A 117,799-nucleotide genomic window follows, 5' to 3' on the forward strand; every position below is an offset into this window, starting at 1 on the left:
CTCAATACCGGACAAAAATCGATCAGTTTTAGGCCTCATGCACACGACCGTAGTTCTGGTCCGCATCCGAGCCGCAGTTTTTGCGGCTCGGATGTGGACCCATTCACTTCAATGTCCGCATCCGTTGCTCCGTCCCGTGGCCCCGCTAAAAAAATATAACATGTCCTATTCTTGTCTGTTTTGCGGACAAGAATAGGCATTTCTACAATGGGCCGCCCGTTCCGTTACGCAAATTGTGGAAGGCACACGGGCGGCTTCCGTTTTTTGAGGATCTTGCGGACCGCAAAAAATGGAATGGTCGTGTGCATGAGGCCTTATCCTAATGCATTCTGAATGGAGAGCAATCCGTTCAGGATGCATCAGTTCAGTCCCTCTTGCATTTTTTGGACAGAGAAAATATCGCAGCATGCTGTAGTTTTCTCTCCGGCCAAAAATACTGATCACTTGCCGTAATGCCGGATCCGGCATTAATTTACAAGTGTAATTAGTGCCGGATCCGGCATTAAGTGTTCTGGGAAAACGGATCCGGCTTTCTGGTCTGCGCATCCGCAGACCTTTAAAAATGCAAGAAAAAATAATACCGGATCCTTTTTTTCAGATGACACCGAAGAGACGGATCCAGTATTTTAATGCATTTGTCAGATGGATCCGTCTGACAAATGCCATCAGTTTGCGTCCGGATTGCCGGATCCGTCAGGCAGTTCCGGCGACGGAACTGCCTGCCGGAATCCTCTGCCTCAAGTGTAAAAGTATCCTCAGCCAGTTCTACTGTACACTAGTTTGATAAATCTCCCCCTTTGTATCCAGATTTGCAGGCAGACAATCCACACGTATTACAGAAGCAGCACGGTGGATGAGATTTTAATTATCATCCACAAGCTGCAGAGATGTTCACCGTTTTCATTGCATAGGGTGAAATATACGGTAAATCTGTTACAGATTTTTCCCCATCCAATTTATGCTACTTGTGGAAGTAGCATCAAGTACTAGCTCCATAATATACATGTATGACACATGAACTTCATAGAAAAAAAGATAGAAAACATATCTTTACATTATCTATGCCATAAATGTGTGATAGGTGCTGGTCCAACCTCACAGTTAGGGCTCATGCACATAAACGTAATGGCTCCGTGCCCATGTTGTGGACTGCAAATAGTGGTCCGGAATGCACGGGCACCGGGCCTGTGAACTCTGTGCTGTGGATGCAGACCCATTTACAAGATACGGCAAAAGATAGCACATATCTTATCTTTTCTGATCCGAAAGCTCACGAAAGTGCTTTGTAGTGTTTCCGTGGGCTTCTGATCCGTGCCTCTGCTCTGTAAAAGATATGACATGTCCGTATCTTGCATGTCGCAGGCCCATTCAAGTCAATGGGTACGCATCCACAGCACGGCCAGTGCCCATATATTGCAGACCTACCGTTTGCGGTCCGCTATATGGGCAGAGTCCTTACGTTCGTGTGCATGAGACCTTATTGGGGGAGAACATTTAAAGGGGTTACCCCATAAATAATATAAAAAATGAAAATCGCACATCATATTGTACATGACAATCTATTTCTAACAAAGCTAGAAGGGGAGTGGCTTTTCTGCTGCAGCTAAGGGGGCGTGTCCATGCTCTCCCTATCACAGCTCAGGGGGCATGTCCATGCTCTCCCTATCACAGCTCAGGGGGCATGTCCATGCTCTCCCTATCACAGCTCAGGGGGCATGTCCATGCTCTCCCTATCACAGCTCAGGAGTCAGTTGAAAGATAAAACTGAGCATGTGCGGCCTTCTTAATGAGCAGATCAAAGAAATAGCTAAGATATATAGCTATACAAAATGTTTAATTACATGCAATTACAAAAGTATTCAGATCCAGGTGCTGGTTTGAAAACTGTAGAATATTTTTCGTGGGCCAACCCATTTAACTCCTTAAGGACACAGCCTTATTTCACCTTAAGGACCAGGCCATTTTTTGCAAATCTGACCAATGTCACTTTAAGTGGTGATAACTTTAAAACTCTTTGCTTATCCAGGCCATTTTGAGATTGTTTTTTTGTCTGTCACATATTGTACTTCATGACACTGGTAAAATTAAGTAAAAAAATAAATAAATGTATTTATAAAAAAAATACCAAATTTACCAAACATTTGTAAAAAATTGCAAATTTCCAAGTTTCAATTTCTCTACTTCTATAATACATAGTAATACCTACAAAAATAGTTATTACTTTACATTCCCCATATGTCTACTTCATGTTTGGATCATTTTGGGAATGACATTTTATTTTTTCGGGATGTTACAAGGCTTAGAAGTTTAGAAGCAAATCTTTAAATTTTTCAGAAATTTTTAAAAACCCAATTTTTAGGGACCAGTTCAGGTCTGAAGTCACTTTGTGAGGCTTATATAATAGAAACCACCCAAAAATTACCCCATTCTAGAAACTACACCCCTCACGGTATTCAAAACTGATTTTACAAACGTCGTTAACCCCACAAGAGTTGATGGCAAATGGAGATAACATTTTAGAATTTATATTTTTTGGCAAATTTTCCATTTTAATCCATTTTTTCCAGTAACAAAGCAAGGGTTAACAGCCAAACAAAATGCTATATTTATTGCCCCGATTCTGTAGTTTGAAGAAACACCCCATATGTGGCCATAAACTACTGTACTGGCACACAGTAGGGCGTAGAGGGAAAGGTGTGCCGTATGGTTTTTGGAAGGCATATTTTGCTGGACTGGTTTATTTACACAAATGTCCAATTTGAAGCCCCCCTGATGCACCCCTAGAGTTGAAACTCCATAAAAGTGACCCCATCTAAGAAACTATACCCCTCAAGGTATTCAAAACTGATTTTACAAACTTTGTTAACCCTTTAGGTGTTGTACAAAAGTTATTGGCAAATGAGGATGAAATTTGAGAATATAAATTTTTGGGTAAATTTTCAATTTTAATCCATTTTTTCCAGTAACAAAGCAAGGGTTAACAGCCAAGTAAAATGCTATAGGGGGCGTGGCTTGCTCATGGCCGAGTGAGACGTGTGTCGCTGCAGCTCTCCCGCCATTCCAGCCTAATCAGCTATTTCCACGCTATAAAACCTGCTAATACCTGACCACCATGGGCAGAAAAACAGCCAAGAACACTGCAGACACTGATCAGCAGGGTGACGGAGCCGGCATTCAGAAATTTTTCGGTTCCCAGCCGAGCACAACAGGACAGCAGGGAGCTCCCAAGATGGCCGCCGGCTCCTTCACACCGCTTCCAGATCGCGGCTCCCGCTCGGATCCCTCAGATACTGACTCCAGGAGTCCCTCCTCGTGCACCTCCGATTTCGGATGGGACCTACAAGCACAGCTGAGAGCCTTACCTACAAAGGAGGACTTGGAACATTCGGTCTCCCGACTCGAGCAGACCTACAAATCCGAGATGGAGGTACTGAAGGGGGAAATCGTCCATTTGGGTCACCGGGTGGAGGCCTCTGAAAAAACACAGGAGGCCGTCTTTGAGCACCTTGCAGACCACCAGCAGGTGATTTCTGCACACTCCATGCAGATTTCCCAGATATTATCTCACATTGACGACATCGACAATCGTCACCGGAGAAACAACCTCCGGATAAGGGGGCTACCAGAATCCGTTACGCCGGCTGACTTAGAAGCCTCTGTTCAGGCGTTATTTAGCTCTCTGCTAAAGAGATCAGACGATACACCTATAGAGCTGGATCGGGTTCATAGAGCCCTAGGGCCCTAATCAGCCGACCCAAACAGACCGCGGGACATTGTGTGTCGGGTGCATTTTTCAAAATCAAGGAGGACATTATGAGGGCTGCACGACAGTCCGAGGACCGGTCCTATCAGGGGGCTCAAATTCAGATCATACCTGATTTATCAAAGAGAACACTGCAATTACACAGAGCGGTTTTCCCTATTCTTGCCCTACTAAAAGAGAAGGACATTATATACTGATGGGGATTTCTGTTCCAGTTACATGCCAGGAAAGACGGCAAGATGGCGACATTCCGTGACCTGGAGAATCTTCCTAAATTTCTTGAGACTTTCTCACTGCCCAAGGTTTGGCCAGTGATGCCATCTCCAGCACAGCTGCCAGACAGAGTACAGTGGACACAAGTATCTCCGCGGTCAGCGAAGTCGAGGAAGACGCCATGATATCCATGTTTACTCTCCCTATGCTGGACTATCCTATGTCCACTTTCTAAGTGGTCCTTTGCACTCGCTCTATATACCTCAGGGTCCACGTTTTCAGTTTTCTACCTGTAGCCATAGCTAGTTTACGCTAGCTGTTCTCAGTTTTCATTAACATTCCCCTACGAGTGTTACCTGCAGTTTTTTTAATGCTGGCCGTGCTCTGGCTCCCATTTCTGGGGCTAGTGCATGGGCAGTATCATGTTCACTAAATAGCTTAATACCTGTTATGCTTTCATTGTGAATGGCGGCTGAGTCCCTGCTCACCCTGGACTTCCATCGCTTCTACCTGTTAAATATGTGTGGCAGAGATTTCCCTGAGATGCCAACTCCTCAGGCTGCATGCCACTGGTTAATTCTTTATGTGCTAATTGTGAGTCTATGTTTTGTCTACCTAGTCCTGTCCTGTCTCCCTTGCTGTTCTCTCCTTCCCCTTTCCCTTCCTGATGACTATGTACTTAGGTTCTTCAAATATGCTTTTCTAGACGGCGTCTGTTTGAATCAGCTCCTACAATGTGAACGATTTTAATGAACCTGCTAAGCGCAACCAAATCTTGTATAGCTTGCACAAACAAAAGGTCTCGATAGCTCTTTTGCAGAAGACTCACTTTAAAACAGGGCATGTGCCCTCCTGCAAAAATAGATATTACACGACCTGGTCGCACTGTACGTACTCAGAGTCCAAATCTTGAGGTGTGTCCATTGCCGTCCATAAATCAATACCTTGTGAAATTATAGACACAGTTTCTGACGTTTCTGGCCATTTCCTCTTCATTAAGGTTTCCTTATCGTCTAGAATCCTAGTGTGACAAACTCCCCTCTTTTGAGGTTGCCACAAGTGCTTGGAGAGGACTACTTGCCAGCCTCTTACCATGTGATTACGGTCCCATGTTGTATGCACCGGTTTTATACAATAGCGACATAGTTATATAAGGTCATGTATTTTGCTGTCTTTTGCTGTCTTTTGCTACCATGTGGCTAATGGAGTCTGGCCTCTGTCCTTGGGAGATAAGTGGATCACTTCTCAATTGTCTCCAGGACAAAAGACTGTGTAGAACCGGTTTTGGACAGAAAAGCCATGAGTACAGCCAGGCCAAAGAGACCTGTACTAACTTTTGAATTCCTGGTCTAATTTGTGCCATTTTGGAATGTGTTAAATGTCTATGTGTATTGTAAAGGGTGGGACATTGTATATTTGAGTAAGTGATGTCTGTCCTATTGTCTCCCCGTGTGTATTGGCGATTTCCCTTTGTCCTGAGAGATAATGGAATTACACCTCGGTTGTCTCCAGGACAGAGGACATTGTGTATTGTCCTGCCTGGGATAGTTATGTTAACCATTGTACCATAATTATATCACAGGCAGACGGGAGGATGTTATGTGGGTTGTAACCTTTGTGTTATTGGTTAATGTATGTTTGTTGTGGGTGTCTCCCTTGCATGGGAGCAGGGGATAAAAGAAATTGTATTTTTGAATGTAGGTTGCCTTCTAGTAAAGTATTTCTAGCATTCAGCTTGGGCTCATGTATAGACTTATTTGGCGATACCAGCGATAATAGCGATTTATTGCTCTGTGGATTACTTGGCGGTGCTATTTCAAGAGAAGAAGGGAATACTAGACAGTGACACGGATGATACCGTCACACCTAGTAATTGCTAATGTTTATTTTCCTAATGCAGGGCACTCTCGTTTTGCCTCCAGGATGTTTTCCACCTTGATTGACTTTGCGGATGGTCTGCCGATAGTCCTGGGAGGTGATATTAACTTCCCCTTAGACGTGTCCCTGGATGCCTCCTCTGGTAGGTCCTCCATTTCCCCTGGGGTGGCCCATGGCTTCAAGAGACACCTTCGATCCCTTAAATTGATAGACGTTTGGCGCATCTTATTCCCTACCACAAAAGACTTCACGTTTTTTTCAGCCTCCCACAACACATATCACCGCCTGGACTATATATTCACCTCCCACTCTTTACTCGACTCACGCCCAGCTGCAGGTATTGAACCTGATTTATTTTCAGATCACTCTATGACGTGGGTGGCCCTTGACATTGGTGACCCCTCCAGGTCATTCGGTTCCTGGAAACTCAATGATAACATCCTGAGGGATCCTGTCTGCGCTGCTGACATAAGATCCGCCCTCACTGACTTTGCTTTGAATCACGAATCTGACCCTTCTAGCCCGACTATTCAGTGGGAAGCCCTGAGGTGTGTGATTAGAGGCAGATTCATCTTACATGCTTCCAGACTTAAGAAAATTAGAGCTGGGGAGGTTAAATCGTTACTGTTGAAACTGGTGGATTTGGAGCAGAAGCATAAGGAGTCACTCTCTAATGAGGTTTTCCAGGAGCTTTGTGATACTCGCACAGCTCTCAGGAAAATAATTGATCAAAAGTACCTGGGCGCTAGGGACAGGCTGCAAAAACTCTTTTATGGTCATGGTGATAAAAGTGGTAGACTGTTAGCGAGAATGTTGCAACCAAAATCGAACGCCGCATATATCCCTTCCCTAAATCGCAGGGTGGGGGGACGGTTACACGCGACAGGGGACATACTCCAGGAATTCCGCTCCTATTATGAAGAATTATATAACATTAGAGGGAAGTTCGCGGATTTACCCATAGAAGCTAAAACTAAGAAGATCAGGGATTATATGTCCGGCTTGCTTGGCCCTAAATTATCCTCGGATCAGAGGGAAGAATTAGAAGGAGAGATAACGGAATCGGAGGTTCATAAAACAATTAAGGATTTGGTAGTCGGTAAAAGCCCAGGACCAGACGGCTTCACGCCTCGCTTTAACAAACACTTTCTGGATGAGATTTCATCCCCCTTTGCTAGAATGTGCAATTCCTTGGCGGATGGTTCGTCTTTCCCTCCCCAGGCTTTGATGGCCCACATATGTGTTATCCCAAAACCGGGGAAAGACCCGCTAGCATGTAGCAACTATCGTCCTATATCTCTGATCAACGTAGATGTGAAGATCTACGCAAAAATCTTAGCAGATCGAATGAAACCACTTATACCATCTTTGATTCATGTAGATCAAGCGGGCTTTGTCCCGGGGAGGGAAATACGTGATAACACCATCCGTTCCATGGCCATCATTGACCACGCTAGTAAAAGGGAATCTCCTCTGTGTCTTTTGTCGATCGACGCAGAGAAGGCGTTCGATTGGGTGGACTGGTCCTTTTTGACTGAATCCCTAAAAGCGTTCGGGTTTGGCCCTGGTATGATAGACAGAATTCTAGCATTGTACCGCGACCCTAGCACCCAGGTCCGAGTTAACGGATCATTATCGACACCCTTCCGTATCCATAATGGCACCAGACAAGGGTGTCCACTTTCCCCTCTGCTATACATTATGGTTATGGAATTTTTAGCCAGAGCTCTTAGGGCCAATGATTCAATCAAGGGCCTAAGCATGGGTGATTTGGAGTCAAAGATTGTCATCTATGCAGATGATCTACTCATCTACTGCACAGATCCGCTGGTCAGCTTCCCTAACATTTTGAAGGAATTCTCGACCTTTGGAGACCTTAGCAATTTTAAAGTGAACCTCCACAAATCGGAGGTCCTTAATATTACTTTGCCCCAGGAATTGGTCCACAATCTGCAGTCCTCTTTCCCCTTCCGCTGGGCTCATGGCCACATAGCTTATCTGGGTACGGCCATTCCTTCTGACTTAGCTAGTCTCTTCTCTTTGAATTTCACCCCCCTTATTAAGGAAGTTCGGAGGGACTTGAGGGCCTGGAAGGGGTTACCATTGTCTTGGTTCGGTAGGATACACACACTCAAAATTAATATTCTCCCACGCATCTTATACCTCTTTCACACCATTCCCATGCCCCTCCCAAACACCTTCTTCAGAACTCTCCGAGCTATGTTCCTTAAATTTATCTGGGCAGGCTCCTCTCCTAGGATGGGGATGAGATTTTTGGTACGCGGCAGATCGAGGGGAGGCGCGGGGGTCCCGGACCTACCAAACTACCATAAAGCGGCAATCCTCTCATACATACTGGATTGGTTCCACAACGGACAATCTAAAAGGTGGGTCCAGTTCGAGAAACTTGAGGTGGGGTTCCCAACCCAAAATCTACTCTGGATCTCTAAACCTAGGAGACCCTCGCGCCTCCCCCTGCTGACCCCGGGCATTCTGAAAATGTGGGACAGAGTTGCAATACCACTAGGTCTCACTCAGTTTCCCAGCCCTATGACCCCCCTTCTTAACAATCCTGATTTCCCTTTGGGCATGGGTCGTAAGTCATTTCTAGGGTTGGACTATGCAGATAACCCTACTGTATCTGTAGTTATGGTGAGGGGTTCCCTCCGGCCGCTTTCCTCCTTCCCAGAGGGGGCACCTAAAGGGGCATGGCTTTGGTACATTGGCTTCAAAAATTTCTTATCCTCCTTGGGCCCCAATAACTCCCTCTCTAGAGATCTTACCCCATTTGAGGCGCTGTGCACCCAAACCTCCCCCCCCCCCCCCCCACACACACTCAGTGTCTCTGGTATACGGGCTACTCCAGGGGAAAGATGATAGTATCTCCGACTTACCCTTTGTAAGGGTTTGGGAAAAAGAGCTAAGGAAGTCATTTCCTTCTGACCTTTGGGAGAAGGCATTCAAGTTATCTCATAAGTCATCTGTAAGTTGCAGACTCCAAGAGAAGAATTTTAAGATTATGTCCAGATGGTACAGGACCCCGGCCCTACTACACTCTTTCCTTCCTACATGCCCTAGCTCTTGCTGGAGATGTGGCCGTGAGGAGGGCAACATGTCTCATATTTGGTGGTCCTGCAGAAAAATCACTCCGTTTTGGGAAGCTATCAATGATTTGTATGACATGGTCAGTGGTAGCTCCTCCAGGTGGACTCCTGAGGGCGCTTTGCTTTCCATGTTTCCTAGCTCTACCTCCGCTCTGAAAAAGGGTCTCCTGAGATTTTTTGTACAAGCAGCCCGTCTGGTTATCCCTAGGTTCTGGAAATCCACATCCGCCCCTCTCACTAGGGACTGGCTCATCACTTTTGAAAAAATTTACAGAATGGAGGAGCTCTGGGCAGAGGACATAGGTAACTCCACCAAGTTTTTAACAGTATGGACTCCTTGGATTCTGTTCAAGGGATCTCCTGATTATGTCAATTGGTTAAATGGAGGTGTCGCGGTCCCTAGGGAGAATACACCTTCCATGTAGAGTTCCATTTCTTTGCCAGCACTAACAGTTTCGTCTAAGTTAGGGAGTACTCTACCTGAGGTCCGTGCACCTTGGGACTTACTCCACCCTGCTTATTATACTACTACTTGTCTCGTCAGGAATCCCCTCCCCTTTCCCTCCTTTCCTTATGTGTTCTTGTCCTAGTATGTTATTTTCTTGTTGTGCAGTATAAGTTGGAGATTTTTGTCTCTCTCCACCTGTAACTGAGATTATGAGATACCTTTACAATGGAAGATGGGATCACGAGTTATATTTCCACATCCATTTTCCTAAATGTATTTGCATATATTATTTGTGATCATCCGAATATTTACAACTATTGCTCACAGCCTCGGTTTGTACTCGGGCTGCTATTCATTGTTTTGGTCTTCTATTGGCTCTCGCTAATAAAAGAATTCGAACAACAAATAAAATGCTATATTTATTGCCCCAATTCTGTAGTTGGCAGAAACACCCCATATGTGGCCGTAAACTACTGTACGGGCACACAGTACGGGCGTAGAGGGAAAGGTGCGCCATTTTGTTTTTGGAAGGCAGATTTTGCTGGACTGGTTTATTTACACCATGTCCCATTTGAAGCCCCCCTGATGCACCCCTAGGGTAGAAACTCCATAAAAGTGACCCAATCTAAGAAACTACACCCCTCAAGGTATTCAAAACTGATTTTACAAACGTTGTTGTTAACCCTTTAGGTGTTGCACAAGAGTTATTGGCAAATGAGGATGAAATTTGAGAATTTCAATTTTTTGCCAAATTTTCCATTTTAATCCATTTTTTTCAGTAACAAAGCAAAACCCAGCCAAACAAAATGCTATATTTATTGCTCCTATTCTGTAGTTTTGCAGAAACACCCCATATGTGGCCGTAAACTACTGTACGGGCACACAGTAGGAAGTAGAGGGATAGGTGCGCCGTATGGTTTTTGGAAAGCAGATTTTGCTGGACTGGTTTATTTACACCATGTCCCATTTGAAGCCCCCCTGATGCACCCCTAGAGTAGAAACTCCATAAAAGTGACCCCATCTAAGAAACTACACCCCTCAGGGTATTCAAAACTGATTTTACTAACTTTGTTAACCCTTTAGGTGTTGCACAAGAGTTATTGGCAAATGGAGATGGAAAATGTCCCCAAAAATGTAAATTCTCAAATTTCATTTTAATCCATTTTTTTCCAGTAACAAAGCAAGGGTTAACAGCCAAACAAAATGCTATATTTATTGCCCCGATTCTGTAGTTTACAGAAAAAACACCCCATATGTGGCCGTAAACTACTGTACGGGCACACAGTAGGGCATAGAGGGAAAGGTGCGCAGTGTGGTTTTTGGAAGGCAGATTTTGCTGGACTGGTTTATTTACACCATGTCCCATTTGAAGCCCCCCCATGCACCCCTAGAGTAGAAACTCCATAAAAGTTAACCTATTTTGGAAACTACGGGATAAGGTGGCAGTTTTGTTTGAACTATTTTTAGGGTACATATGATTTTTGGTTTATCTATTTTACATTTTTGTGAGGCAAGGTTACCAGAAATAGAAATTCTGAAATTTAATCTCCATTTGCCAATAACTCTTGTGGAACATCTAAAGGGTTAATGACGTTTGTAAAATCAGTTTTGGATACCTTGAGGGGTGTAGTTTCTTAGATGGGGTCGCTTTTATGGAGTTTTTACTCTAGGGGTGGATCAGGGGGGCTTCAAATAGGACATGGTGCCCAAAAAAAAAGCCATCAAAATCTGCCTTCCAGAAACCATACGGCGTTCCTATCCTTCTGCGCCCTGCTGTTTGGTCATACAGCAGTTTACGACCACAAATGGGGTGTTTATATAAATTGCAGTATGAGGGTAATAAATATTAAGTTTTGTTTGGCTGTTAACCCTTACTTTGTTATTGGAAAAAAACGGATTTAAATGGGAAATTTGCCAAAACATAGCTTTTTTGGCACCGTTTTTATTTTTAATTTTTGACCGTGTTCATCTGAGGGGTTAGGTGGGGGGGGGGTATTTTGAGAGAGCAGATTCTTACGGATGCAGCGATACCTAATATGTCTACTGTTTTTATTATTTTTAATGTTTTACACTTTATTATCTTTTTATAAACAAAAATAAAACATTTTAGTATCTCCATAGTCTGAGTCATTATTTTTTTTAGTTTTTAGCCGATTATCTTAGGTAGGGGCTCATTTTTTGCAGGATGAGAGGACGGTTTTATTGGAACTATTTTGGCGGGCATATGACTTTTTGATCGCTTGCTATTACAATTTTTGTGATGTAAGGTGACAAAAAAAATATACCTTTTTTTGCACCATTTTTATTAATTTTTTTTGACCGTGTTCATCTGAGGGGTCAGGGGGGGTATTTTTATAAAGCAGATTCTTACGGACGCGGCGATACCTAATATGTCTACTTTTTTTATTTATTTTAGTTTTACTAAATAATATTTTTGAAAATGTTATTTTTTTCGTTTTAGTGTCTCAAGTCTGAGAACCAGTTTTTTATACGATTGTCAGTGGCTAAATTGGGATAGAAATGTAGTACTCCATGGAAGTGTGGTACTCCCTGAAGCAACCAATAATGCAGAGGCCCGGCTGATCGGGGCACATGTCACATTGAGTAGTGGTGTCCTTCCGTATCCCCCTCCTGTGACACACTGCACTTTTTTGGGGTCCGTCCCTTCTTTCCAGTATGGGGGACCACACTTGAAAAGTGTTGGCCAGGGACGATCCAGGCGCCTACAGTTCCCGAGGTACTCCGGCCTGCTCTTTCCCGGTCAGAAAAGATCAGGGCCTTAAGGACTGCCTCATAGAACTGAAGGAATGTCCCTGTGTTGCCAGTGCTCCAGGACAGCACAAAAGAGTTGTACAAGGCAACCTGTACCAAGTAGACCGCAACTTTTTTGTACCATGCCCGGGTTTTCCGCATGGCATTATATGGCTTGAGGACTTGATCAGAGAGATCAACTCCCCCCATATACCGATTGTAGTCGACGATACAATCGGGCTTGAGGACCATTGCCGCGGTACCTTGCACAGGGACAGGGGTGATGCCGTTACCATGAATTGTGGACAGTACAAGGACATCCCTCTTGTCCTTATATCTGACCAGCAACAGGTTTCCAGTGGTAAGGGCACGGGTCTCACCCCTGGGGATAGGTCCCTGGAGGGGGTAGGTAGGGAGGCCGCGTTGATTTTTCCACACGGTCCCACAAGCGGACCTGAATCTGGCGGCAAGGGACTGGAACAAGGGGATACAAGTATAAAAGTTATCCACATACAGGTGGTAACCCTTATCTAGCAATGGGTACATAAAGTCCCACACAAGTTTCCTGCTAACACCCAGAGTGGGGGGACATTCTGGGGGTTGAATACGGGAATCTCGCCCCTCGTACACACAAAACTTGTAAGTGTACCCTGAGGTACTCTCACAAAGTTTGTACAGCTTCACGCCATACCTCGCCCGCTTTGAGGGAACATACTGGCGGAAAAGGAGTCTCCCCTTGAACGCAATGAGAGACTCATCAACCGCGACCTCCCTTCCAGGTACATAGGCCTGTACAAATTTGCCCCCAAAGTGATCGATGACCGGCCTGATTTTGTACAGGCGGTCATAGGCAGGATCACCTTGGGGGGGGGGGGGGGGGGAAACTATAGGGTGGGCCACAGGGTCCTTAGCATGGCGGTCCCCTTGCTCCGCCTAGCGGTGTCTCCGCCGCCTTGGGGGCTCATCATCATCGCTAGATGATGTGGAGGACGCGAATGACAACAGGAAAGTGGGGTCATCCTCGTCCTCACTGGGACTCTCGGACTCGGAGGCAAGCTGGGCCTCCTCGGCCGAGAACATATGACGGGCCATAGGGGAGTGTGTGTGTGCGTGCGTGTAAATCTTTATTTGGTGTGTGTGGGGCATGGGTGTTCACGTACTCACCCTAAGCCTAACAGACCAAAAAAAAAAAAAAGACTAACTAAAAAAAGGGGGAAAAAATGTGCTGTGGACCCCAGACACCCAATTTAGGGTGATGCAACCAAAACTGTTTTTTTTTTCTTCTTCAACTAACTTTCCCTAAATATCCCTGCCTAACCTAACTTGTCCCTAGCCTTTCCCTAAATACCTGGGGGTGCTGGGGCACAGATGGGGTGCTGGATCCTGGGCTCTGAACAGATGGGGGCTGCTGGCTCGGAGACACAATGTTGCGCTCCTCTCTCCTCGGGCTCAGGACTGAAAAGGAGGAGGAGAGGAGCGCTGCGATAATTTGAATGAACCTCCCACCCAGCTGACCGATGAGAGCGATCCTGAGAGGTGATGTCACCATCGCCTCTCAGGATCTAAGGATGGTGATTCGTGGTGTATTATCACACCACCGATCACCATCCTGTTCCGGGTTATCGGGTCCCCAGAGACCCAAATAACCCGGAAACGCATCAAACCGCAGGTCTGAATTCAGTTGGGCCACAAAAGATGCAGACAGCGCTCCGTGTGCTGTCCGCATCTATATGTCCGTTCCATGGCATCTGCAAAACTATACAACGTACCATTCTTGTCAGCATTACTGACAAGGATAGAACTATTCTATTGGTGGCCAGAAGTTCTGTTCCGCAAAATGCGGAATGCACACAGCCGGTATCCGTGTTTTGCGGATCCACAATTTGCGGACCGCGAAACAGCCAACGGTCATGTGCATGAACCCCTAAAGGGGTTGTCTGAATTTAAGGGAAGGTACTAAAACTAAACAATACATATACTCACTAGTTTATACTCCCTCTGCTCCAATCTTCCTTGCAGCCATAATGTACCTATATACGGCACATGACTGCTGTAGACAAACTGGATGGCTTCAGCAGTCACCACCACAGCTTGACCGGTGAGTATATCTGTTTTAACACCTACCCTGCCTGTTTCCATATTTTTTATATTTGGACAACCCTTTTAACTGTAGCATTTGGCTATTTCCATAGTCCCCATAAACTTCAATGAAGAGTATCAAGCACAGCCGCCTCTCAGCCTATGATGAGTGCTGCCACTGTAGACAGGGAAGCGCTGAGGTCACGCCACCACCGTTGTCCTGATAGATGAGGGTCCCAGAGTTAGGACTTCGCCGATCATACATATGAAATCCTGAGCTGTACATTGCAATAGAGCCTGTATTATAACATCCTGAAGTATCTGAGGTTCCTTCTTCATCCTGTGATATCAGAATCCGTGTTGACCTGCTTGAGCAACAGAAGCAGCGATTCACTGATTACGGTGACTGAAATATCGGAAGATTTGTAACAGTGTCAACTTCCAGTACGTGTTCGCAATAAAAATGAAGGGGTTCATTTATTATACTGAAATAAGCCTATATAAGACGTATTTCAGGCACCACAATCTATGACTTTTCCACACTCACACCAGGTAAAATTGTGAGCGTGACGTGGATGGGGACAATCCGACAGGCCTGTTTCATTCAGCATTTTCCACACCTGGTTTAGGCGTAGAAAATGGTCTAAATGTAAGCCAGCAAGGAAGCTGCTCTACATTTAGACTGGCGCTGGATGCGCCGAAGTTACGTAGAGACCAGCGCCTTTTCATAATTCCGCCGGATCCACCGCCAGCTATTGAGGCTTTATTAAGATCGGCGTCTAAAACGCCAGTCTAAATAAATGAGGGAACCTGATTTGCGGATATGGCCGTGTGCATAAAGCCTTAAATACCAGCATTTTAAATCCAAAGGATGTAGAACTTTTTTAGTTACCGGTAATTTTAATCAGTGGGAATAACTGAAATGTCCTCAAGTAAGGGAGAATTCACATCACCATTATTTTTCTGTTCTTCTGATCCGTCAAAAAGTACAGAAAAAAAAAAAAAAAACAGATCCTGTGCTTCTGTTATGCACATTTGGCATCCGTTTGAGTAATTTCCATCTGAGATACATTTTCTTAGACGGAAAAAAAAGTACTACATGCAAGATGCAAAATGTGCATAAATGATGCACAGGATCGCTTTTTCTCTTTTTTTTTTCTGTTCTTCTGACTAGGGATGAGCGAATCAACTTCGGATGAAACATCCGAAGTCTATTCACATAAAACTTCGTTCTAATACTAGTGCTCCGTACAGTATTTGAATGTAGTGGCTCCGATGAGACTTCGCGCAATAACTTCATGAATTAATTTGTACTGTAAAAAAACATTTCCCGAACTCGGGTTCGGTTCCAAGGTACCACTCCGTACAGTATTAGAACAAAGTTTTATGCAAATCGACTTCAGATGTTTCATCCGAAGTCGATTTGCTCATCCCTACTTCTGACAGATCAGAAGAACGGAAAAATAACAGTGATAAGATTTTTGAGGTGGGAACAATTAAAAACTACACAAACATTAAAAATAAAAAAAATATCTTTTGTGATAAAAAAAAAACCCTCTTACTTATGTGACACAGCCAACTGCATTAGAAATTATTCCTAATACCAGAATTGCATAAACAATATGGAATCAAAAGTTTTATGTACCGATAAAAACTACAGCTCGCCATGCAAAAAGAACTAACTCAGACACAGCTCTGATGACAGAAAAAAAAGAAGCTATAGGTCTTGGAACGTGGGGAGTAAAGACAAAAACATCATTAAAATTGGCTTGGTTCTGAAGGGCTTAAAGGTTCTGAAGGGCTTCCGCCCGGCAGTGTGTTCGGTGACGTCACCGGCTCTTATGAGCGTGCTTTAGCGCAGCCCTAGCTGTTTTACTGGCTAGGTGTCACCACCAGTTCTGTGAGAAGATCTGGCAGATGTTTTTCTCTACCTCTTGTATGATGTTCTTTGTTTTGGTTTCACTTTCTCATCTCCTTTCCTTCTGCCAGGTGTCACTTATTTCGACTAATCGTCTTTCTTTATAATCCCTCCCCTACTGCCTCACTTTGCGGTTTATACTACTTCCTGGATGAGGTGTTCACTGATGGAGGCTGCTTCTGCTGTTTGTACAGATAAGTCTTTTACTTTATTGTGTTTCCTTGCTGGCTTGATTCTAGGTGACCCTGACTCCGTCCGTATTAAGTGCAGGGAGCCGGTGGTCGTGTCCCCTCACTATTATAGGGTTTTTAGGTGTCACACAGTATTAGTTACGCGGGCATGCAATCGTCTACCATACAGACCCTTGCATGTGCATAGCAGTCAGGGAGAGCTCTTAGGGTTTTATAGGGCTCACCTATAAGCTCCTTAGTTTGGCATCAAGCCAGTCGCTCGTTTATTTATATGTTCCAGCTATCTGCTAACTTCATCCGTGACATTATAAACCGCCATAACCGTCTTAAGCATGGATCCGGTTTCAGCCTTGATTGACTGCATGCAAGGTCTTTCGCTGGAGGTAGCAGATCTCCGTAAAACTGTGTCTCAGTTTCACGTGACCGGTTCTGCTGGCGTTCATGGTGTTTGTTCCGAGCCTAAGATCTCGCTCCCGGATACGTTCTCCGGGGGTAGTGAGAATTTTGTTCGCTTTAGAGAGGCTTGCAAACTCCATTTTCGCCTACTTCCCCATTCCTCTGGTGATGAGAAGCAGAGGGTGGGGATCATCATCTCGTTGCTCAGGGATAACGCTCAGTCTTGGGCCATTTCGCTACCGGTCGGGACACGGCCCCTCCAATCGGTGGATTAATTTTTGTAGCCCTGGGGCAGATATATGATGACCCAGATTGTATTGCTCTGGCTGAATCTAAACTGCGTCTTTTATGCCAGGGTAAACAGTCCGCAGAGATATATTGTTCTGAATTTCTGAGATGGGCAGCTGATACTGGTTGAAATTATGCTGCTCTCCGAAGTCAATTTTGCCATGGTCTTTCGGAAAAATTGAAAGATGCATTCGCTTTTCATGAGAGACCAGCGTCGTTACAGTCAGCCATGTCTCTAGCTGTTCGTATTGACAGGCGTCTTAGAGAGAGAGAGGAGACTACTCTTTCCTGTCATATTCAGCCCAAGGACAGTTGGGCTGTCTCATTCAGTGCACAGGGGTCTCAGTCTGTCTCAATCCCCTCTGAGGAGGAGGCCATGCAGCTGGGTTTGCTTGCCTCTGATAGTAGAGGATTCAGCTCTCAGAAGAGGGTTTGTTTCTGTTGTGGGGGTATAAATCATTTGGCTAAGGTTTGCCCCTCTAGGAGATTCATGGCGTTTTCTGAGGGTAATAAAAACAAAACAAAACAAAAAAAAACTCTAAAAACTTTCCATTTGCTACTATTGGCAAGGTTGATGCAGAAATTGAAGGTTTGCCGTTTGCTTGTAATTCCCATTTTCTTCTACCTGCCAGGGTGCCGCTAGACAGCAAGAACATTGTTTGTGAGATTTTTGTAGATAGCGGAGCAGCTGTCAATCTCATTGATAATCAATTTGCAACAACGCATGGTTTCCAGGTATGCACTTTGGAAAAGGATATACCTGATTTTGCTATCGCTTCCGCTCCACTTTCTCAAAGATCGTTAAAGGGCATAGTTCACAATATCCGTTTGACTGTGGGTGACGCTCATGTTGAGGATATGTCATGTTTTGTCTTAAGCGGATTGCCTACTCCTCTAGTGTTGGGGCTACCCTGGCTCACTAAACATACCCCCACCATTGATTGGCAAGCAAGCAAATAAATGGTTGGAGTGAGTTTTGCAGAGAGAATTGCCTCACGGCGTCTCTTTCAGAGGTTTCTACAAAGACTGTGCCATCTTTTCTCTCTGAATTTTCGGATGTGTTTTCCGAGAGTGGTGTCCAGGAGTTGCCCCCTCACTGGGAGTACGACTGCCCTATTAATCTTATCCCAGGCGCCAAGCTGCCAAAATCACGACTATACAATCTCTCCCAACCTGAAAGAGTCGCTATGCGTACTTATATCTCTGAGAGCCTTAGAAAGGGACACATCCGACCCTCAAAGTCACCTGTTGCCGCTGTTTTTTTTTTGCTTCTTTAAGACCATGTCTGGATTTTAGGGAGCTGAATCGTATCACAATTCGTGACCCATATCCACTTCCTCTGATCCCGGACCTGTTTAACCAGATTGTTGGGGCTAAAGTTTTTTCTAAGTTGGATTTAAGAGGGGCATACAACCTAGTCAGGGTCAGGGAAGGGGACGAATGGAAGACGGCCTTCAATACCCCTAAGGGTCATTTCGAGAATTTGGTTATGCCCTTTGGTTTGATGAATGCTCCGGCCGTCTTCCAACATTTTGTGAACAGCATTTTTTATCATTTAATGGGGAAATTTGTACTGGCGTATCTAGATGACATTTAAATTTTTTCTCCTGATTTCAAGAGTCATCGGGACCACCTATGTCAGGTCTTGCTGCTTCTGCGGGAGAATAAATTATACGCTAAACTGGAAAAATGTGTGTTTGCGGTTCCTGAGATTTAATTTCTTGGTTTTCTTCTCTCCGCTTCTGGTTTTCGGATGGACCCCCAGAAGGTCCGCGCTGTGCTTGATTGGGAGCTTCCTGATAATGAGAAGGCGCTGATGCGGTTTTTGGGTTTTGACAATTATTACAGAAAGTTCATTTTGAATTATTCCTCTGTTGTTAAGCCACTCATTGATATGACTAAAAAGGGGGTGTATTTTTCCTCGTGGTCGGTAGATGCGCTTAAAGCCTTTTCTAGTATTAAAGGGAGTTTTACTTCCGCTCCCATTTTGGTACAACCTGATGTCTATCTACCTTTTATTGTTGAGGTGGGTGTGGGTGCGGTCTTATCTCAGGGTCCCTCTCCTGCCAAATGGCGACCTTGTGCCTTTTTCTCAAGGAAACTTTCCTCTGCAGAGAGAAATTGCGATGTGGGAGCTAAGGAGTTGTTGGCCATCAAATTAGCTTTTGAGGAATGGCTAGAGGGAGCCAGACACCCTATTACCGCGTTTACCGACCATAAGAATCTGGCCTACTTGGAATTGGCAAAGCGTCTGAACCCGAGACAGGCCAGATGGTCTTTGTTCTTTTCTAGGTTTAATTTAGTTGTTACGTTCTGCCCTGGGGTTAAAAATGTGAAGGCGGATGCCCTGTCACGTTGTTTTCCGAGAGGGGGGAACTTTGAAGACCCGGGTCCCATTTTGGCTGAAGGGGTGGTCTTCTCTGCTCTTTATCCTGATTTGGAAGCAGAGGTTCAGGCAGCCCAGGCAGAGCAGAGGCTCCTGATCTTTGTCCTCCTGGGAGGTTGTTGTGCCTCTCGCTTTATGACACAAGGTTTTTAAGGAGCACCACGATACTGTCCTTGCTGGGCACCCGGGGAGTAGAGCCACAGTGGATCTCATTGCTCAGAGATTCTGGTGGCCGGCTCTTCGTAAGACGGTTCAGGGTTTTGTGGCAGCCTGCGAGACCTGCGCTCGTGCCAAGGTCCCTCATTCACGGCCATCGGGTTCTCTCCTCCCGTTACCCATTCCTTACCATCCTTGGACGCATCTGTCCATGGACTTCATTACGGACCTGCCTCGTTCCTCGGGGAGGACTGTGATTCTGGTGGTAGTGGACCGTTTTAGCAAAATAGCACATTTCATTCCCTTTCCTGGGTTACCCAATGCTAAGACACTGGCGCAAGCGTTTGTTGATCATATTGTTAAATTGCATGGCATTCCTTCAGACATCGTTTCTGATAGGGGCACGCAATTTGCTTCCAGATTCTGGAAGGCCTTCTGTTCTCGCTTGGGGGTTCGGTTTTCGTTCTCTTCTGCTTTTCACCCGCAGTCCACAGGTCAGACCGAATGCATCAATCAGAATCTGGAGACATATCTGCGCTGTTTTGTGGTGGAAAATCAGGAGGATTGGTATTCTTTTTTGTCCCTTGCTGAGTTTGCTTTAAATAACCGTCGCCAGGAGTCCTCTGATAAGTCACAATTTTTGGGTGCATATGGGTTTCATCCGCAGTTTGGGACATTCTCTGGAGAGGGGTCTTCTGGTTTACCTGATGAGGAGAGATTTTCCTCGTCTTTGTCATTTATTTGGCAAAAGATTCAGGGTAATCTGAAGTGGATGAGTGAGAGATATAAGCGTGTGGCGGATAAGAGACGTGTGCCTGGTCCGGACCTGAATGTTGGTGATCTGGTGTGGTTGTCTACAAAGAATATCAAACTGAAGGTTCCCTCCTGAAGTTGGGTCCTAAGTTTATTGGGCCTTACAAGATCTTGTCCCTCATCAATCCCGTTGCCTTCCGTCTTGATCTTCCTCAGACTTGGAAGATCCATAATGTTTTTCACAAGTCCCTATTAAAATCTTATAACCAACCCACTGTACCCTCCTCTTTGCCGCCTCCTCCGATTATTGTTGATGGTAATCTTGAATTTCAGGTCTCTAGGATTGTGGATTCTCGCATTATCTGCGGTTCTCTTCAGTACCTCGTTCATTAGGAGGGTTATGGTCCTGAGGAGAGGATGTGGGTCCCAGTGGCGGACATTAAGGCCACCCGTCTCATCAGGGCTTTCCATAGGTCTCATCCTGAGAAGGTGGGCTTTGAGTGTCCGGAGTCCACCCGTAGAAGATCTGGCAGACGTTTTTCTCTACCTCTTGTATGATATTCTTTGTTTTGGTTTCACTTTCTCATCTCCTTTCCTTCTGCCAGGTGTCACTTATTTCGACTAATCGTCTTCCTTTATAATCCCTCCCATACTGCCTCACTTTGCGGTTTATACTACTTCCTGGATGAGGTGTTCACTGCTGGAGGCTGCTTCTGCTGTTTGTACAGATAAGTCTTTTACTTTATTGTGTTTCCTTGCTGGCTTGATTCTAGGTGACCCTGACTCCATCCGTATTAAGTGCAGGGAGCCGGTGGTCGTGTCCCCTCACTATTATAGGGTTTTTAGGTGTCACACAGTATTAGTTACGCGGGCATGCAATCGTCTACCATACAGACCCTTGCATGTGCATAGCAGTCAGGGAGAGCTCTTAGGGTTTTATAGGGCTCACCTATAAGCACCTTAGTTTGGGATCAAGCCAGTCGCTTGTTTATTTATATGTTCCAGCTCTCTGTTAACTTCATCCGTGACACTAGGGCAGCGCTATAGCCTGCCCATCAGTGCCGGTGACGTCTCCGGGCTTCCTGGCAGCCCCATGGAGAGCCCGGTATGTCACCGGAACTCTTGAAAATGCTGCAGGGCAAAGGAGAGCATCGGAGCATGAACTGCTCTGATGCTCAAGTCAGGGGGGCTGCCTGGATGAAAATGGAGGTATGTCCGGGTTCAGCTCTGAACACGGACAACCCCTTTAAAGAGACATAAAGACAATAATCAAATATTATTTTCAAGCAGGGCAAAAGGAAGGGAGTCTGATGGCAGTTTTACTTCCCCATTGACTACACAGGAGACTGCGTCGTTTGAGGTTACAAGTGTTGCAATGCAGAAGATAAAGAGGCGGCAAGATGGCTACACCTCATGTTTAGAGACCTCATTGCTATTTACACACACAGCAGAGTAGCGGTGTAAGGGCTGGTTCACACAAGCGAGTCCATTATAGGAATCACACTCCGTGTGTGAGCGTAATCCTCCGTTCTAGACTTGCAGGAACGCACGGCATTATACTTATTTACAATTCTATGTGCCTCTGCTTGACCTTACTGCCACAGGATCATAGTGACATAAAGCTACACAAAGTGAAACAGCCGGCACTTCGTTCTGCTGATGTGCGGTGCACGTGTCCAGGATCGGCGTCCCGTCAGTATGCAAAGGAGGAAGACTGGCACTCACGGGAGTAGATATAATGCTATCTTTTTATTGCCACATAGAGGAAAATAAGTGACGCGTTTCGACTTGACAATCGAGTCTTTGTCAAACAAGTAAGTGTACAATTAACAAAATTTAAATAGCACGCCGGATCTGGCTTCACAAACTGTGATGTCAGGTAGTCAAGGCAACATATAAACAAAGGAGACAACCACGTGGGCAAACGATTACAAGGACAAGATACTATATATATGGAAAATAGGTCAATGCAGTAAGTGACATAAAGCTGTCACTATGATTCTGTAGAAGTAAGGTCATGCAGAGACACACAGCATTATAAATCATGATAACGCCGTGCGCTCCTGCAACTTCAGCATGGAGGATCATGTGAAGTGTGATTCCTGCAATTGACTCTTAGGTCCCTTTCACGCGAGCGAGTTTTCCTCGCGGGTGCAATGCGTGACGTGAACGCATAGCACCCGCACTGAATCCTGACCCATTCATTTCAATGGGTCTGTGTACATGAGCGTTGTTTTTCACGCATCACTTCTGCGTTGCGTGAAAATCGCAGCATGTTCTATATTCTGCGTTTTTCACACGGCCCTGGCCCCATAGAAGTGAATGGGGCTGAGTGAAAAACGCATTGCATCCACAAGCAAGTGCGGGTGCGATGCGTTTTTCATTGATGGTTGCTAAGAGATGTTGTTTGTAAACATTCTGTTTTTTATCACGCACATGAAAAACGCATCAAAACGCATTGCACCCGTGCGGAAAAAATTGAACAACTAAACGCAACCGCAGACAAAACTGACTGAACTTGCTTGCAAAATAGTGCGAGTTTCACTGAACGCACTCTGAACGCATCTGGCCCCAATCCGCAACGCCCGCGTGAAACCAGCCTTAGGCCCTTAGGGTCCATTTACACGTCCGCAAAATGGGTCTGCATCCGTTCCGCAATTTTGCGGAACAGGTGCAGACTAATTCATTTTCAATGGGGCCGGAATGTGCTGTCCGGCATTTTCTATGAGAGTGCCGGCGAGGTGTGGTTCGCAAAATGCGTAATGCACATTGCCGGTGTCCGTGTTTTGCGGATCCGCTGGGTTTCCACATTGCAGTGATGTGCTGCACACCACTTATTGCACTGCAAACCCGTATGTGCTGGCTGCAGTTTTAAAATGTCATTTTTCTCCAATGTGTTTTTACAGGTGAAACATAATTAAAAAAATGTGTAAAAACCACATCAAACACGTGCAGTTCTACTGCTTGGCACACTACTGCAACGTGTGAACCCAGCCTAGCTGTCCGGTAGACTAGAACTTGATGGCACACACATTGGGGCACATTTATCAAGCTTGCCTGTTTTTAGGCGTACAAATAGACTGGCATATTTGCTTTGTCTGTCGGTCTTTTTTCGAGAATTTATCAAGAGTATCACATTGCTTTATAAAGTAGACTAGGCGGGTGCGCATGCGCGCGGCTTGCAGGGAAGACATGGCTCTGTGAGCTCCGCTCCGACCGCTGACTAATTCCCTATAACAGCGCCGTTGAATCGGCTCCACAAGCCCTGAACACTCATGCAGGGGTCGCAGAAGTCTGCCCGAGGCAAGAGGGGTACTAAAATCCCGGGAACACCGGCGCCTTCACAGACCATACCGGAGATCTTCCGGAGCACGAGGCAATCCATCATGGCGGATAAAGCGGCGTCCCCAGCAAGCCCAGCCTCCTCTACTGAGAGTGAACCCCGTGTGGACGCAGCAGCCTCACAAGCAGGTCAGGCGGATCTCTATGCTAATATAGCAAACCTTTTTAAAACCGAACTGTCCCAGGCGGTTGCTGAATTCTCCCGCCAGATAAATGATCTGGGGAACAGGGTCTCGGACCTGGAGTCCAAGGCGGACGAACTTTCTGACGCCATAGGCGCCGACAGGGGGGACATTGATGCCCACTCTCTCCAGCTACAAGCGCTTGAATCAAAGCTAGAAGATTTGGAGAACCGGTCCAGACGGGGTAACTTGCGGATCAGGGGTTTGCCTGAGTCCTACCAGGACCTTCCAGCCACTATGGGGTCGCTGTTCATCACTCTACTTCCCCAGGCCCAACCGAATCAACTCCGGATGGACAGAATACATCGGGCCCTGGGGAAACCGCGAATACCGGATACGCCCAGAGATGTAATATTGAAATTTTATCACCCTGAGGTGCGGGATTTGATACTGAATGCTGCGAGAAATATGGCTAACTTGCCGGATCTCCCGCCCACAGTGCATCTTTATGCAGACTTAGCGCCCACAACGCTGCGTAAACGTAGGGAAATGAGGCCTGTGACGCAGGCGCTTCAACAAGCACAAGTGCGCTATAGATGGGGGTTCCCCTTTGCTTTGTCCTTCCAACTAAACTCCCGCTCCTACACAGTTCATACCCCAGAAGAGGGGATTGAAAGGCTACGCCAGGCTGGATTAAAGGTGGATCGCATGGAGAGGTCGACCGAGCCCCCAAGGCCCCAGCGCCCAGCCAGAGTCTGGACTCAGGTCACCACCGCCGCCTCGTCGGCGAATAAGTCACCGGGTCACTGATGGAGCTTTTTTTTTTTTTTCTCTTATGTCCCCTTGTCTAGGGACAAACGAGTCGTTAATATGACTTGACCAGTTCTTACTAGTGTTCGCCCTCTCATTGCTCTCTTTGTGCAGCCTGGTAATGTTTTTTTTTTTTTTGCTCTTACCTCTAGCACTAGTGCCATTCAGGTTCTCCGAATAGGGACACAGCGACTCGGACTTGCATGTTGCCATCTGTTGTTGGGCTACTATTTGTGGGTCCAGGGATAGATATTGTTCCCCTGATGCCCACTTCTGGCCCACTTGTTTCTACTGGCTGTTCTGGGCACAGCCATTCAAGCTGTCTAACAGCATTGTTTGATTTTTTGTTGTTTTTGTTTAAACGCTTTGTTTTTCAGGAGATCCATACCCTCACCACTCAATACGCTATCTGGTCTGTATTATTCGATATGCTTAGCTTCACTATATATTGCTGGGATAATGTGTAAGTTACTGTCACACAATGTAAGGGGTTTGAATTCCCCAAGGAAACGTAAGACGGCCCTTACATCCTACCTTAGACATAACCCGGATATTATATGTATTCAGGAGACGCACTTTACGCCTACCTCCCACCCCAAATACTTCCATCCCCGCTACTCCAGGTTCTTCTCCTCTACATTTCACACTAAAAGCAGGGGAGTAATCACCCTTTTGCGGAATTCTTTCCCGCTCCAGATAAGTGATCATGTTACTGACCAAGAAGGGCGCTATGTTATCTTGCTGGGAGAATTTGAGGGGAAAATACTGTGTATAGTGAATGTGTATGCCCCCACTGAAGATCCGATTACCTTTTTCACTCACATGTATACCATACTTGAGGCGCTTAGATATGATGAGTTGATTTGGGCTGGGGATTTCAACTTTGTGGTGAACCCTTCACTAGATCGCTCTTCACCTCCTAATACCCCACGCCTTGTGGCCCAAGGGACCCAAATTAAAGCTGTTATGGAATCCCTTTCCATTGCTGACTCCTGGAGGGAACACAACGGCATTCAGAGAGGTTATACCTATTATTCGCCCGCCCATCGTCTGTATACCCGTATTGATCTGGTCCTGATATCCACATCCCTCCTACCATTTATGGCCTATTGTAGGCATCAAGTGGCGACATGGTCTGATCATGACATGGTCATCTTGGACATCACCCCAGCTGCTCCCACGACTCTCGTCTCTTCACATGGAGGCTTAACGAGTCACTGTTGTCCAGGCCGGCCGTGCGTGATCGGCTCCAGGATGTTTTGAAGCAATTCTTCCTGGACAACACTGACCCAGATATTGACCCTGTCGTGGTATGGCTCTCTCACAAGGCCTTCATGAGGGGTCAGATTATCAGGGAAGCATCACTTTTAAAAAAAGAGAGACAGGTTTCCCTGGTGAACCTTGAGTCCAAACTCAGTAGGCTTGTGAGGGCCCACCAAAGAGCTCCCTCAATGTATCTGCTTAAGGAAATAAAAAATACCAAACTGCACATAAACATGATCCTCATGAACCATACTGAGAAAGCCTTGCGTTGGACCGCATCCTACTACTACAAGTACGCTAACAAACCTGACAAGATGCTGGCCCGTCAACTTAAAGCTAGACAGAAAATTAACCAGGTGTTCCAGATTCGCACAAGATCAGGACAGGTGTCCTCCAACCCAGAGTCCATATACCAAACTTTCCACACATTTTACCAGCAACTTTATGCGACTCCGGGTGCTCAGCAAGGTCGAGTTAATAGCAATTTCCTGAAGGATATCAGGTTACCACGGGCTGGCCCCGAGGCGGTGAATGACTTAAGCAAAGCAATAATGAATGAGGAAGTAGAATTTACGATTAAGGCCCTAAAGTTGGGTAAGGCGCCTGGCCCGGATGGGTTTACGGCTCTCTACTATAAAAAATTTGCTTCCTTGTTGATTCCTCATATTACCAAATTCTGTAACCATATAATGCAGGGTAATGCCCCTCACCCCGACTTTTTAGCCGCCAACATCACGGTTATTCCCAAGCCTAAGAAAGATCCACTTTCTCCTGCCAATTATAGACCGATTTCACTATTGAACCTTGATACGAAAATTCTCACGTCCATCCTAGCTAGGCGATTAAATACTCTTCTCCCGAGTCTAATTGGTAAAGATCAGGTGGGATTCATACCAGGTAGGGAAGCTCCCGACAACATTCGCAAAGTCCTCAATCTGATCCAGGTCGCGAACAAACGGTCCACCCCGTTAGCTGTCCTGGCCCTTGATATAGAGAAGGCTTTCGATTCAGTCACATGGGAATACTTGCATCAAGTCCTTCTGTCCATGGGTATTAGGGGACCATTTGTGCAAGCAATCAAAGCCCTTTATTCGGCTCCGGTTGCATACCTTAAGCTTCCGTCCATGAGCCCCGCTCCCATCCAAATACTCAGGGGTACACGTCAAGGGTGCCCTCTCTCACCGGCTCTCTTTGCTTTAGCAATGGAGCCCCTAGCCATCTCTATCAGGAGTGACCAGAATGTGACGGGTCTCAGGGTGGGCGACACCGAACATAAGCTGAGCTTGTTTGCGGATGACCTCCTCTTATCCCTTACAAACCCTGTTGTCTCCCTACCAAATCTCTTACAAACCCTGAAGTCCTTTTCGGAAATATCTGGGCTTCATATCAATCATCAAAAGTCCGAGCTTATGTTATGCAATGCCTCCCCGTCACTGAAGACAACCTTATTGCAAAACTTTCAGTTCCAATATTTGCCCAACCATATCCCATATCTGGGTACTGTAGTGTCCTCCCAACCTCACATGATATATAAGTTGAATTATACCCCCCTATACCGAAAGATAAGAGAGGATCTTAAAACATGGGGCGTGTTACCTATTTCATGGATTGGTAGGATACACGTAATAAGAATGGTGGTCCTGCCAAGGCTGTTGTATCTATTCCGTACTGTACCATTACCAGTCCGGAGTCGGGATCTCCATGACCTACAAAAGGATGTAATGAAGTTTATCTGGGGCAACAAGCGAGCCCGTATTGCTAGAGCAACCATGTGTCGACATAAAACACAGGGGGGTCTTTCAGTACCAGATTTCATTAAATACTATAAGGCAGCGAGGTTGGCTCAGCTTTTCCTGACGCATTTGAAGCCAGAGACACACCCCTTATGGGTCTCCATAGAACAGTCACTCATTGCTCCTTGGTCGTGGAGAGCCTTGCTCTGGACTACCCTGCCTATCCCAGCGGCAGTCCGTTCAAATTCACCACTTTCCTATCAAGCCATATTGTTGTGGAGGTCTGTCAGGTTTAAGTTGGGCCTACAGTCTAGAAACACTCCTATGCTTCACATACTAGGTAACCCAGCCTTCCCACCGGGGCTCAGGGCACTCGATTTTCACTGGTGGATCACCAATAAATGTATTACGTTGCATAAATTCCTGGTCAGGGGTAAATTGATCACACTGTCTGATTTTAAGGAGAAGTTTGATCTCCCCCCCGGTGAGTCATTCGCAGCCAACCAAGTCTTTTCATTCCTCCGCTCTTTAAAGATAGACGAACTGACCCTAGATTTTACTCCCTTTGAACGTTTTGTTACTTTCTCTCTATACAAACAGAGGCTATTGTCTAGGCTGCATGGCATGCTGGATGCCTCGCCTGGGGGAGTTAAGCTTTCGTATATGGTGGAGTGGGAGAAGGATATACAGGAAGAATACCCACTCTCAGATTGGTTTTCCCGCTCTCAGACCCTAACCAAAACTTCATGGCAAACCACACTGGCAGAGACCTCTGTGAAGGTCCTTCACAGGACCCATCTGGTGCCTGTTAGGCTACATCGTATCTATCCAGAAGTTTCTCCTCTATGCTTTAGAGGATGCACAGAGGATGGTACAGTTTATCATATCTGGTGGACATGCCCGCAGGTCCAACGGTTTTGGTCCAAAATAGGCAAACTGATTTCCACAGTGTTAGGCTGCAGTTATAAGCCCGCTCCCTCCCTATGTCTTTTAGGAGATAAGCCTCCTTGGCTGACCTTTGCCAAGTTCAAACTATCGCAACACATTTTATTAGCTGCTAGAATCCATATTGCATTTAAATGGAAATCTGACACGTTAAGTGTCCAGGCGGTTATAGATAGAGTTAATAAAATCTTATTATATGAAAAACTGTCAGCCATTCGTTTGGACGCATTTGAGCCCTTTGAAAAATTGTGGGAACCCTGGGTTTCTTCCTCCTACTCCGCCGATGTGCGACAAAGTATAGCGTTGTAATACCCTGTCTACTCTGTGGGTGGCTTTAGCTATGCGGAGCTCGTGGGTCACCTGATTAAGTTTGGCTGTAACTATTTGCACCATTTCCTTGCAATTGACCAATGTAGGATCTCCATTTGATTATTGTTCAAGTAATCTACCTTGTTTACTTTGTTTTTGTTAATTTGTATGTACCTACTACTTATATCAGTGATGCCACGTGATATTTTTCTAATGCTGTAAATTTTCAATAAAGCATTTGAAACATAAAGTAGACTAGGCTTATTGGTATTAGTCTGACCTCTAATGGTTCTTTATCAGTACGACAGGTACATATTCGCTAAGACTGGTCCAATTAGTATGTGCATTAATATGATGTGCAAGTGAGCAGAAAATAGATGCACATCTCCTTAAAAGTGCAACATTTTAGGCAAAATTTTTCACAACGCACCACTCAAAACAGATGAAGAAAAGTACTCTAGCCATGGACTGGAGTAGAAAATAGACAGTTTTTGCACTAAACTGGCGCAAAAACAGTTTGGCCCCTTTTAGACGAGCAAGTGTCATGCTTCGGACTCGCAGCGCAGCTCCCGTCCTGAACTCCCAGCACTGTCGGGGTCGCATAACGTTATATTGATTTATAATGCTTTATAACCCTTACAATTCTGGAATGTATTGGATAACACTGACATAATGCTGTGTTATCCAATACATTTCAGACCTGTAAGGGTTACATAGCATCATAAATCAATATAAAGCTATATGGCCCCGGCAGCGCTGGGAGTTCAGGCTGCGAGCTGCGCTGCGAGTCCGCAGCGTGACACTCGTTTTTCTGAAGATTTGCTGCTGTGTGTAACACAAGTCTATCACAGGCTCATCAGGAAGTCATTATACTGTATGGAGGACCGATTTCTATTATATCAAGGGCAGAATAATTATGAAGTACAGATTAGTAAGGCTACTTTCACACTAGCATTTTTGTGGATCCGTTATGGATCTGCAAAAACGCTCCCGTTACAATAATACAACCACATGCATCCGTCATGAACGGATCCGGTTGTATTATGTCTTCTATAGTCATGACGGATTAGTCTTAAACACCATTAAAAGTCAATGGGGGACGGATCCATTTTTTATTGTGCTAGATTGTGCCAGAGAAAACAGATCCGTCCCCATTGACTTACATTGTGTGCCAGGATGGATCCGTTTGGCTCTGCTTCATCAGGCGGACAGCAAAACGTTGTGCAACGTCCCACATATGTGTGTAAATGGGACACTTTAAACGTCTGCCTATGTATTTGCATTGTATGCTATTTCCTATAATCAGGCTGGCAATGTCATTTCACCCATCCGCCCCTAGGTGGTTATGGCGCCACTAATCTATATAGCTTGGGGTGTGTGTTAGATGTAGAGAAGAACAGGAAGTGTATCAGAGTAGTGTGTATCAGAGGAGAGTGTATGGAAGAGAGAAACAGGCATCGTCCACCATGTCGTCTGCTCTTTCTACCCCTTGGCCATGGCCAGGCTAAGGGAGTACAGCGAATATTTACCGTATTTTTCACGATATAAGATGCACCGGCCCATAAGACGCACCTAGGTTTTAGAGGGGGACAATGAGAAAAAAAAAATTCATTACACCTCAGGTCAGACCACTAATCAGACCTCAGCTGACAGCCCCAATAAGACCCCCAGTGTTAATAAGACCCCAATAACACCTCAAATCAGACCCCCAATCAGTCCTCAGCTCAGACCCCAATGTGAATGACCCCTAATTAAACCTCAGATAAGAGCCCCATGTCTCATATCAGCCCCCAGTAGCCTCATATCAGCCCCCTGCAGTGTTTAAGCCCCATCAGCCTCATATGGGTTAAAATAAAATAAAACACTTACCTCTCCTGCTCCGGACTCCGCCGCTCCTCTCCTCCAGTGCGCCCTGTCTTCCATCTGCGCTGTGAATGCTGTGCACAGCATGAGATCACAGAGCACAGTCACGCTGTGAGCAGCCTTCACAGCCAACAGGCGAGGACCAGGAAGCGGTGAGTACAAAGCCTTCACCACTTCCCGGTCCTCCGGTACTAATGGGCGCTTCTATAATGGAAGCACTCATTCGTATTCGCCCCATAAGATGCAACTTTTTTTTGGGGGGGGGGGGGATGCGTCCTATGGGGTGAAAAATACTCTACAGCAGCCAAGCACAAGACCATAAGTCTAAGTCTAAATATGAAGCAAGCCTAGTGAGGGTTACAGCTGAATCTAGCTTATGGACCTCACCAGCACAAGTGCCTGAGAGCAACTTTCCAAGTGCCGGGACACGAATGGATAATTGATCTGCAGAATTGTCCTTATTCACTAGAAGCCTTCTGGGATATAGTGGAAAACTAAAAACTTGATTACTTCATGAGAGAATCCTGCAAATAATGTAGCAGAAGACTGATGCCTGCCACGAGGGAGAACGCCCTTATTGGATAGCTCAAGATAAATAGAAAACAGCATATTTAGTACCAGAGTGCTATAGTTTGGACTTAATGATAATAATAATAATAATTACAGAAGTCTTGCCTGTAAAGTGTCAGCCTTAAAGAGAACTCCTCAATAGGGATGAGCGAACCCGAACTGTATAGTTCGGGTTCGTACCGAATTTTGGGGTGTCCGTGACACGGACCCGAACATTTTCGTAAAAGTCTGGGTTCGGGTTCGGTGTTCAGCGCTTTTTTAAAGGCTGCAAAGCAGCCAATCAACAAGCGTCATACTACTTGCCCCAAGAGGCCATCACACCCATGCCTACTATTGGCATGGCTGTAATTGGCCAGTGCAGCATGTGACCCAGCCTCTATTTAAGCTGGAGTCACGTAGCGCCGCACGTCACTCTGCTCTGATCAGTGTAGGGATAGGATGCAGCTGCTGCTGTTAGGGCGAGATTAGGCAGTAATTTAGTCTTCAAAAACAATTACTGAAGTGATCGATGTACAGCTGTGAATCATTCAACCTCTGCAATTTAATTGCTCACTGTTTTTAGGCTGCGCAGAGCGTTTTTCTGTCACTTTTTTCTGGGGTGATCGGCGGCCATTTTGTGTCTTGTGGTGCGCCAGCACAAGCTGCCACCAAATACATTTAACCATCAATAGTGTTATTTTTTTTTATTTTTTTGCTATATCCTACATCAGGTGCTTGGCTGTGCTTGCTATTTTATTGAGGGGTGAAATACAATTGCCAATATAGCAGTACCCTAAATCTGGTGTTTCAGCTGTGGCCGGCAATTTGTAATACTGTCTGCTGTCTGGCAAAGGATATATTTTTTTCTGGGTTGAAATACAATTCCCAACTTAGCAATTCCCTAAATCAGTGGTTTCTGCTGTATCAAGTTTAAATCTATTCATAAAAGGGTATATTAGATTGAAGGTGCGGATAGGGTCATCCTCAATAACTTCACACACTACCGTGCATTTCCAAGTCTAATTCTGTCCAGCGCCTAAATAATAGGCCTAAAATTTATATTCAGCTAAATCTGTGATTATTGCTGAGGCTGGTCAATTCATTTAGTGTCCGCCAAAGCACAGTTTTTGTTCTGGGTTGAAATACAATTCCCAACTTAGCAATTCCCACGTGGCCAGAGCTAGCCTTTTATGCCTTGGAGGTGCTGGCCTGCCCGGCGGCCAGCGTTTTGTCTGAACGTGTATTCAGCACGGCAGGGGGCGTCATTACAGACAAACGCAGCCGTCTGTCTACAGCCAATGTGGACAAGCTGACGTTCAAAAAACCACAGGAAATGTCAAATACATCCCACAGCGCAAATTACCATCGACCAGTCGCCAGAATCAGGATAAGAATCTTTTATTGCAGCGATACAACGCGTTTCGGGGAATCACTCCCCTTCATCAGGTACAAAAAAGCTGCACAACTTAAACAGCACAAAGGTGCACATATTTATACACACAAAGCACCGCCTATAGACTGGTCACAGGGTCAGAGGGGGTGTTGCCTGAATGAATATACAGCAAATATAATGTGTAAAACAGCAAGTCCTCAAAATAGACTGCTGGTGTATACATAATGAATATGTTCATACATTGTTAAATGAAAAATCACAGTATTACATACTTTCATGATCACATGATTTGACGATGTCCACTAGAAAGGGGAGGGAAGAGCCAGCCCTGTGATGAGAAATGATTTGAAGCACATCGAGGTGCGCATGCGATGCGCTCAGATTTGCGCTTACTGATGACGTAGTGTTGGGTATTCCGTGAGCAGGTGCAGGTCACGTGATCAAGATTACAAAGAAAACACTCCGATGGAAGGGGAGGGCGGGCCACGTGAGAGCCGTTGTAACCTGGACAAAGTTGTGCAGCTTTTTTGTACCTGATGAAGGGGAGTGATTCCCCGAAACGCGTTGTATCGCTGCAATAAAAGATTCTTATCCTGATTCTGGCGACTGGTCGATGGTAATTTGCGCTGTGGGACGACATTTCCTGTGCTTATCATCTTCATGGAGGCTTCAGGCGTCTCCACTTAGAAGATTCCTTGTGATCCCGTGGCTGCAGACCATCTTACCCAAGTGTCCAGACTTACCACACAAATTTCTATTAGTGTTGTGCCTACATTGCACAACCACGTAAGGTGAGCCTTGCAAGTTATTTCCTCTATACTTTTGCACTCACAGAATTACCCTATGGTGCGCACATCTGTTCTTTTACAGTTTTACCTAGCCTGCTATATCGTATTCAAAAAACCAGGCATGGATCCTACAGGACCTGTCCATCCCTTGTGCAGATTAGACATTTATAACTACCTCCCCTTAACCATATATTATTGTACTCCAGGGCACTTCCTCATTCAATCCTCTTTTTATTTTCATTTTACCATTATATTGCGGGGCAACCCAAAGTTGAATGAACCTCTCCTTTGTCTGGGTGCCGGGGCCTAAATATCTGACAGTGGCCTGTTCGAGTGGTGGGTGACGTGAAGCCTGATTCTCTGCTATGACATGAAGCCTGATTCTCTGCAATGGGACCTCTCTCCTCTGTCTGGGTGCCAGGGCCAAAATATCTGACAATGGCCTGTTCCAGTGGTGGGTGACGTGAAGCCTGATTCTATGCTACGACATGAAGCCTGATTCTCTTCTATGGGACCTCTCTCCTCTGTCTGGGTGCCGGGGCCTAAAAATATCTGACAATGGCCTGTTCCAGTGGTGGGTGACATGAAGCATGATTCTCTGCTATGGCATGAAGCCTGATTCTCTGCTATGGGACCTCTCTCCTCTGTCTGGGTGCCGGGGCCTAAAAATATCTGACAGTGGCCTGTTCCAGTGTTGGGTGACATGAAGCATGATTCTCTGCTATGACATGAAGTCTGAATCTCTGTTATAGGACCTCTCTCCTCTGTCTGGGTGCCGGGGCCTAAATATCTGACAATTGGCCTGTTCCAGTGGTGGGTGACATGAAGCCTGATTCTCTGCTATGGGACCTCTCTCCAATTGATATTAGTTAATTTTTATTTCTTTTATTTTTATTTAGATTCATTTCCATATCCACATTTGTTTGCAGGGGATTTACCTACATTTTGCTGCCTTTTGCAGCCCTCTAGCCCTTTCCTGGGCTGTTTTACAGCCTTTTTAGTGCCGAAAAGTTCGGGTCCCCATTGACTTCAATGGGGTTCGGGTTCTGGGCGAAGTTCGGATCCCGAACCCGAACATTTCCGGGAAGTTCGGCCGAACTTCTCGAACCCGAACATCCAGGTGTTCGCTCAACTCTACTCCTCAACTGACAACTGCCTAAACCTGATTAGTGGAATACTATTGAACTTATTTCTGAGTCATCACTTATATCATACAAATGAACTGTGTCTGTACTGACGACCTGAAGACAATTGATTCAGTAAATGTTCAACTGTTTGATTACAACCGACTCCTCATCATTTCTACTACTCTCAACATTTGCACCTTACGGTGCTGGTGTCACGAACATAGGGACCCAGCCACCAAAGCACCTTAAACACCTTAACCATCAAGGGTACCAGATTTAGTGCTGTCTTCCCCATCACTGTACGTTGGTCCAGGGAGGCTCCGCTAACCGTGAGTACAAACAACTACTACCCCCATTAACCCACCGTAGCCTCACTTGTTTTCCCCTGCGGCCTGGTCGTTACATAATTTTGGAGTCATGAACAGGATAAACTCCTCTGTGCCTTATAAAAATAAGCCCCACTTGTTCACTTGACAGACTATACGTGTGCTTTAATACTGTGGAAACTTTAAACATCTTTATTGAGCTGCAAAAGTGTTTCTGTGAATTACAAATTGCATAGGCATACTATACAAGATCCCTATTATTGAATTGCCATGTCAAAAGTGGAAAAAAATTGCATATTTTTGTGTCACTAAAACTGCTTGCTGTCAGTGAATTGACTTTTGGATGGCATCTAAAATGGCGGCCTGAGCGCTTTCTAGTTATTTAAACTGCGCCATCATTGTAGCAACACCAGGCTGCCAGCGGGAAAAATATAGTGACACCCCCTCCAGAGCGGGAAAATTGAGTGCCAACCCTTTAAAAGAGCGGGAAGATAAATTGTTGCTGCGCCATCATAGACTTTACATTATGCCTCCCGGAGCTTGTACCGCCCCCCCTGTGCGGCTGGAAATGGCTGTGCTACCCCCCTAATACAAGTGATCCTAGGGGGCGGGCCTGAAGGATTTGTGTATGCCAGCCCCTCTGAGAGAGAGGAAGAGGAGGTGCTTTGCAGGTGAAGAGAAGACAAAGTGGATTCAAGCATGGCAGACTGTATCCCCATGTGGCAGGAGAGAAGCAGCCACCCGGACCCCAACCAGAAGTCCGAGGAGGAGCGAGTCTGTAAACATGCAGAGTGGGCTGCAAGTGTGAGAGCCTGAGGTGTTGAGCAGCCACCATATGGAGAGCCCGCTGAGCCAACCTATTCGCTAAACCAGTGACTGATGAGAGAACTCCAAACTATGATTCACAAAACAGTGCATGAAAAGAAAAAGTATTATGAGGAGTTGACCAAGAAAATGATTGACTATCCGGTGGACTCCCTACCTGAGCTACAGCAGAAGCGGGGGTAGTGCTCCAGTTCGATAAATCAAAAGGGTATGGCTTCATCCGGGAACATGAGTCCGGCCGGGACTTTTTCGGGAACCGGAGATCAGTGAAAAGATCTTACCTGCCTGAATATCAGCACAATTTAAAGGTAGGTGAAATTGTTAAATTTACCCCCGTGAGGCTCCTACGCCACTAGTGTGGTGCGTTCCCTGTCTGTGAAAGAAGCTAGCCATAAACATCTACGAGGGTAGGCTTTCAACAGAGTGCCAAATTCTATGGGCCAGTGGTCGTCTGGCAACCTGCAATAGCTACCAGAGAACCCAACCAACCAGGGAGGATCCGCTAACCGTGAGTACAAACAACTATTACCCCGATCGGCCCACAGTAGCCTCACTTGTTTTCCCCTGCAGCCTGGTCGTTATAGCTGCAGGCAGCGTTTTGGTGTCTGCCTCCAGAGCGTATTGGTGACTGAACGGAGGCAAACTGATGCATTCTGAGCGGATCCTTTTCCATTCAGAATGCATTAGGGCAAAACTGATCCGTTTTGGACCGCTTGTGAGAGCCCTGAACGGATCTCACAAACGGAAAGCCAAAATGCTAGTGTGAAAGTAGACTAAGGGTACTTTTACACTAGCGTTATTCTTTTCCGGTATTGATATCCGGTAAAGGGTCTCAATACCGGGAAAAAAACGCATTAGTTTTGTTCTAATGCATTCTGAATGGAAAGCAATCCGTTCAGTATGCAGCAGGATGTCTTCCGTTCCGTCCCTTGTACAGTTTATAATCGGACAAAATCCCGGAACACTACCGCATAGAGATGTATTAATGCCGGATCTGGTACCAAGTGTTCTGGAAATTGCTGCGTTGCCGGATCTGGGTTTTCCGGTCTGCGCATGCGCCGGGACATAGGAGGAGCTATTTTTACTTTTGATCTTTACAAAAAATTAAATACCAGATCCATTATTCTGGATGATCCCGGATGAGACGGATCCGGTATATCATCGGATCCGTCTAACGGATTGGTAAAAAACATATTTCCGTTTGCATACGGTTGCTGGAACTGCCTGCCGGATCCGAACAACGCTAGTATGAAAGTACCCTTAGCCACCTGTAAACAAGCTTATCAGGTTACTGTCCATATAGACTGAGGCAAGTGAGCCTGAATAATGGAGGAGCCTGGAGGATTGCTTTAATACATGGCAGAATAGAGTGGGAGTGATATACTGTGCAGGGAGTTGTCTAACTAGAAGACTTTCTATCATCAGCATATACTAAACCATCACTGGTCAGTGCCTATGTGCAGCTTTTGGGGAACTACAGTTGTGTTTAAAATACTAGCAGTCAGACAACACTAACCTGATCAATCACTGTTTTTGGTAGAAATGATATTTCTACATGGCAAATACTTTACTAGCAAGTGTAGTAGAGTAATATAAACCCAACAGTTATGCCTTGCATGCTGCTGATTCTCTGTAATTCAATCACTTATTGAAAAGGGGCATGTTCACAATAATAGCAGTGTGGAGTTCAATGAGTGAGGTCATTCATTCTTTGAAAAACAGGTGGCAATTATTGCCCTTATTTAAGGAAGGAAGGCAGCAAATGTTGTACATGCTGGTTACAGTGCATTTCTCTCTGACATTCTGAGGAAAATGGGTTGTTTCAGACATTGTTCAGAAGAACAGCGTACCTTGATTAAAAAGTTGATTGGAGAGGGGAAAACATATATAGAAGTGCAGAAAATGATAAGCTGCTCAGCTAAAATGATCACAAATGCTTTGGCAACTAAAACCTGAAAGATGTGGAACAAAGCGAAAAACTACTATTCGAATTGATAGAATAGCCAAAATGGCAAGGACTCAGCCAACATTCAGCTCCAGGAAGATCAAAGAAGGTCTAAAGTTACCTGTGAGTACTGTTACAATTAGAAGACGCCTATGTGAAGCCAAGCTATCTGCAAGAAGCTCCCACTGTTGAAAAAAAGAGATGTGCTGAAGAGGTTACAATTTGCCAAAGAGCACATTGACTGGCCTAAAGAGACATTTTGTGGACAGATGAAAGCAAGATTGTACTTTTTGGGTCTAGTGACTGGAAAAAGTTTGTCAGATGACCCCCAAACACTGAATTCAAGCCACAGTACACTGTGGAGACAGTGAAACATGGTGGCACAAGCATCATAATATGGGGATGTTTCTCATACTACGGTGTTGGGCCTATTTATCGCATACCAGGGATCATGGGTCAGTTTGAATACACCAGAATACTGCCTTATGCTGAAGAGGAAATGCCCTTGAAATGGGTGTTCCAACAAGACAATGACCCCAAAACACACCAGTAAACGTGCAACATCTTGGTTCCAGGCCAACAAGATTGACATTATGGAGTGGCCAGCCCAATCTCCGGATCTTAATCCAATAGAAAACTTGTGGGGTGACATAAAAAATGCAGTTTCTGAGGCAAAACCAAGAAATAGAGAAGAACTGTGGAATGTAGTCCAAACATCCTGGGCTGGAATACCCGTTCACAGGCGTCAGAAGTCGGTCCATACAACACGGATGTACAGCAGTTCTCAGAAACAGTGGTTATACAACTAAATATTAGTTAAGTGATTCAAAGAAAAGCAAAATCTTCAAACATTTCTCAGTTTATATAGTGAATGTTTGAGTTTGTAAAGAATACAAACACTGCTATTTTTTTGAACAGTCTAATATTCACTTTTCTTAAATTTTTTTAGAGGAACAACACAAATTTGATTTTTTTTTTTCATGTTTTGATTTGGAATAGAGTGTGTAGTGTTCCCAATGCATTTGTGAGTATGGATATAAAATCTATTAGAAGGATTTTGAGCTTTAATAACTTTGTTAAACACACTGCTATTATTTTGAACACAACTGTATGTTTCAAAATGTCACAGAAATCAAATTATATCCGTTTCTATTTTGGCTAAAGCTGCATTTAGACGAGCCAATAATCGTCCAGATAATCGGGAACAACCCTTCCTGCAAAGGCTCGTTTCTGACAATATGGCCGCAGATCACTGCTGAATGAGCAAAACGCTTGTTCATCGGGTGATCCTGTCGTTCATGCAGGCACCACCGATCATAGTTTCTGGGCAGGAAATCGTGTGGTCTAAACAGCGGTCTGCTGCTCAGAAACCATGAATCTGTATGAGGACGAGGGATCACAGTAGCGATTCCCCCGTCCACATACAGTGAAGGAGATCACTGCATGTAAATGTGTGGTCTCCTTCACTGAACGAGCAGTCCACTGTCAGGAAGGAACGCTTCCTTTCCGATAATAGGCTGCAAAATCGTCCTGTGTAAATCCACCTTGAAACTCATCAATTAAAGGGGTTGTCCCATGACAAACACATCCCCTATGCAAAGAATAGGGGATAAGTGTCTGATGGTCAGGGGTCCGACCACTGGAGTCTCTGATGATCAAATGTAGACCCTGTGTTCCCCGTTTGAGTGGAGAGGTGGGAGGGTCAGAATTACTGCCATAGGCCCCCCTGCTAGTACACATAATAATGATTACTATTAGATTGGTGGGGATTCTACCGCTGGGACCCCACCGATCATGAGAACTCCATGGAGCTCCCCTGAAATGTACAGAGCGGCAGGTCAGAAATGCGCACTACCACTCCATTTGCTATGGTGCCCAGGGTTTTCTAGTTAGGCCAGTTTCACACTGGCATTAAGCTTTTCCGGCAGGGGAACAGCCTGCCGGATCCGTACTACCGCAGCAGGCTGTTCCCCTGCCGTTAACGCCAGTGTGAAACTGGCCTTATGCCACTGACTGGTGGTCAGGCATGCGCACGGCCACTCTATTTAGTTGTATGGGAGTGGCGGTGATAGTGGAGTACAGGTACTCCACCGTTTGCCTCGGCTGTGGGAGGATATTTCTGAATCAGGAGGCGTGCTTGGGCTTCAAATTAAGGCGGGCTGGGCACTGCAGGGGGGAACGTCACTGGGCTTCAGAGAGGAAAAAAAACGCCCCTCTGGGCACCTTGGAGGTTAATTTGCATAACAGAAAAAGAGCATTTTTTTTTTAAATCAAAATCACAACACGAAATGAAGAAAGAAGACCACAGCAGGAAATAAGGTAGTTTATTGAACATGGCAATGGTGACAGCTTAAAATGATAAAACCAGGTGACAGATTCCCTTTAAAGACATGTGAGGATGGACATTACATACAGCACACATACCTCTTACATCCAGTAATGTCTCCTCTGATCTAGACGTTTTCTTTTGTCTTCTTCTCCATTCGGACTAGACAAATTATTTCAGCCGTGTCTCGTCTTTGCAGAGTTTGACAAAAAACATCTTAGATGCCTCACTTTTCTATCATCCTCCTTCTCCTGGTGCCCCAACATTGCCATCCTGCTGCTACCCCAATACTGTGCCCTCTGTGTTCCTCAGTGCCCCCAAATACTATACTGCAGAAATAACAGTGCCCTACAGATAGTTGACCCTATAGTAATAGTGCTCCCAGACCGCCCCCAGTAGTAACTGTGCCCCCTACAGTGCCCCAAATAACAACCCTATTAGTAGTAATTCCCTCCATATTGTGGTCAATAATAATGCCCCCAAAGTACACACAATGATAATAATTCCCCCATACTGGCAGTAGTAGAAATATTGGCCCCTACATTGCCCCAAAAGTAGCAAGGTTCCTCCACAAGGCACCCCTATAGAACCCACAGTAGTAATAAAGCCCCCTATAGTGCCCCAGTATTTATAAAGCAATGCAGCAGTGTCCACGGTAGTTATAACTAGAAAAGCTACAATTTCTGGGGAAATTGTGTGAAGTGTTCTTGCCTCCACCAGTAGTCTACAATTGGAGTGGGCAGAGTAACTGTTGTGTGGTTGGAGTGGCTGGAGTAACTGTGGAAAGGTTGGACTGTGCAGAGTAAATTTATGGCGTGGGCAGAGTAACTGTGTGGAGTGTTCGAGTGAGTAAAGATAGTAAACATTACACTAACCAATTGATCTAATTTTTAAAGTGCACATGGCAAGCTTGATAGAGTGAGAAATGCATCTCAACTTTTATTTATTTATATAGCACATTTAATTGCAATGTTGTTGCCCAAAGTTCTTCACATTTACATTTATAAAACATTAGCAACCGATTTGTGTAGGGGGGCTTGAAAATGAGGGAGTGGTGGCAGTTTAGAAATCATGTCCTGATTTTTCAGCTCACACTCTAGCCTTTGTCACTCTTCTGGCTGCTCACACACCTGGGTTCCTATGGCAACTCACTCTACAGCAAGGGCAGAGAAGAGCGGTTAAAAACAAACTGCTCCAACTTGCTCACTTCACTGGCGGTTGCCATCTTCAAACGGTTGTAGTTTAAATTTATATTATAAATCCTACAGCGAAGATCTTTATATTGTGAGAATCACAAGACCCAGACCTACATTTTGATGCATAGTATATCTCTGAAATATTAAAAATGAAGGTACAGTCGCAGTTTAGAAATTGCCCTTCAAATGTGAGATGGCTAGAGTGGAGTTTCAATGAATGTCAATGGGCGGTATGAGTTGCAAACAAATGGTCATATTGTGAAAACTATCAGGACTATGGCTTAGCCGTGGCAGCAGGGATAGCTGAACGTTTTGATATCAGATTTGTGTATGTCATGGAACCATGAACCAGACGTACAACAAGAGATAAGTGGAAATAAGAAGGCTTTATTGGAAATCAAGCTGTGAGGCAAAAGTCCAAACGGATGGCTAAACCGAAGCAGGGTCTTGCGAAGCCGGAGGTCAGGAACCAGAAGGGTAGTCAGACGAAGCCTGGATCAGGAACCAGCAGGGTAGTCAGACGAAGCCAGGATCAGGAACCAGAAGCAGCAGCAGTCTTAGAAGCATGTGAACACAGGAGGACCAAGCAAGGAACTGAAGCCACAGACCTCCTATATATATGAGCTAGGCATCCAGCTCCTCCCAGTGGGAAGGAGAAGCCGCAGGGTGGGAGGCTACAAGAAACCCAGAAACCAAGATGGCCGCCAGCACATGTCAAACGAAGGAGAACAGCAAGAAGGTAAGACCGTGACAGTACCTCCCCCTCAAGGGCCCCTCCTCCGCGGAGTAAAGAACGGTCTCTGAGGGAAGCGTGCGTGGAAGGCTCGGAGCAAGGCAGGAGCATGGACATCTGCGGAGGGAACCCAGGAACGCTCCTCTGGACCATAACCACGCCAATGGACCAAAAACTGCACCCGACCGCGGACCAGGCGTGAGTCCAGGATATTGCTCACCTCATACTCCTCATGATTGCCCACTTGGACCGGACGAGGCCGAGGAAGTGAAACGATTACACACCAGTGGCTTCAACAGGGAGACATGAAACACGTTGGAGATCCGCATGCCAGGAGGAAGCGCAAGGGCATAGGCTACCGGGTTTACCCTGCGAAGCACTCGGAAGGGACCAACAAAGCGAGGCGCCAGCTTGGGAGTGGGCACTCGAAGGTTGAGGTTGCGGGTGGACAACCATACGCGGTCTCCGACCTGGTAGGAAGGAGCGGGCGCTCGTCTGCGATCAGCCTGGAGTCTCTGGCGCTGCGCAGAGACCTCAAGGGACCTCTGGATCTGTACCCAAGAAGCACGTAGGACGGAAAGGTGATCCTCCACAGCCGGAATATCCTGGGGAGAGAATACCTCCGGTAACACGGCAGGTTGGAACCCATAATTGGCCATGAAGGGAGACGTCCCAGAGGAAGAGTTCACTGCCGTGTTCCTGGCAAACTCAGCCCAAGGCAGGAGGTCAACCCAATTGTCTTGGTGATCGGAGACATAGCAACGAAGGAATTGCTCCAAGGCCTGATTGGATCGTTCTGCGGCCCCATTGGACTGAGGGTGGTAGGCCGAGGAGAAAGAGAGATGAATCCCCAACTGGGAGCAAAAGGAGCGCCAGAACCTGGACACAAACTGACTCCCCCGATCCGACACAATCTCCTTGGGCAAACCGTGCAACCGGAAGACCTCCCTGGCAAAAATCGTGGCCAACTCTCGTGCAGAGTGTAACTTCTTGAGAGGAACACAGTGGCACATTTTGGAAAACCGATCCACAATCATGAGAATGACCGTATGGCCTCGGGATGCAGGGAGGTCCACAATGAAATCCATCCCCAGGTGTGACCATGGACGCTCCCCGGTGGCTATGGGTTGCAAAAGGCCCAACGGACGGTGCCGAGGGGATTTACTCTGGGCACAAACGGAGCATGCCGCTACATATGCGGCGATGTCGGAACGTAGAGAAGGCCACCAGAACAGACGTGAAACAGCCCATGACAGCTGATTCTTTCCAGGATGCCCCGCGGCCTTGGAGTTATGGTAGGTTCGCAACAACCGAGTGCGCAACTCCTCAGGCACAAAACATCTGCCGTTGGGTCTCCCAGAGGGAGCACCAGATTGAGCCGCCAAAATCTGCTCACCCAGGGGAGAGGTCAGGCTGGTGCGAATGGCGGCCAGGATCTGATTCGGAGGTATGACCGAAGTCGGAATCGACTCCTCCCCGGACAGCTCGGAGTACTGCCGTGATAAGGCATCCGCTCTGATGTTCTTGGAACCGGGTAGGTAGGAGACCACGTAATTAAAACGTGACAAGAACAGAGCCCATCTGGCCTGACGTCGTGTCAATCTCTTGGCCTCAGAGAGGTAGGTCAGATTCTTGTGGTCCGTCAGGATGAGAACCGGAACCACCGAGCCCTCGAGCAAGTGCCTCCATTCTTTAAGGGCCTGCACGATGGCCAATAACTCCCTGTCACCAATCTGATAGTTGCACTCCGCGGAAGACAGTTTCCGGGAGTAAAACCCACAAGGAAGCAGAGGACCCTCTGGTGTTCTACGCTGAGACAGAAGGGCGCCTAGTCCCGTCTCAGACGAGTCCACCTCGAGGACAAAAGGCAACCCAGGGTTGGGATGCGACAGAATCGGAGCCGACACAAAGGCGGACTTTAGAGCCTCAAAAGCTCGGATGGCCTCGAGCGGCCAGACCTGGGGATTACTGCCCTTCCTGGTCAGATCCGTGAGAGGCTTGGCTAGCATGGAAAAGTCCCTGATGAACTTCCGATAATAATTGGCGAAGCCCAAAAAGCGCTGCAGGGCACGAAGACCACTGGGCTGGGGCCACTGTAAGACAGCCGAAACCTTCTCAGGATCCATGGAGAACCCCTCAGCGGAAATGATGTAACCTAAGAAGGTTACCTGGGATCGGTGAAATTCGCATTTCTCAAGCTTACCGAACAGCTTGTTCTCTCGTAACCATTGCAACACTCGTCTGACATCCAGAATGTGGGCCTCCATGGATTCAGAATATACCAAGATGTCATCCAAATAGACCACCACACACTGCTGCAACAGGTCACGGAAAACATCGTTGATGAATTCCTGGAAGACTGCGGGCGCATTGCACAACCCAAAGGGCATAACCAAGGATTCATAATGACCGGTCCTGGTGTTAAACGCGGTCTTCCACTCATCACCCGCCTTGATCCTTACCAGGTTATATGCCGCCCTCAGGTCGAGTTTGGTAAAGACCGTGGCCCCTTTGAGGCGATCGAACAGCTCGGAAATCAAGGGTATCGGGTAAGCGTTCTTGATGCGATTGAGACCCCTGTAATCGATGCAAGGCCTCAACTCACCGCCCTTCTTTTTCACAAAGAAAAATCCAGCCCCTGCCGGGGACGAGGATTTGCGAATGTGTCCGCTTGAAAGCGCCTCCCTCACGTACTCCTCCATGGCCTCATTCTCCGCTACCGACAGTGGATAGACTTTGCCACGAGGAGGAACGGCACCAGATTGTAACTCTATGGCACAATCGTATGGGCGGTGCGGAGGTAGGGCAACCGCACGCACCTTATCGAATACATCCCGGTACTCCTCGTATTCAGGAGGCAACAGAGAGTCCGAGGAAGTACACAGCAACTTGACAGACCCATGGATGCAACTAGCCCCACACTGCGGTGACCACGAGAGGATCTCGGCCGATCTCCAATCGAAAGTCGGATTATGCTTCTGGAGCCAGGGGTACCCCAAGACCACCGAGTAGTGTGGAGACGAAATAACCTGGAGACAGACCGACTCTCTGTGAACGGCACCAATGGCCATCCCCACTGGAAGGGTCTCATGAGTCACGTGTGGCGGCAGAAGGGGTCTGCCGTCTATCGCCTCAAGAGCCAGTGGGGAACCTCGAGGCTGCAGAGGAATGGAATTGGCGGCAGCGAACACACTATCAATGAACAAACCACCAGCACCAGAGTCCACCAACGCCTGGGTCGTCACCGAGCCCCCGACCCAGGAGAGGACAACAGTAATCAGTGGTTTGTCAACACGGGAAACCGGGGACGAGGAGACTGCACCCAAGATCTGCCCCCGACAGGATCTCAGGTGCAAGCGTTTCCCGGACGGTTCGGGCATGCCAACCGAAAATGCCCACCGAGACCACAGTACATGCATCGGCCCTCGCGTCTCCGGAGTGCCCTCTCCCCCTCGGACAGGCGAGCAAACCCCAGCTGCATGGGTTCACCCCCAGACAAGTCATCCCCAGGAGGCGTGGGAGGAGAGGGAGGCACGGGTGGGACAGCAAACGTAGGCGCCAATCTGTTAGAAGACCTCCGCAGGCTCTCCTTAAAGGAAGGTCTCTCCCTGAGTCTGGTGTCAATCAAAATCAGGAAAGAAATAAGAGACTCGAGCTCCACTGGTAGGTCCTTAGCTGCAACCTCATCCTTCAAGGCATCCGAGAGACCATGAGAGAAAGAAACGACCAGAGCCTCATTATTCCAGCCCACCTCTGCTGCCAGGGTACGAAACTCAATGGCGTATTCAGCTACGGATCGTGAACCCTGTCTGATGGACATAAGGAGCTTCGCAGCAGAGGCAGCACGAGCCGGCACATCGAATACCTTCCGAAGAGAAGCAACAAAACCGGAAAACTCGGCAACCACCGGATTGTTGTTCTCCCATAAAGGGCTGGCCCAGGCCAAGGCCTTGTCCGAGAGCAGCGAGATCAAGAAGCCCACCTTTGATCTCTCAGTAGGAAAGGCATGTGGCAGCAACTCGAAATAAATGCCCACCTGGTTAAGGAAACCTCGGCACTGAGTTGGCTCTCCCCCAAAGCGCTGTGGAAGGGGGGCAGAACCGGTCATACCCCGAAACACCGCAGGCGCAGCAACAGGTGTCGGGGTAGACTCTGGCGCAACAACCGGAGCGGCAGTAGGAGCGGGCCCAGGAGCGACAACCGACCCATCGGCAACGGAAGCTAAATGAGCCGTGCGTTCAAGCAGGGTTTGCAACGCCACAGCGAACCGACCCAACAGGTGATCCTGCTGATCAAGTCTGGCAACCAGCGTAGGTAGCGAGGATGGCCCTGTACCGTCAGAATTCATGGCTTGGTCCTAATGTCATGGAACCATGAACCAGACGTACAACAAGAGATAAGTGGAAATAAGAAGGCTTTATTGGAAATCAAGCTGTGAGGCAAAAGTCCAAACGGATGGCTAAACCGAAGCAGGGTCTTGCGAAGCCAGAGGTCAGGAACCAGAAGGGTAGTCAGACGAAGCCTGGATCAGGAACCAGCAGGGTAGTCAGACAAAGCCTGGATCAGGAACCAGCAGGGTAGTCAGACAAATCCTGGATCAGGAACCAGAAGCAGCAGCAGTCTTAGAAGCATGTGAACACAGGAGGACCAAGCAAGGAACTGAAGCCACAGACCTCCTATATATATGAGCTAGGCATCCAGCTCCTCCCAGTGGGAAGGAGAAGCCGCAGGGTGGGAGGCTACAAGAAACCCAGAAACCAAGATGGCCGCCAGCACATGTCAAACGAAGGAGAACAGCAAGAAGGTAAGACCGTGACAGTGTAGGTGGGATTAAAAATGAGGGAGTGGTGGCAGTTTAGAAATCATGCCTGATTTTTCAGCTCCCACTCTAGCTTTTGTCAGCTCCCACTCTAGTTTTGAACATTCCGCCATTCATTCCTATGGGACCAATTTCGCCACAAAAACGCTGATATTTTGTGAACCATTCTGCGAAATGTTCCACAAAGTAATAGCACACCAATCGGGAACAATCCGCACGTTTCGGTATATTACTGTCTATGTAGTGTAAAAACTGTGGGAGGAGTTAGGGTGGTAAATTTGGCTATAATAATAAGAATATATATGTGAGATAACAGCAAGTGGTCTTGCCATGCAGGAACACTTGATTACCCCCTGTATTATAATACCCCCTGTAGTACCACTACATATAATGCCGTGCCCATACGTGTAATGCCCCCTGTAGGATAATGCCCCCTGTAGGATAATGCCCCCTGTACTGATAGTATTTAAAATGCTGTCACACAACCCCTCATATTATAATGCGCCTTCTGTATTCATAGTATATAGAATGCCCCCTTCCCCCCTATATTATATAAAATGCATCCCCTCTACCCTTAGTATATACTATGGCTCCCTCTTTAGTATATATAATTCCCCCCCCCCCCCTTCCCCTAGTATAGTATATTCAATGGTCGCTTCTGCACTATAATGCCCCTTCTGTATTGGTATATATATATATATATATATATATATATATATATATATATATATACTACTAATACAGAGGGGTGCATCATATATATGCTACATAGATACGCTGTTGATGCTTTTATATAGGACAATGTGCGTCCCCCTACCCTGCTTAGTTTGTCCCAGGCTGCCTGGGGCACACTGTCCTCTATATCAGGGTTCCTCAACTCCGGTCCTCAGGACCACCTGCCGGCCATGTTTTCAGGATTTCCTTAGTATTGGGCAGGTGATATAATTAGTGTCTGTGCATCAGGACTTACCACAGGTCATCATTCTGTGAGACATTCTCAAATCCTGAGCGGTAGGTGGCCCCGAGGACTGGCCATGAGGAACACTGCTTATATAATAAGCCTCAGCAGCAAGCAGAATCTTTCAGTCCAACCAGCTCCCGGACCACACCCATCCCCCCATCCAGCTAACAACAAGCCAGGTTCCGACACCCCCATGAGGACCATTTTATTTATGTTACTTTTCCTAGTGCAGTGAATACAGTCGCACATAGCATTATGTGCAGCGGGTCCTGACTCCCGGTGTTCTATCTAAATCCCTTAACCCTCGTCACTTCTGGTGACATGAAGATCAGCTGGAGGAGGGGGTGTGCACCTCAGCGCACTACTATGGGTAAGGTAAAATGACAGGGAGCGCTGGGTAGAAGCGGACACCAAATGCGCATGTGCGACCACCAACAGCTAGGCTCCAGGAGACATTGCGCCTGCGCATAGAGCCTTGGCTGCGGTAGGGGGGGTGTGCTAGCCACGATGTACTCCCGTCGGCCACAAACGTCGGGATTATACTGCGCATGCGCTCCATTGGCCAGGGATCGCTCGCACAACGCACGTGGAGTCCGTGAGTCAGGCTGTGCTGGTGGTCGCGCATGTGCATTTGGTGGCCGCTTCTCCCGCAGCGCTCCCTGTAATTTTACCTTACCCGTGGTAGTGCGCTTGCGCTGATGTGCACACCCCAACCCCCAGCTGATCTGCGGCCGGAAGTGAGGAGGGTAGGGAAATCTCACGAGGTAGGAAAATATAACGGAACACCGGAGTGCCAGAGAAGGGACATGCTCAAAGTATGTAGAGGAGGGGGACCCTGAGCACAGGGAAAGCAGGGCCCGCAGGAGCCCCAACAGGGACTCAAGACAGTATCGCTGGCTGCACCACAGCTGCCATTGTTGTAATAGTGTAATCCGCTCCGGTCCGGGCCCCATAGCAACCGCATGGCCTGCCCCTATTGGCAGTAGGAGCTGCGCACACACACGGCACACCCCCACACTCCCCTTCCGCTTCAGGAAAGGTTCTGTCGCTCATCAGGACCCCGTCTTGCGCTCCAAGCCTCCACCTAACTGCATCCAGTGATTGGTCGAGCGCTGAGTGATCCACTCTGATTGGGTAATCGAAACAGCCGGACGCCAAAGTGATGCAATACAAAGTAAAGTGTGTTGGATGGTCCTGGAAATGCCTGCTATCAGATTAGCGATAAAAACGAGACATGATATAACTTTTTATTTTATACTGTATAGTTGTAGGACAGTATATAACGTACATAGCCCACAACATGCTAAATGGAAGAGTGGAAATTGGTAATGGCATTTATATTTTTTCAGGCGCCGCGGACAGACCGGTGAGGGGAAGTTTACTCTCCTGGCTCTGAGGTCCTTCTCTATGCCGGTGCTGCTGCTGCTGAACCATGCCGACTGTCAGTGTGAAGAGAGACCTGCTGTACCAGGCCCTGGGCCGGACATACAGTATGTACAGCACCCAGGGGATACCATGTTACTATGGAGCACAGAAGCATATCCATCTCACATACTGACTGGGACCATACAGTGTAATGCAAAATCGGCAGTGTATTTAGCGGTTGTTCACTTTGGATGCGCAAATCCCACACACTGCCTAGGTCTGTTGTATGGCACTAAACCACGGCCGGACACCTGCTGCCACTTTAAGTGGCGCGTGTCCAGGTAGCGAACTAAAAAGGGACATGCCCCTTTGGTGCGGTTGGGGCGTTAAACAGCTGGCCATGCGAATTACAGCATTGCCTCCCATTGCAAACACCACGTAGCCGCTGGCAGAATTTTGGTGAGGAGTCTGCGTGGCCTAGGCTGTGTGAACAGGCCCTTACGATGAATTCTCTTCAATTCTTAAATGGACCACATGTGGAGGCGTATGTGTTAATTTCGCGTACCCTTGGCATGCTCATCTGTCATCTGAGTGCGATTAGACCGGCGTAGTAGATTAGCCTGTCGCTGCTTTACATAGTACCTATAAGGAGTTGTACAGTAGGCGATGCTTTTTTTTGTATTCATCAGGGGGATCATATCCAATTAGACAACTGGTTGGTCAGCTCACGAATTAGGTACAAAAGTGCAGCAAAAAAAGTCACATATTGGTTAAAGAGTCTCAGCAATATACATGTTTGTGAATAGGTGCATGTCTTACTATGTTTTTGCTTCTAATTCATGCGTAAAAAAGGCGCGCCACGATACAGATACAGCAGAGTTAACAGTCATAGTGATAACGTGTTAAATGTGATAACTCACCAAATGTGACTGTTAGGCCTCTTGCACACGACTGTGTGCCCCGCATGGCCGTATTGCTGCCCGCATACGGCGGGTCTGCAATACACGGGGCACCAGCCTTGTGCATTACAGATCACGGAGTGGGTCCGCAAATCCGGAGGTGCGGAAGGAACGGAAGCACTACGGAGTGCTTCCCTAGTGTTCTGTTCCGTGCTTCCGTTCCGCAACAAGATAGAACTTGTTCTATATTTTTGCGGAGCCGACGGATCGTGGACCCATTAAAATTGAATGGGTCTGGATCCGTCCTGGCCGCCGCACGGAATGGAACGAATACGTTCATGTGCAAGAGGCCTTAAAGAGGTCGTCTCACTTCAGCAAATGGCATTTACAGTACCATGTAGATAAAGTTAATACAAGGCACTTACTAATGTATTGTGATTGTCCATATTGCCTCGTTTGCTGGCTGGATTCACTTTTTCTATGAAATGATACACTATTTGTTTCCATGGTTACGACCACCCTGCAATCCATCAGTGGTGGTCATGTTTGCATACTATAGGAAAAAGTGGCGGCCTCTCTGGTGGTCCGGGACTGTGGGACCGCGCATAGGCTAGTGCTTTTTCCTATAACGTCCAAGCACGATTGCACGGTGGTCATAACCATGGTAACGAGCTTTGTATAATGTGATGGAAAAATGAATCCAGGAGGCAACATGGACAATCACAATAGAGAAGTAAGTGCTGTTTGCTGAAGTGAGACAAGCCCTTTAACTCTGCTACATCCGTAAATAGACAAAAAAAAGATGCCACCAGAATAAGTCCTAAAACTGGCAATTATTGAACGAGGCGCAAATGCCTCCAAAACAGACGCACTAAATGCGCCTAAAAAAAAAAATAGATAGTCTAAAACAGGAACAATTACAAAACAGGCGCAAAATACTACAATAAATGACCCCCACTGACTATACTGGGTCATTGTTCAGTCCAGGTGCTGTCCGTTGTACACTTGGACAGCACCAGGGCAGGAATACTGTTTGGCAGAATTAACCCTGAGGGTGGCTTTACACCTGTAAAGGAAAATTCATTTACCCAGGGGTGCACCACCAATGAGGCGAGGTGAGGCGATTGCCTCAGGCAGCACCAGGTAGGGGAAAGAGGGGGGAAGCAGAAGGGGGATTATCTGTCTCTGCAGTATAGTATTGGGAAGCACAGTTGGCACAGTATGTGGCACTGTATTATCCTGTGTGTTTTGTAGCTCTGTATGTAATGTTTTCCAAGTATGGCTTTAACAGTAGGGCTGGACAGAACGGGTTAGGTTAAGAATTGGCGTTTCAGTTTTCGCCTCGGGCAGCAGAAAGGCTAGGTGCACCCCTGCCTTCACCTGAATGAGGTTTGCAGAAATCTGTGTGCTCGCTGCCAAAACCAACTCCTTCAGATGAATGGAACTGTCAGTCGCAGAGGTTTCTCTGCCGCGTGTGAAAGCGACTTAAAGGGGTTCTGCACTTTGTTTAAACTGATTATCTATCCTCTGGATAGTTCATCGGCATCTGATCGGCGGGGGTCCGACACCTGGGACCCCCGCCGATTAGCTGTTTGAGAAGGCAGCGGCGCTCCAGCAGCGCCGCAGCCTTCTCACTGTTTACCGCAGGCCCAGTGACGTCACGACTAGTATCACTGGCCTGGGCGGGGCTAAGCTCTGTTCACTTGAATGGAGCTTAGCCCCGCCCAGGCCAGTGATACTAGTTATGAATTCACTCGGCCGGCGGTAAACAGTGAGAAGGCCGCGTTGCTGCTGGAGCGCCCGTGCCTTCTCAAACAGCTAATCGGCGGGGGTCCTAGGTGTCGGACCCCCGCCGATCATCAGTTTAAACAAAGTGCAGAACCCCTTTAAGCTAATTTCACAGAGTCGTGTTTAGTCTGGGATACATTATCTGTGTGATGGCCACATTTTCCAGACCGAACACTGCTTCTCTGACCTGAACTTGCAGCGTTCTAATGATCTGTAATGCTGTGTGCTGTGCTGTACCGCCATTATGCCTTGAGTACAGTACAATAGACCCGCAGTCACCATGATGCTGTGATTTCCCAACATACCGCCAACTGAGTTTAAATAACGTGATTTATTGTACTCACAAGATCCAAAAACAACACGCATATAGAATGTGCACATCCTCTGGGAACCATAACGGAGGAGTCACATCGATAGATACCTTTTGTCTCCCTCAGAGTGAGCTGCAATCAAGTTTAAGCAGCACGTTTTTTTAAATATTATATACATTGGTTATTTGTGAAGGGTACCCACGAAAAACTGCAGCGCAAAAGGACAATACTGGGGACTGTAACTTTAGTTGCAGATTGTCTGTGTTTTGTGTTTGTAAGTGGTTTTATTATGTGATTTATTTTTATTTTTCCCCAGTTTTTTTTTTTTGGGAAGGGGGGGGGTTATTTTTATTACTTTGATAATCACATGGGGCATGTTTTCCAGACCCAGTGTGAAATTGGCCTTAAAATGTTTGTAAAAAAGTAAATAAAAATGTTTGTCACCTCCCAAATGTCTATATGTAACTGTATTTCTCTGTCTTTCCAGCTGATGAAGAGTTTGATGAGCTCTGCTTTGAATTTGGATTGGAGTTAGATGAGATTGTAAGTAATGGTACTTATGGCCCCAAATCTGCTCTGCCTAAGGAAAGACAGAAACTTTTCTATTCACTGGCACTTCTTTCTAGTAGAGGGTCCCATCCCCCTGCTTCCTGTCCCCTGTGTGCTGGCAGGTGCACTGCTGCAGCCATTTACTGGCTTCAGCAGGCACGTGCCGCTCTGGGGTAAGTCATTGCTGAGGCCAGTGAAAGGCTGCAGAAGCGCACGTCATGACAGACAGAACGTTACACTTCCCCTCCATAAGGCACCTGAAGCAGCGGGGACGGGACCTTCTGCAGTTTATCTGCTACATGTAAACATACCCTAAAGCTGAAAATACAGTTTTTGTCTTCGTCTGAGCATCAGATTATGCTGTAATGATTGGGATATGACAATAGCAAAGACAGGTGCACTCTGCGGTCTTATTAAACCCTCAAACTGATTTTAAAATTGAGAGATTAGCCAACATGTCCTACGGTGTAGGACATGTCTGAGCCCGAGCACCGCGCCAAGGTTTCTCAAGTAGTAGTAGTAGTAATGATTGGGCCCTTCTCCGTGTAGAAGGGGAGATGTGTCAATATGGTGCAGAGGAAAAGAGGAGTAGTTGTCTGTGGCGGCCAAGCGGGTCCGTGCTTTTATTTAGCAGAGGGCCTCTGAGAATTGAGATGTGAAATCTGAATGGTGGCCATGGACAGCTACTCCACCATTTTGATGCATCTTCCCCTTAAATTCTCTGCATAGTCTGATGGTTAGATAAGAACACAAACTGTATTTTCCGTGTGACAATTGACATATTGGGGATTTTAAAGGTATTGCCCCATGACAAACACCCACAGATTCAAATGCTGGGTCCACAATGATCACAAGAATGGGAGCGTGCTCCCCATTTGAATGGAGCTAGCGGTCACGCTTGCACGCTGCTGCTGCAGCATTCTATGGGACTACTGGAGATAGACATTGTGAAGGGTATGTTGCTACTTTACATTACTACTACGGGCAGCACGGTGGCTCAGTGGTTAGCACTAGGTTCGAATCTGACCATGAACAACATCTGCATGGAGTTTGTATGTTCTCCCCATGTTTGCGTGGGTTTCCTCCGGGTTCTCCAGTTTCCTCCCACGCTCCAAAGACATACTGATAGGGACCTTAGATTGTGAGCCTCATTGGGGACAGTTGGTTGCTAATGTCTGTAAAGCGCTGCGGAATATAGTAGCGCTATATAAGTGCATAAAATAATTAAAATGTTCACACTGAGGATTTTGTCTGCAACAAAATCCATTCCATATCCCACTCCAGAAACCGCTGAGATGTGGTGTGGGTTCTCCTGTGGGTTTTCATGCAGACCCGCTTTAGGTTTAGCTCCATTGAATGGCGCTAAACCACGAGCAGCTTTGCTTTGGTTTTTGGCATCCATGCTGAATACACCCCCACATCCTCTGTGTGGACATATCCTTAATCATAAGCATGTCAATCCTTTCTGCAGATCTTCACCTTGCATCGGGTCAATTCTGCAGCAGATGTGACAAAATATGCATGTGATACATGCAGATCTTGACATGAATTTTGCTGGAAATCTACTGCAAAAGTTGCTTTAATTATTATTATAATTTTTTTTTTTTGCGCCATCTGTGGACTAAAACAAACCACCAGAATTTTTTTTTTAATGAGATGAAATCCAATCATATACTCGCATATACTTGGCCATTGAATTCACCAAGCTAAAGGCAGCTCCCTACTAAACAGGACCCTAGATCTCAGCTTCTCCTCTTCCCCTTTGAGTATGACTGGTTTGTGGGAAATCATTGGTAAATACAGTTATTCCTTCACCATTCCAGACCTCAGAGAGAGAAATCCTCAGCAAAGAAAAAGGTGATGGAAAAGTGGACGGAGCATCAGATGTCATTCTCTTCAAGATTGATGTGCCTGCCAACCGCTACGACCTGTTGTGTCTGGAGGGACTGGTTCGTGGGCTGCAAGTATTTAAAGAGAGGTACTGTATCGAGGTCACATCTACTGTTGAAATTACCTTTTTAGGCCTCCTTCATATACTGTATATCCAGTGATCTGGTTCAGTTTAGAACTGAAGCCAGAACTGATACTATAGTTTCCTATAGGGTTGTTCTAATACATTGGGTGCATCAATCCAGCTGTGGACAGAAAAAGGCTGCATGTTCAGTTTTCCTGTCCAGCGCTATCAGTGGATAGACGTCAGATCTGTTCACATATATCAGTTGTGTCCGGCTCCAGCATAAGTGGCCGAGCACAACTGATATATGGGAAGAAGTCCTTATTGTCATGGCTGTGTCACGCTCTTGTTGTTGTTGTGCGCCATGACACGTTAGCTGTGCATGCTGGTTGCCAGGGGCTACTCGTTGTGGTGCAGCATGTTTGTGCTTTACTCCTTCTGTTTCTTTCCCTGTCTGGTACTGGAGGGGTTAACTTCCTGGCTGTGTGTATTCAGGGTTTGGCCTCATGGCTCTTCTTAGGCCTCATGCACACGACCGTTGTGTGCATCCGTGTCCGTTGTTCCGCTTTCCGTGATTTTCTGCGGACTCATTGACTTTCAATAGGTCCGTTGAAAACTCGGAAAATGCACTGTTTGTCATCTGCGTCCGTGTTTCCTGTCCGTCAAAAAAATAGGACCTGTCCTATTTTTTTGACGGACAACAGTTCGCGGACCCATTCAAGTCAATGGGTCCGTGAAAAAACACGGAGGCAGACAAGATTGTCATCCGCGTCCGTGATCCGTGTCCATTTTTTTCCTATCATTTTCAAGGCAAACTTGACTTAGATTTTTTTTCACTTTTCTGGTCTGGTGATTCTCTAAAAATCAAGGAGGACACACGGAAGAAAAACTGGACACAGATCACTGACCAACGGAACCCCGTTTTGCAGACCGTGAAAAAAACATGTGCATGAGGCCTTAATCTGGCACTGTGAGCCTGAGGTCAGTGGCTATCCAGCCTCGGTGTGTGCTGGAGCTATGCTCCTGTCCTGGATATTGCATCCTTCCAGGGTGAGGGCCACCTAGTTAGATATCGAGGTCATCCTTATGTATTTTCCCCTTACTTCCCTTGTATATGTTTGGTGAGGGTTTATGTACAGGGTGTGTTATGTCTAGTGTTGTGTTCCATGTCTAGTCTGTTTGGAGTGTTGTCCAGCATGGTTGCTAGACGTTCCCCTATCTGTCTGTGCCATCGGTGAGAGGGCCTCTGGGTTCCCCAGAGGGGGAAACACAAGTCAGTGAGCAGCTCTGCCTGGGGCCGCCATGCATTTGGTCCGCATGGGGGTCCAGGTAGTCTTGGTGTTTCACCCTGTTGCTGCGGCAGGTAAGTGCTTGTTGTTCCAGTGTGTTGTCCTATCACTGGGTTCTTACCTGCAGAGTGCAGACCCAGTTGCTGCTCACTGTCTTCCCTTACCTTTGCTGATTGGCCTGTGAGACTCCTGTTCGCCTGCGTTCTGGAGGAACAGGTCATCTCTAGCTCCTAACCTTTATTCAGGGATCATCAGGGTCCATAGTTCCTGTGTATGAGACCACCTACCATCTGGGTCTGCTCATACGGTTAGCAGTCAGGGCCAGGATTAGGGCGGCTAGGAGGTGACCTGCTCCCTTTTCCTGGTGTTCAGGCCTAGCTGCTTCCCCGTTTACCCACGCTATACGTTTTCCCCCACTGCCCACCGTGACACTTATTCCCAAATCTGAAGTCTTTTATTGATACCAAATTTTATATTGTTCTTCTCATTTTACTGCTTTTGCAAAAAAAAATTTCAGGTTTTTGTATGCGCGCTCTGAGAGTCATAACTTTAATTATGGAAGTTGCTGTTTTATTTTTTTTGCATGACAAGTTGTAGATTATATTGGTATTATTTTGCTGTTTTCACATGGCAAAATGCGCTAAAATACCCTATAATGTTATAGTATGGTTTTGGGAATACCAAGTGGTGTTTTTTTTTAGATTTTTTTATTTTTTTTTCCTCTCCACAATGGAGCATATTATTTTTTTTATTTAGTCTCTCACATCACAGACCTAGAATCTTTCTTTAAAGGGTGGGCAATTGCCTACAGAATTTAAGGTGGTTACATGGGTGGGATCAGAGGTATGTCATATTTGACTCTCCCTATTGATGTTGTGAGCACAGCCCCTGTGTCCTCACCAACCATATGTCAACTACACGGTGACAGGGTCGGAATTGTACAGCACATGAGGAATTGACAGAGCTGCTCTTGTCCATGGTCTGTACCTGGATTTGCAGCTTAGCCTCTTTCACAGTTGCAGTACCAGACATAGCCAATGGACAGGAGAGGCGCTGTTTCTGGGGGGAAGCAGACCCATTTTTCTAATCCTGGACATTTTACATGTGTAACCAGACGTTGTCAGCAGGTTCCTTCCTATACGTTATTTATTGTGTGCATAATTTGTGTGCCCCTTTTTCCATATCATCACCATGATGGCCACAAGGAGAATAACGGGCCGTCTTGGTGATCTCATGGAAACCGAATTAACGGTAAGTCTAATTCCGATTTTCTCCTACACAGGATCGATGCCCCTAGATATAAAAGGATTACACCTGCCGACAGTCAGCTCCAAAGGCTGTTCATCACAGAGGAGGTAAGACATATCTAACTCTCTCTTCTGATGGAGAGCTGCATGTAAACTGGGGAGGCCTCAAAATGGAAGATACAGGACAGGTAGATTTTAGCCTTTTCGCTGCCAGAGGGTTTTGGGCAGTTTGCATCTTTGGTAGCCAGGACAATTTTAAAATTTTTGTGTAAAGATAAATTACAAAATAAAAATATTAACCCTTAATATTCATATTATTAGTTTTATCTTAAAGTAAACACCGCGGACATTTTCAGAATGCTGCTCGGCAATTTATACGTCCAGGCACCTTCATGCAATTTTGCGTCAAAGCGTTTTTTTATTTATTTATTTTATTTACTAATAGGTAAAGTTGTGACCCAAGCAGAAAGTTGAATGCACTACACCTCCTTAAAACTACAACATGTGTACAGTCCATACATACCACTTAGGCCTATATTTAAATGCACATATCTTCATAAAATCACCAGAACTGGAGGGGGAAGCTAAAAAATTGTAAGAAAGCAAACTATTAAATACTTCTTAAAAAGTAATTGCACCCCCAAAACTTTTGCAGTATTTTCTGATGATTTCAATTGCCTTATAGGGCTGTTGACATTCATGTCCACCTTCATGCAGAGCACATCGGGTACATACCACAAGTGTATAAAGCAACAGCTTGTGCCCTCAAGAGCACTTTCCATACAATATTTGGGCGTCATCCACAAATGTGTTAAAAATACATACCATATGCACACGGAAAACAGCTGCTGCACATGCTTATGCAGCACTGAATGTAGAGATGTGTATGTGTTAAAGAAGCCCAAAAATTGCAGAGATTCACCAGCCAACTTTTGCATAAAAATATTGGGGATTACATGGGTACAGCATGTCATTTTTTACTTACCCTATACAGAGGTTTTCCAGGAATTTGAAATTGATGGTCTGTCTTCAGAATAGGTCATCAGTATCAGATCGACGGGGATCTGACTCCTGGCACCCATACCCTCTCCTGACATAACAACAGTTCTGGAGCATCTTTTCATATAACTCTAGGTTGTGCCATTGCTCTATTATTCCTCCTACAAACTGGATATTGCCATTCCTTACCACATCTGTGCAGCCAAGCCACAAATAATAGAACATGTCCTATTATTGTCAGTTCTGCAGACAAGGATTGACAATTTTTCAATGGGGCCCCTGCACACATACTGCATCCATATTTTTTGGGTTATGCAATTTACACTATTTCATGTACACTAAGTACTGTAGCTTCACCACACTGAGATCTGCTCAGAAAGCTGCTGTATTCACAAACACAATATATGATCATACAGACACCAGTAATGTGTTAGCTTCTAAGCACAGAAATATCATGCATCTCTGTGTGGTAATGTTATAGCTTTGTGGTAAGTGATTGGTTTTGCATGTGGAGATCCCAGATTTGAATCTTGGGATAGACTTACAGCAACATTTTTGTTCTGTTATTTTCTTTTCTCATTTAAACCATAATAAAAGGTTATACTACAAGAAATAATTGTAATAATATAATCATATAATAAGATGCCTTACTGTATTGAGGATAGTGTTTTGTTTTTGTTTGTTTAGAAACCTAAAAACTATTAGGGTACTTTCACACTTGCGTTTTTCTTTTCCGGCGCTGAGTTCCGTCCTAGGGGCTCAAATCCGGAAAAGAACTGATCAGTTTTATCCCCATGCATTCTGAATGGAGAGTAATCCGTTCAAGATGCATCAGGATTAGGGATGAGCGAACCCGAACTGTATAGTTCGGGTTCGTACCGAATTTTGGGGTGTCCGTGACACGGACCCGAACCCGGACATTTTCGTAAAAGTTTGGGTTCAGTGTTCGTCGCTTTCTTGGCGCTTTTTGAAAGGCTGCAAAGCAGCCAATCAGCAAGCGTCATACTACTTGCCCCAAGAGGCCGTCACAGCCATGCCTACTATTGGCATGGCTGTGATTGGCCAGAGCACCATGTGACCCAGCCTCTATTTAAGCTGGAGGCACATAGCGCCGCCCGTCACTCTCTGCTCTGATCAGCATAGGGAGAGGTTGCAGCCGCGACGTTAGGGCGAGATTAGGCTGTGATTAACTCCTCCAAAGGACTTCATTCAGAGATCGATCTGCAGCTGTGGATGATTGAACTGCTGCTATTGAATTGCTCACAGTTTTTAGGCTGCCCAGAGCGTTTTTCAGTCACTTTTTTCTGGGGTGATCGGCGGCCATTTTGTGTCTTGTGGTGTGCCAGCACAAGCTGCCACCAAGTGCATTTAACCCTCAATGGTGTGGTTGTTTTTTGGCTAAATCCTACATCAGGGTGAAGCTGTCACACCAAGTGCATTTAACCAGCAATAGTCTGTTTATTTTTTGGCCATATACTACATCAGGGGCAAGCTGCGCCTGTCACCAAGTGCATTTAACCCTCAATAGTGTGGTTGGTCAAGCTGTCACAACAAGTGCATTTAACCATCAATAGTGTGGTTATTTTTTGGCCATATCCCAGTCTAATTCTGTCAGTAAACGTATACCTGTCACCCAGCGCCTAAATACTAGGCCTCAAATTTATATCCAGCTAAATCTGTCGTTACTGCTGTGGCTGGTCAAGTTATTTGGTGTCAGTCAAAGCACAGTTTTTGTTCTGGGTTGAAATACAATTCCCAATTTAGCAATTTCCTAATTTAGTGGTTTCTGCTGTATCAGGCCTACTTTAAATTTATCCCTAAAAGGGTATATCAGATTCAAGGTGCACATAGGGTCATTCTGAATAACTTCACACACACGCTACTGTGCATTTCCAAGTCTAATTCTGTCAGTAAACCTATACCTGTCACCCAGCGCCTAAATACTAGGCCTCAAATTTATAGTCAGCTAAATCTGTGGTTACTGCTGTGCCTGTATTAGTGTAATACGGTACCTAAATAGATAGCCAGATAGTGTTAGTTGTCTTTAAAAAAAAAAGGCCTGAATTTGAATTCAATACATTGGGTCAAATAATATTTTTGTTGTTGTGGTGAACGATAACAATGAGGAAAACATTTAGTAAAGAACCCGGACATGGTCGTGGTGCTGGGAGAGGACGTGGCCGTTCTGCCACAGCCACACGTCCTAGTGTACCAACTACCTCAGGTCCCAGTAGCCGCCATAATTTACAGCGATATTTGGTGGGGCCCAATGCCGTTCTAAGGATGGTAAGGCCTGAGCAGGTACAGGCATTAGTCAATTGGGTGGCCGACAGTGGATCCAGCACGTTCACATTATCTCCCACCCAGTCTTCTGCAGAAAGCGCACAGATGGCGCCTGAAAACCAACCCCATCAGTCTGTCACATCACCCCCATGCATACCAGGGAAACTGTCTCAGCCTCAAGTTATGCAGCAGTCTCTTATGCTGTTTGAAGACTCCGCTGGCAGGGTTTCCCAAGGGCATCCACCTAGCCCTTCCCCAGCGGTGGAAGACATAGAATGCACTGACGCACAACCACTTATGTTTCCTGATGATGAGGACATGGGAATACCACCTCAGCATGTCTCTGATGATGACGAAACACAGGTGCCAACTGCTGCGTCTTTCTGCAGTGTGCAGACTGAACAGGAGGTCAGGGATCAAGACTGGGTGGAAGACGATGCAGGGGACGATGAGGTCCTAGACCCCACATGGAATGAAGGTCGTGCCACTGACTTTCACAGTTCGGAGGAAGAGGCAGTGGTGAGACCGAGCAAACAGCGTAGCAAAAGAGGGAGCAGTGGGCAAAAGCAGAACACCCGCCGCCAAGAGACTCCGCCTGCTACTGACCGCCGCCATCTGGGACCGAGCACCCCAAAGGCAGCTTCAAGGAGTTCCCTGGCATGGCACTTCTTCAAACAATGTGCTGACGACAAGACCCGAGTGGTTTGCACGCTGTGCCATCAGAGCCTGAAGCGAGGCATTAACGTTCTGAACCTTAGCACAACCTGCATGACCAGGCACCTGCATGCAAAGCATGAACTGCAGTGGAGTAAACACCTTAAAACCAAGGAAGTCACTCGGGCTCCCCCTGCTACCTCTTCTGCTGCTGCCGCCTCGGCCTCTTCTGCTGCTGCCGCCTCGGCCTCTTCCTCCGCCTCTGGAGGAACGTTGGCACCTGCCGCCCAGCAAACAGGGGATGTACCACCAACACCACCACCACCTCCGTCACCAAGCATCTCAACCATGTCACACGGCAGCGTTCAGCTCTCCATCTCACAAACATTTGAGAGAAAGCGTAAATTCCCACCTAGCCACCCTCGATCCCTGGCCCTGAATGCCAGCATTTCTAAACTACTGGCCCATGAAATGCTGTGATTTAGGCTGGTGGACACAGACAGCTTCAAACAGCTCATGTCGCTTGCTGTCCCACAGTATGTTGTTCCTAGCCGGCACTACTTCTCCAAGAGAGCCGTGCCTTCCCTGCACAACCAAGTATCCGATAAAATCAAGTGTGCACTGCGCAACGCCACCTGTGGCAAGGTCCATCTAACCACAGATACGTGGACCAGTAAGCACTGCCAGGGACGCTATATCTCCCTAACTGCACACTGGGTAAATGTAGTGGCAGCTGGGCCCCAGGCGGAGAGCTGTTTGGCGCACGTCCTTCCGCCGCCAAGGATCGCAGGGCAACATTCTTTGCCTCCTGTTGCCACCTCCTCCTTCTCGGCTTCCTCCTCCTCTTCTTCCACCTGCTCATCCAGTCAGCCACACACCTTCACCACCAACTTCAGCACAGCCCGGGGTAAACGTCAGCAGGCCATTCTGAAACTCATATGTTTGGGGGACAGGCCCCACACCGCACAGGAGTTGTGGCGGGGTATAGAACAACAGACCGACGAGTGGTTGCTGCCGGTGAGCCTCAAGCCCGGCCTGGTGGTGTGTGATAATGGGCGAAATCTCGTTGCAGCTCTGGGACTAGCCGGTTTGACGCACATCCCTTGCTTGGCGCATGTGCTGAATTTGGTGGTGCAGAAGTTCATTCACAACTACCCCGACATGTCAGAGCTGCTGCATAAAGTGCGGGCCGTCTGTTCGCGCTTCCGGCGTTCACATCCTGACGCTGCTCGCCTGTCTGCGCTACAGCGTACCTTCGGCCTTCCCGCTCACCGCCTCATATGCGACGTGCCCACCAGGTGGAACTCCACCTTGCACATGTTGGACAGACTGTGCGAGCAGCAGCAGGCCATAGTGGAGTTTCAGCTGCAGCACGCACGGGTCAGTCGCACTACGGAACAGCACCACTTCACCACCAATGATTGGGCCTCCATGCGAGACCTGTGTGCCCTGTTGCGCTGTTTTGAGTACTCCACCAACATGGCCAGTGGCGATGACGCCGTTATCAGCGTTACAATACCACTTCTATGTCTCCTTGAGAAAACACTTAGGGCGATGATGGAAGAGGAGGTGGCCCAGGAGGAGGAGGAGGAGGAAGAGGGGTCATTTTTAGCACTTTCAGGCCAGTCTCTTCGAAGTGACTCAGAGGGAGGTTTTTTGCAACAGCAGAGGCCAGGTACAAATGTGGCCAACCAGGGCCCACTACTGGAGGACGAGGAGGAGGAGGAGGATGAAGCATGGTCACAGCGGGGTGGCACCCAACGCAGCTCGGGCCCATCACTGGTGCGTGGCTGGGGGGAAAGGCAGGACGATACAGAGTTGCCCACATTTTAACGTGTGCGGACTACTGGGTTGCCACCCTGCTGGATCCACGCTACAAAGACAATGTGCCCACCTTACTTCCTTCACTGGAGCGTGATAGGAAGATGCGCGAGTACAAGCGCACGTTGGTAGACGCGCTACTGAGAGCATTCCCAAATGTCACAGGGGAACAAGTGGAAGCCCAAGGGCAAGGCAGAGGAGGAGCAAGAGGTCGCCAAGGCAGCTGTGTCACGGCCAGCTCCTCTGAGGGCAGGGTTAGCATGGCAGAGATGTGGAAAAGTTTTGTCAACACGCCACAGCTAACTGCACCACCACCTGATACGCAACGTGTTAGCAGGAGGCAACATTTCACTAACATGGTGGAACAGTACGTGTGCACACCCCTCCACGTACTGACTGATGGTTCGGCCCCATTCAACTTCTGGGTCTCCAAATTGTCCACGTGGCCAGAGCTAGCCTTTTATGCCCTTGAGGTGCTGGCCTGCCCGGCGGCCAGAGTTTTGTCTGAACGTGTATTCAGCACGGCAGGAGGCGTCATTACAGACAAACGCAGCCGCCTGTCTACAGCCAATGTGGACAAGCTGACGTTCATAAAAATGAACCAGGCATGGATCCCACAGGACCTGTCCGTCCCTTGTCCAGATTAGACATTAACTACCTCCCCATAACCATATATTATTGGACTCCAGGGCACTTCTTCATTCAATCCTCTTTTTATTTTCATTTTACCATTATATTGTGGGGCAACCCAAAGTTGAATGAACCTCTCCTCTGCCTGGGTGCCAGGGCCTAAATATATGCCAATGGACTGTTCCAATGTTGGCTGACGTGAAGCCTGATTCTCTGCTATGACATGAAGCCTGAATCTCTGCTATGGGACCTCTCTCCTCTGTCTGGGTGCCGGGGCCTTAATATATGACAATGGACTGTTGCAGTGGTGGGTGACGTGAAGCCTCATTCTCTGCTATGACATGCAGACTGATTCTCTGCTGACATGAAGACAGATTCTCTGTTACGGGACCTCTCTCCTCTGCCTGGGTGCCTGGGCCTAAATATATGCCAATGGACTGTTGCAGTGGTGGCTGACGTGAAGCCTGATTCTCTGCTATGGGACCTCTCTCCAATTGATATTGGTTAATTTTTATTTATTTTATTTTTATTTTTATTCATTTCCCTATCCACATTTGTTTGCAGGGGATTTACCTACATGTTGCTGCCTTTTGCAGCCTTCTAGCTCTTTCCTGGGCTGTTTTACAGCCTTTTTAGTGCCGAAAAGTTCGGGTCCCCATTGACTTCAATGGGGTTCGGGTTCGGGACGAAGTTCGGATCCCGAACATTTCCGGGAAGTTCGGCCGAACTTCTTGAACCCGAACATCCAGGTGTCCGCTCAACTCTAATCAGGATGTCTTCAGTTCAGTCATTTTGACTGACCAGGCAAAAGAGAAAACCGTAGCATGCTACCGTTTTATCTCCGGCAAAAAAAAACTAAAGACTTGCCTGAATGCCGGATCCGAATGCCAGATCCGTCCTTCCGGTCTGAGCATGCGCAGACCTTTAAAAACGTTAAAAAAATAAATACCAGATCCGTTTTGCCTGATGACACCGGAAAAACAAATCAGGTATTGCAATGCATTTTTCTGTCTGATCAGGATCCTGATCAGTCAGAAAAATGCAAGATCAGTCAGAAAAATTGTGTTTGCATACAGTTTGCCTGATCAGGCAGGCAGTTCAGGCAACGGAACTGCCTGCCGGAATCCTCTGCCGCAAGTGTGAAAGTAGCCTTACTGGTTTGTTCACAGATACAATATGATTACAAAGAAACCATTAATATTTATTAGCTTTCTAAAAAAAAAACATTATTCTCGATATAATAAGGATATAGATGTTTATTATGGTTTAAATGTGGAAGAAAAAAAACCTGGAAGTCTTTTTTTCAGGATTCAAACTTGGGATCTCTGCCTACCAAGTACTTGGCACTAAGCTATAGCATTACCACACAGAGAAGTCGGTTTTTTCTATGCTTAGAAGCTCACACATATTACAGGTGTCTGTATAATCATATATTTTAATAGAAAATTGATACAGTGGCTCACCTGTCTCAATTTCTGGATATAGGTGCACTGTTATAGGCTCCACAGCCTTTTACTGCTAATAAGCTATGCCTATAAATATTAACAGACACTCAATCACCTGGAACTGCCTTGAAAATTCACACTTTAATATACCCAATACATAAAATAGACAAAACAGTATAAATAAAAATAAGTAAATAAAAGGAATCTTTAAAAAAAAAAAAACGCAATGTCAGCAGCATTTATAGCGGAAATTCATTAATCAAATACCTTTTTATATGCGTCAGTACATGTTACCTGCTGTCAAGAATACATGATCAATAATATATTGCCTATTGCCTAAGATGTATGAATAGTTGTATATCATTGATTGAAAAATATAAAAAGTAAAAATACAAAAACTAATATAAAAGATGTTGATTAGTCCAAATATTAAATGATTAGTGATGTTGTTCAATCCAGGGAATTATTAATGGTATTACTTGATCCAAATAGTTAATTGATTATTTTCCATAATTCATCCAATGATCACTGTTCATGATTTTATTAGTTTAAAATACCGATAAATCAGTGCTGTTACTTGATCCAGATATCAATTATTTTCCTAATTCCATTCAGGAATCAATGTTTATAATTGTAGCAATATTAAATAGTTATTGGTCCCCTATTACAGTTCATATGACTGTCTCATCCATCTAGCATCATGGGGAAAAAAAACAATAATAAAAAAACACACTCACTCACTCACTCACTCACTCACTCACTCAATGTTACCACATCGATGTCTTCCCAGGAGCGGCCCTGCATGAACAATGAAGGCCGCCTCCAGCCGAGTCTCCTAGCCAGTTATGTGTCTTTTCAACCTTCGTTTTTTAAAGCTGTACTACAGCACCAAATTTAGGCTTGAAAGTTGCTCCAACATGTGTCATATTGTACTTCATGACAGTGGTAAATTTGAGTCAATATATTTCTTTATAAAAAAAAAATACGAAATTTACCAAGAATTTGGAAAAATTCGCAGTTTTCAAAATTTCAATTTCTCTGCTTTTAAAACAGATAGTGATATCTTCTAAAATAGTTATTACTTTACATTTCCCATATGTCTACTTCATGTTTGGATCATTTTGGTAAATTACATTTTCTTTTTTTGGGATGTTAGAAGGCTTAGAAGTTTAGAAGCAAATCTTAAAATTTTTAAGAATTTCCAAAACCCAATTTTTAAAGGATAACTGTTATATATTTATTATTATTTTGTTGTTGCTAAAGTGTAGGGCAAGTGATGGGTAACAATTTTGCAATAGACTTTATTTAGCCAAAACGTTTATTTTTGGTAGAAAACTGGGGCTGAAATGGCCCTTAGCAGCACTCTTCAAAAGAGCGTTGCTAAGGGCCATCCATCTCCGATTAGAAAAGACGGGCTGTGCAGACTCTATGCTCCTGCCTCGTGCTTCCCTGGGAGACAGAAGGCTGGGCACAGGAGTCTTAGGAGTTAAAATTCATGAATCAGCCGCCGGAAGTAGAAGCACTGTGCGCAGTGAGCCGGCGGCTGCTTTATTAATTATTATCACAGGGATCGCAGGTCAACAGTATTGTGTATTTTAGTAATGCTCACACGTGCCCCCTCACAGTGTTTGCCTTTCTTTCTGGCAAAGTTACCTGGTTCTGTCCCGCAAAATTTGTACCATGTCTAGTGCGGCCCCTTGGTTGGTCACCACTAATATAGTTATGTTCAGCTGACATTAGTACATCGCTAATGTCAGCCAGGTTAATACCCATTTTTCAGGTGGCAGAAAGCCTTTAATGATTTTCTGCTATGAATGCTGCTCACATTGTGTTTTTTTTAAAAGATTCCTTTTATTCACAAATTTTTATTTATACTGTTTTGTCTATTTTATGTATTGGGTATATTAAAGTGTGAATTTTCAAAGCAGTTCCAGGTCATTGAGTGCCTGTTAATATTCATAAGCATAATCATATGTTTTGCTTGTGAATAAAGCAATAATATGTATATGAGCTTTTTGAGCAGTTTTCAGTGTGGTGAAGCTATAGTACATAGAGTATATGATATGGAGATGCTAGGACACAGCTCTGCCCTCAGCCTGTCTAGCCTTGTCAATCAAGGGGAGGGGGAGTGTGGAGAGCGGTGCTCAAAGGGTTCAGCCCTGCGTCCTGGTGCTCGAACTTCTCATTTGTATATGAATATAAATGCTAACTTCTCTGCACCTGTTTAGCATATAGAGAAATGTAAGTATGTCTGGTTTAATAGGGTTGATCTTGGTGACAGTGCCTCTTTAATGAGTGAATACTCTCCATAGTTTTTGATCTGTAATGGCATCCAGGAGACTAATGCATTTGCCATTTCTTGTGTTAGACAGCCGCAGTGCGCCCCTTTGCAGTGGCCGCTGTGCTCCGGAACATAACATTCACCAAGGAGCGATATGAAAACTTCATTGATCTGCAAGAGAAACTCCACCAGAACATATGCAGGTACCTCCATTACCCAAGTGCGTTCTGAGGATATATATCCAAAAAATGTGTGTTGGGTATTATTCCTGTCTCACAGAGTTGTTATTCCAATGACTGATGTTTATGGCAGATCAAGTTATCGCTCTGTTCCTAGAGCAAAGGGGAGGACCTGCTTCCATAGGTTTCTGTGGAACACACTTATGCCCAAAGTGTCATTTTGGCATAAGTTTGCTGGGTTCTCTTCTGGGTGCTATTTATTTTATTTTTTATTTTGGCACCTAAAAAGATTTTCTTTTGCAGTACATGTTTCCTGCAGTAGAGGACAATGAACAGACTGATATTAAGTGTGGTACATGTGAATAGAATGTGGTAAAAAAAACTTCCCATCCCACTAATTGTAGCAGCATTGGCAATGCAAGAAATCCGAACACTTGGTCGAGGGTCTGTGTAGACCCTCCTCATCAGGCCCACATATATGTTGCTCATCTATAGGTTTCATTGAAGGGGTATTCCCGTTAGGAGACGGTATCTACTATCCACAGAATAGGGGCTAACTTTAAATCATTAGGGGTCTGACCTCTGGGACCTCCGCTGACCCTAGGAATGGAAATCTCATTTCCCCATCTAATTGCAGTGGCAGGTCAGGCATGTGCGCTGCTGCTTCACTCATAGATTACGGAGTGCTGTACACTCTGGCAGTCCTATAGAGAATGAATGGAGCAGCGGCACGCATACCGCTCTATTTGGATGGGGAAAAGGGACCATATTCTTGGGATTGGTGAGGGTTTGACTGTGATGGGGGATAAGTGGGGGTTCATGTGGATAGCAGATACATTCTTGTAAGGCTACATGCACACGTCTGTTCCGTTTTTTGCGGTCTGCAAACCACGGATTGGCAAAACACAGATGGCGTCCGTGTGCGTTCCGCAATTTTTGCGGAACGGCACAGAAAGCCATTAATATAACTGCCTATTCTTGTCCGCAAAGCGCAGGCAAGAATAGGACATGTTTATATTTTTTTTTTTTTGCGGGGCAACGGATGCGGACAGCACACGCAGTGCTGTCCGCATCTTTTGCTGCCCCATAGAAGTGAATGGTCCACATCCGAGCCCCCAAAACTGCGGCTCAGATGCAGACCAAAACAACGGCCGTGTGCATGTGGCCTAACTGAAATACTTCTAAGGGCATGTTCACATCTTCCTTGAAGCCTCTGTCACAGATTTCATCAAAAATATAGGAGAGAAATGTCCTGCATGCAGGACTTCTTTCTCCGCTAATAAAATGTTCTTCCAAATGGAAACCTAACGGACCCCATTGTGGTCAGTGGGATCTGTTAGGCCCCGTTCCAGTCAGTTCCATTATTTTTATTCTTCTGGTCCTATAATTGAGCAGTAAAATGGAAATAATAGCGCTGATGTGAAAGTGCCCTTAACTTACCCTTAATTTACTTTTTTGGCAATCCCTTTGTCTCTTAGGCGGAGAGCACTGGTGGCAATTGGAACCCATGATCTAGACACCATCACAGGACCATTTATTTACACTGCAAAACCTCCCTCCAGTATCAAATTCAGACCACTGAACCAAAGCAAAGAGTACACTGCACCAGAGCTGATGGAGCTCTACAGGGTGAGGGATCTCTTATAACCACAGTATACATATATAGTTGTGCTTAGCTGTACATACAGATAGGAAATCTGAATATTGCTTGCATAGAGTATTTTTGAATGTATCTGTGGTTTGCAAGTTTTTGGCACTTTTTAGCTTGGCAATCATGTGATTTTATTCTTCTCAGACTGACAGCCACCTGAAACATTTCCTGCACATAATTGAAGACAAACCAGTCTATCCCGCGATCTATGACAGCAATGGGGTGCTGCTTTCTATGCCACCAATCATCAATGGTAATAGAGTTAGCGACTGTGTGTGTATGTATTACAAAGGGAAAGCTGAGCTTACCATGAGATGGTTGTTGGCCAAATGTTCTCCCTCCTCTCTGCCCTAAGCATGCCTGTCAAGCTTGCATGTTTATTTCAATAAGGAGAGGGGGATAATTTGGTGGCAGCCACCTCTGGCTACGGCTTATCTCCTGTGGGAACAGTGGATCAGACATGTTGAAATAGCAGCTCATTTTCCCTCAGCCGCAGATGTCAGAGGACTCTTGGGCTGCCTCCAAACCCATGACATTGTCTGCCAAACCCACCAAAGCTGGCAGGTTTTCTGGCATATGTCTAGTGTGTATAGCCAGCTTTAAACAATAGATGATTGCCCGATTAAAGTTGATCCTTCATTACCATGCACTTTTGGCTCAGTCCAAAATATGTTATTGGAGGGATAAGCGGCTCCTGGACACATTCAGTGCCACCCAACCTGGAGAAAAACAAAATTGTGCTGGCCTAAAAATCTAATTAACTTCTGCACCCATAGATTGTCGGAAGTTCCTGTATGATAGGAGTCTGAGAAGCAATTGTCACATTGTGACAATTCTCCCCGATAATTCCTGAAGAGCTGCTGGTATCATAGAAATGGTCCTGCTGCTACAGCTTCATGTTGCAGTTCTGCTGTGATCCCGAGCCTTACGGAGATGGGATTATATAACGGATCATGTACGTTTTAGTTACCCTCAATGCATGGCGACAAAGAAGTGACATAAGAAGATAACACTTACAATGTGTACTCGTTCAGATTTTCTTTCTTTTCCTATGTCTTTTAGGGGATCACACAAAAATCAGCTTGAATACCCACAACGTATTTATAGAATGCACAGCCACGGATCTTACAAAGGTATTGGAGATACCATAACCCCTTGTGCTTGTGCTGGTAACATCTTTTTGGATTGTTTGTGTTACTTATTAACTGTATTTTCTTGCAGGCTAAAATAGTTCTGGATATTATGGTCACTATGTTCAGTGAATACTGCAGTCAGCCATTCACGTGAGTAAAACGTAATAGTGTAATGGGGTAACTGTGGAAATACTGTGTTAAGGTGGCTGTACACATTGAATAGAAGTAGGTTGCTGGTTGAACGAATGATCATTACAACCACACTGCCTTACACATTTTGGTTACTGAGGGCTGTTACAGTCAGTCAACTGGCCATATGTTTTCAATGACACCAGCCAAAGGTAGGGCACTTTCACAGGAAGATCATTCATGAACTACTGACTATCAGATGAAAATTTCAAGGGCTGATTTTAGTCCGTCAACGGTCAGGTAAGGCTACTTTCACACTAGCGTTTTTGCTGAATCCAGGAGGGTTCAGCAAAAAACCCTTCCATTACTGATAATACAACCCTTTGCGTTATGAACGGATCCGGTTGTATAATCTGTAACATACGCAACACGGAGCCGTCATGAACTCCATTGAAAGTGACAAGGGGACGAATCCGTTTTCTATTGTGTCAGAGAAAATGGATCCGCCCCCATTGACTCGCATTGTGGGTCATGACAATCCATCTGTCTTGCTCCGCATCCCAGGACGGAAAGCAAACAGCAACATGCTGCGGTTTGTTCTCCGGTATGAGAGCGGAACGGAATGCATTTTGGAGCGTTCTGTTCAGTTACGTTTTGTCCCCATTGACATTTTTTTTTCCCGGTATTGAGACCCTTTGACTGATCTACCGGAAAATATTAACGTTCGTGTGAAAGTAGCCTAAAACAATTGTTCATAGTTTAAGGGTTTTTCCAAACATATTTGCAGGATGTCCAGCACTCCCACCAACCAGTCCGCTGTTTTGATCAGCCATGGCACTTGAAACTATGCAATGTACGGGTTGGAGCCAGAAGGGTCCATTCACCTTGTGGTTTCTAGTGCTGGGGTACTGCAGTTCAGCTCCCATTCATTTGAATGGGAGCTAAGCTAAAATTCAACAGCACAGACTCTACATAGTGGGCAGAGCCTTCTGCTTCCATGGTATAGTTTCCGGGGAGTGCCCAAAACACCACTAAGCTGATATTAATGACTAGATTTCTCACTATAAATGATAATTTTGGTTGAAATTGTCCATTTTGATAAACTAATGTATATGGCCTCGTTAAAGGGGTTATACACTAAGCCTTCCTGTGGCCAAGCACTCATAATAACAGTCAGGCCTCTCAGGGTTACATCCTAGGGAGATTATGAAGAAGTTGATGTTTATGTGCCGACGCAGATGTAAATGCACAGGGCATAAACGTATGATGCACAATCGCACCTTCTGGATAATTGCTCAATTTCAAATTTAATAGACATAACTAGACAGAAGAGGTTCCTCAAGTTAAAGGGTTAAAGGGGTTATGCCATGATTGATGTAAAAACTGAAACTTAGACATCATATACATACCGGTACCTTTCTAACAAAACTGGAACCAGCCCTGTACCTCGCATGGATTCAGAGTTTTCCCAATTTATTGCTCCTATTGCTCTGCTAGACTCTCTTCGGGATGGCAGCTCAGGGGGTGTGTCCCTTCAGCGACAGCTTTCTCCCTATCGCAGCTCAGGATGCATGCCCTTTCAATACTAAATTTTTAATTACATGCAATTACAGAAGATATCAGATAGTTTGAAAAAATGTAGAATATTTTTCGGGGCACAATCCCTTTCATTATTTCTAGGATGACCATTGTAGATTGAAAACTTGAGACCATTACTAATTGGTTCAAAACACCCCAAGAATATCATCCAAAAATAAGAAAATGAAGATAAGTGAATAAGTAGCGCATCTTTACTTATAAAAGTCAGAAAGCTGTAAATAGTTGTCTATGAGCAGAACAGCAGGGTCCTGTTCAGTACACAGCATTCCAGAAAAATACCATGGAGCTGCCCTCACCTGGTGCCTATAGAAGCAGCTCATTTTGGCACTGGTAAAAAGCAGTCAGAACATGTAGTACTGTACCGTACTGTAGAGGCACTACTAGACACAATCAGTGCCTTCATTAAGGGGCTGTTCACACAGTGGGTGAGGTATATCAAGACTGGTGGATCCATCTGGCAGTCTTGATCTCCCCGCACTGGCGTTAGATGCGCCTGATTTGTTAAGAGGCAGAAACTTCTTAACCAGTCAGGCGCATTGAAGCCTTACTGTTTGCGCCAGAAAAGGAAGTCTACACCAGATACAGGCTGGCATAGACTTCAGCTATAACTTCCGCCACTTTCTTGTGAAAGTTATAGTAAGTGCGGCGGTGGTGCAAAGCTACTTCCCTTCTTCTAAGCCACGCCCCTTTTCTCTGCACTTTAGAAAAGTGCAGAGAAGTTCAAAAAGTAGCAAATTATGGTGCACATATGCTGTGTGCATAAAGTCATTGATAAATGTCCCTTAGTGTTTTTTTTTTCCTGTGGAATTTTGGCACAGGCACAGTCCTTCTCTTCCTGATTGCAGCTTTAAGATCTTCAGCACTGCCTCCCATTAAAAAGAATAGGGGGCAGTAATGATGCAGCCGCCGGCGGTATTTCAGATCTCAGTGCCCACGCCAATATTCTGCCTGGAACAAAACGCTATGTAAGCTCCGCGTCGGGGCTTAATGCAGGGCGTCCGTTTTCCAGTTCTTTTGATGTGCGGCGCTGCCGGGGCCACTGCTAATTGAGGCCCTGGCTTTTTTGCAGCCTATGCCCGCATGGCAGTTCCCTATGGTCAGTTCCATACCAGGACTCTCAGCGAGCCAGCAAAAAGGAATTTGCCCTCAGGACGGAGGCGAAGACTTGAATTCCAGCTTGTAGCCCTCTGCACCGACCTCTCTCACCCACGAATCCGAAATGTGAGCCAGCCCCACATGTCGAAACAAATGAAGCCGACCACCCACCCGATCGGAGGGTGCCGTAGGCATCCCATCATCCAGCGGAAGTCTTGGGGTTATAGGACTTGGAGCCCTGTTGACGGGGACGTCAGGAAGGGCGAGGCTTGAAGGAAGGCTTGAGCTTCTGATCCGGGGCAGACTTGTCGGCCGATCTCTTGGGGCTGGAAAAAGAAAACGAGGCTCTTACCACCTGTAGCGTCCAAAATGATCTCATCCAGGCGCTTACCAAACAGTCGGCTGCCGGTAAAGGGGAGTGCCGTCAGGGTCCGCTTTGAAGCATTATCTACCGCCCAGCAGTAGAGCCATAGGGTACGGCGAATAGCCACTAACAGGGCTGATGAGCGAGCCATAAGCCTGGCCGTGTCCAAAGAGGCCTCACAAATATACGCACTGGAATGAGAGAGCTGTAGGGCCATATCGGCTAGTTCCCCAGAGGGGACTCCCGAGGTTAGACACTGATGTAAATTATTTGCCCACTCCCCCAGGCAAATACCGACTACAGTGCTGTGCCCACTGCTTCAAAAGGCAGATTTTGCAAATGCTTCCAGTTTCTTATCCCTGATATCATAGAAAGAAGCCCCATCCGCCATTGGCAAGGTAGTATGTTTAGCCAAGCAGGAAACTGGTGGGTCCACTATAGGTGAGGACGACCACTTATTAGTCAAAGCAAAACGTCTATAAGGAAAATTCCACTCCTTGGAAAGAGAGGATTCTAAATCCTGGTGGTTAGGGAAACACTTGTGCAAACAGGACCTTCTAAAGGAAAAACCTGAGCTGGTCGAAGAAAGTGTGGGGTCCTCAACCTGCAATGTCTTGATTACCGCTGTAATAAGATTGTCCACCATGGAGGACAGTTTGGATGACTGACCCTCAGGAGAGACAACATCCTCATCTGACCCCCCCCCCCCCCCCCGTCCTTCCCCCTTAGAACATTGTGGAAACGTACCACGTTAAGGACCGGGCCCCACCCTTCCGGGTGACTGCTCATTCTGCTTGGGCAGTGGGGGCCTCTTGGGCGGTGCAACATGGGGCTTCGGCCCTTCAGGTATGCAAGGCGGCGGCCTGGTTGTCTTTGCACACCTTTTCCAAGTTTTACAGGGTGCACACCTTTTGCGTCTGCTGAGGTGTAGAGTTTTGTAGACAGCGATTCTCTGATTGGCAGGAGGGTTTCTGGTTATGCCCACCCTTGGGGGACTGCTCTGTAAAGTGTTATGGTCAAGCCTGTGTCCCCCAATGATACAGATGAGAACTGATTTTGTACTTGCTGTAAAATCTGTTTCTCGTCCGTTCATTGGGGGACACAGCTCCCACCCATTCTTTTGTTTACGGGCCTGGTTCTGGGTTTGTACATAGTTTGGTTTTCCTGTTTTTATCTTGCTTCTCCTACGGCTTTTGCACCAACTGATTTAGCTTAGTCCCTGTAGGAAGGGTATAGCTGAAGGGAGGAGCTCACACCTTTGTGCTTAGTGTCCGCCTCCTAGTGGCAGCAGCTATACCCCATGGTCAAGCCTCTGTACCCCAATGAACGGAAGAGAAACAGATTTTATGGTAAGTACAAAAATCTAGTTTTTCGAGTCAATCACATGCACCACATATCGACAGGGTCGGTCATTGTTTTTTGAACGTGGTTTTAAATAAGAGGCTCAGGAATGACCATTGTATGCTGAAAATAGTGTAACCTGAGGCCCTTGTAACTTGATTGACCACTGTATGCCAGGTTCTAGATGTAGTCTGTTGAATTTCTATACTCCTTAGAAGGTCATTGGCTTCATTTAAGTGCAGTGAAAGCACTAGTCTTGCCAGCAGATATATTGTATTCTGTTTCTAAAGTCACTTTTTTTTCTTTTAGCGTGGAGGCTGCTGAGGTTATTTACCCAGATGGAAAAAGTTACTTCTACCCGGTAAATTTGACATTTTTATTTTATTTTGAAAGGCCTATTCTGGGAAATGTAGCCCATTTAAACATCATGTGGTACATTTATCAAGACTGGCGCTTTCTGAACCTGTCTTGATATCCCCCTGCACCACTGAAGGATACACCTAATTTATGACGAGGCGCACGCTTCGTCATAGGTTAGGCACATCCTCCTGCAGTCCGTGCGCCTAAATAGAAATCTATGACAACTCTGAGTTGCCGTAGATTTCTGGCTTCATTTACGCCAGAAAACTGGTGTAAATGAAGATAAATTTGTCAGGGCGGCTGGCCATGCCCCTTCCCCGCACTTGTCACTCCCACTTTCAGAAAAGTGGGGGATGTAACAGTTTTTAAAAAAGTTGCACATGCGACTTTTTAATGCCTCTTTTCAGGCACAAAAGAGATGATAAATCTCCCCCCATGAGTATTCTGCACTGGGTGTGGCTGTCACGATTGAGATATAAGACAAGATATTACAACCTAAAAAAAAAAGTAATTGCCCAATTCTGCTATGATGGTTGCCTGCCAGTGCTTCAGTTTATATGCAGAAACATTATGTATACTTTCATGATCAGAGGGAGCTCAGGGATCGGACCCCAATTGTCACACATTGATGGTATAGAATTATTAATATATATTTGCAAAAAAAATAACTCTAGACATATCTGCATCATTAGATATATCTGCTGTATGTATCTGTCTAAAATGTATATATCAACAGCCTCCCAGGTTGTACAAAGAAAACCTTGCTGAATTGGATTGTTATAAACCTAAGAGATTAGAATATCTATTTTGATAGAATGTGCTTATAAGATATTATGGGATTTTTATGGACTCAAAATAACAAACATTGCAATATACCGTATTTCTCGTGCTTTTTTCCATTGGGGGACACAGACCATGGGTATAGCTTAGAGGTATTAGTAGGAGGGACACTATGCAAATGAAAGAGCTCCTCCTCCTCGGGCTATACCCCCAGACTCCACCAGGAGGAACTCAGTCTTTGCTTAGTGTCTGGTGAAGGAGGTTGACACTCTCTGATTCTACTCCTTTTTGTTATTTTTATTCTAGATGGGGACACAGGTCGGCATGGCGCCTTCCTGGTCCCCCGTGGAGTGCCCGCCGCCGTCTTTGGGACGTTGCCTGGCTGCCTCCATTTCCCCCCAAGAAGATAAGTGGATCCGGGCTCGACCTGTTAGCTCCGGCATCCCACCAGCTGCTGGGACGCCTGCTGCCTACCCTCCTCCAGAGCACTGTTCTCCTGGATTGGAGTCAGAAGTCTGAAGAGGCGCATCCCTGCTGGTCTGGACATCGAGGGAGCATGCTGAGCAGATAAGTGTTGCAATCCCTCCCCCTCCCTCTGTGTCTATTTGTCTGTGGCTGCCTGGGTGAGCTTGAAGAAGGATCCTGATGGGGCACTTTCTTCATTTTGGCACTGGAGTACTGGCATCTCTTCCCCTTAAACTGTGGGCTTCAGCGCTTCTCTCGTCGGGCCTTGGCTGCTGCGCTCCCTCAGCGCCCGCCGGCAGGCCGCTCCTCCACGTGGTGCGCTTATTTTCGCGCATATTTTCGCGCTCGCGCATATTTTCGCGCTCGCGCATATTTTCGCGCGCTTTTTTCGCGCCATAATGACGCGTTAGGGGAGGCGGAGCCTCGGCATGCCGCTCTGACTCTCCTTACACCGGAGACTCTGTTTGCTCATGGCCGTGCAGCTCCTCATCACTCTACTCCGTTTTGTGCCAGGCAAGCTGGTAGCTCAGAGGTACTGCTGCTGTTGCCCCATGTCCAGGCTTTCTGAGTTCAAAGCCCCTTTCAGCCTTCAAAAATTGTTTATATTATTCTAGATGGGGACACAGGTCGGCATGGCGCCTTCCTGGTCCCCCGTGGAATGCCCGCTGCCGTCCTTGGACGCTGCCTGGCTGCCTCCATTGCCCCCCAAAGAAGACAAGTGGATCCGGGCTCGACCTGCAGCTCCGGTATCCCACCAGCTACTGGGTCTCCTGCTGCCACCCTCCACCAGAACACTGCACTCCTGGACAAGGAGTCAGAAGCCTGATGAGGTGCATCCCTGCTGGTCCTGGAGTCGAGGGAGAAGTTCTGCAGGAGCAGATAAGTATTACCTGCATCCCTGCCTTACCCCCCTCCTCCACCCCTCCTCCACGTCCCTGGGGGCCTGCGGTCCCCGCTTGGGCATCTGCCATGTCCAGCGCGGCCGCTAAATTGGTCTTAGTCACCAAGGCAACCATGTCCTTTAATCCTGTGGCGCTAACGACTCCATCTCTCTCAGTGGTCCCCACAGTGGGTGACTGACTACGAAGAGGCAGCGTGAGCGGCAGCATCCCACCTCGGATGTCTCTGTCTCTCCACCCCCCTCACCTCGCCGGTGGCGCTTGCGGACTGCTCTTCCCCCTCCCTAGGGAGAGTTCTCCGAAGGAGAATTATCCGGCTCGGACGAGCCACGTCCTTTTTGGACTATAGGGCATTTTCAAATCCTGTGACGCCAACCACCTCTCTAAGTGGTTTTCCACAGAAGACGCCCGAATACTAACAGGGAGCGTGAGCAGCAGCATCCCTCCTCGGATGGCTCTGGCTCTCCCCCCCCCCCCCCCTCGTCTAGAGGCGCGTTCGGGCGACTCTCCCCTCCCTTAGGGAGCGCAAGTCTGAAGGAGAATTTCCGGCTCTGATTAGGTCATGGAGCGGGACCCCTCGCCTAAGCTCTCCACCAGGGTGGCTGACTTAGTGGTGACTGTCCGAGACACCTTTATTCTCCAAGGGGATTCTCCTCCTTCCACTGGTCAGGAGTTCCCCCTTTTTCCGTCCAGGCAGTCGGAGACTACCATGTTCCCGGTCCATGAGGGATTTTTCCGCGGTCATGTCCAGGGCCTGGGGTGGTCTTAATAAGGTTCTCGACCACCCAGCGCATGAATATACTTTCCTTTCCCTGCTGACGGCGAGGAGAGGTGTCTCCTCCCCCTAAGGTGGATCCTCCGGTGGCCGGATTAGCCAATTATGTGGCCCTTCCTGTCTTAGTCAGTTCCTCTTTCCAGGATGCTGTAGACAGACGCATAGACTCTCTTCCAGGTCCTTTTTTCGCTGGCAGCGCGTCCCTGTGACCTACCTTTCACTCAGCAGGGGTAGCCAGTGCTCTCTCGGTGTGGTTACAACACCACCACCAGGAACTGGCGGTACGAGATGCGGCTACTAACACACTGGAGTTGGTTCTCCAGATGTCTCAGGCTTCTAACATTCTTTGCGAAGCTTCTAGGGACATTGTTTCCCTCTTTGCCCGCAGGTTGGCCATCTCTGTCACTCAGCGCGAAGAGATCTGATTGAAGGTGTGGGACGCTGACGCCTCCACCAAGCGTTCCCTTGCTAATCTCCCCTTTGGGGTTTCCAGGCCTTGTGGGGATCAGCTGGACGAGTTCGTCTCTGCATGCCTTTTGCCGTTTCTCATCTGGTAGGCCGTCGCCTGCTTCCTCCGCCGGGGGTCTCAGGTCGCCCGCAAAGAGGCCTTCCTTTGCACCAGCCTTCCCGGCACTAGAGGGCCCAGTCAGCCCGCCCTGCTGCTCCTAGGCCTATCACATGTCCCGATTGCGGAATCCCACCATCGATTCCTGCGCTTCGCCATTATGGGTCGACACTGTCAGTTTGTCGCCCTTCCTTCGGGTTGGCGACCACCCCGCGGGTCCTTGCCACGGTCCTGGACCGCTCATGGCGCTTCTTCGTACCAGGGGCATTCCTTTGCTGCCCTGTCGGGACGATATCCGGATAGAGGCCCCCCTCTCTACCGCAGACCACGGACAGCGTCCGGATCACTGTTCAGACCCTGGAACGGTTCGGCTGCCTGGTAACTTTCCCAAACTCCTGCCTCTTCCCGTCCCAGAGGCTCTCCTTCCGGAGGGTGATTTTGGACACCTCGGCTGCCAAAGTATTCTACCAGCCTTCAAGTCCTCCCAGGTCCAGGGGGCAGTGTCGCATCTGCTGCGCTCCCCGTGCCTCTCCATTCGGGAATACTTGCAGGTCCTGGGTCTTATGGTAGCCTCTTTCGAGGCCTTTCCATATGCCCAGTTTCACACTCGCCTGGCGCAACAGGAGATCCTTTACCTTTCAGCGGGTTCGGGCAGTTCTCCCTTGGTGGCTGTTCCCAAAGAACCTGAGGTCGGGGAGTTCCTTTCTCGCATTCTCCTGGACGATCGCCGCCACCGATGCCAGCATCCTGGGTTGGGGGGGCGTTTTTCCAGTCTCGCACGGTTCAAGGAATTTGGCCGGCGGCAGAGTCTCGCCTTCCAATCAACTTTCTGGAATTGAGGGCGATTTTTTCCGCTCTCTCTCTCCTATTGGACCTCTCTCCTTGCGGGCCTCCCAGTGCGGGTTCAAACGGGCAATGCCGCGGCCGTGGCCTATATCGACCATCAGGACGGGACCCGCAGCCGGATGGTGATGCAGGAGGTGAAGTGAATTCTGACGTGGGCGGAGACTCACGTTCCGGTGTTGTCAGCAGTTTGCATTCCAGGAATGGACAACTGGACAGCGGACTTTCTAAGCCACAACACGGTGGATCCAAGCGAGTGGTCTCTGCATCCAGAAGGGTTCGAAGAAATCTGCCACAGATGGGACCGTCCGGATGTGGACTTAATGGCGTCCGGGTTCAACAACAAGATCCCAGTGGTCCTGGCTCGCGCCCGAGATCCGGAGGCGTACGGATGGATGCGCAGGTGTCTCCGTGGCAGGACTTCAGCCTCCTCTGTTTTCCTCTCCTACCAAAGGGTCTACGCCAGTTCGAGGCGGAAGGGACTCCGACCGTTCTCATCACCCCAGAGTGGCCTCGCCGCGCGTGGTTTTTCGGACGTGGCTCGGTTGCTGGCGGACGCCCCATGGCCTCTTCCCGACGGACAGGACTTACTGTCTCAGGGCCCGTTCTTCCACCGGAATTTGCGGTCTCTTCGTTTACCGGCGTGACTGTTGAAACCGCCATCCTGATAAAGATGGGGTTCTCGGATTCAGTGGTTAGGACCATGATCAGTCCGGGGAAGTCTTCTTCCTCCCGGATTTACTATCGTACCTGGATGGCCTTCCTATCCTTTTTTGAGGGTTCGGGGTTCCCTCCCCTTCGGTTTTCCATCTTGATGGTACGGTCTTTTCTTCAGTCTGGGCTTGTGCAGGGACTGTCGCTTAGTTCCCTGTAAGGTCAGGTTTCGGCGCGGGCCGTCAGAGGTCCCTTGCTCTTAAGGGTCCGGTGGTGACCTTTCTTCGGGGGTGGCGCATTCGGTTCCCCGTATGTTCCCCCTTTGTCTCCTTGGGATCTCAATTTGGTTCTGCACGCTCTGCAGTCGGCTCCCTTCGAGCCTTTGAGGAGGGTCTCTCTGACTGTTCTCATCCGGACTTCCTTGTGACCATAGCTTCTGATACAGCTACATAGCGTAGTGATTAAAGTTCTGGGCTATTATGCAGTGGCTGTGAGTTCACGTCCCATCACGAGCTTTTAGGTCAGACTGGTGTCGAAGCTGGCCGCTCTTTCCTATCAGGAGCCTTAATGGTTTTCCTCCAGGATTAAGTTGTGCTCCGTCCAGTCCCCTTCTTTTTGCCCAGGGTGGTCTCTCCCTTCCGCCTTGATGAGGATCTTGTCCTGCCTTCCTTTTGTCCTTCTCCGGCTAACCCCAAGGAACGCACTCTGCATTCCCTGGATGTTGTACGGGTCCTGAAGGTGTGTCTCGCGGCTACTGCTTCCGTCCGCCGTTCTTGGCGCTCTGGATCTGCTTGGCTATTTCCGCGGCTTGTCACGCTTGTGGTGGAGTTCCCCCGGCTAGAATTGCCGCTCACTCCATTGGGGCGGAGGGGGCTTCCTGGGCAAGACGCAGTCGTGCCTCTGCGTCTCAGCTGTGTACGGCGGCCACCTGGTCGTCCTTGCATACCTTTGCAAATTTTTGTCAGTTGCATTCACTGGCTTCGGCTGATGCGGCTTTGGCCGCAGGGTTTTGCAGGCTGTGGTTCCTGTTTGACCGTTGGGGCGTTCCTCCTGGCGGTGCTGATATTTTTTCCCACCCCATGGACTGCTTTTGGACGTCCCATGGTCTGTGTCCCCCAATGGAAAAAAGCACGAGAAAAGGAGATTTTTGTGAAACTCACCTGTAAAATCTTTTTCTCGTCTTTTCCATTGGGGGACACAGCTCCCACCCATTATTCCTGTTGCAGGAGGGGTCTTTAGTTCGGTTTTTCTGTTTCTGGTTGGACCTTATGGCTTGGTCCGATGGTTTCCATGATTTTTTCTTGCTCCTTCTCCTACTGCTTGTGCAACGCCTGAGTTCCTCCTGGTGGAGTCTGGGGGTATAGCCCGAGGAGGAGGAGCTCTTTCATTTGCATAGTGTCCCTCCTACTAATACCTCTAAGCTATACCCATGGTCTGTGTCCCCCAATGGAAAAGACGAGAAAAAGATTTTACAGGTGAGTTTCACAAAAATCTCCTTTTTTTTGCTTTATGAGGTGCACCTAGGTCAGTGATGGCGAACCCTTTTAGAGACCGGGTGCTCAAACTGCAACCCAAAACCCACTTATTTACCAGAAAGTGCCAACATGGCAATTTAACCTGAACACAAGTATATCTTCCAAGTACTTTATCATTTAGCTATAATAGCCTGCCTTTATTCAATGTGCTGCCTGTTCTGTTCATAGTACGCCCTGCGCTGATGAATGACAGGGAGTGTCTAAGGCATATTGGTACACCATAGACTTTTTCCAAAGCTCTGAGTGCCACCTCTGGCACCCGTGCCATAGGTTCGCCACCACTGACCTAGGTTTTAGAGGAGCAAAATCAGAAAACAAATGCTTTTTATTAGACCCAGATCGGACCTCAGATCAGACCCCCATAAATGAACTTACCTTGTACAGCGTCATGTCATAGTGCGCACGCTACGTCCTGAAGCTGTTTGCAAACAGGTCAGTGCAGCACGGATCCGGAGAAGATCAGTAAGCTGTGAGCACAGCAACTGCTAGCAATGGTACACTCGCCACTCCCCACACCTGTTGTATGCTAGTGAATGCTTCTATAATGGAAGTGCTCGCTAGTATATTCTGCCATATTTTTCCCCACTTTTCGGAGGGAAAAAGCACTTATAAAGCGAAAAATATGGTATTTACCTTACGGATTCCGCAACCTGAAAGGTAATTATGGAGCAGAGTTATTCAGTTTGCTATATCGGGCACACATGAATCTTTGTAATAGTAACACCTTATTGTTTGGGATGCAGGAGCTGGCATACAGGAAAGAAACGCTTGCTGCCCAGAAAATCAACAGCAAAATTGGGATCAGGTAAGAAATGGGGAAAGAATTTTCCGATTCATTGTGTTCTAGTTACTGTAAGCTTATATTTATGCTAAGTATTGTCCCTCTCTCTTGACTATCACAATTGATAATAGCATTTCCAAAAGAGATGCCCGCTCCTTATCTCTCCATTTAGTTTCTGCCCATTTGTGGCCACCTCTGCTAGCATGTTCTCCCAATAGGTGGGATTTCCAGGATTGTCGGCTACGCGGAGATGGGGGAAAGGTCTGCACCTGTTCTGTGTTTAGAACCGCACCAGGATTTACAATCACTGATGGAAATCACTGTGTGAATAAGGGCTCACGTACATGAACATATTTTTGGGCTGCATCCGCAAATATCTAAAATATGTCCTATTTTTGTCTGCATTACGGACTAGGATAGGACTGTGCAAAATGTGGAACGCACCCTGCCAGTATCCGTGTATTGCGGATCCGCAGTTTGCGTACCACTAAATGGGCTACGGTTCTGTGCATGAGCCCTAAGGCTTTAAAGATGGCTACAACGCCTTCAAAGGGGTTTTCCATCCATTCCTGAGAACAAGGGTGCTTCCCATTTTTGGTGAATTGGTCTCATGTGCATAATCTCTCATGTAATGTAACAGCAGATAGGGAACTGCTGTCTCAGCAGTTTCCAAATTTCCCAATGACTTTAAAGAGAGCCAGCCTCTTCTCTCCTAAAATCAGTAAGTGTCCCAGAATCCCCCACCGTTTTATCCCTCTAGAATAGGAGATGATTCACCAAGTGCATTATAGAAGTGCTGTGGAATATGTTAGCGCTATATAAATAGTTTGAATGTGAATTGGGATTACCTTAAAGGGACGAGAGAGATTGAAGGCAAACATGAGACCCCCATGGTGCACCCAAATTGACCCCTTTCCTTGTGGCTTGAACCTCTGAGTTTTGACATACAAGTTTCTAATTACGGTAAGAGGATGTTCATGTGAATTCAGCATCCTCAGAGTATGTATAAGGGTTCTTCACTTAACCACGCGGAGTACTTGTGTAATCTCTGTCTAAAGCAGGGCATCAGTCAGTCAGATGGTGCAATCTGTCAGCAAATGGGATTTACTCCAAACTGATGTCTCATATCTGGAGTTGGAGAGGGTGGAATACTTCAGAATTCTGTATACAAAAAGTAGCAAAATACTGCTTTTATGTCTTTTTTGAGGTTGCCCACCCCAAAAAAAAATTGCATCTTTTTTGGATTTTAACACCACTCACTCAAGTTTTGAATAGTCACTGGAAAGGGGACCTAATTATGTTAATGAGTTTCACTCCAGATTTATCACTGTCCCAAACTCGCTCCAATGCAGGGAGCATTTGTGGACAAAACTGGTTTAAAGATGCGCCAACTATAACCATATGCGCTGTTTGATAAATAGGTCACAAAGTGCCCCAACGCAGACTCAAGGAAAAATAACATCAACTGTTCCCCTCGTGATCAATTCCTCTTTGTTAAATGAAATACATAATTAGTAGATTAGCCTTGTTCAGTTATCGCCTTGCTCTGAGTGTCCGGCACTGGTGTATGCTGCTCGGGTATGGGAGCAAGGAATGAGCTTAAACTACAAGTGCTGACCTTGTGAACCTACGCTTGTATTTAAGGAGCAGTACTAGGGGTGGGCAATATAGACGATATGCAATATAAATGATATAAATTTGGCCAACGATAGATATTTAATTTATATTGCGGTAGAACATGGCATGCGCCGCTCTCGGCACGCACCATGTTCTCCTGAGCCGGCACAGTGGAGAAGGAGGGAGTCCCTCCCCACTGTGTGCGGCTGCCGCTGACCACCAATGAGAACAGACTAGGAGGAGGAGGGGAGGGACTGTGGCCACTCTGCCACCAATGAGAACAGAGTAGGAGGAGGAGGGGAGGGACTGTGGCCACTGCGCCACCAATGAGAACAGAGTAGGAGGAGGAGGGACTGTGGCCACTCCGCCACCAATGAATATAGTTACTATGCCTGAATACAAACGTAGCCTGCATGTGCCAGCCATATCCCATACCTGGCCTCTATTACTGCGCACTGTGATCCGCAGTAATAGAGGCCAGGTATGGGATATGGCCGGCACATGCAGGCTACGTTTGTATTCGGGGATATTAACTATATTCCTTAGTGGCACAGTGGCCACAGTCCCTCCTCCTCCTACTCTGTTCTCATTAGTGGCGTAGTGGCCACAGTCCCTCCCCTCCTCCTCTCTGTTCTCATTGGTGGCACAGTGGCCACAGTCCCTCCCTTCTACTCCCCCTCTTCTAAGTATTATGTTAATTGAGGGGCCCCCCCTCCACACAATTAAATTATTGGTGACAGTGGCCCCAGGGTGGCAGCTTAATCCTAGGGGCTCCGATTGGTTACCATGGCAGCCACAGGGCAGCAGGGAGGGCTCTATTAGGGTGAATAGGACAAGGGTTCTAGCCTCTAAGGAGGCTAATAGTTATTAAATAAAAATAAATAAAAAAAGTTTAACCCCCGAAATATAGAATATATCGCATATTGCACATGCTTAAAATTATATCGCAATATAGATTTTAGGCCATATCACCCACCCCTAAGCAGTACTTGTATAAGTGTACTGATGTGTAGGACCAATTCAGTAGAATAGCAGTGACCCAGCATTTTGTATCTGTCAGCAATTTATGCCGCCCTCTGGTGACAGATACCCTTAAAGGGAATCTGTCCCCAGCGACCTCCCTATCCAGCTGTCCGCACAGACGCATAGCTGTGGTGCTCCTGATTAATATGCTGTGTTTCTTTTGTTGAACTGAGGCTCCGTTTCCGAGTTATGATACTTTTTCTTAATATGCAAATTAGGTGTTTGGTGCAATGAGGATGTAACCCTTGCCCCCTGTTGCACCCAAGCTCCTCTCCTTTCTGATCCTGTCAATCAAAGCCAGGGAGGGGCTGACCACAGAAAGGAGCGGAGCTTGGGTGCAACAAGAGCAATGATGATGCCCTCATTGCACCAAACGTCTAATTTGCATATTAAGAAAACGTATCGTAACTCTGGAATGGAGCCTTGGATCAATCTGCGTTTTAATCGGGTGAATCACAGCTATATGTCTATGCAGACAGTTGGATAGAGAGGACGGTTGTGACAGATTCCCTTTAAATGATACAGATGGTGACGTCCAGTAACTATAGGTATAAGCTGTATGTAATCCATCACTTTCTGTTTCTCCAGGGAGACTCCAGACAAGTTGGCTAAACTACTTACACGGATGTGTCTGAAATCTCAAGTGTTGGAAGATGGGGAGCAGCTGGAGGTTGAGATCCCCCCTACACGAGCAGACATTATTCACGCCTGTGACATTGTAGAGGATGCAGCTGTCGCCTTTGGTTACAATAACATCCAGATGACCATCCCCAAAACGTACACCATTGCTAACCAGGTAACCTGCACTAGTCTCCCACCTCCCTGACACGTCTGGTTTAGTAAATACTTGTACTTCTCAGAATATAATAATTCTGGAGCTTCTTCTGTTAGATCTGTGTTGTGCCGTTCCTCTGTGAAGACATGTCAATTATGTTCAGCTGGGGGATGGGATCCTTCCTCGAAAGTTTGATTACCTTCTTAGGGCTCATTCAGACGTCCATATCTGTTTTGCAGTCAGTGCAAGAATAGGACTTGCTTTTTTTTTATAATGCGGACGCAAATATGCGGTAGTGTGAATGAGCCCTTAAAGGGGTTGTCCGGTTTCAGAGCTGAACCCGTACATACCCATATCTTCACCCAGGCAGCCCCCCTGACAAGAGCATTGGAGTATTTCATTTCAAAGGCATTTTCAGGAGATCCGGTGACGTACCGGGTTCTCCTTAGGGCTGCCAGGTGGAGGCTTCCGCCCAGCAGTAAGCCCGGTGAAGTCACCGGATCTGATGGGCGGGTTTTAGCGCTACCCTAACCTGTAAAACGGCTAGGACAGCGCTAAAGCCGGCCCATCAGAGCTGGTAATGTCACCAAACACATTGCTGGGCGGAAGCTTCTGCCCAGCAGTACATTATTGTAAATAAAAGAGCCCTTGCCCTGCACAATCCAGCGCAGGGCAAGGGAGCGCATCGGAGCATGACATGGTCCGATGCTAACATCAGGGGGGCTGCCTGGGTGAAAATATGGGTATGGCCAGGTTCAGATCTTAACCCGGACAACCCCTTTAATCCTCCAGTCAATGACAAATCCGGCGCCTGCGCACTCCATTACTCAGTAGGGCAGAGGCAGCAGAGCGTTTAATGCGCATGCACCGGCCCGTACATCCCGATCTAGCCGGCGGAAGTAAACTGCCAAAATATCGGGATGTACGGGCCGGCGCATGCGCATTAAACGCTCTGCTGCCTCTGCCCTAGTGAATAATGGAGTGCGCAGGCGCCGGATTTGTCATTGACTTGGAGGATGGTATCTGAAGAACCGAGGGCGGACCAGAGGGGTGAAAGGGGAGGGGTTTGATTTGAACAGCGCCGTGGAGCCTGGGCACCGGCCGCATAAACGCCGCCCCTGGGCATCTTCAGAACCTAATTAGCATATGGAATAAAAGTGGTTTTAAGAGCGAATAGGCGACGGACAGCAATATGAAAGGTAAGATTATAATATGGGGAATGTAATGGATATCATGATGTTTGTGGTGTATAATGGTCATTTTAGGTGAAAGACTCCCTTTAAGGGTTGATTTGTTCCTGAAACATTGTTCCTGAAACACACTCGAAGCTGAAGTGGGGGCGGGGCCTTTTGCTGAGAGTGATGGCACAGGCAAGCGGCTGTGTCTGCGCACTCCAGAGGATGCTAGTGTATAAGAATCAATAGCAGCTTCGGCTGAGTGAGCAGAGTGCAGATCGTGACAACCAATGAGAAATGGTTGCCAAGATCTGTTTGCTAGTCCTCCATCTTTCCATAGATGTATATAACACTTCCAAGGCTGTGGTACATGCCCTGAAGCTGTTCTATGCAAGCAGCCATAGTTGAAACGAGGTGGCAGAGGATAAGAGCAGTGGTCAGGGACCAGAGCTAATTCGCATGCGCTGACCTTTGTGCGCTCGCTCCCGCTATTCCCGACCACCAGAGAGGCTGGCTTTATACTCATGTTGTGCGCCACCACATAATAAATTTAACTTGATGAGGTAAGACACCCCCTTTAATATTTTTATTATTATTATTTACATTGCTGTTCTTACTATCCTGAGCATTATTACTATTGTTATTCTTATTAAAAGGGTTGTAATGGTTTAGAAAAACATAGCTGCTTTCTTCCAGCAACAGTGCCGCACCTGTCCACAGGTTGTGTGTGGTATTGCAGATCAGCTCCATTTAATACTAGACACCACCCGTGGACAGGCGTGGCACTGTTCTCTAATCTGTTCCATAACATTTTACAAAGAATGGATTTACTTACCCTGTCCCTTTAGGGGCTTACAATCTAAATACAAATGTGCGCAGATCAAGCCACTGAAAGGGAATTTCTCATCTGGACACTTATGACATATGAACGCAATACGGCTACTACCTCAATGAGGCCCTCAGGTGAATGGAGAGCAAGCCATGCATGCACAGCCACCCCTCTATCGGATTTCCGAAAATAGCCAAGTGGTGAATGGAGGGGGTGGCCACATGTGTGCAACTTGCTCTCCATTCACTGAAGTGAGGCTTCCAAGAATAGCCAAGCACGCTTGCTCTGCAGTTTTCGGAAGTCTATCACAATAGCTATGGGCATGTTCACCCTTCGTTTTACCAGAATCAGACGTCGGGGAGAATCAGGACTTCCGATTACATAGCTATATGAGGGTTTATTTTTTTGGGGGGATAAGATGCATTTTTTTAATGCCAACATTTAATTTGCCATGTCTTGTTTTAGAAAAGAGGAAAAAAAATCAGTTTGTGGCTAAATTGAAAAAAAATATATAAAAAAAATAAAACAGAATTCCTCCAAGGTTTTTGGTGTTTTGACATCACAGCGTTCACAATGTACTAAAAATGACCTGACGTCCTTATTCTGCGGCTTTTTGTTTGACTACTTTAACAAAAGTATCATTGGGGTACAGAGGCTTGACCATGGGTATAGCTGCTGCCACTAGGAGGCGGACACTAAGCACAAAAGTGTGAGTTCCTCCCTTCAACTATACCCTTCCCACAGGGACTAAGCTAAATCAGTTTTAGCTTAGGCTTGGTTCACACCTGAGCGTATTAGGGTTGGACGATATACCGGTATCACGATATACCGCGGTATTAAAAAAAGGCGATATGGCGATATCGCTGTTTCCTTAATACTGCGGTATATTTCGTGACGTCATCGCTTTTAAAACTGCGTCGTCCCCCCCCCCCGACGGACTTGTAAGGAGACAGGCAGGGAGCCGCAGAGCAGGAAGCCTGGTCTGACTTATTCGATTCTTTTAACTAATAAACTCTCAGACGATTCTCTTAGTCTCCAGTGCTGGACTGCTGGTTGCCTCTGATTGGTTGGAGGGCGGGGCTAGCTTCCACTGTCGGCTCCTATTACACTGCCTGCTGCTGCCTCTATGCTAATCGCAGTGAGCCATCATGAGTCCCTCCAGTACCTCCCCCATGACATGATGAACAAGGAGGAATTATGGTGGTGGCAGGCAGGTGGCAAGTCACACAGGTGTCCATAAGACATGGGGGGCAGCTGCTACCCCCCACAAGCCCCATACTGTATGTAATGTCTCCTTGTGGCTGCTGCTAGCTGCCCCCATACTGTAATGTCTCCTTGCGGCTGCGCTGCTGCCCCTATACTGTAATGTCTCCTTGTGGCTGCGCTGCTGCCCCCATACTGTAATGTCTCCTTGTGGCTGCTGCCAGCTGCCCCCATACTGTAATGTCTCCTTGCGGCGGCTGCTGCCTGCTGCCCCCATACTGTAATGTCTCCTTGTGGCTGCGCTGCTGCCCCCTTACTGTAATGTCTCCTTGCGGCTGCTGCCTGCTGCCCCCCATACTGTAATGTCTCCTTGCGGCTGCGCTGCTGCCCCCATACTGTAATGTCTCCTTGTGGCTGCTGCTCTCATCATCATGTCTCCTGCTGGCTGCTGCCCCATAGTCCATTATAACGTCTGCTTGTGGCCCCCCCAAACAGTATAACGTCCCCTTGTGTCCGCCCCCATACAGTATAATGTCTCCTTGTGGCCGCCCCCATACAGTATAACGTCTCCTTGTGGCCGCCCCCATACAGTATAACGTCTCCTTGTGGCCGCCCCCATACAGTATAACGTCTCCTTGTGGCCGCCCCCATACAGTATAACGTCTCCTTGTGGCCGCCCCCATACAGTATAACGTCTCCTTGTGGCCGCCCCCATACAGTATAACGTCTCCTTGTGGTTTTTTCTTTAAAACGGGTATTTATCCCGTTATTTATCTTCTAGCGGAACTGGGGGGGGGAGGTCTCCCTTTTAAGAGCAACAGAGGGATCGGGCCTGCGCTTCCCTGTGTTCACCGGGTACCAACTCCATATTGGGGGCGGGGCTTGCAGTTCTCTCCGCTCCCTCCTCCTTCTTCTGTGTTCGGCCCCAAAGTAGACGGTCGCTTCTGTGCACCATTTTGCCTGTGCTTCTTGTAGCTCCAAATTTCCATCCGGTCAGTCAGATCCCCTCTGCTGTTTGTGCTCTGCCCCACCACCAATTGGTTCTGTCTCTGTCCCAGTCGCCCCTACTGCCCAGCCCATGGTAGAGCCGGAGTGGGCGCGCTCCCTGGCAAGGATGGTACAGGACGTCTCCTATACCAACAAGGCCATTGTGGAAATACTGGGGCGTTTGTCCGCAAGGCCGTCCTCTGACCAGTCAGACTCTGGGGTTCCTGGGGCTCATTCCCATCGCAGCCGTCCCGCTAAATGGGCCATTCCATCCTCCCCCCAAAAGGGTGTCTGTGTCTCCCGTTTCCTCTGCCTCTCCGCCTCCTCCCAGAGAGTCTCACTCCGACGTGTCCTCCATGGAAGAGGCAGCCCCCCCGAAGCTAGCATCGGAGCATCTCATGCTCCGATGCGCTCTAGGGCACGGGCTCTTATGTTTATTATAACACACTGCCGGGCGGAAGCTTCCGCCCGGCAGTGTGTTCGGTGACATCACTGGCTCTGATGGGTGGCCTCACCACGTGGTGAGCGCGATTACATCATCAAAGGTCCTTTTGCAGGTCCTCAAAAAAGAAGAAAGAAGACTATGCCGGCTGGACGATCAAGTGGATGAGGTGAGTTAATTTTTTTTTATTTTTTAACCCCTCAAGCCACATTTTAGTAAGCATTCTGTATTAAGAATGCTTTTATTTTCCTTTATAACCATGTTATAAGGAAAAATTATAAAATATACAGAACACCTAACCCAAACCCGAACTTCAGTGAAGAAGTCCGGGTTCGGGTCTGGATACCACATTCAGTTTTTTTGCTGCCTACTGAAATTGCGTGCCTACTCACACGATTTTCCCTCTACGCACCTGCATAGCATCTGGCCCTCACCTGCGACACCCGTGTGAAAGGGGCCTAACTCTTCCAAGTATGTTCAGCATGTAGATAATCTTCATACAGCATCACATACTGTGAAATGCACAGATATTGTAAGCGCAGTATCTTCCATATATTCACACTGAGCAGCCTCCTGACTACCTTTCTGTCTTTATCTTTAGTTGCCGCTCAATAAGCTGACAGAATTGCTGCGTCAGGACTTGGCCGCTGCCGGCTTCACCGAAGCTCTGACCTTCGCCTTGGTAAGCAGTTGATGTATCATCAGCCTCATTGAAAGGCAAATGTTCATCTGCCCAATTGTCTTTCTCCATATTAATTATAATTCTGTCTGAAATGACCCTGACGCCACCTTTATTTCGTTTGTCACCGCAGTGTTCAGTTGATGATATTGCAGATAAACTGGGGATTCCTGTCTCCGCCACCAACGCTGCACACATTGCAAATCCCAAGACTGCAGAATTTCAGGTCAGTTATGGAAGCAACATAGAATTTGTAAATGAACTGTAATATTGGCGAGATTGCCTCCTCTCATAAAAGAAAAACGGAACAATATGTTTGAGCCTCTTTCTACCTAATGTGGACCTGGTGGTTAGGGTTTTGAAAAGTGGAACTTGACGCCTGCATCATTTTTTAATTTTTTTTTTTTTTAAAAGGATAACTGTCATATTTTCATAAAAAAAACTATTTTAGCATATGTTAATGCTGCACTAGCATTATGCATAAAGTAATCTTTAGTTTCTTTACTTACCACTGTTTTCCTTGAGGTTTTCCCCTTAGTTACGGCTGTTTTGAATCCTACATTTTGAGGATCTTCTCAAGATGGCTCCTCTGCCAGTTCTCTGAGGCCAAAACTGCCTTCCCTCACTTCCCATACACACTTGCTGTAGCCAGCAGCTTCCTGCCAGCCAATCAGATTGGATTACTGAGAGACACACCTCCTCACTCTGAAGCCTAAGGGCTCTTTCACACCTGCGTTCTTTTCTTCTGGCAAAGAGTTCCGTCGTCGGGGCTCTATGCCGGAAGAATCCTGATCAGTTTTATCCTAATGCATTCTGAATGGAGAGAAATCCGTTCAGGATGCATCAGGATGTCTTCAGTTCCAGAACGGAACGTTTTTTGGCCGGAGAAAATACCGCAGCATGCTGCGCTTTTTGCTCCAGCCAAAAATCCTGAAGACTTGCCGCAAGGCCGGATCCAGAATTAATGCCCATTGAAAGGCATTAATCCGGATCTGGCCTTAAGCTAAACGTCATTTCGGCGCATTGCCGGATCCGATGTTTAGCTTTTTTAGAATGGTTACCATGGCTGCCAGGACGCTAAAGTCCTGGCAGCCATGGTAAACTGTAGTGGGCAGCGGGGGAGCAGCATACTTACCGTCCATGCGGCTCCCGGGCGCTCCAGAGTGACGTCGGGGTGCCCCAGGCGCATAGATGACGTGATCGCATTGCACGTCATCCATGCGCATGGGGCGCTCTGACGTCATTCTGGAGCGCCCCGGGAGCTGCACGGACTGTAAGTATGCCGCTCCCCGCTCCTACCATGGCAACCAGGACTTTAATAGCGTCCTAGCTGCCATAGTAACACTGAAAGCATTTTGAAGACGGGGGGGGGGGGGGGGTTAAACATAACATAAATGCATTTTGAAGTTTCTGTACACCCCATTGTCCTAAACAGGTTAAGGGAGCAGTGGAAAGGGACAGAGGACATTAATGAAAGCTGTTATTATAAAGGCAATTACGGATCTTTTGGCAATCATTGACAGACTAACTCAGGTATACCTGCCTAGCTCTAATAAACTAGCAAATAAAATAAAAATATGACAGTATACTTAAAGGATAGGTCATCAGTATGACTTGTATGAGGGTCTGACCCCCTGGCACACCCACAGATCAGCTGTTAACAATATCTGCAGGTTCCGGAATTAAGCGGTGTATGGAGCTTATCTATTGCAGGTTCCCATTCACTTGAATAAGAGCATCAGCTGCAGTACCTGTGAACAGCCACTATGCGGTGTACCAAGCTGTGGTGTTCCAGCTCCGTACACTATTTACTTCCAGAACCTGCGGCTGCCGCTAATGGGGGTATTGCGCCTCCACCGATCATATTGATGACCCATCTTATGGATAGGTTATCCGTATGTTGACCGCAGAGAAACTCTTTTAAATGTACTTTGCTGAGCTGTTCTTTTCCAAATGGGTAAGAATATCTACAAAATTGTCCTAAAGCCTGATGCAGACAGCTGTTCCAGAATAATTTCCGCTCGGGTAGATATCTGTATGGCGTCTGAATTAGCAAGTGGCATTTCTCTGCTGGCCGCGACACTTTCCTGAAAAAGGGGTGTGATGAGGGAAGGAATTGGCCGGCGGCCCCACCACATTTATCAACTTCTATGCCCATTGGAGTAGATTTCAGTTGAGGCTCACGGACTGCCGGTGCTGCAGGTCATTTTTATGACGAGACGTACACCTCTGGGAATGCATCTGGGTATCGTAGCCCAGCCTACCCCACCGGTTTATGATACATTTTCCCTATATATTTGAATGAAACCTAACATGTTTTTGAAGAGCAGGAGGAGAACATTTTCAAGACCTCTGCTCCAGAACGCTGGCAGAAGTTTCTTTGCTCAAAAAGTTTGCATTATTTTTACTCCAGTTTTGATAGGTGTGTAGAGGAACAGCTGTGATTAAAGGTGGTGAATTAAAGAGGACCTTTAACCACTCCTGACTGTGTTAATAGCTTTATGCATTCCCCATGTAATACCAATTCTGGAGCATCTATTCTTATGGCTCTGTCGTGTTATTCCTTTATTATTTGCACTAGAAGTTATAAATTAAATGCTATTAACCTTCAGTAAGGGTACAGAGGGGAGGTAACCAGTTGGGGGGGTGTACCTGCACAGTCTGACAATGGCAGCACTGATTGGATAGAGACTGTGCACGGATCCCCCCCAACTGGTTACCACTGGATGCTATGTAAAAACTCAGAGTCCCGGTGCTGATATTGTCACTACAAGGACACCGTATTGTGAATTCACTGCAGTCCTATTGGGGACGGTGTTGGGGCCGGACACTCGCTTTAAGCAGCAGTAATTCCTAACAGGTTGATTTATTTAATGGGCTGCAATTTTTCACTTTGCTCTCCAGTCACAGATGGGATAAGGACATTAATACACTGTTCACTCAGGTCTGTTTGCTGTTCTCAACAAAGTAGATTATGGACCTGAGATTAAGATCTTATCAGCCATATTCATTTTCACGCCCCACATTATTTCCTTCTGTGGATTGTATACTGGCGACTCTTTTACTCTTTTGTTCTTGTGAAACACAGGCAAGCTCAGAAATGTTTGTATTGGACTAAAATAGTCTTTTTAACAAGTCATTTGCATTTAGGCCACATAAAGGAGACATCGGACCCTGAAAATGACACTTCAACGTTTCACCACTTCACGTGGATTTCAGGCCACGTGCATTCTGCTTTTGAGTGGTTGCTTTTCACAGCAAATGTCACCCTTTGCAACGCAGAAGGTGAAATCTGCAGGGTCCACATCACGCTTTTTTTTGCAGCGGATTTTCAGAAATGGCCACAGAGAAATATATATGCACCAAGAAACCAATAGTTTTGCTTACTCTTACCAGTTGCTTACCCAACTGCAGTGACTGGAGCCATGGCATGGATCTGGATTTTAGCACAGCTGTGACTCAGCCGGCTTGACATCAGGGAGAATGGCCAGGGATCTGTATCGATGGGTCCCCTGTAGGGCACTAGTAGATGTGATGATGTCACATGGGTCATGGCTAGTGTCAGAGGATTTTTACTTCCCATTTAACCCATATGCCTTTTTATGGCGGTCACTAAGGGGCCACCGTCTTTTCACTGCGGCCCAGTCTAAGTGCTACATTGGTCCCCTGGGGAGCGGAGGCTCTGCTGTCACATGAGAGCCGCGCTCCTGCTCAAACAACTCGAATCGGCAGGAGTGCCGATCCGGGCTATTTAACCCTTTACATGGCGCCCTCCGCATGTAAGTGCTGACAGAGGGAGGGGACCCCCTCTGTCTCCCATCGGCATCCCGCAAATGCGATTGCAGGGTGCCCATGTGTGTAAAGGCTGATATAGGCCCCAGATCAGCCTTGAGTGGTTTCTAGCAGGCTGTGCCTCTCTGGCAAAGACTGCTGGTCAATGTCAGTACAGCACTGATGTGTGTGTTGTATTTTAAAAGCAATCTAAATATTGCAACACATGTTTAGTATCGCTGTGTCCGTAACAACCCACACTACACAAATATCATGTAAATTATCCCCTATGGTGAACACCGTAAAAAATAAATAAAATTGGAGAATTGCTTAGTCACCACTGAAAAAATGTAATAACAAGCAATCAAAAATCATAATTTACATTGTACCAATGTAAACTAAAAGTCATCCCTAAAAATCAAGCTCTTACACAATTCCATAGGAAAAAATGTATGGGTCTTGGGAAGCGGCTATGCAAAAAGATTTTTATTGCACAAAAGTAGTAAAAGTAAAAAAAAAAACTATATGTATTTGGTATCGCTGTAATCGTACTGACCCAGAGAATAAAGATATTTTGTTATTTATGCCGAAAAAATGAATGCCGTAAAATGTTTAATGTAAAAACTAAGTGGCAGTATGGCTGTTTTTTCCCATGTTCCTCCCAGAAACAGTTAATAAAAGTTAATAAGAAAGTTATGTGTACCCCAAAATGACACAATTAAAAATACAACTTGTATCGTAAAAAATGAGGATTAGCTGAGCAGAGCAGCGCCTGCTTCACTAAGCTAAGAATACTGCATGTCTGCTCTTAACTTAGTGAAGCAGGCACAGACAGGAGCCCGCTCTGCTAATCCTGGCATAGTACATGGGTATATGGTAGTTAGTAAACCTCCGGGGGCATGGGCAGGAGCAGCAGTGTGCGCTGCTGACCCATTGAGAAACTGTGAACTCCATGCTCCAAACACCACTGAGCACTCAGCGGTGTACAAACGTCAATTTTAAGTGCACATGGAAATGTGAGCTTTTGGGGGGGATGATTTAAAATACAAAAAGCATTAATAAAGTATATTACAAAAAGTGTTATTGTGACATTAGGGACATTTTAACAAAAATGTAATCAAAAGTTTAGTTACTCTTTAAGGCCCTATAGAAAGTGATGTCCCGTTGAGGGCTGGCATCACTGCCTTGGTGACCCTCACTGCTGTATCGGCATGGTATGATTATATTAAATATAAAAAAGTTCGTGGTTCTGTGCATGGTTCAGGAGAGTGTGAAAAATAGGCCATGAAATGACAGTCCCCTGGATTCCTTCATCTTATACATGGGCCCTCCGGGGCCCCCAAAAGGATTTGCCGTTACCTTTTTATTCTGGCATCAATATGTGTTTCACACTAGACTTACTCAAGCATGTCTCTAAAAAGTGAGATGACTGGTGAGAAATGGAAGGGGAAGACAGCATCCGGAGAGCCCACACAGTATGTCTGACTGTAGTAGCTGTCACCCTCACAATATGAGCGGGGGAGATCTGGGACACAAATGGCTAATGTACGAGAGACAGCCTGTAGGGTCCATCTAAATCTGGACGTTGTCTTTTTGATTTTAAGTAAAAAAGATTTTTTTATGTCTCGTTTTTTCAGGTGGCTCGCACGACCTTACTGCCCGGCTTATTGAAAACGGTTGCAGCCAATCGCAAAATGCCTCTCCCTTTGAAACTGTTTGAAATATCTGATGTGGTGACAAAGGACAACACTAAAGGTAATTAGTGCGACCAGAAACACCACTCCTTCCCGACACGTGTATATGGTGTGGTCAGGTATGGTGTGGTCTGGTATCCATGCTAGGCTATGGAGAAAGGAGGTTACGGTGGACAGATCGCCATCAGGATTTCTGTGCTTTGTGATACATTTCCATACACATTTTGGGAACAATAATTAGAACATTTGCCTGTGAGTTAATATCGCTGTTCCATCCTGACTGTGTAGGCAGCTCAGAGGAGCACACAGATGGATTCTACATCTACACATGATGATTTTATTTTTTTCACTCTTTTGGCTGACTGAATAGATCTGACTTGCCTGAGACAGCTCGGTTCTGTTCAGCTGCCTGCTTTTCACTACAATGCAAATGCCACAGGAGTATAGCGTAGAACAAGAGAAGCTCCAGACTTGACCCACGGTGAATCTGGTGTCCGCAGGGTGGTTGATGGGATCTTCCCACCACGATTAGCCAGAACATATGGCTAGGACATGCTATCGCCTCCTGATCAATTTGGTTGTGATCAGGGGCGTACACAGACGAAAAAATATGGGTGGACAGCACTCCTTGGTAATGATGTATGCTTGAAAAAGGCTAACACGCAGCCGAAACGTTGCATCCGGAATAAATTCCACTTTTTGCACCTTTTTGGACGTGCTGTCTCCGTTTTTTATTTTTCTGGATATCTACAGGGCGTACAGACATCACAGGGCTCCATAGCAAGAACTCCCTGTGAGATTTAAAGTTTCTTAGAGGTTGTCCGGGTTCAGAGCTGAACCCAGACATCAGTGGCGTAACTACCATAGCGGCAGACCATGCGACTGCTAAGGGGCCGAGGGAAAGAGGAGGCCCAAACTTAGTTGGGATTATCTCCTCTTCTACTGAAGGTGAAAACTTGGTCAGGGGTCAGGACTCTATCCTCTAAAGCAGGAATCAGCAACCTTTGGCACTCCAGCTGTTCCGAAACTACAATTCCCAGCATGCTTCATTAATTTCTATGAGAGTTCTTAGAAGAGCATAGCAAGTATGCATGCTGGGAGTTGTAGTTTCGCAACAGCTGGAGTGACGAAGGTTTCCTACCCCTGCTCTAAAGCAACAACTTTTAACAAATAAGGCAGTGGAAAAATGGCCCAAGGGTTTCTGTCCTGTGTGGGGGTCCTGGTTTGATCCTTGCTATCGGGCCCTTACTTCTCTATGTACACCACTGCCAGACATAACCCCATTTTCTGAATACCATATTTCTCAATGTATTTACACCGAAAAACATTTGTAAATATATTGATACATCACCTCTATACAGCTCTAGGTCTGCTCCATCTCTTCACATAGTGTTTGATAAAACTGGCTGCCCGCAGCCACCATTAGGGGGAGCTCAGTTCATAGGATTTTTTTATAATTGTCTTGGAACTCATTGGAAACTGTAAAAAAATCTGTATGCACAGAGCTCCCTCTAGTGGTGGCTACGGGTAATTACTGTGGTTTAACAAAAGGAAGCAAAGAAAGGAATCCAGTGTTGGGGGGGGACCTCATGGCAGTGGTGTAGTCTGTCTCCATGATGAGTACGCCACTGGGTGTGAACCCTGAAAGCCCTGCCCATCACTTAAATTATGGGGAGGAAGTCTTCAGCTAGCGTAAATGGTACTGTGCTGCAGAGTGGTGGAGTGAAAGGGCTGCAGTGCATAACTGCCACTGCTGTTACTGTTGTTTGTTTGCTGCAGCTGTGCATTTAAAGGGATTTTTCCCACAAAAAGCATGCATCACCCTCCTGGGTAATGGGGGCCCCTTCACTGAGTAGTAGTGCATATGTTCATTTCATTTTTTATATGGGATAGGCGGTGAATCCTTTTTTTTTTTTTTTGCAAGTCAACCCTTTAAATGCATTTTAAGCGTAAAGTTAAGGTTTGGTACATCTGTACTTCTTTGCAAGGATGAGTGGGGGTCCCTGCAGTCCTGGTGATATGCCGTCACTCCTATTGGTGAGAAACCGTTTCAGTTAAACCTGTGTCATAGGCCATTTTTTGGCAGCAGTGGTATGCAATTTTTTTAGCGTCACTTCGCTGTACATAAAGTTTTGATATGTCAGAATGACACTTGAAAGGTTTTGATTGGTAGGGGTCTGAGCAATGAGAACCCTGATAGATCAGTAAAACGAGGAGTTAGACGTGCTTATTGAGCACTGGTTCTCCTCGCTGCTGAAGATGGTCCCAGCACTCGAACCCCACCAAACAAGACCTTTGCTGATATCAAAAATATATATAAAGTGTTGTAGTTACATTACTTTACCATTGCTGGCTGATAGGTGGCAGCACTCCCTAATTCATTGCTTCATTTATCCAGTATTCACTGTTACTGGCATTTTATTCAAAACCACTTTCGCGTTTTCTGTGTTAAAGTTTTTTTGCAGTTTGTGTTTTATACAGCATTTTTTCATCTCCTTTCAGAAGCCATGTCATTTTTAACCTTCATACCCATTGCAATTGTGCGGTCTGTAATTATATAATTTACCTTTGCTTACCAGCAGGGGGCAGGAGAATATAAGTATTTGAGCTTCTGCCAGTGGAGACATGGTCTTACAGGTTAAACTAGAACTTTTTATGCCTATATCTTTATTTACAACAGAAATATGTCAGAAAACCCGATTGTTAGTTGTGACCCGGCCGTGGAGCGTGTGCAGAACTTCAATGTTTTGTGGGAAACAGGTCAGAGGGATGGCATCACAGAGTGGCAGAAGGGGCTTATTGCATATGGCCCAGCAAAGGAGCACACATTAAAGGTGTTCGGAAATTTGCTGTTATGTCGCCACAGATGGTTCAGTGATGAATCTGTATGGAGTTGGAGAAAGGGCAGGAATTACGTTGGTTCCTGAACAGTTCCTACAGGAGGATCTGCATGCCCGCAGTATTTCCTTGTGAAAGCCTAACTTAAAAATGTCTACAGGTCTATAACAAAGAACTTTTGTGCTACAGTATAAAGCCTTAAAGGGGTTTTCCCATCTCCAGCTGTAGCTCTGGCGCTGGAGCTACTGCGGAAACAACTGATCTGCAAGGGATGTAGATTAAATAGCCTATCCCAAGGTATTGAAGATAGGGCATCAATATAAAAGGACTGAAAAACCCTTTTAAAGATGTCAGAAAATGTATTTTATTAATTTTTATCCAGCAGACGTTACCACCAGCAGTCCAGTCTGAGTAGCCTACGAAAAGATCTTCTTTCTTACATTGATCTCTATGAACTTTACATATAGGGGGGGTTATTCTCATCTGGGACATTTAAAGGGGTTCTTTAAGTTATTTATTAGGGAAAACTGTTGGGAGCCTGCATAAATATTATAAACTCAAACTTACCTTCCCAGTCACTTTTGATCCTGCAGCTCCTGCTTCTTCTTCCCAGGCTGCAACCAACTGTACCATAACATTTCTAGCTGCACACGGCTTACTAGTAGTGCAAACTACACAGTACCCCCTGTAGTGCCACCTAATGTTACCTTAAAGGGGTTGTCCCACAAAAGATATTCTACAGTTTTCAAACCAGCATCTGGATCTGAATTACTTTTGTAATTGCATGTAATTAAAAATGTATCATAGCCACTGAGTAAGGGCTCTTTCACACTTGCGTTATTACACGCAGGATCCAGAAAAACGCAAGTGAACTGAAAGCATTTGAAGACGGATCAGTCTTCAAAATGCGTTCAGTGTTACTATGGCAGCCAGGACGCTATTAAAGTCCTGGTTGCCATAGTAGTGGCGGGGAGCAGTATACTTACCGTCCTTGCGGCTCCCGGGGCGCTCCAGAATGACATCAGAGCGCCCCGGGAGCCGCACGGACGGTAAGTATACTGCTCCCCCGCTCCCCACTACACTTTGCCATGGCAAACAGGACTTTAGCGTCCTGGCAGCCATGGTAACCATTCAGAAAAAGCTAAACGTCGGATCCGGTAATGCGCCGAAACGACGTTTAGCTTAAGGCCGGATCCGGATTAGTGCCTTTCAATGGGCATTAATTCCGGATCCGGCCTTGCGGCAAGTGTTCAGGATTTTTGGCCGGAGCAAAAAGCGCAGCATGCTGCGGTATTTTCTCCGGCCAAAAAACGTTTCGGTCCGGAACTGAAGACATCCTGATGCATCCTGAACTGATTTCTCTCCATTCAGAATGCATGGGGATAATCCTGATCAGGAGTCTTCCGGCATAGAGCCCCGACGACAGAACTCTATCCCAGAACAGAAGAACGCAAGTGTGAAAGAGCCCTTTTAATTAAAAGCATCTATTTAGCGCCACCTGCTGTTTTATTTATTTATTATTTCTTAGTCCTGCTCACTGAGATGGCGCACATGCTCAGTTTCATCCTTCAACTGACCCCTGAGCTGTGATAGGAAGAGCTGAGACACGCCCCCTGAGCTGCAGCTGAAAAGACACTCCCCTTGAGCCGCCAGCATGATATAAATCTAGTAGAGCAATGAATGGGGAGATCTCTGGATCCATGTGAGGTACAGGGCTGGTTCTAGCTTTGTTAGAAAGAGATTGTCATGTACCTGATGCTGCCTGGCGCTCAGGTGCTGTTCTCTGTAGCAGGTTAGTGTCTTTCTAATCAATATGTCTGTATTCCAGTGGTTGGGGGCCACACAGAGCAGCATCGCAGGCTGGCTGCGGCCCCTGGTCTGCAGCCTGTGTGCCACCGCTGCTGGTAAATGCTAGATTCTCACACTGTGAATGAACTGCATGGCTCAGAATGGCTTCATCGTAGTATACAGGGAAGACATCCTAGTAGTTATAAGTGCCTGACATCTGCAGCAACTTAGAGTTCAAAGAGAGGGACGTTTCCTTAATAACAGTAGAATGGGCGCCCAATGTTTAGTAACAAGCCCGGAGGCTAAACATCTCTGCAGTATCTGAATCACTTTGGCATCATTGGTAGGCTCCTCTCAATACATTTGTTTCCAGGAAAATCTATATGGAGTGACTTTCTCGAGCTGAATCATACATCAGTAATGCCTTTATAAAAGATTTTTTTTCTCCCTTTTTATCTTTTGTTCATCTTGGACAAGCTGCAATCACCAGTTTACCAAGGTCTGATTCATCAAAGGACCACCCTGAACACATCCAGCTATACCAAGTGCTCCAAATTAATCCATTACAGTGAGGGGCCACTGACCTAAAAATGGTCCAGGATTTAAAAGGGTTTTCCAAGAGTTCAGTACTGATGGCGTATCCTCAGAATAGGTCATCAGTATCTGATTAGGTCAGACTTCTGGCCATCCCTTAGATTAGCTGTTTGGTGAGCCCAGTGGCCTCTTCCTAGGCCAGTAACATCACGTTCCTCCTCACATGGCCTATTTGCAGTCAAGTGGATGGGCCTGGGCTGCAATACCAAGCAGAGCTGCCATACAATGTACGACACTGTGCTTGGTTAGCCTGGAGGAGACCGCGGCCTCATCACACAGCTGATTGGTCGGGTCAGACTCTTCACACCACCACCAATCAGATATTGGTGAGGATATCCTGAGGATAAGCCATCTATATTGAGCTCCCAGAATTACCCCATTCATATATAGTAACAGTTTTTAAGGCTTAATAAAACACAAGTCCATCCAGTTTAGTCCATAATCCAGCAGCGTAGATCCAGAGGAAGGCAAAAAATACTCATGCTACAGAACAAATTTTCCTTGACTTGTGGTAGCAGCCGGTAGCAAACTCAACTTCGGATTCCGAATTTTAAATGTTTTTAAAGATGTAGAAATAAATACCAAATTCATTCACCGAAGAAGTCTCTCACAACTTAGGGTGAAACTAATTTTGCCTCCATGAAGGCAATACGTTTTAATGCTGTACGAAGACAGGTCTCCGCACAGCATTAGAATGAAGTGTTTGAACGAATCGACTTCAGATCTATGATCCGAAGCTCGATTCGCTCAACACTAATTATTACCCTCCAGAAATCCATCCAGGCCCCTCTTGAACGCTTTTAGGGAACTCCCCATCACCACCTCCTCAGGCAGAGAGTTCCATAGTCTCGCTGATCTTACCGTAAAGAATCCAGTTATGTAGAAACCTTCCTTCCTCTAGACGAGGACTTCTTGACAGCCCCAAAATCTGTTATCAGATGTAAAAAAGAATGCAGCATGTTGTATTTCAAGATTAATGTGCAAGAGATGCAAGGGTAGCAGAAGCCTCCTTTGATATGTGGCCCCCAATAATATGTATTACTGCATAGGTGTGTGTCTCTGAGAGTGCTCCTCTGACTGCTGGGAGGTAATGAATATCCAGTAAGTGCATTCTCTGCACCTGCTCTCCAGTAACCCTGGGCTGTCAGATGATATCCGGCTGCTTATAGCACAGAATGACTAGGTCCAATACAGCGCCGATCCTCCACTTCTCCTTGTCTTGAGTAAGTGCCTCTGCGTCAATGACATGACAAACTAATGGCACATGCACATGGCCGCCGCTCGGCTGTTCCGTGCATTGTGGACCGCAACCTCCACTCCCCAATGCACGGGCAACATCAGTGCAGATTCCGCAGACTGATCCAGACCCATTCAACTTGAATGGATCTATGATCTGTCTGCACTGGAAAAAAATAGAACATATTCCCATGGAACTACTCTGTAGTGCTTCTGTGAGGTTCCGTGCCTCCGTTCTGCACCGCACCTTTCCGGATTGCGGACCCCTTGAAGTAAAAGGGTCCGCATCTGTGATTTGGTGTAAAAACGGCCGGGGCATGAGCCCTAAAGGGAAGGGCCGATGTGACAAATGTTTCCCCCTGCAAATCCACATTCATTCTGTAGTAAAGCTTTTTTGTACAGATTTTGCCACAGACTTTACCCTATACAATGAAATCCACTATGAAAATCTGCAACATAATAAGTGGGTTGCATATTTAAAAATCTACAACTTTCTCGTATTTTCCTCCTGATTTTTACATTTTGAAAACCCCATCCACTTGAATTATACTATAAATTGCCACTAAATCTGCACTGGCATGTACACCTCCATGTCTGAACATACCCTGGGTTTACTTACATGTAACATTTGTGTCCAGCCTAAGCTGGCACCTGTCCAGCATCCATAGTGTTTCTGCCTGACTTGGGTCATATCTGATCATTGGGGGACCCCCGTTGATTAGCTGTTTGAGAAGGCACGGCGCTACAGCCTTCCTCCTGGTCACCAAGCACAGCACCATACATAGTATAGCGGCTGTACTTGGTATCGCGCTCAGCCCCATTCACTTCTATGGGGCTGAGCTGCACCTAGGCCATGTGACCAATGAACGTGTCGTCACTGGAGCGCCACTGCCATCTTAAACAGCTGATCTGATCCGACACCCGGGACCCCTACCATCACTATAGGCCATCAATATAAAATTCCACCCCCCAAAAAAACTTTAGGGTCCATTCACACGTCCGCAATTTCGTTCCGCATTTTGCAGAACGGAATTGCGGATCCATTCACTTCTATGGGAATTGCAAATTGCAGACCCGCACGGAATTGCAGACCCGCACTTCCGGGTCCGCAATTCCGTTCCCCCCCCCCCCCCCCCCCCAAAAAAAATAAATAGAACATGTCCTATTCTTGTCCGCAATTGCGGACATGAACAGGCATATTCTATTAGTGCCAGCAATGTGCGATCCGCAAAATAAGTTACGGACGTGTGAATGGAGCCTTAAAGGTTTATTCATACTCTGAAACAATGTATTCCATTCATCTGAACCGGGTTGTTTTGGCGGCAAGCACATGGCTCTCTGTCGGCTCCATTCAAATGAACATTGGACAGTCGCAGAAATTTCTCTCACATGTGAATATAGCCAAATTAGACTTTTCTGTGCTTTTTAAAAAGGTTTTCCATCTACTTTTGCAGTAGGGCAGTAAGAGGTAGAGAAAGGTATGGCAGGGGTATGAGCCCTGTGCACTTCCCTCCAAGATTGCCTGCACAAGGCCTAACACCCAGCCTATCTCCAGTCACTCGGAAAGCAGTTACCTCTGCAGTTCCCCGTAACAGTCTGTGGTATGAGATTTTTGTTTTTTTTATTTTTCTGCATTTTAACTATGTAGGTGTATGGATGTTACTGGGCCATTATACACATGTTGACTCTTGTCTGAGGAGCTTACAAGTTCGCTCTTAATGTTTGCTTGCGGAGCCTCCTGTCGTGTACATAGATGTGGTGTGCTTGTGTAATTGCTGCTCACTGCCGGGGTTGTTAGAAGAGGAGATAAAGCAGTTTGGGCCTCCGTCCTCCGGACATGGAGAGTGCGCTGCAGATACCGAGCGTTTGAAGCTTGACAATGTGCAGATGGAGGCCGACTCTTACGTCTGGTCCCAATTTCTCCTCTTACTTCTACAAAGAGCAGGTCTGCAGCTGATTTGGACTTTTCCTTATCTTGTATGTCTACTGTTTACGCCATTCTCCTGTTATTTTCCTCTCCCACTCTTCATCTCGGTGATTGCTACTTGTCGTGCCCTCCTCCGTTTTTGTGCCATTGCCCACTTTTCCTCTTTGAAGTTTGTATAGATCTGAATGCTTGAAGACACTAATCCGTATTGGGTTTACATGGGGCGAAAAATACTGCGATGCAACTGTAACAGGGGAAAACGGTTTGGATTACAGCTCCACCATAGATTTTCAGCCAGCTTTGCCTTCTGAATGGGGTATGCAGGGACACATTACTACTAGATGGGTCACAGCCCCTGGAGGAGCTCTAATGGTGACCATATTGGATGCCGCTCTGCTTTTACAGAAGACAGGGAATGTAAAGGATGCGTTTTCCGAGAGATGAGACTAGTGCATCATTTGGGCAAATATTCTGTAATTTTTGTGTCAGTTACAATATGAGCAAAGGAGATTATGAATGGTGCCTAGATGTCCTCAGCGGATATCATCCACAACTATTCAGATCGTAAGAAGCCTGATTTGATGTAACCATTAACGCCTCTATTCTTTTACTTGCCCTTTAAGATGTCGGAGCGCGGAATCTTCGTCACCTGTGTGCAGTCTATTACAACAAGAACCCGGGGTTTGAGGTCATACACGGCCTGCTGGACCGCATCATGCAGCTGTTAGCAGTCAGTCCTGGCACCGAGAAAGGATACCGGATCAAAGCTGCGGAGGGTAAGAGGCGCCCGCGTTGGCGCCGGGGTGTATTTAGTATATATTGAGTCTTCTAAAGTCTTGTGCATGTATGGATGCACTGTCTACATGGATGCAACTGCATTTTGCCGGTGTTACAGGAAAGGCAAACTTCTTCTTAAAGGGGTATTTTCATCTGAGACAATGGGTCATATCGCTAGGATATATACCCCATTGTCTTATTGGTGCGGGTCCCACCGTTGGGACCCGCACCTATATCAAGAACGGAGCCCCCGCAAAATGGTGGCTGGAGTACTCCGGTCCGGCCACCACCAAGCGCTCTCCCCATAGAAGTGAATGGGAGCGCACCACACATGACCGGCCAACGCCCCTATTCACTTCTATTGGTTAGATGGAAATAGCTGAGCCAGCGCTATTTTTGGCTGCCCCATAGAAATGAATGTAGTGCGCCCGTTTAGGAGATAGCTGCAGGTCCCAGCTATATGTCCCCATTGTCTCAAATGAGAAAACCCCTTTAATTTTATCTCTTTTGTTTTAGTTTGTCATTACCAGCATTTTTTTCTGGAGCACATGTATTGGGTCCATAGACTCGCTGTCTATGCTGGAAATAAGTTCTGTTCAGAGACCATCACCTCGGCAGAGTTTTGGTTATTTTCCTTTCCCTATCAGTCTATTGAAAAAAATATGATCTGTTTCCTATAGGACCCTCAGACTGGTGAGTGGCTGCAATGAGCCTAGAGGAGCCCACCCATTTATTTCAGTGGGCACTCTGTAATGCTTCATCCCCTGTGATGGCTCTGCAGGGGAACTAAAGTTCTGCTTTACGGCTGATTACTAGGGTCCTCGGCAGGGGGACGTCGTGCGATCAGCTTATTGTCAGGGAACCCTTGTAGCAAAAAAGGATAGTCTGATGCGAGTAACCCCTCCGGATGCAGTGTTATTTTGAAGAACCATCTGCAGTGTTGTCCACCATGTGGTCAGGAAATGATAGTGTATGCCACGAGCGGTGCAGTTTTGGTGCTTGTTTCATTACACACCATCACAACAGCAAGAAATATAGGTAACTATGCCAGTGTCTCCATAGTAAAGCTGGCCATACACATTCAGTAGCTGTAGGCCGAACGCTCAGCTGATGGCAAACTGAAAATTATAACGAAAAACTGGGTTCAGCTTGAAGGCACCAGTTGTGGTCCTCGAGTCCTGGAATTTACACTACTTTACATTATCTTTAGGCATGAAGACAATATAGATTGCAGCTTCTTTCCATACGGGCACAGTTGTCTCCTCTATTAGGAGCATATGTATAATAGTCAGTTTTCACGCACCTTCTGTCCCTTTAACTTACTTAAGGAGCGTACACCTAACCTGGGTCATAACCTCTGCTCCTCTCTATGGGATGGGAGCTGTGCAGAATTACCACGGTGCAGTTGTGATGTCTTGGTGCTCGGTTTACAGGATCAGTAATTGTAGCCCAAGCCATGTTTTAGCTGCTGTCTGATTCTATTAGGGAACTGGAACATTATCAGCGAGGTCGAGATCTCCAGGAATTGTCTCTTATAAATTCTATTATCTCCTCTGCCTTTCTGCATTTGTAATGGGTACAAAGCAATCAGATGCACTTTTACTATAACCTACAGCTTGTCTATGATGGATGGGGGTTTCTGAGATTTATGTTCTTGTAATGACTTCATAAGGAACATGAGGATTGTTAAGTTATTATGCAACTATGAATTGTCTAATTTTTGGGAATATTTTGCACAAAATCCTCTATTCCTAATGGTGAAAAAGGACAGGTTAATAAAACGGGCGTCAGTTTTCATAGGAGCTGGTATGTTGCTTTGTTTGACAAGACTAACCTCATGATAAAAGTTGTTGTCCGTGTATTTAGGCTACAACTAATTATCTGATGGGACGATTACAGTGTCCTACAGTGGAGTGCACAATAGAAGAAATTAGTAAGGATTTCTTCCATTTAGTATGGACACATGTTCAAGACTATTACAATTTATTTTCCTAAACATCACAGAAACCAGTCTTAAAGGGGCCATCCAGGATCTTGATATTGATGGCCCGTCCTCAGTAAAGGCCGTCAATAACAGATCGATGGGAGTACGACACCCTGCACCCCGCTGATCAGCTGTATTCTTGTAGCTCCATTGCTGGACTGCACTACTCCGTCCATTATGCCATGGACAGCGCTGCCCCTATTCACTTCAATATTTCCGCCACTACAAGGAGGCAGTTGATTGGCAAGGGTGCTGGGTGTCCGACCCCCACCAGCCTGCTATTGATGGCTCATGGGCCAAAGCAGTATTCCAATCTTATATCCAGATCATATCGGCCAATGGTGCCATTCCTGATCTAAGGAGGGCATTAGGACACATTCCTGAGCATTGGATTCCTTTTCTGTTTGGTTGGTCATTACTGGAGATGAGATGGTGGTATATCCATTTGACTGGCACTAGACCAGTGTTTCTCAACTAATCAAGTCAAGTATTGACCAGGAGTTCCAGCCGAGCAATGCGCTGTAAATGTTAATAAAGTAAGGCTATACTCTCCCTGCCGTCAGTGGCTCTGTTTGGAGCCTCCATCAGTAGATCCTTGAGATTTAGTGGAGAGATTAGAACAGCAAAAAGTGCTATAGTAGCCATTGAAATGGCAGACCTAATGTCTAATCCCTGATAGGTAATGGTCCGTTGGGTGTCATCGATGTGGCAAATTTTTACCCAATGTGCCCGACCCATTTAGGCTACTTTCACACTTGCGTTCAGAGCGGGTCCGTCTGGGGTCTGCCCAGACGGATCCGCTCATATAATGCAGACGACGATGGGATCCGTTCAGAACGGATCCGTCTGCATTATATTGTATAAAAAATTCTAAGTGTGAAAGTAGCCACAGACGGATCCGTCCAGACTTTACATTGAAAGTCAATAGGGGACGGATCCGTTTGAAAAATGAGCCATATAGTGTCAAATTCAAACGGATCCGTCCCCATTGACTTACATTGTAAGTCTGGACGGATCCGTTTGCCTCCGCATGGCCAGGCGGTCACCCGAATGCTGCAAGCAGCGTTCAGGTGTCCGCCTGCTGAGCGGAGGTCAAACGGTGCCATAGTGATGCATTCTGAGCGGATCCGCATCTACTCAGAATGCATTAGGGCTGGACGGATGCGTTCGGGGCCGCTTGGGAGAGCCTTCAAACGGAACTCACAAGCGGAACCCCGAACGCTAGTGTGAAAGTAGCCTTATATAGGACATGCCCCAACTAATGACATTTCAGTCACAAGTAGGACATATGGCCCCTTCAGCAGATCACACACTAGACGACCTGAAGATATAGACCGGACCACAGATAAGTCCAGCACAGATTCCACACTGAACAGCTTAGGTCCTCTGCATTACAATGGGGCTATTACACATGTAGATCTACACTGGAAATCTGATGCCATGGATTTTATGACCATGGCCCTATTACACTGAACAATTTTGGGCATACCAACACTAGTTCCCAATAACTGTTTTTTTAATTCTATCAGCCAATGAATAAGCAAATGCTAGTTCATCAGCTGATGGGTATTCTTCATTAGCATGAAAGATGACCAATTATCGGCAGCACATCTCTGTGTACTCAGTGGTTTGCTGCCGATCATCAATACAACAGAACGAGGGAGCAATGACTGCAGTAGTAATTGTTCCTCCCATGTTCAGTATACATCGGCATGTGGATGTGTTGTCATCCATAAGCCCTCGCACTGCCCAAAGATCAGGCAGGGTAATGCCACCCTAATCTAGTAGCCTCTAGTAGCCGTCTACTTCCCCAGTCGCATCTATTCTCATTGTCTTCTCTATTGCAGTAATCAGCTGTTATCATAGGGGAAAACCACGACCGTCTCACTGTTCTGGCACATCGAGCCGTACCCCCCCCCCCCCCCCATACCCCAAGAGTGAGGTTCATTTGCCCCATTACAGCATATAGACATTGGTTTAAGCAGTAAAACCACCCCATTGATTTGGATGATTAGGTCTAGAGGGGCGAAGTATTGTATTAGTGACTGGTGTGTAAATTGATTCTCCATGGGCAGGTGTATGGCGGGTGCGTGCACCTGCTATTAGCACTCCACCCTTGCACGCCATGTAAGGTGCACCTCTGCGGGCTGGGTGGCACCCCCCTGGTGCATTAAGTGTGTGACGGTGTTTAGAAGCCAGCAGGCATATTACACCTGTAATGGCTGCTGACCGCTGGAAGGAACCTGTGTTTTTAAGCAGGCATGAAATGCAGACGGCATGTTAAATAATAATTAAGAGTAGCTGCTGAAACTCAAAATAGAAAAGTAAATGGGATTTAAAGCAGTCGGCGATGGAGGCACAGCGGGAGAGCCAGCCTCTGACAGTAGGTACAGTTTCATGGGTAATTATTACTAGCTCCCTGTGGGGTCTCTTCTACACTCCAGGCCTTTGATCTGCATTGCATATTACATTAATACCAATCTTGTTGTTCTCTTCTTCCCCGCCCTTCTCATTGCTGTGTATATAAAGCCCCCCAGCTATTAGCCCCCTGTCTTGGTACTCACACAAAGGAGGGGAATTATATTTTGGAATCTCACTGTAAGAAATACTGGAGCAGTTGAAAAGAGTTTATTGGAATTTTTATACTGATGGCCTATCCTTAGGATAAGCCATCAATATCAGATTGGCGGAGGTCTAACACTCCGCCTCCCGCGGATCAGCTGTTACGGAGTAGTTCCGGCACTAGGAGCATCTCCTGGACAGCTGATCGGCAGGGTTGCGGGAGGTCAGATCTCAACAGATCTGATATTCATGACCAATCCTCAGGATAAGCCATCAGTATAAAAATCCTGGAGTACCCCTTTAAGGTTGTTTCATATAACCACTAACGACTTAGGCTACTTTCACACTTGCGTTCGGGGCTCCGCTTGTGAGTTCCGTTTGAAGGCTCTCGCAAGCGGCCCCGAACGGATCCGTCCAGCCCTAATGCATTCTGAGTGGATGCGGATCCGCTCAGAATGCATCAGTCTGGCACCGTTTGTCCTCCGCTCCGCTCAGCAGGCGGACACCTGAACGCTGCTTGCAGCGTTCTGGTGTCCGCCTGGCCGTGCGGAGGCAAACGGATCCGTCCAGACTTACAATGTAAGTCAATGGGGACGGATCTGTTTGAAGTTGACACAGTATGGCTCAATTTTCAAACGGAGCCGTCCCCCATTGACTTTCAATGTAAAGTCAAAACGGATCAGTTTGCACTATCATGATAATGATAATGTTCATGGTAATGCAAACGGATTCGTTCTGAACGGATCTAAGCGTTTGCATTATAGGTGCGGATCCGTCTGTGCAGACACCAGACGGATCCACTCCGAACGCAAGTGTGAAAGTAGCCTTAGATGTTACTTCAAATAATGGCCGAGATCCATCAATATGCCAGAATTTAAGTGACCAGATACGGGACAAATTGTGATCAAAGTAGTGAAAATGGCATAATTAATTTTGGTGTGGCTGGACACCTTCTGTCTGCCATCCATCTATTAAAGGGGGTGTCTCACCAATGTACATTTATTATCAATAGTACCTCCAGTCCTTGCTTGTTTTTAAAAACTGCTGGTCTCTAGGGGTTATGACCATTGCCGCCATGCAGCAGTAGTGGCCACACTTATACGCTGAGATGAAGAATGCTGGCCTTTTTTCTGGTAGGCAGGAGTGAGCGCACATAGGCGCATGCGCAGTAGCTCCCCTTCCCGGCCACCTCATATCACCTCGTTTTAGTAGCTCCCCGTCCTGGCCCCTTCGTATGTCCTCTGGTATTTAGTATAGAACAGCTCCAGGGCATACAGTTATGAATATGGCTGCGGAGCGCGCACACGAAGGCAAGGGACGGGATTACATTATCCCTGCACATCATTCAGCTCAGAAAGTGCGCCTAGAGAGCTGCGCGGAAGAGCTGCAATCAGGACGTGCGAGACAACCCCTTTAATACTGTGCACCCAACTGTGGAGGTAGGTGTGACGAAAAAAACACAATAAACTGTGGGCGGGGGGGGGGCTGATTTGTTTTTTTTGTTTTTCGCGCTGAAAAAAAAAAAAACTAATATAGAATCCGTGTTTTTTTTTTTCCTGACATGTTTTTTAATGCGGTTTTGGTGAGGATTTTCATTCTTGGCCATTTTCCGTGGAGTCCGTGTCAAGAATGGACTGGACACTTTTAAAACCGCATGTGGAGAAAAACAGCCCTGTATAAATTACCGTAACATGCAGATTTCCTATGGAAAGCAGTGGGGAAATTATGCATATGTTTTTGACGAGGATTTTCGGCACAGAATCTGCACCAAAATCCTCACCTTAAATTCTCCATGTGAACCTAGCCTTACACCGGTCCAACAGTTTTGTCATCCTGCTAATGAGGCGACAGACATTTATAGAAAGGTTTTCTTAAAGGTTATGATGTCACATATCTGGTTATTTTGCAGCAGAGCTCACTAAAATCGGCGGGTTCAGCCAACCTACATCTAATGTGTATGGCCAGCGAGAGATGCCCATTGATCTAATATCCAGATGCCTCTTTGCCCCCAGATCCATTCCTGTACGTGTGTGATTTATGTGCCTGAGTGACTGTACAACAATGGCCCCGGCCGGGAGATCGGACGTGAAATGTTACCAGCGGAGCTCAGCTGCAGATGAAAGCGCAGTTTAAGTGTTTCTTAGATTTTTAGCCTTTAATGCGACTTCTCAATTGCTGCCTGTAAGCCTTCACTTCCGCACATCCTATCAAATTATAGGACTGCTGGGGTACGTCTAAGCCTGTAATATTACCTGCGCCTTTTTTTATTTTTTTTTATACCCAGTTTGCTTTTTTCATTCTGAAGCTCACACAAGAAAGTGACTAAAGTGCTCGGATAAGAAGAACCAACCCTTTGATATTTAATTGTCCATAAAATGTGATCAAGATTAGTCGATACAAATGACATTTGGCCCCCTCCAGCTCTTAACTCTTTTTATGCCCGGGGGCAGTGATGGCAGGGTCTGCAGTGTGTTCAGGCACCTGCCCTTCACGGGTTAAAGCGGCCCTGTCTTTCGGAATACAGAAGTCCTAGGACGGGCTGTAATTATGTGATTATTCACAGCCCAGTGGACTTTGGAAATAAGGTGACATGTATGGCTTTAGGGAAGTGAGTGTCTATCCCCTGGTTGTGAAGTTCAGCCGTCACCACACATCTGTTCATACAAGGCTCATACGTACAATCTGATAAGCAGACACAGCTGTCAGCTCTCGCCGTATGGGGGGGACTAATTATACGGCTGCGAGGTGCAAGCCGCCCTCATGTCAGCCCAGCTTCTTTAATCATTTATTTTTTTACTGTATTGTAAAATTATCCTTAAAGTGAAGCTGCATATTAAAGAACCTGTAGGGGAACGGCATGATTTATAATAGGACACTCTTTACCGGTGTGTTAACGGTTAGGTACCCCTTGAAACCGAAACAGAGTTTGGTAAAAGGTTTTTAACAGTAGAAATTAACTTTTGAAGTTATTAAACGAAGTCTCGGGAGCTCACAGGATCCAATACTTGCTCCGTACAGTATTCTAACAAAGTTTTATGGGAATCTACTTCGGATGTTTCATCTGAAGTCGATTCGCTCATCCCTAATAATGGTCCGTACGTGTCTTTGGTCTATAGACAGAATACAGGCTGCTGTACTCTGCCATGGAGTCCTGATAAGTCTGGCCAGATTTACAAAAATGTACAATATATTCCTATTTCTTTAAAATATATATATATATTTTCCAACTGTTTGTAGGAGGAAGAGATGAGCGAATTTCATAGTTTGAAATTCGTTAACATTTTGGTGGTTAAAGCAGAATTGCGTTATGGATTCCGTTACCACCTTTAGAGGCATTCCGTTATTCATTCCGTCATAATAGAAGTCTATAGCCTGCAAAACGGATCCGTCCCGGACCTACCACGGCTCCCCTGGCCAGAACTGACTGAATCATAGTAATTTGATAGTTCCTATCTGACTATGAGGCAATTGTACTGTACTCCTGTGATGATGTGAGTACAGTACAATAGCACTACAATCAGATAGGAAGTGACTGCATCATAAATTACCATGATGCAGTCAGTCCAGGAGAGGCAGCCGAGACATGGCTCATGTTTCCCCGGACCAGGTGCGGTCATGTGAGTCAGCCCCATGCATTCTTCCACAAGCTAATGCCGTAAGCTGCAATTTGGCACTACAGAAGAACACCATGCCAAGCATTTAACTTCTGACCACAGTAGTTTTTGCTTAAAAAATAAAATAAAAAATAAAATGCAGCTTTAAAAAAAAAAAACTAAAAAAAAAAAATAAATACATGTGCAACCACTCAAATTCTGCCATTTTATGATCAGTTGCTGACATACAGTAGCCTGACAGGAAGTCTGTGTACCATTTATAGTGCACCTTGTTGTAACTTTGCCTCATGGCCCCAGGTTTTTAAAAATGTGGCTCCATTGTCTTGTATCATTGTCTAGATTTTCACACATTCCCAGCTCCAATAAACTCGAGAGGAACGGACCACATCGCTCCCAGTTATTATCCTGGATCTCCGTTATTTACAGTACAGGAGACCTAGAGGGCGTTGTGAGCTTACTGTATAGTAAAGAGGATTTCCGGGATTTGCTAAAATGTGGCCTAGAACAGGTGGCTGTATAAAATAAAGGGGGAAAAAAAAACCTTACTTACCTTTTTTATATGTCCCTCTGCTCCAGCGCCGTATTCTGGTCCCATAAAGATGATGTCATGTCCATCGTTCATGTGACCTCAGCAGATGTGTGATGCAGGAGTGGAGGGTCATATGAGAGGGGACTGAGGGGTTTGGAAAACCCCTTTTAAAGGGCATCTTTATACCTATGAAATGGGCTGACCTGTTGCATATGCGCTTGGCAGCTGAAGGCATCTGAACATGGTACCAACACAGATGTCTTCATCACGGGTCCGCCAGTTTCATAGGTACAAATCTGCTGTCAGATGCCCTTTAAGAATTTTTTGCATTTACTGTTATTTGACTCTTATGATATTAAAAAAACGTACAAGCCTTTTGAGCTTCACTCTCTGTCTGCAGTTTTTATTTAGCAGGCCCTGGTTCTGATCCAAATGTTACTGCCTACTATCTTTTGGTTACTATAGAGCGATTTCTGTCGGCCAGACACTTTTCAGTATTTTCTATGTGTCTTGTATTGACGGTGGATTGTGTCGCCACCAGTGTGCAGGATGACGCTGCAATACACTGTCACCTTCTCTTGGGTAATTAGAACAATGCCTTAATTATCAGTATAGGTTCTCAGAGCCACGGGCTGAATTGGTATTATCCTAAACCTTTTATTGTGGGTGGATCCTAAGCCCATTTCACAGCTATTGCCGGCTGCGTGCTAGATTCACCAATTTCACACTTCTGTCCAAAGTAAATAGCCAAGAAGCAGCGTTCCTAGAGGCGGCTCGGGCCTGGTGTCAGGCTGCAGGGTACCGCGTCCTTTCTTTTTACTCCAATTATTTCTCCTTGTCCTCCTGATGTGTGACTCTTGTAGCAGTACAGCACATAGAGGGGCTTCATACTGGGCTGTTTTATTGCCATGAGATGCTCACTAATTACCGGCCCGTCCTGTGGCTTCATGGCCGTTCAGATCCATAAGATTGTTCAACCATCGGCCCCAGCTTCCCCATCAACTTGCATGTTAGACTTTTCACCAAACACACGTTAGTATGCGAATGGAGAAGAAAGATTCGTTTCTTGTAGACCCCTCCAAAAACAAGTAATTTGACAGGGAAATCCATAGTGTCAGATCCTAATACTTTCCCATCCGCCCTACCACCACCTTTGCCTGCCCAAAGCAAAGTATGTACCAAACCCCATGTATATGTAAGGCCTCCTGCACACAACCGTATTTGTTTTGCGGTCCGCAAAATACGCATACCTTCCGTGTGCAGTCCACATGCTCTTTTTTTTTTTTTTTTCCAGTCCCATTTATAGAAATGGCTGTTCTTGTCCGCAAAACGGGCAAGAATAGGACACGTTCTATAGTTTGTGGGATGGACATATAGATGCAGACAGCGCAGTAGTGTGCATGAGGACTAAAGGCCGTTTTACTCCTCTGTGGTCAGATTCTCAAATAAAAGGTGCTTCTAGTAGTTGCTGGTTTTTTTTTTTTTTCTCATAATTTTATATATTTCCATAGCATTTCTTTGCACTGTGGCCTAATGTATTAATCCATTTACACCAGTTTCACCGAACTGAGCCCCCAAAAAGTCACAATTTTTGCTAAAAATTTCACCTGAAAAATTGAGTGAGTTTCACTAGAAGGGGTGACTGGTTTATTAATACTAAAGCCAGAAATGGGAGCAAATTTTAGCACAAATCTAGGCCTGCTCGATCACTGCTCCATTAAAATACCACCTAAACACACGGTATAGCTTTGAGGTGGGATGTACTAGTGGGCAGTAGGTCCCCCAGCAATCATACCCTGATCACCCACCTTGTAAAATGTATTTTGTGGCACACACCCTTTAAAAGGGTCTCCCAAGATTTTACAACTGATGACCTATACTCTGGATCCGACACACTGGACCCCTGCTGATCAGATGTTTGAGAAGTGCCATGGCCTTCTCTCTCCCCACCAAGCACAGCGCTGTACATTGTATTGCAGCTCAGCCCCATTCATTTATATGGACCTGAGCTGCTCCTAGGCCACGTGGCCAATGAACGTGTCGTCACTGCTCTAGGAAAAGCAGAGAGAAGACTGCCTGACGGATTCTGAAAACCGTATGCAAACGGAAATCAGTTTTTTCCAGATCTGTCTCATCCGGTATAATGGATCTGGTATTTCATTTTTTTTCAAAGCTCAAAAGGGAAAATGGCTCCTCCTATGTCCCGACGCATGCGCAGACCAGAAAATCGGATCTGTCAATTTCCAGAACACTTGGTACCGGATCCAGCATTAATACATCTCTATGGAAATTAACGCCGGATCCATCAAGTGCGGTAGTGTTCTGGGATTTTGGCCGAAAAAAATACCGTACAAGGGATGGAATGGAAGACCTCCTGATGCATACTGAAAGGATTGCTTTCCTTTCAGAATGCATTAGGACAAAACTGATGCGTTTTTTCCAGTATTGAGAACCTATACGGAAAAAGAATAACGGTAGAGTGAAAGTAGCCCTAAATTAGATCTGTTTCTGGGAAAGCTGAGTGGCGACCAATATGGCAGCTGCCTGGGTTTGGATATCTGTCTGGTTATGCAGGGATACATTACTTCCCTGTGTGCGGTTCTATTACAAGGCAGATTTGCTGTTCAGGAGTCCCAAGTTGAATGACTACCACTATACCTGCTGTTATCAGCAACTGAGTAAAGTATTTAAAGGGGTTTCCAGCTCCTTCAAATAGCCGATTGGCAGCTGTGGCCGGAGTCGGACCCCTAAAGGTCAGATATGAACTCTTTAAGGAGTTCAGTTTACTGGTGATTATTTTTATTTCATGGTATGCACTGCCATACAGATTCAGTGTGTGTGTGTGTGTGTGTGTGTATATATATATATATCTATATATGCATTTTATATACCGGTGTTTTATACAATCCTGACTTTTTTTTTATTTTATTTTTATACAGATCCAGCTTTTTTCCCCGGCCGCTGTGCAGAAATACTGGCTGATGGCAAAACCATAGGAAAACTGGGCGTCCTGCACCCTGATGTCATCACTAAATTTGACTTGACTATGCCTTGTTCAGCCCTGGAAATAAATGTGGAGCCATTCTTGTGATAAAGAATCAGCCATGGAAATTGCTTTTAATCAGAGACGGGATATACAAAAAAGGGCTGACATAATCTAATACTTTGAACAGCATTATCAGTTCAGCCATCCATTCGTGTTTTAGGCGACGTCAGGGCGCGCTTACCTGCAGGGCAGATTGAGACCTAATATGTGCTCTCCAGCTTGTTTTATAGACTACACCCAGTGGACTTTGTGATAAATGATCTCATACATTGGTTGTATTTTAACAGCATACTGGGAATACACCTCTGATACATTCAGTGAAAGTGCACGGAGGTGTTGAAGATAAG

At 46.4% G+C, this 117,799-nt stretch overlaps 1 protein-coding gene across 1 annotated transcript; it reads left to right on the plus strand.

The window, feature by feature from the left end:
- Positions 1-49,051: 49,051 nt before the first annotated feature.
- On the plus strand, positions 49,052-117,504 carry FARSB (phenylalanyl-tRNA synthetase subunit beta). The gene is made up of 17 exons (XM_044291340.1): positions 49,052-49,189; positions 52,550-52,605; positions 54,435-54,589; positions 57,137-57,209; positions 67,302-67,417; positions 68,872-69,022; positions 69,189-69,297; positions 70,107-70,177; positions 70,266-70,327; positions 75,015-75,066; positions 82,325-82,386; positions 85,591-85,798; positions 91,015-91,095; positions 91,226-91,318; positions 96,501-96,618; positions 105,564-105,716; positions 117,346-117,504. The coding sequence occupies exons 1-17, from the start codon at positions 49,132-49,134 to the stop codon at positions 117,495-117,497; spliced, it is 1,770 nt and encodes a 589-aa protein (XP_044147275.1). The 5' UTR covers positions 49,052-49,131; the 3' UTR covers positions 117,498-117,504.
- Positions 117,505-117,799: the final 295 nt, after the last annotated feature.

Source organism: Bufo gargarizans, chromosome 4, assembly GCF_014858855.1.
Source record: "Bufo gargarizans isolate SCDJY-AF-19 chromosome 4, ASM1485885v1, whole genome shotgun sequence".
NCBI lineage: Eukaryota > Metazoa > Chordata > Amphibia > Anura > Bufonidae > Bufo > Bufo gargarizans.

Excerpts from the sequence above, each read along its gene's own strand:
- FARSB (XM_044291340.1), top strand. The coding sequence starts at position 49,132 with ATGCCGACTGTCAGTGTGAAGAGAGACCTGCTGTACCAGGCCCTGGGC. Across the intron at positions 49,190-52,549 it reads GGCCCTGGGCCGGACATACA|CTGATGAAGAGTTTGATGAG; the intron begins GTATGTACAGCA and ends CTGTCTTTCCAG. Across the intron at positions 91,096-91,225 it reads AAGCTCTGACCTTCGCCTTG|TGTTCAGTTGATGATATTGC; the intron begins GTAAGCAGTTGA and ends TTGTCACCGCAG.